We start from the raw sequence: 144,179 nt of genomic DNA, 5'->3' as shown, positions 1-144,179 counted from the left end.
ATCCTTCAGTTTATCACTGCAGCTAGAAGCGACTTCCGGAATGTACCATTTCCAACTGACAACAGCGCACTATATGGCTGATAAAAACACCCTCTTCCCCAGTACAGGGTAGAACAACCATCCAGCAGCAGCATCACCGGCGGCGGCAGTGATTTACGTCCTGCCATCCATCAGACAAGTGCTGAACATTTATCGTCATCCTTTTTCCAATCGGGAGAAAATCTTGCATTGCAAAACGACGACTTCTTCGCGTTCACCGTTTTCGCGTTGCCGTGCGTTGCTCCGCTTACGCCCGTGCAGGGAGGCGAATCACATTCGTGAGAATATTTTATATTGCACTGCCTGGCAGGATGCACAGGAAAAGTAACAGAATCAGACTGGCAGGCAGATAAAGTGTGCCGCCAAGAGGCAATTTGGATCGGCAAAATTGTCTAGGATTGCTAGAGTCTGAAGTTGACATAACAGGCAGTTTTTGCGGTGTTCTTCTTTCGGCTTGAGTTGTTGTGATGGCAAGTTCGTATGCAGTAATGCAGTCATAGATCGAATATAATGTTGGGTTGAAAATTATGTCTGAGTATTAAAATCTTATGTTACTTACTTACTTCAGCCCTAGCTCTAGAGTCGTGGTGGCTATTACCGTATCATGAATGCTCATCCACTCTGTTCGGTCATTCAACCTGGTCAAACCTTCTAGCCCGGTGGGTTTCTTTGTTCTGGAGCCGAATGGGGTTTTTGAATAGAACAAATGTTATCACACAGCGGCACTCCCTCGCTTCGGTTTGTAGTTTACCTAATATTGTCCGCTTATCTACCACTTTGAGTTCATCGTCGTCAATGATCATCATCCGTGTCAACGTCTATTGAGCCTTTTTATATCATATACTTGGTTAATTGCTAGTCTAAATCTCCTAGCTTCCGCAAAATTGAATTACACCCTCAAGAACAAGGAGGATAGTGCATCTCCTTATCTCAATCCCCTGGTGCTTCGAGTATCGAGGCCGTCCCAGATACGCAGCCGTAACACATCACTTGGTCCAAGGTAACTTCATACATTATTTGCCATAGCTGGTCTCCATAGACCGTATCATACGCTGCTTTAAAGTCCACGAAGACGTGATAGGTGGGCAAGTTGTATTCCCGACTTTTCTGAGGGATCTTCCGGAGAATGTTGATTTATCTGCCATAGCGCGTGCTTGCTTGAAACCCATTTTATACTACCCTGCGAATCCTTTTGCTGAAGGATAAGCCCTCCAGTTCACGATCTCTGTCTTCTTGCTAGCGCTTTTTGCCTTTCTCCTAGAAAGGTATAGCAATCACTGGAAAACCCAAAGGTATAAAAGTGCTCCAAAGGGTCGAATCTCGTATATCAATCGACTTAGTTTGACGAGCTGAGCATTTTCTGTATGTGTGCGTGTATGTGTGTGTATGTGTGTGAGTATGTAACGCTCTCCCAATCTCACTCGATTTTCTCAGAGATGGCTGAACCGATCTTCATGAAATTAATTGCAAATGAGAGGCCTAGTTACCCCATAAGATCCTATTGAATTTCATTGCAATCGGCTTTTTAGTTTAGAGGTTATGTCTAAAATGTGAAAATCACGAAACATCATTATCTCAGAAACTACTCAACCGATTTTAACAGAATTGGTTTTAAATAAACGAGCTACTTTAAAAAACCTTAACTTTTGAGTTTAATGAAGATTGAACATGTGATTCAGAAGTTATTTAAAGAAACGTGTTCTGGAGAGTGTTTAATCTCACTCATGTTTCTCAGAGATGGCTGCACCGATATCCAAAAAATCAGTGTCATTTGGAAGGTCCAATTACCCCATAAGACGCTATTGATTTTTTTTGCAATCGGACTATTACTTTGCCTGTTATGTTTAAAAATGTGAAATCCAGCTTTGAAAAGAAACATATTCCGAAGACTACTTAAACTCACTCACTTTTCTCAGAGATAGCTGAACCGATTTCCACGAAATCAGTGTCAAATGAAAGGTCTAGCTGCCTCATAACACCTTTTTGAATTTCAATGTAATCGGTCTGTAACTTTGTCTGTAATGTATCAAAATATGCAAATCACGAAACTTCATTATCTCAGAAAGTACACAACCGATTTAAACAATATTGGTATCAAATGAACGGGCCAGTTAAAGGTTAATTGATGAATTTTATAGTGATTAAACACGTGGTTCAAAAATTGTGAAAAGAAACATGTTCCGGTGACTTTTCAAATTCACTCGTTGACCCAAAATTGGCTGGACTGAATTCAACAATCTTAGTGTCAAATGAAAAGTTCGGCTTTCCTATAGGTTCCCATTTTATTTTACTATAATCGTATTTTTATTCCAACCGTTATGTATTAAATTATAAAAACAACGAAAGTCTATTATCTCAAAGATCACACGACTTATTTGAACATATCTAGTGTCATTTGAACGGGTTGTCTCTCAAACTCACAAGTAAGAAATTTCGTAGCAATTTGATATGTGGTTCAAAAGTTATGAAAAGAAACGAAATTCAAAGACTATTTAAAACTGTAACTGCTTTGATCAAAACATCCCAAGTAACACACGTTGGTATAGAATAGTTGACGTTACCTATTCCATGACATCAATACTTATGTAAGTTCTTTCATTCTAAGGTTTTTAAAAAACACTTGGATTCTTAACACATTGATTTTTACTAAGTATTTTAAACTACTTACGTCCTAAGACGAGAACAACCTCTACACACTTCGAACGTTTCGCTCCAACTGTAGCTCCTGAAAAATTAATATAAGTTCCCTACTCATCGATGGATTGGATTACTGCTGCGTAAGGATTGTTGGCTCCGCTCTGCTGCCGTCGCTGCTGTCGTGGTCGTCGTTGCTGCTACCAGCTCGGTTCTGCTGCGTCAGGGGTATCAGGGGTACAACGTCCGTTGGTGGAGTTGTCGATGTCGCCGTGTTGCTATGCTGGAGTCGTTCTGGATGCCGGTCGTTCACTTGCTGCGTCAGGAATGTCGGGCGTCCAGTTGTTGCATCAGAAATGCCATGTGCAAGGATTTGCTGTGTCAGGAATGGTGCGTCCGGTGTTGGTGTACAGTAATGTCCATAACTCAATATCACCAGAAAAGCGCAAAACATGAAGGCTAGTAGAACAAGTACCGATAACTGCATGAAAGCAAGCCAACTTGATATAATTAAGCTGCAAAATACATCTCGAGTACTAATACGGCAATGCGCAAATCTGTTGCTATGACAACTGTTAACCAGCGCATGCGCAAATGTGTTGTGTCTGCGCAGTGCAACTAGATCGGCAATTTCTTTTAACAGTGGCAGTGATAATAAAATGATGACAAAAAATAATATTCAACCATTCAAAAAGAGTTGTTTCTTTCGCTTGAATATTGAAATTGTTCTCGCATAGTTTCAACGTTATCTGAATATAAAATCTAACAAAACTAGAAAACGTTGTTAGATATACAATAACAAAAATCTGAAGAGATATTGGTTACACTGCAAGCGTTTTGTTTATCTTTTGATGGCGCGTCAAAACCGCTTCGAATAAATATAGAAATCGTTTATATAATTTAAATAATAATTTGATCAAGTAATTTTGAGTTAGGTGTTGAATGCTTCGACTACTGTACGAAGGAAAAGCATTCTACAGGTACGTAGTGTTGTTATTAGATTGTGTAATGTCTTACGAAAAGACCAAGTGATAGTGATTGTCATTCTTAAACTCATGTTATCAAAAACATCTCCAAAACCAGAAAAAAAAGCTTGCTTTCGAAATGCGGTTGTATTACTGATGAAAAACAACTTCAAACACAATATAATAACACAAGTTTTCAATTGCGCTTGTAGTACACTTATATGACTACTTTCGTTGTTACTTATTTTCTAACATGTTCTGTGTGTAACTTGGGATACGGCCTCAAAAAAATTTAAATTTGGTATTGTGCTATTCGTATGTTCCCGGTATTGCTCGTGATTGAAGTGTACGAAATTCAAAGTCATTTCTTTTATTTCGCTATTTTTTCAGCCCGAATATTTTACTCCTAATTATAATTTTTTTTTTTACTTTTTGCCTTTCTCCTAGAAAGGTATAGCAATCACTTGCAAAGCCGAAGATATGAAAGTGCTCCAAAGGGACGATTGGCATATATCACTCGACTCAGTTCGACGAGCTGAGCATTTTCTGTATGTGTGTGTGTGTGTGTGTGTATGTGCAGATTTATATTTTCATTCACTTTTCTCAGAGATGGCTAGACCGATTTTAATGAAATTAATTGCAAATCAAAGTTCTAGTTGCCCCATGAGACCCTATTAAATTTCATTGTAATTATATTTTTATTTTAGAGATGTTTAAAAATGCAAAAATTACGAAACATCAATACCTCAGAAACCACACAACCGATTTCAATAAAATTGGTATCAAATGAACGGGCTATCCTAAAAACCCTTATCTTTTGAATTTGATATAGATTGAAGATGTGGTTCAAAACTTATGAAAAGAAACGTCTTCTGATGACTGTTTAATTTCACTCATGTTTCTCAGAGATGGCTGGACCGATTTCCACAAAATCAGTGTCATATGAAAGGTCTAGTTACCCCATAAGACCCTATTGATTTTTTTGCAATCGGACTATTACTTTGCCTGTTATGTTTAAAAATGTGAAATCTAGCTATGAAAAAAAACATATTCCGAAAAATACATAAACTCACTCACTTCTCTCAGATATGGCTGAACCGATTTTCACGAAATCAGTGTCAAATGAAAGGTCTAGCTGACTCATAACACCCTATTGAATTTTACTGTAATCGAACTGTAACTTCGTCTGTATAGTACCGAATTGTGAAAATCACGAAACTTCATTATCTCAGAAAGTACACAACCGATTTGATCAATAGTATTTTGAGATGGACGGGCTAGTTAAAAGTTAATTGATGAATTATGATTTAACACGTGGTTTCAAAGTTTGGCTGCCCTATACGCTCCCATTTCATTTGATTATAATCGAACTAAGCAACCGTTATGTATTAAATTGTTAATAAAACAACGAAATTCTATTATCTCAAAGATTACACGACTTTTTTGAACATAAATAGTGTCATACGAACGAGTCATCTCTCAAACTTACAAAAAACAAACTTCATAACAATTTTATATGTGGTTCAAAAGTTATGGAAAGAAAAGAAATTCAAAGGCTATTTAAAACTATACCTGCTTTGATCAATATATGTGGCTGCAATATAATTTAAATGTAGTATCGTAACATTTGAATGTTCCCGGTATCGCTTGTGTTTGAATTGTTCGAAATTAAGAGTCATTTCTTTTATTTCGCTATTTCTTGAGCATTTACATTACGTCAAATTTCATATTTTATACTTCTATTACAACATCATTATTTCAGAACCCAAAAAGTGAATACACATTTATTGGATTGAAGCGTTCATGTAAATCTATTTTTACAAATAATAAGTTTGAATGAGAAAGGCTGGGTCTGACCGCTAGGTGGATTAATTTAGGTTTTTCTCCTCAGAATTGTAGTTAACTCATTTAGAACTCGTCGATATTTGGCCTCATGCTCTTTTGTGTCGATACTTAGATAGATTTTTTTACTCTTTTTGTATTCTCTCAATCGGTTACTGGCAATCTCTGTAAAGCCATCGCAAAAAGTCGCAGCACTTAGATCCTACTTAGTAGGGCCCTGTCATATGTTTCTATATCACTGCCCTACCAAAATGGGCGTTTATATTCCCGATGAAGAAGTTGATGTCCCGAGGTGAGCAGCTGTCGTATCTTGCCTTCAACTGTGCTTTTCCGTCATCAGGTTCACCCTAGTGCAGACATTGCACGCTATAATTGCAGAAACGACCTTGAATCCTCAACAAACAAACACACGCATTCTACCCGTCACACAAAGACCCGTTCCAAGCGGACTTTCTTCCGAGAAGGTCTGCCCCCTTTCATGTCAGAATGTTGCTGGGCAGGATGCTATGTACCATGATGGGGTCTTTTGTATACCTGTAAGTACACAAAATATTGAAGCTACGCACTTCTCAGTAAGCACATTAAAGAGAGGTTTGATGTGAAAAACAATATAAAAATCTTCACCAATAGGTTTTTATTTGAAAAGCTCTAGTACTTGTGACGAATTTCGCACCAACTCGTCTATTTACTCTGGGACATTTTCAGGACAGCTGGCGAAACGCTAAGGTGGATGTAGTTATCAAGACGGTAAACATTTGAATCAATAAATCTAACGTCAACTCTTCTCAAGTTGATGAAGAAAATATTGGATAACTAATTTCCGGAAGAACAGCATCAATATGCATTTCCACAGAGTAAATCTACTGAAATCTTCTGCATTAGCCAGTGATGATGACCAAGAAGTTGCTAAAATACATGGTGTGTTTGCCGAAGCTTGAGACACTGGAGCCGATCATATAACACTGACACTGGCTCCGGTGTTTCAAGTTTCGCCCTTCGTACCGTCTGTCTAACACCAACGATGAGTGGCAATTGCAAAACACTTTATTCTCTTTGGATGGTTGAATTTTCTCGCTGAATTACACACACTGTGTTTGTTTTTCATTAGCATTTTTAGCCGTTGTCAGATCTAAAATTTAATTTAAGCGTTAGTCACACAACACGTACCATACAAATTTTCATGTTTAACTTACATGACAAAATAACATTCTTCTACCACTAGTGTTATTTATTAACTAACTTTTCCGTTTTACTTTACAAATTTATTATTTGTTTACTACTCCTGTGTTGGTAACTTCAGGGGGGGCCCTATTCTGAAAGGTCGAAAAATAATGAAATTTCGTGATTTTTTTTCGGATGTATAGAGTATATTAAAGTGTTCGAGTATTTTCACTATTCATTGAGGTATATTTGAAGATTTTTTTCGCATATCGTGGATGCAAATATAGTGAGTATTACGCTGTTGGCAGCTAGAAACGTGGAATGAAAAATTAGTGCCTTACTGGTGGTAAGTTTTACTCAGCATCTACTGAACCGATTTGACAGAAATTTTGTTTAAGCTTGTAAAACTGGATTATCTGACTTTTTAAAAAGCCGTTTCTTAAAATTCCAAAAATTGCCAATTTTAGTAAAAAAATCTTTTCACATAAGAAATACTATTAAAAAATCATAAAAAATTTAAAAAACTCAGATTTCGAAAAACGGCTACGCAACAAGTTAGGTAATGCATTTTTACATGCTAAATCAAAATTTCAGCCAAATCGGTTTAGTAGATGCTGAGAAAAACTTAGCACCAGTTGAAAAAAACATTTTCTGTTACGGTGTGCGATTTCGCTCGGATCTCACTTACTAAACCATTGTAGCCATCCCACATTCGCGCCCCCACGTTATGTAAAATAAACACAGTGTCTATAATCCACCGAAAAAAATCAACCATCCAAAGAGAAAAAAGTTGTACGGTGACAAAAACCCCAAATAACCCTAAATACCTAAAAACCTGAATGAAGTTATGCTGGGTTGGGTACCAGGTAATTGGGGAAGCCAAGGAGCCACTGTGCAATTCATTGAGCCTAAATTGTTTGAGACGTACTGAATATAGGGTTATCGCTCCTATATTCATCTCAGTACCTATATTCATCTCATCACGCCTTTTTGATCAATTTATCGTGAAATTTTACCATATTTTCGGCGTAAAACTTTCAGCCACTTGAAAAAATCGAGGAGCAAATAGATTTTCTTTCGAAAATTTGTAAAAATTTGACGGTAAATTGGACAAATGAGAGAAATAAGATGAATATAGGTGCACCAAGCTGTTGAGATGAATAATGGAGCGATTGCCATATGCGAATTGAAATAAATTGCAACATAACCCAGACAAACTATCCTGCTTTTTATCAATTGAAGAAACTCGGTAAAGTCCTCGACAATTTTCGTTTTTACAACGCTGAACCTGAATGTTCGGTGCAATGGCTCTGCTTTTGAGAGGCTCTTGCTTCATCGAGGTTCAATTTCTTTGGAAGTGTCCTCTCAGGAGTACCAACCCTAAAACGGTCACTGGTTCCATCAACCGAGTCTTGCAACCAATAAGCTCAATTCCATCAATGAGTTCGAGCATCACAAAAGACAACCATTCTTGTCGCATTGGTGCTTCTACCTCATGGCCTTCAGGTAATCGTCAGTGATGTGATTCGTAGCCAGTCTATAAGCTTCATCTCTAATGGTCAGCACGGTTTCATTTCTGGGAGATCTGTTATCACGAATTTATTGGATTTCACCAGCACCTGTAATACTGCAATGGAAAACAACATTCAAGCGGATGTCATCTACACAGATTTGAAGGCGGCTTTCGACAAAATCGATCACAATAAACTATTGCCCAAACTATCTTGTCTTGGATCTTTTTCGAGGCTGGTATCGTGGATTAGGTCTTACCTGACTGGTCGTGAACTTCGTGTTAAAGTTGACTCCTGTGTATCTTCGAGTTTCTGCAATTCATCCGGAGTGCCCCAAGGCAGCAACTTAGGTCCGCTATTGTTTACGCTATTTTCCAACGACGTTGCTTCGAAACTGCGTCTGGGTTGCAAACTCATTTACGACGATGACTTGAAAATATACTTGGTGATTCTTTCAACTGCAGACTATTTGCAAAATCAATAAACCGATTTTATTCGATTATTAACGGTACTTCACTCCGAAGGGTTGAGAAAATGAATGACTTGAGAGTCGTTCTGGATCGAATACTGTCATTCAACAACCACTACATCTCGATAATTGCCAAGGTCAATCGACAACTTGGTTTCATTTCGAAAGTTGCCAAAGGCTTCAATGATCCATACTGTTTGAAATCTTTGTATAGTGCGTTGGTGAGACCAATTCTGGAGACCGCTTGTATTGTCTGAAATCCTGTTGATTCGTGCTGGATCGATAGAATTGAAGGCGTTCAGCGAAGATTTATCCAACTCGGATGTTACGTCACCTTCCTTGGCGAAATCTTCTAGTTTTTCCTAAATACGAAAAGAGATGCAAGCTTTTGAACATGAACACACTTGAAAGAAGGCGTAAAATTCAACAGGCGTTATTCGTCGCGAAGTTGCTCAGTGAAAAAGTTGACTCCCCTCGATTACTTTCCATGCTGGATTTTCGTGTGGCTCAACGTCCTCTCCGGTATCGGTCACTGCTGCAGGAAAGATTCCACCGTACTGCCTGTGCATATGATGCGGCGATACCCTCGATGATCCGGACTTTCATGCTTGTGGAGGATCGCTTCGACTTCAGTGAAACTTCTAGTCGTTTTAAAAGCAAGATTTCTCGTTCGTCAATTTTGTAAATTTTTATTTATTCATTAAGACACTACTCATGTCAGATGAAATACAGACAAATACAAATACAAATACATATAAAAATGGAATTGGAAGCTCCCTCTCAGATGTTAGCATTTTTGTTTTTGAAAAAGAAAACTCCAGATTCAAAATTGAAAAGGTCAGAAAATTTTGAACATTTTTCATAAGTCGACTTATTTAAAAAATAGCAAGAGTTAGGAACAAGTTGTCAAGGAATAGCCTTTGAAAAATGGCTTAGATTTTTATTTAAAAATTTGAAAAAATGGTTTTGAGATATTAAACTAGAAATATTGATTAAAAGATAAATCAATACTTTCACAAAATAATGATCATTTCAGATCATTTTGAACTCAAGTTTAGATGGACATTCAAGTTGAATAAAACTCATTATTTTGAGTGAAAAACAGTAAAACTGTATCCTTTTCCTGACAATTGAATAAACAGTTAATCTATTATAATAAATAATAATAAATAGTAAGTTGAATAAACATAATATAATATAATAAATATTAAGTTGAATAAACAGTTAATCTATTAAAATAAATAATAAGTTGCGTATGAGAAAGGGTTTTTCGATTACATATTATACTGGTGGGTGCGAATTCATATTACTATACGCAATAATAGTACTATTCAATAAAAGCAAAAAAAATGCCTTCGAGCTCGAATTAGAAAAAAAAATATAAAGATCAACATTTTCAACCGTTCCCATTATTTTGGTGCCTATCTCCGCATCGAAAGTACGTCAGAAGATCGCAGAATAATTCCTCACCGATTTAGTCGTTTTTCTGTGTGTATACGAGAAAACTTCATTGAAGTATCTGAAAACTTGACGCACTGGCGAGCAGCTACCCTAACTAGCACACAGGGAATCCCGAGTAAGAATCCTAAAAATATCTATTATTCAGTGACAGAATCGTATGAAAAATCATTTTCGCAAAACGGACGTACGATACAGAAAACCTTCCCATTGATCTCTATTCTGGGAATTCGCACTTCTAGTAAGAAACCTTCAAAATTTTCAAGAGCCAGCTGAAGAATCTGACTGGTTTTGAATTCTGTAAATCCTAAGGTAAGTAAAGCGGGCAATTCAATTCAATATTGCCCGCTAGCCTGTGGGGCTGATAGCGGTCTCGATCAATTAGATTAGTTTTGAGAATTCGCTATCGATATTGTTTTTGGCACATTTCGCATGTGCAGGATAAGTACAACGATACACCGTGCCCCAGTGCTGAGTCGAGAAAATTTCTAGCTCGAAAAGATCCTCGACATGATCGGGAATCGAGCCCGACATCACAACCTGCTGGGAGAGCTAGCCGACCGACATCGCTAACCACAGATCCACTGGAACCACGGGCAATATATGAAGTTTTACGAGGATGCGAGAAATGAATGAGAACAGAAGGTGTGACTTCGAATTAGAAAAAAAAATCCTTATCCAGACGGGACTCGAATCCGCAATCTCCGATGTATCCGGCATAGTGTTTTCGCCATTTAAAGCTCTTCAGTTAAACGCATTCCGGTTCGAGCTTCGTCTGGACGAGGCAAAATTTTCCCACGTCTAAATCATCACATCGTCGTAAAACTACATACAATTTTCACTCTACTGAACTTAATACTTTGAATGATTTATAGGTAACTATTTTTTTTCAAAATAAAGTAGCATTATTATTTAAAAAGAGGGAGAACATAGTTGCGCGCTTTATACAATGATAGAAGAGGTATTGTGACAAATGAATAATATTTTTAAAACAGTAAATTTGGTTAGGAAAATATTCACGTATGATAGAGAGGCATCCCAAAATAAAAATAAAGGAAGCTTTGCGAAATTATGTAAACACGAATTAAAATATTATTCAATCAAACAAACTGCCCACAGTTTCGTCCCATCCAAAGATATTGTGCAATAGTCAAGCGTAAATTGAAGAATTGTGACAAATCAATCAAAACATCATCTGATATAACGAAATGGTGGAAGAAAATACAGTAGATACGGTTGAGATTGTCACTGTGCAGAAATTGATGCGAGGTATTCGACGAAAAGTTCGAGAAATCATCAAAACAGCAGACAAATAATTTTTATTGTATTTTTTCCTTGAAGTTCAATAAAAATCTTGCAAAACCATATTTTCACTAATTTAGTATGTTATTTCCTCATGGAGAAATTGAAAAATGTATGCGCCCAAATTCTAAATGAAACGAACCTTAATGTACTGCAAAATTATTCACAAAAAAGAAAATGTATTGCTTGATTTTTTAAAGTCAAATTTTACTCCGAAACGACCGAACAAATCATGACGAACTGTTTCAGCAATATGTTTGAAATAAAATTCTATTTTTGAAACTTTCCAGATCCTGCCGACACAACAAAGAAAACATGTAAAATGGTATATTTCAAGAAAACATAAGGGAAATAAAACGTTTATTAGTGTGTTACATTCTCATTCTTATTTAGTAAGCAGTCGAATTTCGTAAAATAAATTATTCTTTCCAAGTACAAATCGCAATCATATCACTAAGAAAAGTTATTAAAAGTTAAACCAGGCTTTTAAAATTAATTGTACATTGTTACTTTAGTTCTATAAATGTTCATCCTATTTTTGTTTTCGACAAAATTTTATTTTATTCATCAACGGGAAATTATTGAAGACGCTGCTTAACAGAAACGACCGCAAGGTTAACGAAGAATTACGGCAGCCTGTCCTGTAAAGTTTTTGCAAAAGGTTTTAAAATACGATCGATATTTGCCTAAATTTACTTTATTGAAAGATATATGAAAAGAAATTGTGTTGAACATGTCGGACGTGGTCAGTTATTAATTCATGATGCTGCAAGAAGGTAGAGCATCACCGGAGTAAGGCCGGACCCTTCAACACGCCAGGATGCCCCTACTGCAGAGTCCTACGAACCATACGTGCTTTGGCAATTTGAATAAAGAGAAAATGGCATTACAATCCCGCAACATTATATGATTGTGAGGAAGCTGAAACTTTTATAAAACTCGCACATTGTACTGTTAATTATTTTCTTGGGCTCCAATTTTCGGTAGACCGAATTTAATTCCTGCAATGAAAAAATTGCTCTAAGAGCACAGCGCCTGTCTATCTGCCAGCTTTTATGGAACACTTAGTAGCTAATTAAGTGCTGCCAATGAAAGAAAATACTGCTGAGATAAAAACAGAACGAGAATCTTCCCACGTTATAAGCAGGTGGCAATCAGTAATAACGAGGAATTCAACAAAATTGCCGAGTGTCAATATTACTACAGACCAATGGCACTTTTTAGTGCTTCCAAATCATTTGATTGTGAAGTAGTTATAAATTTTCTGTCAATCGCCAAAATATTACGAATAGTGGTAACACTCAATTTTGTCCACAGCACTACAAAATTTAATGACCTTTATTCAGCTGTTACGTATCGTCAACAGTTTGAATATTTAATGGACCCTGATATGTGGAAAAGTCATTTTTCCTACTTCAATTAGCCTTCATTGCATCCTAAAAAAACATACGTTGTTTACCCTGGTGTGTGGTTTTCCACACATACAACATTTCAATTTGTTTTGGACAAGAACCAACTTAATTTTGCACCAAACTTATTTTTTTCATTAAGTGCATACATACCTGAAGCTATAGGCACCAAATAATCCTGTTTCGAAAATCGGATGAGGTATGTATGTGTGCGGAAGTATGTGTATGTGTGTATATTTTCATTCTTACGACCATTATATCTCGATTTTCTCAGCTCAGAGCTAAAAGTCTAGTTATTTCATTCAGAAATGTTATTTCATTCAGAAATGACGTAACGAAATGTGGTCAGCTTATATAGGAACTGATGAACTAACCGATTTTTTCTTTCAGCGGTTTGACTGATTCGAGTCCTTTTGGTGCTAGATGCGTTTGTTGTGTTGTGTTTGTCCTCCCCAGCTGGTCTCGAGGTACGATGCTGGCCTAACAAGCCAGTTGTCGTAGGTAGGTTCGAGTCTTGACTCGGGAGAGACTGTTAGTGTCAGTAGGATCGTAGCGCTAGCTCCGCAATTGTCCTGTACACTCAACAGTTGGCTGCGAAGTCTGTGTATAGTAAACAGAAGGTCAAGTTCCGAATCGTAATGTAGCACCAAGGCTTTGCTTTGCGTTTGCGTTTGTTAGGATTTGGAGGGTAGATTTATATTCAAAAATATACTTAAAATAAATGATAATTTCCGAAGGTACGTTGAAAAAAAAAAATTGATATTATGCGTAGTGTACAAAAACAATCTTGAAAAATACATTTGGATTATCTCAGCAATGGATGTATTGATTTGGTTTTCTTTGGCTGCAATTGAAAGTGCTTGAAGGCCATTAGGTCATCATCGAACATTTGTTTGATCCGATGGTTCATGCAAAAGTTACAAAACAAAACTTGTTTACATGATATGAGACCAATTAAACATGCTATGATAGCAATTGAACGAAAAAGAAATCCTTACATCGGTTTAACAAAATGAAGCAATTTGGTGCTAGGAATGTTCGTAAGAATATTCTGAAATCTACGCTAAGCAAAGTAAGCAAAGACTTGGTGCTACATTCCGATTCGTTCATTATACACAGACTTCGCAGTCAAATGTTTAGTGTAAAGGACAATTGCGGGGCTAGCGCTACGATCCTACTAACACTAACAGTTTCTTCCGAGCCGAGACTCGAACCCACGACGACTGGCTTGTTAGACCATCTTGGGAGATCCATCTTAAATTTATTTCAATATACCTAAAAGTGCGAGTACACTTGTCTTGCAGTAGACATAAAACTGTGTAAATGTTGAACACTGCTCAACCAGGCTGTGCAAACACTAAATAGGTACTTTTAGCATTAGCGTATTCGTAACCCATATGTGTGAAAATTCTCACACTGGGATGAAACAAATAAACACACACTTTTACACATGTCCCACGTAGCCTTTTGAATGATTTGATTTTGATGCGAGTTACAAGAATGCACCTTTATACATGTCTAAAATCAGTCAAACCGTTGATAAAAAAATCAATCAATTTATCAGTTCCCATGTAAATTGATCACCTTTTATTACGTCATTTTTGAATGAACCTTCGGATCAAAACGACATTTTCCATCAACTTACTAGACTTTAAGTTCTTTCAAACGCGACTAAGAACAATCGAATCGGTTCAGCCGTTGCTGAGAAAATCGAGATATATTGGTCGTAAGAATGAAAATAAACACATATACACATACTTCCGCACACATACACACCTTAAACAGGATTATTCGGTACCTATAGCTTCAGGTATGAAAGCACTCAATGAAAAAAATATGTTTGGGGCGAAATTAAGTTGTTTCTTGTCCAAAATAAATTCGAATGTTGTATTTGTGGAAATCCACACACCAGGGTAAACAACGTAAGTTTTTAAATATCTCATCAACCAAAAATATTTTTCCCTAGGAGGAAATGTATTTTGTGTAAGATATTCCTAAACCATCAATCAAGAAGTTTCATCAAAATCGATCGAGAAGTTTTCGAAAAATCATCAAAACAAAATTCATTTGTGTGGTTTTCCACACAAGGGTTCAATGAAGGTTAAAAATATGCGGTCGTTTTCAAAAGGACGGTTGATTTTAGTTTTTCTCAAAGTTGCGGACATACCTGTACTGCCGTTCAAATCATTTTACACAAATTATATGCACGCTGGGACGACTATGCTTTGAACGGCAGTGTATGACAGTGCTTCCCACACAAACGGGAGATCCAAAATCCAGCGCTGAGTAAGTACAATCACCAGTGCACGGTCCGCCGGTTTCTTTTGTTGGTTCGTTCACTATAGTTGAGGGATATTTGAAATTGCTGCCGACCAGTCTCAGCAACGACTTATCGCAACTCTGCTCGCTACTGGTCGATAAAGTTCCAAGTAAATCATCTTCTTGCAACAGTGATCAATTAGACTTTCTGCATGCTAGCTTTTATGCATGACTACTGAGAGTTGTACTTCCGGTGAGTAGGAACGAGCAAAACAATAACAGCAGCAACAACAACAACAACAACAACAACCATCGTTCACTTTACTTTAGTAACAGTTGTGCTTGGGAAGAAAGGTAGTGATTGGTTGTTTAAATTGATTTATACTGACTGTAAGATTTTCGTCTGATAATTGTCCTTGATTTTGGCTCTGATTAGTCAAAATCTGCGTTTACCAAGGCTCTACACTTTCACGAAGGTTTGCGTCACATATACTTAATTTTCCACATTTTGATGAACGCACAGCTAATTTTTCAATCGATTGCTGTAAGAATGAAAAAAAAATCCATAAGAAACTGACTGTGTATCAAGCATTTGAAAGAGGAAAATTACGTGACGCCCTCGATGTCTCGATGTCAGTTATTCAATTTGCACCCCTCTGTTGGCGTAAGTCGTAGTTCCAAGTTTCCTTTGGTTCAAGTAACGAAAACAGCATCAATATGTTAAGGGGTTATTAACCTTTTTGCTCGAGAAACAAGAACAAAGTTTGGAATTTTTTATAAGCGTGTAGCACTTTTTTCATTGCATAAAAGTAGTATTTTTCTGTAAGTTCAGTTATTCATCAACAACAAAACACGTTTGTTCATTAGAATGCCCAATTATTTGGCGAGTAATGACCGTTTCCCCGAATCACTTTTTTGCAGAGGTTTGCGGTGTTTATGATAGCGACGCAGCAGATCAACTGCAATCAAAAAACTTATTATTTTATTAGTTTGGAAGTGTGCCGGGTATCGGAACGTCCGTTTTTATAAGTATTTTGTTTTCAGTGCAAACGGGATCGTTTTCCCCGAAAAAAAAAACATGCTTTGAGCGCTGAAAATTGCATTAAAATTATATTTTTCCGTATATCCAAAATGGATCGTTCAACGACCGGGGAATTTCATAAATAACAATTTATCAGAATTGTGTGATAGCCAACAAATCTCAATGTTTCATTTTACAGCCCGTCGCGCCAAACCCGTTGCTATTTGGTTTGGAAATGCTTACTTATATCGACCAAATACTTATATACAGGGTTTAAAAATTACAAATTATTATTATTTATCGTATCGTATCCGATTGACTACTAAGCAACGTTCGAAATGAAACAATTTGATTGCTCAATTTATAAAAATGTCCCTTCAATGGGTTGTAACCAAAAACACTTCAGCCAAAATCGAATACCGATCTTAAACGACCTTTTTCAGCAGTGCTGACAGTATCGTATGATAATTTCCACAATGAGTTTATTTATTGGAATAGTAGTTAGCTAGGTGATAATTTGATAATTGCAATTACAAATGTATCAATTGCTAATAGAAATGTTATTATGAATTAACCCGTGGTCAATTGCTGACACTTCGCAGTTTGTTCGTTATAAAGCCATATTATCAAGCTGAATTGAATTATTGGTTATTTTCTCAAATGATATATTCAAACTCAAATTGTGCTATTGACAGTTGAAAGAAAAGTCGCGGATTGATTTACACTAACAGTTCGAATAGAAGTAGCGATTGAATAGCCAGTATTAAATACATTTATCAAATAAAACTCATTTTCTGAGAAACATTCTCACGCTATTCGATTTGTTAGGTTTGTGATGTATTACAGCTGATGATTACAAGTGATGTAAATCATATTTGTTCCATATTTACTTTCAAAAGCACATTCATCATTCAAGTCATACATTTGTTCTTGTTTATTTTTGTCATTTCACATCTCCGCCTGTAAAGATTGTTGACAATTAGGTGTACAATTGTCCACCGCTGAAACAATGCAAACTAAACAGTGTAAACCAATTATAACTGAGGAAAACAAACAGTCGACGAACGGTTTGCTGACGTCCACTGGCGAAGGTTCAAACAGTTCAAATAGGACGACGAACAAAAAACCGTCAAGTACTATCGCTTCAACAACTACTCACTTTGTTGCAATAAATCCCATCCATACAAGTCCGAATATCATTTCCCCCCCCCCGGGCTGTGGTACAGCCGAGATGACTTGTTCCAGACACTGAGCAAAAGTATACGGTCTTTGTACATCGGCGACCTGTAGCGAGACTCTACAATGCTGCACATCTTCACTAACCTCAGAGGGTAGACCGCGGAGAGAGGAAGTAGGAAACCGGAAACCGTCATGATGAAGAACACAGCCTACCGGCTTACATCATCCCAATTTCATTCCGGAACGTTTTCCTTCAGCCGTCATCGCCGCCCCAAAACTCCACCCCTGACGTCATATTCCTATTCAGTGCAAACAACTTTTTACCTGTCTATTCGTCGTTCGACTCGACAGGATGCGTTGTTTGAAGGTACGATGCACAAAGTCAATATACATGAACCTGGAGGACGCTCAATATTTTTTTCTGCCATTTTCCGATTACGTGTATTTTCTTTCCTGTTCCACTTACTAGGTTGCCTTCTTTTCCCAGTTGCAAAACCTGCCACACTACACCCGAGCCGGTTGAAAACTGAAAGAAAAAGCATCTACCACCCACTGGTCCGTGAAATGGGAATGACGCTCAGAGGTGAAATTCAGGGTGTTTCAAATGCCACCTGGTACGAAGCCTCCTCACCGGTTGATAGCCTGGCCACGAGCCTGACACTGACGGTGGATTCGGTTGGTACAAGTAGAGTTCACCCAGCAGAGTACGCTTAGTGATGGCAGTGCATAGTCCTTAAGCCGACAGGATCTTCTCGTACGGAACGGAAACGAAGGAAGATTTTCCTTTCAAGCATGAAAGTACTTTGGGCCTCCCTTCGTTCACTTCGAAGCTTGACTGGCATCGGCATAAAGGCGGGTGGGTTGTTCATTGTTTTGGAGTGCTTTTGCTTCCACCTGTGCCAGCAGTTTGTGAGTGATGCGGGCGGAGGAAATCTACACGTAAATGTTCACCAGAAGGATCAACCGGTGTGGGGGCTAGACACTCATATTTACCTGAGAATAGTGAACCGGAACGTTGAAGAGTTTCCTTTTCCAGCGTGAGAGAAAGCTCGGGAGGCAAGTCAAAGGTGAATGCTGAATAGGGCATGCTAATGGTTGTCAACTTTCCTGCGCCAGTGAATAGCAGCCTAATGTATTGCTTACGAGTGTAAAGGTATTTTCCGGAAAATTCCTGCTTCGAATAGACGACTGGCTGGCTGGCTTTGTTCGGGGCCGGTTCGGTGTCATTGGGAATGTCCTTCGCCTGTGTGCACTTTCATTTAGCAGGGGAGTCATAATTCTCTGCACTGCTGCTGGGTATGATCTAATCATCGGCAAACATTCGCTAACAAGCCGCTAATCGTGGACTGGCAGTGCGCTAATGAAGTGCTAATTAGTAGTTTATCTGTACAGATGGGTCTCCTGATTTTCCCTTCTCGCGTTAGGTAATATGTTGTTTTCCGCCAGCGCATAATGGGCTGGTTTGTTCTGTCCGTCGGTCTGCAGTCGTGATCATGAAGGGGATGCGATGCGGGTAGCGAGCAGCTGATTAGACAGTATTTCCAACTAAATCAGTGACAGTATTGTGTGACATCTGTTTTTATTCTCCGAACGTCGGTTGTTTGTCAGGAAATTTCACTTGAAAAGCTAATTGGAAATATGCATAGAATTGATGATAGGCTCTAATAAGGTAATTGATATTCGAAGCTACTAAAAAGAAAAAATCACCAGAACGAGACAGTCTGAACTATTAGTTTTATTTGCGGAATTTTGACATTATGAAGAACGCTCTTTTTTATGCAAAACTCTAATATTGCACATTGGCCATCAAAAGGTTTCTCTGTTGGGGTGATAACGGCAATACCCAAAATACAAATAAAAGATTATCGATCGATATCCATATGAAAGTTATATTTTAAATTGTTTACAAAAATGTTGTCAGAAACAATAATATTCATCTTGACAGACTAATCGACAAAAAAATAAAGCCTTGATAAATTTTCATTCTGAACGAAAGATGTGTAGTTGAATACTCTCATCTTATCGAAGCTTTCCTTTCACCTCTGAATTTACACCTGACGATTATCACAAGGGAACGTGGAATCCTACAAATAGCAATTTTTACTCAAAGCAAACGCTGCATTATAAGAATATAGATGGCAATTTTAGTCATGAAAGAAATTTCTGAAGTTTAGGATTTTACAACGATAACAATAAAGGCGACCGAAAATTAATTTCTATAGCTTGTTCAGGATTCTTGTTGGTTTTTCGCTTCTAGACTTCAACTTTTAGATTGACCAAAGATGCTCAAGGTCGGGAGATTGTGCTGGCCACTCCTTAGCCCTGATATGCTTTTTCTTGAACCACTGCGAAACCAGCTTTGAGGTGTGTCTAAGATCATCGTCTTGTTGGAACGTATATCTGCGCTCCAACTTTAGCTTTTGTACAGACGCTGGTAGTTTCAGCAACAAAATGTCCTTGGTCACTGCAGAAAAAAAAATAAAGTCATGCTCAGTTGATTCAGTTCAGTTGGTAGGATGCAAACACGCCTTCTTCAATGTTTCACCGTTTCGCTGCCATTTTCGCTGCCACCGAAAAAATTGAAAAATATGTCCAATTTCAAATGCTAATAAATCGGTTAGTATTCGATGGATTTCCTTCGTTCTTGCAGCAATAGGTTGGAAAATCTTCTAAGATTCTTCTCAAAATAAGACAATTGTAATTTTATTATTCACACCTATGTACTATTGAAAATAGTCAAGCCTTGTCAAAACGAAAAATACGACCTCTGATTGGTCGTTATATCCTTGCTTCCCAAGCACGGTCGACAGGATCATATACCTTGCAATTGAAAACATGCTATTTGGCCTATATAAGAGCCTGTTCCAGCCGGAGCCGCTCATAATAGTTCTAGACTAGCCCTGTGATTGGACACCACGTCTCAGGAGCAACGCGGTTTTTCTCAGCGTGTGTCGCCAGACAGCCATTATTCCTCCCGTGTTGGGGCAGCATGAAGATTGCCATCAGGAAATCCAATTTTTGAAATCAAAATGCCTTTTTTAAGGCAAATAAACAAGTCATTGAAAGTTAATAATTTTTGTCAACGCAAGCAAGCATTCTGTGTTGCATCCTAGCAATTTAAATTTGTCGCACCCGTCTAATTTACTGAATGTGAAATAGCTTCCACAGTGCATGTTGTCCGTGTATCTTAATTCCCCCAATGTTAGGAAGCTCAAAGGTTGTAATTAGCAACCGATTTTGAACAGCAAAATGCTTTTTTGAAGGCAAATAAAAAAATAATTGAAGGTTAATAATTTTCTGGCATCAACACAAGCAGACATTCTGTGTGGGATGCAATCAAATTCTGTAGTAGTTGTCTAATTTTTACTTTATTTAGTAAACTTCCCACTGTAGGGGCAGCGCAAACGCTGCGATCAGCATAACCGACATTGAATAATAAACTGCCCTGTTAGAACGCATTCACAAAAGCAGTTAGTTCGACTATGCAGAGCTAATATGAAGACGATTCAATCAATCAGCGTAAACAGAATTTCGTCGTCTCCCAGCTGCCAAGTTGCAACATGATGCAACACGCAACAGCGAGCAAACGAAATCGCTTGATGTTACAAACCGCAATAAGATACGGGTTAAAACCGTTGCGTGTGTGAGAGCACCATCGGTGTTTATTCGCTGGATACACTATCTACTGTCTACTGAACGCAATAATCTGCTTACATGCGACACGGGGACGGGAACATTTTCTTCAACGAAGCTGCGCAACACGACACAAAACATGTTATTTGGTTGCTTCAATGAGAGTGCTATCGGTCCGGCTCGACAAGAAATCATTTTTGTGCATCCGTGCTACGAAACTGAGAAAAAACTTTAGAAACTGAAAAAAGAGGTGGAGCTTATCAAATGATCGCTCTGAGCCGGAATGAAGTCACACATATTTTTCAAGTTATGTCATTCCACCACGTACGAAAAATAATTCATTCCTATTTTCATCCCTATATAAGAGCCTGTTTCAGCCGTAGTCGCTCATGTAGGGACGAATGACCGCCACGTTTAAAATTCCTTAAAAAAAAAAAAAAAAAAAAAAAAAAGGAGTCGCTCATAATAGTTCTGAACAGCGACGACAGCAGTCCTCCCTTAGCAGCAGCGGGAGCGAGCAGTGGGTACCATCGATAGCGGATAGCGGCCACAACTGTGGCATGGCTGTGGATAAGCGTAGCAGTTCAAGCGGATCTCACCATCGATAGCAGCAGGGCCAGCAGATGCAGGTACAGCGAATACCAATGGCGGCCACAACTGTGGCATGGCTACGGATAGCGTTGCAGTTGCTCAGCAGTTAGGCCAGCGTATAGCGGCCACAACTGTGGCATGGCTATGCATAGCGTAGCATCAGACAGCGACAACAGCAGTCGTCCTTCATTAGCAGCAGCACTAGCCCTGTGGTTGGTCACCACGTCTCAGGAGCAGCGCGGTTTTTCTCAGCGTGTGTCGCTAGACAGCCATTATTCCCCCCGTGTTGGGGCAGCATGAAGATTGCCATCAGGAAATCCAATTTTGGAAATCAAAATGCCTTTTTAAGGCAAATAAACAAGTCATTGAAAGTTAATAATTTTTGTCAACGCAAGCAAGTATTCTGTGTTGCATCCTAGCAATTTAAATTTGTCGCACCCGTCTAATTTACTGAATGTGAAATAGCTTCCACAGTGCATGTTGTCCGTGTATCTTAATTCCCCCAATGTTAGGGCAGCTCAAAGGTTGTAATTAGCAACCGATTTTGAACCGCAAAATGCTTTTTTCAAGGCAATTAAAAAAATTATTAAAGGTTAATAATATTCTGGCATCAACACAAGAAGACATTCTGTGCGGGATGCAATCAAATTCTGTTGTAGTTGTCCAACTTTGAAGTAGAATACTTCTCTCAGGAAGTTCGGCTACATAGGGATGTGAAATGAAAATCTAAAACCGAAAAAAGTGGAAAATATGTCCAATTTCAAATGCTAATAAATCGGTTAGTACTCAATGGATTTCCTTCTTTCTTGCAGCAATAGGTTGGAAAATCTTCTAAGATTCTTCCCAGATGAACTATTGTACTGTTGAAAATAGTCAAGCCTTGTCAAATCGAAATATTCTACCTCTGATTGGTCGTTATATGATTGTTTCCCAAGCACGGTCGACAGAATCATATACCTTGCAATTTAAAATATGCTATTTGGCCTATATAAGAGCCTGTTTCAGCCGAAGCCGCTCACAATAGTTCTAGATAACGACAACAGCAGGCCCCCCTTAGCAGCAGCAGTAGCAGTGCAGTGATACCAGCGATAGCGGATAGCGGCCACAGCTGTGGCATAGCAATGGATAGCGCACTAGGTGCAGCGGATCTCAGCATCGATAGCAGCTGGGCCAGCTGATGCAGGGACAGCGGATACCAATGGTAGCGTATAGCGGCCACAACTGTGGTATGGCTACGGATAGCGTAGCAGTTGCAGCGGGTATCAGCATCGATAGCAGCTGATGCAGTGAGGCACTTTAGTAAAATGCAGTCTCTGTGCGATAGCGGGCACTAATAAATGCATTCAATGGAAAGTTGACTCATTTTGACAACACGTGAGCCGTCTAGTTTTGAGTGTTAAATCAGCTTTTCACTGTTTATTTTATCACAAGAAATACTGTCAGTGATAACGCTGTCGCCTGATAACGCTGTGATAACGCTAAGATGTGATCGGTACTTTATCCAATATTGAATTGAACAACAAATTGTCCTTTTCAGGATGAAAAAAAGCTGATGATTGAAGAGTCAATATTTTCTCTTGAGTTAATTTACATTATTAAATTTGTAATAGTTATAAATTTTACTTTATCTCCGTGTCTTTGAACGTACTTAATTCTCTTTTCCTTCAGTCATGAGCAAGACATCCGAAAAATTTTCATTATCTGCATAAAAATTAATTTTTCGCATAACCAAAATTTAAAAATTGTCAAGCCCCAATCATGACCAGCAACTTACTATTATATTGAAAATGGTCAATCCTTGTTGAAGCGCAAAATTCGATTGATCTGATAAGTCAACATTTATTCATTAAAAAAAAATGACTGACACGCAAGCAGCCGGGTTATCTTTTTCGTAAAAGTATTCTACTTCCACCTTGCGGTCGTGGCTTTGCACACAACCCTCCTGTGATTTTTTTTATTAAAATTTTCGTCGTGAATGACGCTTTGCAGTGAAAATTTCATATTCTGGCTGAAATATTTTTTATATTAGTTTTAAAGTGTTTTTTTTTTTTCTAAAAAATATAGGAAAAAATCACTTTGTGCGATGTTTAGTGAGCGAATGCGATGCTGAACCAAACCATGTAAAATATTCGAAATTAACCCCCCAAAAAAAATTATTGAAAAATGTGGGAATCGAACAGAATTGCAAAAAGTGCAAAAGAGTGGCTTTTTTTAAAGTTTTAAAGTTGTTTATTTTCTAGCTCATTTGCGTTAGCTTGACGGAGCAGTGTTTACAATACATTTTATTTTTACAGGGTAAAAACAAACTTGTTAGAGGGAGTCATCGCTACACCCGAGTTACTGGGGTTAGTATGGTTTTACAATTTTCTGGTTGGGGGTTGTTGGGTTGGGGGCTTGAGTTTGTTTGTATTACTAAGTAATTATCATTTATAACTTTTCTAAGATAAACTAAACTAATTTCTAATTACTAGTGACTAAATTTTCGCACAAGTATTACACTGCATTTCACATTGCACCGAATTATTATGATCTCAAAACAGGTACAGCACTGTATCCAATCTGGTTTCGAGTTTTTGTGTCTCCAGCACAAGGTACATCAGTCTCTCAGTGAAAGGAGGATGGTAATCTAATAAGATACAAATGAAAAAAATTAGAGTTTCATATCAGCATTTTTTAGGAAATAGTATAGTTCTGACATATACTGGAGATCACCACTTCCCAGAGTGTCTCTAACGGGTACATTTGCTTGTCTTCCTCGGGCCCGAAGGGAATCTATAAGCTTGGACCTAACATCAGAGTATTCGGCGCACGACCAAACAACGTGCTCGATGTCGTGGTAGCCATCGCCACAAACGCAATGATTACTTTCCACAAGCCCTATGCGAAAGAGGTGCGAGTTTAACGTGTAGTGATTGGACATAAGTCTGGACATCACGCGAATGAAGTCCCGACCTACATCCAACCCCTTGAACCATGCTTTCGTCGATACCTTAGGAAAAATGGAATGTAGCCATCGTCCCAGTTCATCTGAGTTCCATGATGATTGCCAACTGTTGAGTGTTCTCTGACGCAAAATGCTATAAAATTCATCATAAGCAATTGGTCTTACATAAATATCGCCATCAATAGCGCCCACCTTAGCTAAAGCGTCAGCCTTTTCATTGCCCGGAATGGAACAATGAGAAGGGACCCACGCTAAGGTAACCCGGTAATTTTTATCTGTTAAAGCACTTAAAAACCGCCGTATTTTCCCCAGGAAATACGGGGTGTGCTTCACAGTCTTCATCGATCGCAGAGCCTCAATGGCACTGAGACTGTCTGTGAAGATGAAGTAGTGGTCTATGGGCAGGGTTTCGATGATCCCAAGAGAGTACTGAATGGCAGCAAGCTCTGCGACGTACACGGAAGCAGGAGCATCGAGTTTGTAGGAGGCGGTAAAATTTTCGTGGAAAACACCGAAGCCAGTGGACTCATCTAGATTAGATCCGTCAGTGAAAAACCTTTTATCATAACTAACATGTTTAAACTTATTGGAAAAAATCTTAGGGATCTCTTGGGGTCGCAATTGATCCGGGATACCAGAAATGTCTTGTTTCATGGTGGTGTCGAAGAATATAGCATTATTAGAAGTATCTAAAAGTGCGACTTCGGAGGAATCGTATGAAGAAGGATTAATAACTTGAGCCATATAGTCAAAATATAAAGTCATAAATCTGGATTGAGATTGAAGCTCGACCAACTTCTCGAAATTTTCAATTACTAATGGGTTCATAACTGTGCATCGAATTAGCAACCGGTAAGAGAGATTCCAAAATCGATGTTTCAACGGAAGAATACCCGCTAGCACTTCAAGACTCGTCGTATGGGTCGACTGCATGCAGCCCAAGGCAATACGTAAACAACGATATTGTATTCTTTCTAGTTTTATAATGTGTGTTTTCGCAGCGGAGCGAAAGCAGAAACAACCGTATTCAAGAACTGACAGTATCGTTGTTTGGTATAACCTTAGAAGGTCTCCTGGGTGGGCACCCCACCAAGTTCCGGTAATCGTGCGAAGAAAATTAATCCTCTGTTGGCATTTTTGTGTCAGATACCTAATATGACAGGCCCAGGTGCATTTAGAGTCGAACCAAACCCCGAGATATCTAGCGACTAAAACCTGAGTGATCGTTTTACCCGTTAGTAGGAGCTGTAGCTGGGCTGGGTTATGCTTCCTAGAAAAAACGACCAGCTCAGTTTTCTCCGGGGAGAATTCGATACCCAGCCTAAGAGCCCATTCAGACAAATTGTCTAAGGTATTTTGCAATGGTCCTTGCAGATCGTTAGCCTCGCTTCCAGTAATGGAAACAACGCTATCGTCTGCAAGTTGCCTTAGCGTGCATGAATTTGCAAGACATTCATCGATGTCATTGACGTAAAAATTATATAAGAGAGGGCTTAAACATGAGCCCTGGGGAAGACCCATGTAACTAATTCGGGAAGTTGTCGAATCACCATGTGAGAAATACATATGCTTTTCTGACAACAAATTGAGCAAAAAGTTATTCAAATTTGGTGAAAGTCCCTGCGAGTGAAGTTTCTCGGTTAAACAGAGACAGAGTCAAATGCCCCCTTAATGTCCAAGAATGCAGAAGCCATTTGCTCTTTTCGAGCAAAGGCTAGTTGAATTTCAGTAGAAAGCAACGCTAGGCAATCGTTCGTTCCTTTGCTCCGGCGGAAGCCAAATTGAGTATCTGAAAGTAAACCGTTTGTTTCGACTTTGTCTAACCGTAAGAGGATCATTTTCTCAATTAATTTCCGGAGGCAAGAGAGCATAGCAATCGGCCTATAAGAATTGTGATCAGAGGCAGGTTTTCCGGGTTTTTGAATAGCAATGACTTTTACCTCCTTCCAGTCGTGCGAAACAATGTTTAGCTCAAGAAACTTGTTGAACAAGTTCAACAAGCGTCTTTTTGCAGAATCGGGTAGATTCTTCAACAAGTTGAATTTTATTCTATCCAACCTTGGAGCTTTATTGTTGCACGAAAGGAGAGCCATTGAAAATTCCAACATCGAAAATGGAGGCTCTTCCGTAGTTACTAAAAACGCGTCGCGAAAGGTCTTCTGCTCCGGTACAGAGTTCGGACAGACCTTTTTGGCAAAATCGAGTATCTAGCGATCTGAATACTCCTCGCTCTCATTCGAAACGTTACGATTCCGCATGCGCCTGGCGGTATCCCAAAGAGTGCTCATCGCTGTTTCCCTCGATAACGCGTTTACAAACCGCCGCCAGTATCCGCGTTTTTCCGCTTTCATTAAGCTTTTCATCTGCCTGTCCAGTACCTCGTACCTTCGAAGCAGCTTAACAGAGCCGTACTTTCGGTAGTCCTTATATGCCGAGGACCTTCGCGCGTACAGTTCAAACAGTGGGAGTTAAAATCTAGCGTACCCCATTGCAAACAGTGGGAGTTAAAATCTCCCAAAATCAAAAAAGGTGCGGGAAGCAATTCTGCTATGTCAGAAAGTTGCCTCTGTTCAATCCGCACGGATGGAGGAATATATATCGAAGCAATGCAAAGGTCTTTTCCATTTATATTTGTTTGAATGGCAACGACTTCAATATTCGAGATCCGAGGGAGGTTGATTCTAAAAAAGGAGTAGCACTTTCTGATCCCTAAAAGTACCCCTCCACCATGTGAGTCTCGACGAATTATGTTAAAATCGTGGAAATTGGGTTGATTATTTGAATTTAGGAAAGTTTCACAAAGCGAAAAAGCGTCACAATTATAAGTGTTTATTAAATGAGAAAATAAATCGAATTTGGGGATGATACTTCTGCAATTCCACTGTAATACAGTGATAAAATTCCTAACCTCTTTCGCCGTATTAGTCATCGAAAGATATGATAGCTGAAATGAGGGGCCAAGTTGCTGCTAGTTGTTTTAAAAATGTTTTCACTGTAGGGAGAAGGGCAAGAAGAATGTTTTTAAGGGGATCTGTTATGTTGAATGTTTTGAATATCCAGTCCACAATATCAGAGAATTTTATGAACCCTGTTTCTTTTTAATCCTCTGATCGAGAAATGGGTGCACGAGGGGTTTTTGGTGCCCCAGGAAGCGGTGGGTACTCCTGGTTAGATTTGAAATTAAAACCGGGAGGTACTTGCTTCGATTTTTTCTTCACCGCTTCCTTTTTGCGTAGGCTTATTGGTCATTCCGCTAGGGGTTATCTTACGACCTTTGCGAGAAAGATTAGGAGAATTAATAATTCTCCTCTTCCTTGATCCTTCTGGCATGGCATAAGAACACCCTTCAACGGGATCGTCAGATGTACCCTCATCGGTTGGCAAAAAGGAAAAGATGTTTCCTGTCGAGGGTGGCTCAGCTCTCTCTAGCATTTCTGCAAAAGAGCGCTTCGATCGAGGGAACGCTTTATTTTTTCCTCGCGCTGTTTGTACGCGGGACATGCCGAAAGGTCATGCCGAGTTCCTTCGCAGTAAAGACACTTTTCAGTGTCCTCGTTGCAAGCGGTCTCAGCATGATTGCCTCCGCATTTGCTGCAGCGTGCCTTGTTGCAACAGTAGGTGGCTGTATGACCTAACTGCTTGCAGTTCTGGCAATGCATGACACGCGGTACAAACAGGCGTACAGGCAGACGAACCCTGTCCAGAAGGACGTAGTTCGGCAGGGCAGATCCGGCAAAGGTTATCCGAAAGGAATCCGAAGGGGAGAATTTCTTCTTCCCTTCTACGATGGATACTAAATGCAATTGCTTGACATCCAGTATTTTTACATTTTTCATTAAGGGGTTCTTGAAACAGCCAACCCCATAACGAAAAATGTCATCGACCATGAGATTCCCTTCTGTAATCACACCGTCGATCTCCACGTCCTTGGCAGGGATGTACACGCGATACTCTCGCGTAAAGAGCTCGCAGCTAGCGATCTCGTTTGCTTGCTTCAAGCATCCCACGACAACTCGCAGTTTATTCGGTCTTACCTTAGTTATTTCGGTTACGGCCGAAAACTGTTTTGCCAGGTCCTTGCCAATTTGTATGATGTTCAAGGGCTTCTTTATGGGCCGGAAAAAGACAAAAAATGGGCTTTCGCGGCATCTGGGTAAGCTTTTACCCGTATCTCCAGAGCCTTCGGTACGAGGCTTGGTACAGGGGAGGGTACAGTGGAAGGTAGAGGAGAACTGATGGGGGAGATTTCAATCTCTTCCCCATTTGTTTCAATATCCAGAAATAATTCCATCTGCATATTATCCATATTCATCTTTGCGGGAGCAATTTGCTCTACCGCAAACTAACGGTGAAAGACCATGATAAGATGGGGTTTCAAGTGATGGGTAGTTAAATAAAAAAACAATTTTTCAAAGTAATATGAAATAAAATACGAAAAAGACCCGACAACCGTATTAGAGAAAAAAAAATAAAGTAAAAGTGAATACTTCACCGAAACTCCGAGGCTGCTGCCTCAACGACCTTCTAGTTGATTTAATCCTGCGATGATCGCCGTGGCAGAATTAAAAAAAATACACCAGCGACAGGGTGAAAAAATCGTCTTTGCAAACCAACAACAATCCAACGGCGGCTGCAAAATTCGTCACCGCTGGTGGGTAGCCGGTGCCCGGCGGCGCGGGGGGATCTACTCCGTCTGCTGATACGTGTTCTATTGTCACTGCCCGGGACGGAAAACTCATACAGTACGTATACCGTATGTGCACAATGCAAGAAATCCTTGCTCTGGCTGCTGGACGACTATTGTCCGCACCGGCACCGAAAAACACAAGCGCTACGCGCACCGTCTGATCACAAAGCGGGTATTGTATTATCGAACGAGCAAAATGCTAACGGAACGTTGAAAGAATGCTTCCTTTCTCGACGATAGCAGAGAAGCGAATGAAAGAGTGGCTTTGTAGCTTAAAAAAGTCATTTTTTTTTCATAAATCACGTTTGGGCAACCTGAAAACATTTTTTTCACAAAATCGAAATGTTGTACAAAAATGCTATAAATAACAATATCTTTCAATTTAGGGTTGAGCACCCTGACATTTTCAACATCTATTATTTATATATAACCTATCAAGGTTGGCTTTAAAAATTTAGCGCTATGTATAGAATACTATTGTCGATCGCTTTCGAATATTTTTTCAGTCGAATTGAAATTAGTGCTGGGACTTTTAACCGGATATACAATGCTTTTTCGATTTTATCACGGTCTAAAAAAATATTACCGTGAATTTAGCAAAATGATAAAAATTTTCAATTGAAATTTATGATATTTTGAGTAAAATGATGCACTTTCATATTTGACTAGAATATAAGTTCAAGATACAAATGAATAAATAGGGAAAGGTTAGCTTATGATATTTTTCTCCATTGCATTTTCGCGGACTTTCTCACGGCTATCATACATGCAATATCAATATGATTTGTACTGCCCATGAAATTGTGGAACCGCTAGATTTTATAATTTATTAAATCCACGCTCTATGAGGACCAAACTGTAGAGCTATTTGAGTTGTTAACAAATCTTTTTTTCTCAACTGCTCGAATAATACGTAATTTTTGCTTCAAAGTCAATGAAATGCGTATTTCATGGCTCATTTTTATTAAAATTATGACACAAATTATTTTTAACAGATATGACACTTGGTTACCTTAGAAAATTGATCAAATAAATTGAGTTCATAGAATTATACACATGCAAGGACACAAGGCACAAGTTAAAATGATGTTTCGAATACATTTTCTACAACTGGAATGCATTATTCTTGATTTAATTTTTTTTTTTTTTTAGCGTGATAAAAACAAAAAAAAAAACGTGAGAAAATCGAGCGTGAATTTGGCGAGTAGTAATGAAAACGACTGTTGATAAAAAAGAAAAAGCACTGTATTCGTGATCCGGTTATCCGAAGCTCGGATCACGAATGGGTGAACGAATACTATTCGGATGATCGGATATCCGGATACGGATAATCGAATAGTTAGATATTCGGAAATCCGCAATTTTTTTCCTGTCTTTTAAAGCCCGTTCAAATAAATCGTAACGCGAAAAATGGCTTCTTTCTTAATCCCCCATCCCCTTTTAGGTAATTATTTACATAATTCTCATTAAACTACGTTTGAATACAAAATCCGGATATCCGACTATCCTGTCGAACAATATCCGGATTCCGATTGATATGGGATATTTGTCTGATATCCGAGGTCGAATATCCGGATATTTTATTCCGAATAGTCCCGGCACTAATTGTAATTATGGTATGAGAATTTTTTTCAGCTCGATTTTATTCGCAACAGCTTATCCAATTCCAATTATCCATGATAATTACTATTTAAATGTTTTGTTTTGCAAAATGACTAAAATGGCATATTTTCATATATTTTATAACGTTACCATTAAGTAGAATTTCTCCAACCAACAAAATTGAGTAAAATTATGGGGATAACGAAATGTTCATCTACACAGTAAAATATTCTGAATATTACACGTCACGTAAAATATTTTATCATTTAAATTACAGTTGCTTCTGACGTAAACCATGAATTTGTTTGAAAATTCTATGCAAAGTCATTTAAATTTGCGAGGAATATTGTGAAATTTTCTATCATAAGTAATAGAGGCAATTCTTTATATGCGATTCGATATACAGTTTCCTTACTGTGTATCACAACTAAATCAAAGATTACCTAGAAGCCTATGCTGCCTATGTCAAGTGCGCAAGAGAGTCTTCCATATCCAAACTCCTTGGATTTGGATTGGTTGAACCTGCGATTATTTCGTTTGGATGATAAACTATTATTAACTCATTTCGACACGGAATGTTTTCTTATCCTGAAAGCGAACGTTACAGTTTCAGCAGTATCGTGCAATTTTCACATAGAAAATAAAGTACTTCCATATCATCTAACATAAGTCCACTGTACACATTTACATAGTTTTGTGAGTGTATTAATACACTTTGCTCTAAAAGTAATACAGCATACGCCATCTGCTTGTCAGATTGGTGCGATGAAGAGGAAACGTCGGCATTTTTAAGCTAGTACACAAACCTCACGGTATCAAATGGCGATGTTTTCAGTTTTACGCTTTCCCACACGATGACCAAGGGGTCGACGTGTTGTTTATGTAAAAAAATTAAATAATTAAAAATATTATGTATATTGATATAGCCAAAAAAAAATTAGAAACATTACAAAAGCAAACTCAGTACAAAATATTTCATAAAATTTTATTGTTAAGCTAAATGATTCAACATCTGCCTAATAATCTCGTGGTATGAATTGTGTTTGAACAATTGTTGACAAGCAAAAGTTCGAACCTTAGCATTTGTTGTGTTTTGATCTGATTTCCCAAAAACATTGTGCAAAAACTTAATGCAATTGTTTCACAGCTAAAACATTACTCTGGCTTGAACAGGATTTGAAAGTTACAAAACATGTAACATATGTAATTACTGGTAAACAGTTTGTTATTACTGTAATTTTTACAGCTAGTACACGAGAAATCGATAGTGATATCTCAAGAATTCATGTTTTCTTATCCCGACTGACATGTTAAAAAAGAATACGAGATAAACTGAATTAGGGGAACCGCTTCTATATTCATCTTAATACCTACATTCATCTCATCGCTCTTATTTGTCCTATTTGCCGTCATACACTTAAGTCGCTTTTTACGCGGAGGTACGTCCCGCGTAAAAAAACCGTGTAAATTCCGGAATCTGTGTAAAAAAGCCGCGTAAAAAACCTGCGTAAAACACCGAGTAAAAAGCGACCTTAGTGTTTTTTTTCCTATTTTTTTCATAGCAAAAGTTTCGTTCAATCGACTAACTGGAAAGGTAGAATAATTTTTTTTACCTTGGCGAAAATAGTAAAATTTGACGGTATAGGGTAACGGGGGTATTTTGGCCCACATGCATATTTTGGCCCACCCGGTAACACTTTACGCATTTTATCTGATCAATTCAATGAATATTAGAAAACTATGCATGCAACATTGAATAACACACCTAAGAATCATACTACACTATAATTTTCGGCGAAAGACTGGCTCTTAGTAGTGTTATTTTGGAATTAGTTCATACATATTCAAAGTCATGGCTGAGTCAACCCAAAGTCATGAGGAAATGGTAATATACAAGTCAACGTCCGGAAGCTATTGTAACAAATATGTATGTTTTTGAAACAATTCGTTGTTGTAGTAACATCAATGAAATGTCATAGAAACAGTTTCTATACTCTAACACGTTGGAAATAGTTGAAAAAGTGATTTAACGCATGGCCGAAATATGTCTGCCTCTTTCTGAAGCAAACATATTTTGGCCATGCCAAGTTTTGACATCTCTTTGATTACCGTTCGGCCGTTGCACGTGAACAAAGAAGCAGCTTGTGACAATTTACAGGTAATTACTTCTTAATTTATCACATTTAACTATATGAAATTAGATGAGAATGCCTGTCAAACTGCTATAAGCCAAATCATTTCATTTTTAGATGCCTAAAATTTACAAAAATTCACAGCAGAAGGATGTTCTCCTCAAACCCACTATTTTTGCTCTAAAAATACCGATGATGATCTTAAATATAGTTAGTCCGAACTGTTTCCATACACGTCTGTAAGAATAAAGGTGGGCCAAAGTAAAAATTTGGTGGACCAAAATATGTTTTTAGTACTTCGTAGAAATTTTGATATTTCTAGGATATTTTTCAATATATTGCATTGTTGAACGGTGTATATTAAAATAGACACTGAGCTTTTAACAATGGTATAATAGAATAGGTATTTATGTTGAAAAATTGTGTTTGTTTTTAATGAACTGTGCGAACACTTCCCAAAGCTGGCCAAAATACCCCCGTTACCCTATTGGACACATTAGAGCGATAAGATGAATGTAGGTGTTGAGATGACTAACGGAGCGGTTCCCTTATTTGTTTATACAAGAGGCTTGTCATAACTGGAACACATTCGTTTACCAGGTCTCAAACCTTTTCAGTAGATGTGTTTCGAACAATAGTGATATTTTCTAGCGGCGATGTAGCAGAGGACGAGGAGGTTAAAGAATAGATCGGCCGGCTGGAAAACAACAAAGCTACTTGTGCTAAACAACACCTCAGCGAGCTTTTGGCTTGGGGCTACACTAGCTTATTTCCAAGATTTGGAAGGAAGAGGTAACTTCGGACAAAGCACCGTGTGCTCCATCTACAAAAAGAACGAAAAGCTGGATTGCTGCAACTTCCGTGCTATCGCGCTCTTGACCGTACCATCGACTATCAAAATAGAAAATGATCCCAAATTAAGCTCAAAATCGCCGAAAAGTGCTTCTGAAAGCCAGAAAACGCCAAAATAGAAAATGATCCCAAATTGAGCCGAAAAACGCTTCCTAAGGCCAGAAAACGCCAAAATAGAAAATGATCCCAAATTGAGCTCAAAATCGCCGAAAAGTGCTTCTGAAGGCCAGGAAACGCCTAAATAGAAAATGATCCCAAATTGAGCTCAAAATCGCCGAAAAACGCTTCCTAAGGCGAGGAAAAGCCAAACAAGAAAATGATTCCAAATTGAGCTCAGAAAGGCCGAAGAGTGCTTTTAAAGGCCAGAAAAGGCCAAAAAAGAAAATGATCCCAAATTGAGCTCAAAATCGCCGAAAAGCGCTTCTGAAGGCCAGAAAATGCCAAAATAGAAAATGATGTCAACATGAGCACAGAATCGCCGAAAAATGCTTCCAAAGGCCAGAAAAGGCCAATATAGAAAATGATCCCAAATTGAGCTCAAAATCGCCGAAAAGTGCCTCTGAAGGCCAGAAAAGGCCAGAATATAAAATGATCCCAAATTGAGCTCAGAATGGCCGAAAAATGCTTCTAAAGGCCAGAAAAGACCAAAATACAAAAAAAATCCCAACATAAGCTCAGAATCGCCGAAAAACGCTTGCTAAGGCCAGGAATCGCCAAAATAGAAAATGATCCCAAATTGAGCACAAAATCGCCGAAAAGTGCTTCTGAAGGCCAGAAAACGCCAGAATATAAAATGATCCCAAATTGAGCTCAAAATCGCCGAAAAGCGCTTCTAAAGGCCAGAAAAGGCCAAAATAGAAAACGATTTCAACATGAGCTCAGAATGGCCAAAAAACGCTTCGAAAGGCCAGAAAAGACCAAAATACAAAATGATCCCAACATAAGCTCAAAGTCGCCGAAAAACGCTTCCTAAGTCCAGGAAACGCCAAAATAGAACATGATCCCAAATTGAGCTCAAAATCGCCGAAAAGTGCTTTTAAAGGCCAGAAAAGACCAAAATACAAAATGATCGCAAATTAAACTCAAAATCGCCGAAAAGTGCTTCTGAAGGCCAGGAAACGACAATATAGAAAATGATCTCAAATTGAGTTCAGAATGGCCGAAAAGTGCTTCTGAAGGCCAGAAAAGGCCAAAACAGAAAATGATCCCAAACTGAGCTCAGAATCGCCGAAAAGTGCTTCCTAAGGCGAGAAAAAGCCATAAAAGGAAATAATTCCAAATTGAGCTCAGAATGGCAGAAAAGTGCTTCTAAAGGCCAGAAAAGGCCAATACAGAAAATGATCCCAAATTGAGCACAAAATCGCCGAAAAGTGCTTCTGAAGGCCAGAAAACGCCAGAATATAAAATGATCCCAAATTGAGCTCAGAATCGCCGAAAAACGCTTCCTAAGGCCAGGAATTGCCAAAATAGAAAATGATCCCAAATTGAGCTCAAAATCGCTGAAAATCGCTTCTGAAGGCCAGAAAACGCCACAATAGAAAATGATCCAAAATTGAGCTCAGAATCGCCGAAAAGCGCTTCTAAAGGCCAGAAAAGGCCAAAATAGAAAATGATTTCAACATGAGCTCAGAATGGCCGAAAAACGCTTCTAAAGGCCAGAAAAGACCAAAATACAAAATGATCCCAACATAAGCTCAAAGTCGCCGAAAAACGCTTCCTAAGGCCAGAAAAGGCCAAAATAGAAAATGATCCCTAATTGAGCTGAGAATGGCCAAAAAACGCTTCCTGAGTCCAGGAAACGCCGAAATAGAACATGATCCCAAATTGAGCTCAAAATCGCCGAAAAGTGCTTCTGAAGGCCAGAAAAGACCAAAATACAAAATGATCCCAAATTGAGCTCAAAATCGCCGAAAAGTGCTTCTGAAGGCCAGGAAACGACAATATAGAAAATGATCTCAAATTGAGCACAAAATCGCCGGAAAGTGCTTCCGAAGACCAAAAACGCCAGAATTTAAAATGATCCCAAATTGGGCTCAGAATCGCCGAAAAACGCTTCCTAAGGCCAGGAATCGCCAAAATAGAAAATGATCCCAAATTGAGCTCAAAATCGCTGAAAAGCGCTTCTGAAGGCCAGAAAACGCCACAATAGAAAATGATCCAAGATTGAGCTCAGAATCGCCGAAAAGCGCTTCTAAAGGCCAGAAAAGACCAAAATACAAAATGATCCCAACATAAGCTCAAAGTCGCCGAAAAACGCTTCCTAAGGCCAGAAAAAACCAAAATAGGAAATGATCCCAAATTGAGCTTAGAATGGCCAAAAAACGCTTCCTAAGTCCAGGAAACGCCAAAATAGAACATGATCCCAAATTGAGCTCAAAATCGCCGAAAAGTGCTTCTAAAGGCCAGAAAAGACCAAAATACAAAATGATCCCAAATTGAGCTCAAAATCGCCGAAAAGTGCTTCTAAAGGCCAGAAAAGACCAAAATACAAAATGATCCCAAATTGAGCTCAAAATCGCCGAAAAGTGCTTCTGAAGGCCAGAAAAGGCCAAAACAGAAAATGATCCCAAATTGAGCTCAGAATGGCCGAAAAGTGCTTCCTAAGGCGAGAAAAAGCCATAATAGAAAATAATTCCAAATTTAGCTCAGAATGGCAGAAAAGTGCTTCTAAAGGCCAGAAAAGGCCGAAATACAAAATGATCCCAACATAAGCTCAAAGTATTCGACTCTAAAGGCACCTGGGGTTGTCACGTGAGGTATCTGATGAAAAAATGTCAACAAAGAGTGAATTTTCTTCGTACAATAACCGGACAATGGTGGGGAGCCCATCCAGGAGACCTTATAAGGCTTTACCAAACAACGATATTGTCTGTTATTGAATACGGGTGTTTCTGCTTCCGCTCCGCAGCAAACACACATTTGATCAAACTGGAGCGAATACAATATCGTTGTTTGCGTATCGCCTTAGGTTGCATGCAGTCGACCCATACGATGAGTTTGGAGGTTTTAGCTGGAGTACTACCATTGAAAAACCGCTTCTGGAGCCTGTCTTCTCGTATTCTAATCAAATGTGAGGTCTTGAACCGTCCCGTGATTGAAAATTTTGAAAGGTTAATCGAACTTCATTCTCAAACCCGTTTTATGACATTGTATTTCAATCACATGTCCCAAAATATTAACCCTTCTTCGAATATTCCAAATCGTGCCGACTTATCAAATACTTCTGATTCTACTGTGTTTTTCGATACATCCATGATAGAAGAAACTCGTGGAATCCCGGATCATTTACGCGTGCAGCAGATCCCTAAAATTTTTTCCAATAAATATCGAAACATCAACTGCGACAATATGTACTACACTGACGGATCACTTCTTGATGGGTCCACTGGCTTCGGTATCTTCAAAAACAATTTAACCGTCTCCCATAAGCTCGATAATCCTGCTTCTGTTTACGTCGCAGAATTAGCTGCAATTCAGTACACCCTAGGGATTATCGAAAAAATGCCCACGGACCATTATTTCATCTTTACGGACAGTCTCAGTTCCATTGAGGCTCTCCGATCGATGAAAGATGTTAAGCACTCTCCGTATTTCCTGGGGAAAATACGGGAACATCTGAGTGCTTTATCCGAAAAATCTACTCAGATTACCTTAGCGTGGGTCCCTTCTCACTGCTCGATACCGGGTAATGAGAAGGCGGACTCTTTGGCTAAGGTGGGCGCAACAAACGGTGATATTTATGAAAGACCAATTGCCTTTAATGAATTTTTCGCACTTGTACGTCAGAATACGATCATCAGTTGGCAAAATGCTTGGACCAGAGGGGAATTGGGAAGATGGTTACATTCCATAATCCCCAAAGTATCGACGAACCCGTGGTTCAAGGGGTTGGATGTAGGTCGGGATTTCATTTGCGTGATGTCCCGGCTTATGTCCAATCACTATAGATTTGACGCGCACCTCCGTCGTGTTGGGCTCGGGGAAAGTGGTATCTGTGCCTGTGGTGAAGGTTATCACGACATAGAGCATGTGGTTTGGTCATGCCCTGTACACCGTGACGCCAGGTCTAAACTAATAGCTTCCCTGCAGGCCGAGGGTAGACAGCCGGCTGTTCCTGTTCGTGATGTCTTGGCGAGCCGTGACCTATCCTACATGTCCCTTATATACGTTTTCCTGAAATCCATCCACGCCCCAGTCTAGTCCCGTTCCCCTCCGTCTACACCCAACAAAACGACAAGAACACGTTTGAACCTTCAGCACAAAACCAGCAACCAGACCCCGCACAATAGAACCAGGACCCAAGGACTACGAGCCTCTGTCCCAACTCACGACATCGTGGCTCAGCAGAACGAATCCATACATGCCATTCGACGATTATCAGACGACCATTGAACAACAAAACACTGATTGGAAATCCCATGCTAGTTTTAAGTTAGACTTAATTTCAGCTCGTAGTCGGCAGCGAGGATAAAAAATTAAGTCATCAGATATAATTGGCGCCGTTAAACATTAAATTGTATTTGTGCCGTGTCAAATAAATGTTATGTGAAGAAAAAAAAAAAAATAAGCTCAAAGTCGCCGAAAAACGCTTCCTAAGGCCAGAAAAGGCCAAAATAGAAAATGATCCCTAATTGAGCTCATAATGGCCAAAAAACGCTTCCTGAGTCCAGGAAACTCCGAAATAGAACATGATCCCAAATCGAGCTCAAAATCGCCGGAAGGTGCTTCTAAAGGCCAGAAGAGACCAAAATACAAAATAATCCCAAATTGAGCTCAAAATCGCCGAAAAGTGCTTCTGAAGGCCAGGAAACGACAATATAGAAAATGATCTCAAATTGAGTTCAGAATGGCCGAAAAGTGTTTCTGAAGGCTAGAAAAGGCCAAAACAGAAAATGATCCCAAATTGAGCTCAGAATGGCCGAAAAGTGCTTCCTAAGGCGAGAAAAAGCCATAAAAGAAAATAATTCCAAATTGAGCTCAGAATGGCAGAAAAGTGCTTCTAAAGGCCAGAAAAGGCCAATATATAAAATGATCCCAAATTGAGCTCAGAATGGCCGAAAAGTGCTTCTAAAGGCCAGAAAACGCCAAAATGGAAAATGATCCCAAATCGTGCTTCTGAAGGCCAGAAAAGGCCAAAATAGAAAATGATCCCAAATTGAGCTCAGAATGGCCGAAAAGTGCTTCTGAAGGCCAGGAAACGCCAATGTAGAAAATGATCCCACATTGAGTTCAGAATGGTCGAAAAGTGCTTCTGAAGGCCAGGAAACGCCAAAATAGAAAATGATCCCAAAATGGGCTCAGAATCGCCGAAAAGTGCTTCTAAAGACCAGAAAAGGCCAAAATAGAAAATGATCCCAACAAGAGCTCAGAATCGCCGAAAAGTGCTTCTGAAGGCCAGAAAAGGCCAAAATAGGAAATGATCCCAAATTGAGCTCAGAATGGCAGAAAAGTGCTTCTAAAGGCCAGAAAAGGCCAAAATAGAAAATGATCCCAAATTGAGTTCAGAATGGCCGAAAAGTGCTTCTGAAGGCCAGAAAAAACCAAAATAGGAAATGATCCCAAATTGAGCTCAGAATGGCAGAAAAGTGCTTCTAAAGGCCAGAAAAGGCCAAAATATAAAATGATCCCAAATTGAGCTCAGAATGGCCGAAAAGTGTTTTCTAAGGCGAGAAAAAGCCATAAAAGAAAATAATTCCAAATTGAGCTCAGAATGGCCGAAAAGTGCTTCTAAAGGCCAGGAATCGCCAAAATAGAAATTGAGCTCAGAATGGCCGAAAAGTGCTTTCTAAGGCGAGAAAAAGCCATAAAAAATGATTCCAAATTTAGCTCAGAATGGCAGAAAAGTGCTTCTAAAGGTCAGAAAAGGCCGAAATAGAAAATGACCCCAAATTGAGCTCAAAATCGCCGATAAGTGCTTCTGAAGGCCAGAAAAGACCAAATTAGAAAATGATCCCAAATTGAGCTCAGAATGGCCGAAAAGTGCTTCTGAAGGCCAGAAAAGGCCAAAATAGAAAATGATCCCAAATTGAGCTCAGAATGGCCGAAAAGTGCTTGTGAAAGCCAGGAATCGCCAAAATAGAAAATGATCACAAATTGAGCTAAGAATGGCCGAAAAGTGCTTCCTAAGGCGAGAAAAAGCCATAAAAGAAAATAATTCCAAATCGAGCTCAGAAGGGCAGAGAAGTGCTTGTGAAGGCCAGGAATCGCCAAAATAGAAATTGAGCTCAGAATGGCCTAAAAGTGCTTCCTAAGGCGAGGAAAAGCCATAAAAAATGATCCCAAATTGAGCGCAAAATCGCCGAAAAGTGCTTTTGAAGGCCAGAAAACGCCAAAATAGAAAATGATTTCAAATCGTGCTCAGAATGGCCGAAAAGTGCTTCTGAAGGCCAGAAAAGGCCAAAATAGAAAATGATCCCAAATTGAGCTCAGAGTGGCCGAAAAGTGCTTCTGAAGGCCAGAAAAGGCCAAAATATCAAATGATCCCAAGTTGAGCTCAGAATGGCCGAAAAGTGCTTCCTAAGCCAAAAAAATAATTCCAAATTGAGCTCAGAATGGCAGAAAAGTGCTTCTGAAGGCCAGAAAAGGCCAAAACAGAAAATGATCCCAAATTGAGCTCAGAATGGCTGAAAGTACTTGTGAAGGCCAGGAATCGCCAAAATAGAAAATGATCCCAAATTGAGCTCAGAATGGCCGAAAAGTGCTTCTGAAGGCGAGAAAAAGCCATAATAGAAAATAATTCCAAATTGAGCTCAGAATGGCAGAAAAGTGCTTCTAAAGGCCAGGAATCGCCAAAATAGAAAATGATCCCAAATTGAGCTCAAAATCGCCGAAAAGTGCTACTAAAGGCCAGAAAACGCCAAAATAGAAAATGATCCCAAATCGTGCTCAGAATGGCCGAAAAGTGCTTCTGAAGGCCAGAAAAGGCCAAAATAGAAAATGATCCCAAATTGAGCGCAAAATCGCCGAAAAGTGCTTTTGAAGGCCAGAAAACGCCAAAATAGAAAATGATTTCAAATCGTGCTCAGAATGGCCGAAAAGTGCTTCCTAAGGCGAGAAAAAGCCAAAAAAATAATTCCAAATTGAGCTCAGAATGGCCGAAAAATGCTTCTAAAGGCCAGAAAAGACCAAAATACAAAATGATCCCAACATAAGCTCAAAGTCGCCGAAAAACGCTGCCTAAGGCCAGAAAAGGCCAAACTAGAAAATGATCCCAAATTGAGCTCAGAATGGCCGAAAAGTACTTCTAAAGGACAGAGAAGACCAAAATACAAAATGATCCCAAATTGAGCTCAAAATCGCCGAAAAGTGCTTCTGAAGGCCAGAAAAGGCCAAAATAGAAAATGATCCCAAATTGAGCTCAGAATGGCCGAAAAGTGCTTCTAAAGGCCAGAAAAGGCCAAAATAAAAAATTATCCCAAATTGAGCTCAGAATGGCCGCAAAGTGCTTCTGAAGGCCAGGAAACGCCAAAATAGAAAATGATCCCAAATTGAGCTCAGAATGGCCGAAAAGTGCTTCTGAAGGCCAGAAAAGGCCAAAATAGAAAATGATCCCAAATTGAGCTCAGAATGGCCGAAAAGTGCTTCTGAAGGCCAGAAAAGGCCAAAATAAAAAATGATCCCAAATTGAGCTCAGAATGGCCGAAAAGTGCTTCCTAAGGCGAGAAAAAGCCATAAAAGAAAATAATTCCAAATCAAGCTCAGAATGGCAGAAAAGTGCTTGTGAAGGCCAGGAATCGCCAAAATAGAAATTGAGCTCAGAATGGCCGAAAAGTGCTTTCAAAGGCGAGAAAAAGCCATAAAAAAATGATTCCAAATTGAGCTCAAAATCGCCGATAAGTGCTTCTGAAGGCCAGAAAAGACCAAAATAGAAAATGATCCCAAATCGTGCTCAGAATGGCCGAAAAGTGCTTCTGAAGGCCAGAAAAGGCCAAAATAGAAAATGATCCCAAATTGAGCTCAGAATGGCCGAAAAGTGCTTGTGAAGGCCAGGAATCGCCAAAATAGAAAATGATCACAAATTGAGCTCAGAATGGCCGAAAAGTGCTTGTGAAGGCCAGGAATCACCAAAATAGAAAATGATCACAAATTGAGCTCAGAATGGCCGAAAAGTGCTTCCTAAGGCGAGAAAAAGCCATAAAAGAAAATAATTCCAAATCGAGCTCAGAAGGGCAGAGAAGTGCTTGTGAAGGCCAGAAAAGGCCAAAATAGAAAATGATCCCAAATTGAGCTCAGAATGGCCTAAAAGTGCTTCCTAAGGCGAGGAAAAGCCATAAAAAATGATCCCAAATTGAGCGCAAAATCGTCGAAAAGTGCTTTTGAAGGCCAGAAAACGCCAAAATAGAAAATGATTTCAAATCGTGCTCAGAATGGCCGAAAAGTGCTTCTGAAGGCCAGAAAAGGCCAAAATAGAAAATGATCCCAAATTGAGCTCAGAATGGCCGAAAAGTGCTTCTGAAGGCCAGAAAAGGCCAAAATAGAAAATGATCCCAAATTGAGCTCAGAATGGCCGAAAAGTGCTTCTAAAGGCCAGAAAAGGCCAAAATAGAAAATGATCCCAAATTGAGCTCAGAATGGCCCAAAAGTGCTTCCTAAGGCGAGAAAAAGCCATAAAAAAATAATCCCAAAATGAGCTCAGAATGGCCGAAAAGTGCTTCTGAAGGCCAGAAAACGCCAGAATATAAAATGATCCCAAATTGAGCTCAGAATCGCCGAAAAACGCTTCCTAAGGCCAGGAATCGCCAAAATAAAAAATGATCCCAAATTGAGCTCAAAATCGCTGAAAATCGCTTCTGAAGGCCAGGAAACGCCACAATAGAAAATGATCCAAAATTGAGCTCAGAATCGCCGAAAAGCGCTTCTAAAGGCCAGAAAAGGCCAAAATAGAAAATGATTTCAACATGGGCTCAGAATGGCCGAAAAACGCTTCTGAAGGCCAGAAAAGACCAATATACAAAATGATCCCAACATAAGCTCAAAGTCGCCGAAAAACGCTTCCTAAGGCCAGAAAAGGCCGAAATAGAACATGATCCCAAATTGAGCTCAAAATCGCCGAAAAGCGCTTCTAAAGGCCAGAAAAGGCCAATATAGAAAATGATCCCAAATTGAGCTCAGAATGGCCGAAAAGTGCTTTCTAAGGCGAGAAAAAGCCATAAAAGGAAATAATTCCAAATTGAGCTCAGAATGGCAGAAAAGTGCTTCTAAAGGCCAGAAAAGGCCAATATAGAAAATGATCCCAAATTGAGCACAAAATCGCCGAAAAGTGCTTCTGAAGGCCAGAAAACGCCAGAATATAAAATGATCCCAAATTGAGCTCAGAATCGCCGAAAAACGCTTCCTAAGGCCAGGAATCGCCAAAATAAAAAATGATCCCAAATTGAGCTCAAAATCGCTGAAAATCGCTCCTGAAGCCAGAAAACGCCACAATAGAAAATGATCCAAAATTGAGCTCAGAATCGCCGAAAAGCGCTTCTAAAGGCCAGTAAAGGCCAAAATAGAAAATGATTTCAACATGGGCTCAGAATGGCCGAAAAACGCTTCTGAAGGCCAGAAAAGACCAAAATACAAAATGATCCCAACATAAGCTCAAAGTCGCCGAAAAACGCTTCCTAAGGCCAGAAAACGCCAAAATAGAACATGATCCCAAATTGAGCTCAAAATCGCCGAAAAGTGCTTCTGAAGGCCAGAAAACGCCAGAATATAAAATGATCCCAAATTGAGCTCAAAATCGCCGAAAAGCGCTTCTAAAGGCCAGAAAAGGCCGAAATAGAAAATGATTTCAACATGGGCTCAGAATGGCCGAAAAACGCTTCCTAAGTCCAGGAAACGCCAAAATAGAACATGATCCCAAATTGAGCTTAAAATCGCCGAAAAGTGCTTTTAAAGGCCAGAAAAGACCAAAATCAAAATGATCCCAAATTAAACTCAAAATCGCCGAAAAGTGCTTCTGAAGGCCAGAAAATGCCAAAATAGAAAATGATGTCAACATGAGCACAGAATCGCCGAAAAATGCTTCCAAAGGCCAGAAAAGGCCAAAATAGAAAATGATCCCTAATTGAGCTCAGAATGGCCAAAAAACGCTCCTAAAGGCCAGAAAAGGCCAAAATAGAAAATGATTTCAACATGAGCTCAGAATGGCCGAAAAACGCTTCTAAAGGCCAGAAAAGACCAAAATACAAAATGATCCCAATATAAGCTCAAAGTCGCCGAAAAACGCTTCGTAAGGCCAGAAAAGGCCGAAATAGAAAATGATCCCTAATTGAGCTCAGAATGGCCAAAAAACGCTTCCTGAGTCCAGGAAACGCCGAAATAGAACATGATTCCAAATTGAGCTTAAAATCGCCGAAAAGTGCTTCTAAAGGCCAGAAAAGACCAAAATACAAAATGATCCCAAATTGAGCTCAAAATCGCCGAAAAGTGCTTCTGAAGGCCAGGAAACGCAAAAATAGAAAATGATCCCAAATTGAGCTCAGAATGGCCGAAAAGTGCTTTTGAAGGCCAGAAAAGGCCAAAATTGAAAATGATCCCAAATTGAGCTCAGAATGGCCGAAAAGTGCTTCCTAAGGTGAGAAAAAGCCATAAAAAAATAATTCCAAATTGAGCTCAGAATGGCAGAAAATTGCTTCTAATGGCCAGCAAAGGCCAAAATAGAAAATGATCCCAAATTGAGCTCAAAATCGCCGAAAGTGCTTCTGAAGGCCAGGAAACGCCAATATAGAAAATGATCCCAAACTGAGTTCAGAATGGCCGAAAAATGCTTCTGAAGGCCAGAAAACGCCAAAATAGAAAATGATCCCAAATCGTGCTCAGAATGGCCGAAAAGTGCTTCTGAAGGCCAGAATAGAAAATGATCCCAAATTGTGCTCAGAATGGCCGAAAAGTGCTTCTGAAGGCCAGAAAAGGCCAAAATAGAAAATGATCCAAAATTGAGCTCAGAATGGCCGAAAAGTGCTTCTGAAGGCCAGAAAAGGCCAAAATAGAAAATGATCCCAAATTGAGCTCAGAATGGCCCAAAAGTGCTTCCTAAGGCGAGAAAAAGCCATAAAAAAATTATCCCAAAATGTGCTCAGAATGGCCGAAAAGTGCTTCTGAAGGCCAGGAATCGCCAATATAGAAAATGATCCCAAATTGAGCTCAGAATGGCCGAAAAGTGCTCCCTAAGGCGAGAAAAAGCCATAAAAAAATAATTCCAAATTGAGCTCAGAATGGCCGAAAAGTGCTTCTGAAGGCCAGAAAAGGCCAAAATATAAAATGATCCCAAATTGAGCTCAGAATGGCCGAAAAGTGCTTCCTAAGGCGAGAAAAAGCCAAAATAGAAAATGATCCCAAATTGAGCTCAAAATCGCTGGAAAGTGCTTCTGAAGGCCAGAAAACGCCAAAATAGAAAATGATCCCAAATTGAGCTCAAAATCGCCGAAAAGTGCTTCTAAAGGCCAGAAAAGGCCAAAATAGAAAACGATCCTAATGAGCTCAAGGGAAAATGTGCCTTGAATAACTCGTTCCTGATTTTTTTTTATATTGTTTACAAACTTGACAGTCTGCTCGCTGCATATCAGTAATATTTCTAAAAAGCATTGATATACTGTAAAAATGTTCAAGACACTTAACTATCGTAAAATATTCTAGTTGGAGAAATAATATAACGTTGTTGGACGTCAAAAAAAAAAATGATGCCCAGACACTGAATATCGATGTCCGATAATATACTACAGGTGACTTTCGTTTTCACAAGCAATCCTGTTTACTGATAATATCTGACGCCAGTTTGAAATTTAATTGTCGACTCTTTGTAGAGGTAGTAATACAAAAGCGCTTCAAAATGACGAAGTTGTTGGTTCCAGGATTGATTTGATCAACTCCAAAAAAATTCCAGATAACACTTGAGAGAAATGGAAAACTAACGAGTTCAATCAGGTCGAATTGGATTTGCTTTGAGCTCAGTAATCTTTGTTTTCTCCCCAAAAGTTTATGTTCACTCAATAGAAAAATAATTAACGCTATCATTGAGTAAGTGTTTGTTGCTGACTTTAATGGTTTATCAGTGATGTTTCAACTAACTACATATTGCATGTATTATAGAGATTAAGTAGGCATCCAGTAAAAGAGTTTCTTTTTTCGTTTTCTTCGGTTTAATTTGTGTTTCGTAACGATTTCATTCGCCTCGCTTCCGGCTCACTAATATCGATAAGCGGTTCTACAGCTTCTGTTTTATCTCTGGCTACACACTTGTCTACCTACGGGTGCTTTTATGCTTCTGCCACTAGTTCTCAGTGTAGTTAGTGTGTTTGCTGGTTTCTCGTTTGCTTTGTAAAATCATATGTTTTGCTTACTGTATCGTTCAATTGTAACACTTTTCATCAGCGACTTTCTAAGCTTCCTAGCACCATGCTCACGAAACAGAAACTGGTATTTATTGCGGCTTTGGACGTTGTGGTTGCAAAATCGAAAATAATTCCCTTCGAAAACTTTTCTTAAAGTTTTGTGTTAAAATTATGAATTTTCTATTGATTTCCCGAATAGTTTCACCCTTTATTAACATTTCACAGCAGACTACAATCTACAATATAAATTTAATGATACTTCAATATTGTCACCGTACCTATCGATTAAAAAAACTACACTATCACGAAGGAATCAATTTGAAGGAAACGCAGCTTGCGAAGTAAACCTTGACTAGCGTTTAATATGATTTTAATGATAGTTATTGCGAAAAGAAAAAAAAATCATTCTAAGTTTGAAGCTAATTGAACTAAAGAAAAAAAGTTTTTGGAAAACTATTTCCAATCGTTTGTTTTACTTGCTATTACTCACTCACTTTCAACACTGTAGATACTAACCCCAACCGGAGAGCAGTTTAATGGGGGATTCAACGTCATAAGAACAAGAAATTGACTCAGAGCATCTAGCCTTAGGTTCGAATGTCAGTTCCTGTTAGTAAACCATTTGCCTCTTTATTTTAAGTAACGTTTTTGTCCTTGTAATGTTTTAATAGTAATTTATTAAGTAACAACTAAGTAGTTTTTTTTTTTTTGGTATCGTTTCCGATGCACGAAACGTGATGTATTTAAAAGTATAGTAAATCCTACCTGTCAATACAGCTCAGCGGCCGACAGGAAACGAGAATAAGTAGTAAAACTGGTAGCCAGCTGGGAACCTCACACTGTCCTTTCTTCGAGACGCTCTTCGAAGCGCTGACTTTCCACGGTGGCAAACGGACAGGCATTGCAGAATAGTCGGCAACGTACGAAATTGACGGGCTTGAAGATTAACTTTGCTGCTAGTTTTGTTTCATGCTTTTGATTTTATCAGTTAAAAATGTATTCTAGTTTCAATTGGTATCTACAAAGTACTAGCGGGCTGATGATCCCATTGAACTTTTTTTTTAATGTTTATGGTTTTCAGGATATCTCTCATTGGTATTGAGGATTTTGCTAATCATAATTGAATTTGCTAAGGTTACGATCTTCACACATACACACAGTTGCTGTCGATGATAATACGTATCATTCATACATGCACATACGCACACAGCACACAGATGCAAAAGTACGTTTCAATAACGTGTTCGGATTCAGTCCAGATGTTTGTACATGTCGTCCAGTTGAGGTGCGAAGTAGTTTTTGATCTGAGGCCGGCGGCTTTTGAACGTTGGCGTTAGTAGCCCATTTTGCATCGAGAAGGGATCCGGATGAAGGTAAATGTCTTTGACCTGGAACAGAACAATTTTAATTGGAATGGGGGATTAAAATTAAGGTGAGTCAAATATCAACAAACCTGTTCGAATGATTTAAGTCCAAACTGTTTGCCCCAGGCAATCATGTCGCTCATGATGAGCTGCTTGACATCCGGATTATTGCACAGTACGCTCAGTGTTCCCGGAATGTTGTTCTCCATGGCCCAGCTCTTGATCACTTCAACGTCGGGCACGACGACCGCGACAACGCAACTCTAGAGAAAACAAATTGAAACCGAAAATAATATACAATTTAAACGCAACCTGGAAAGAATAGAAGTGAAGGTTTCTGCGTACCTTTAGACTTTCGCCGTGCACAAAGACCTGCTCCACGTACTGGCTGCGGATGTACGCATTCTCGATTTTCTCCGGCACGATGTACTCGCCCTGGCTCAGCTTGAAGATGTGCTTTTTGCGGTCGATCACCTTCAATGTTCCGTTAGGTTGCCACTGGCCGATATCACCGGTGTGGTGCCAACCGTCCTCGTCGATTGTTTCTGCAGTTCGGACCGGGTCCTTGTAGTACCTGGGATATTTAAAAGAAATGCACAGTTATTAATGGCACTTACTAAGTTGACTGAGTCATTTCACGCAGTCAGTTGGTAATTTCGTAACGCTCAATGCGTCACGGTCCATAAACTGAAATTTACTGATATTTCCGAAATGCTTATCCTGAAAATTATTTTTCAACTCTTACCCAATAAACACATTGGATCCCTTGACGCAGATCTCACCATGCTGCTGGGATGCGTAGTACTCCATCTCGGGAACGTCAACCAGCTTGATTGCGTTACATGCCACCGGTGGTCCCACGTGACCAGGAACGAAATCTCCCTGCACGGTTAGCGTAATCGGTGCCGTACACTCGGTTTGTCCGTAGCCTTCGCAAATCAAACAGCCGAGTGCCGCTCGGCAGAAGGTAAGAACCGTGGACGAAAGAGGAGCCGAGCCAACAACCATTAGCCGCAACCGGCCACCGAATCCCTCCTGTATCTTTCGAAAGACGATCTTGTCCCAAAGGCTGGTTTTTCGGATGATTCCCCGTTTGATTTCGGACTCTTTTGCATTCAGTGCCATCCGTAGCAGTACCTTCTTGACAGATGATCGAGCCACTTCCGCGTATATTTTATCGTACACCCTATTCAGAAGCCGGGGAACGGCTGGCATCAATGTTGGCTTCAGAGCCTTTAAGTCGTTTGTGAGTTCTTTAATGTCACCGGAGTAAAATCCGACGGCACCACCATTGTAGTAAACCCCGTTCTCGCAACATCGCTCCAGCATGTGCGCAAGTGGCAGGAACGAAATCATCACATCACCAACGCGAGGTTTATGAGGACCCAGCTGTAGCAAGACCCCAGCAACTCCGGATACAACATTCATGTGGGACAGCATCACACCTTTCGGATTACCGGTCGTTCCAGATGTGTAACACAAAGTGCATATATCGGAGGGCTTCGGTTCGACCTCCGGAAAGCCTTTAGCTGCTCCCAGCTTCTCCACCTCGTCGAATGTGTATATCTCGATACCCTGATTTTTTGCACGCTGCATCGTCGCTGGTCGAACTTCTTTTATAGCTATTAACTTGCGGAGATTCCTAAAATCGAAAAATTATTATTATTGTATTGCTTTTTCTTTGTCAGATTATAGGATTGCGCACCTTGGTGCTTTGTCCAGAAGTGAATTGACTTTTTTGTCATCTTCGACCACCACGACAGTAATTTCAGCCTGATGAATAATAAACGCACACGCATCCGGTCCGAGAGTGTCATACAGAGGAACAACAACCATTGAATAGCAGTAGACGCCCTGCTCGAAGAGGATCCATTCCGGTCGATTCTGCGAGTAGATTCCGACGAATGTGCTTGGCCCAGGACGCAGTCCGAGTGCAATCAGACCGGAACCGAAATTCTTTGCCCGCAGCAATGCTTCGTTAAAAGTCATCCACTGTGAGAGAAAGAAAGGCATTAATAAGAACGCGATGCAACGCTCATACGCAAAACACCAACCTCATACGGAGAGTGCAGGTTTTTTCGCCAACCGAGACACGGCCCATTATTCGACTCAATAACACCTTTCCGGAAGGTTTGGTACAGTGTCCGTGCATCGTCGGATAGACAGCTGATAAATTTACCGTCCTTTGCTTCCTTGTAAAACTTGGACACGTGAATCTGTTCGGGACCCTGAAAATGGAAAAGGACAGAAAAAGTGTTGAATCATTTTGCTTGTTTGCGTTGTGATTTGATGATGTGACCGTAAAGTAATAATTTTATTTTATCGACCTCAACCCAAACGATCAATTAAGGGTTAACAAATGCTCTACTTCTTCCCAGTGTGTCACATTCAAACTTACACCGTTGTTGGTCACCGTTCGTAATACGGTCCCGCCAGCCAGTTGCCGGTGGTCATTGACTGTGAAAAAGTTGGACAGGTGCAACCATTTACGTGTGATTTGTGAACGTGAGAAACAACGTGAGGTGTGCTATGTGTGTAACCTTCATCAATCGTTCGTCCCGTGGGTCGCCAGATGGAGGAGAAAAACCGAAAACTAATTGGAACGCCAACATGCTACGGCCGCGTCCCGGTCCTCTTGAAGGACCAACTGACCCTCCCCGTGCCAACATTTACTAGAGCATCGACAGGTCAGGGAGCGCCGAATATGAAATATGGGGGCGCGCAAATTCACTTCAAGTGTGTTAGTGATTAACGGATGTTTACCCAATACGGGATGGAAGAGATCGTGGCTAATTGAGAAGCTGTAATGAATTGGGCATTGGAATTTCGTTGGTAATACACTTTAGATGAGTTATTCGCAAATTTATTGGTTAATATGCAGTAAATCTTTCATAACAGAAGAGGTATTCAATGCTCGTTTCATATTTTATAAATCGCACATCTAGCAACTGGAGCACTAAATTGTTAACTTTTTTATTTCAGTTTATTCAGCTTCCACATTTCACGAGAAACAAAATAATTTGTTAAATATTATATCAACAACAAAGAGGATCAAGAAAGCTTTATAGCTACAAAAATTTTAAGGTTCCACGAGGTCTTGGAACACCTGAACTAAAGGATTCAAGATTTGTGTACATGTTTTTGGACCACTCTAAATCGAATAGTATATTTCGAAAGAGTGTTTATATTTCAACAGATGAAATCTTTGCCAGAAAAAGCATTTATCCTTACTAAAACGTTGTAAAAAACGGATTCGAGAATAAAAAAATAACAGAAACCATCGACTGCTTACAGAATATGATGACAAAATCCATGAAATACCGGAATAAATCAGAAACGTTACGGCAGAACAAGAAAACCAATTTTAGGGATGACCGCTTAATACTGAAATTGGTGGAAAAGAAGTTTTTTTACATCTGTAATCACCAAAACGAAACTTGAAATTGACCACTTTAAGTACATGTTCAGCGGTCATTCCTAAAACCGGTTTTCCTTTTCCACTCTCGTATTTATGATTTCATCCGGTATTTGTTAGATTTTATCACCATATTATATGAGCAGTCGATGGCTTCTGATATTCCTTTGAAAATTTTACCTTTATATTGCAGTTTTTTTATTAATTTTACCGGTAAACAAAAAGCAAAATTTTAAAGCCAACTTTTAAAACATTGGTAAATCAGTTTAAACTTACTGTTTTCACTCACAGAAAACAGAAAATCAATAAGCAATTTGTATTATCAGTCACGTCACGATGTATAGTTAACTAAACACATTACCAAATTTTATCAGCAAAAAAAGCTGTTTTCAAGGTATTTAAAAATAATATTAATAATATATTTTGTGTCGTATACGCTCTTCTTGCATGTTCTTACATGTGCACCACCAGAACCTTGAGAGTTTTATTGTTCAGTTTTTCTCCGCACTTTTGATATTTGTATGATTACATTGACTCATCGTTAGAATTACTTTGTCATTCTGTCTTTCGAACTGAATTTTAACTATTTTTAACAACGGCTCTTACCCTATAACACGAAAGTTCATCAAGCAAACAGTATGTGAAGTAGGGAAAGCGATAAATAAGCGAACTGTAAATATGATCAAAATCGTTAAAAATCTGTCCACGTGGTATGTGGATGGCCCCTAATCAAATATTCACGCTCTCATCTCACCATCTTATAAAAATACCGCTATTTCACGGATTTTACGCCGTTTAATTACGCGGGTTTTCCAAAAAAAGGATGCTCATGGGCTCATATACTAGTAACGGACCCTTAGTAGATTTATATTTTATGTATAATTACGTCTTTGAGGAAGGTCTATTATAACAGGATTATAAAATAAAAATGTAAAATCAGAACAGGGGACGAAATCAAATACAATTCCAAATGTATAGTATAAATTAACCTATAGTGGACTCTTTCATATAGTGGACCAGACAAATTAACCCAATTTGTGCGAAAACTCGATGGATCTTAGAAAACTTCCATCGGGAAACATGTTATCCAGGCAATCTGCATCACAAATATTTATAAATTCTGATTTATGTTAAAAGAAGGTGAGTTGATCTGACGGGTGGGCCACTGTAGGTTGATAAAGTGAAGGGGCCACTATAAATTAATTTACACTTTTATGCGGTAAGTTTTCAACGGATTTCCTTCGTTCTTGTAACAATCGACTGGGAAATTAGTTACGTAGCCGCCCAAATTCATAATTATGAAAATTGGCGAGCCATGTTTTAAATACGAATTTCGACTACTCAGAACTGAAAATAAGGTCAATTACCAATATAATCAAATATGGTTATAACTGTAATCGGGATAATAAACAGAGGCCGAATATTTACCCTAGATGGCATTGTGAAATCCGACGTGGTAACTTTTGGTTTCTAGAAAATAGTTGATGTCCAGAGATCGGAAATAAATCGGAACCAAAATGATACCTAGAGGTCAGACATCGACTCCAGACGCTATTCGGAAATCCAACATGGTGACCTCCGGGTTTTGGAAAACAGTCTAAATGGGCAAACACTACTAAATATGAGAGTTTCCAGAAACCTGAAATCGTCCGCATACCTAATATGGAAATTCGAGGTGGCAACTGAAAGTTGCTGGAAAACAACCAGAAATTGCCAAAGGCTCCCAAAATAATTAATTTCGGAAACAGAATAGCCTCAGATGCCATTTGACAGAAAAATAGCCTAAAATTACTTATTTTCACCTAATATAAGTATTTCTGAAACCGGGAGGATATTGAGAGGCGGTTAATGGTGTAATTTTTTACGAGAACTCGTTTGTTTTGTTTTTGCCCTGAGGACAAGAAAATATATCCTTGAAACGTCGGCTTTGACTTAGTAAAACGTACTTGAAAGAAACTCGTGAACGGAATAGCCATCATTGAGCCCATTAATTATTTATTGGTCAAACACCGCTAGACATGAATCGGAATACAAAGATGTTTGTGATGTGAATTAGCTGGATAAGATGTTTCCCGGTGGAAGTTTACTGAAAATCCCGCTAATTTTAACATAACTTGAGTTAATCTGGCGAGTGGTCCACAAGAAGACCTTGGATGGACCAGGTGGTTTAGTGGACCAATAGTCAGATTAACTCAATTAGGTGTTGATATTAACATGTTCAAAACCATTTTTGGAACAAACAGTGTGCCTAAATGCGGTTCAGAATAAAAATTGATTACATAATGAAACTACCACGGATGAACCACGTCCTTCAGTTCAATTTATGTAAAAAATTCTTTTGCCAGAAAACTTCCATCGGGAAACATCTTATCCAGTTAGTTTTCATCAGAATGACGGGAAATATTTGAAAATTCCAATATCAATCTTGATATAGTAAAACGGGGTAGAACTACTTTAGATGAACCACATCCTATAATGAACCACCGGTCATATTTATTCAGTTTATGCGAAAACTCCAGTGATTTCCAGAAAACTTCCATCGAGAAACGTCTTATCCAGCTTCTTCAAAGAAACATAAGTAAATTTCAATTTAGGGTCAATTAGCCTATAGTGGACCACCCCTCCCATTAACTGAATTTTTACGTGACTCGAGGAGCAAATTGACGTGATTTACATTGACTTTACCAAAGCATTCGACAGATGCCACATACTTTGCTGTCGAAAAGTTCAAGCGGATAGGACTCCCAGAGTGGCTGACACTATGGATTTCGTCTTACCTTACCGGATGTAATTCTTCGGTGAAGGAAGGTGAAACGTATTCTACACCTTTTGAGATTTTTTCAGGAATACCTCAAGGCAGTATTCTGGGCCCTCTGTTGTTCATATGAAATCTCCAAAATTATTGTACGCTGACGACCACAAGTTTTACCGTGTAGTCACAATGGAGGCTGACTGTTGTGCGCTTCAAATGGATATCGACCTGCTTCTGGAATGGTGCAGCTTGAACGGAATGGAAGCCAATGTGACCAAATGTTGCGTGATCTCATTCAGCCGCTTGCGTGCACCGATTGCCTTCAAGTACAAAATGGCGTCAACGAGCTTGACCCGCACGACCACAGTGAAAGATTTAGGAGTGCTTGTCGATAGCAAATTAAGGTTTGCGGAGCACATTTCTGTAGTCACGGCTAAAGCTTACTCACTATTGGGTTTTTTGAAGCAAAATTCGAAATTCTTCGACAATATTTACACGCTAAAGATACTGTATTGCCTTAGTGCGCAGTGTCCTGGAATATGCGGTGCAAGTGTGGGTGCCGTATCATGCAATACACATCGACCGGTTAGAACAAGTTCAGAAACACTTTCTCCGATATGCTCTTCGATCTCTAAACTGGAGAGACAGAACTAACCTACCATCGTATGAAAGCCACTGTATGTTGATCGATTTGCCCACATTGTCGAGTAGACGAGTTTTCCTTCAACGTATGCTAATATTTGATATGCTAACAAATCAAATAGATTGCGCGGACATTCTTGGGAAATTGCGATTCAACATACTCCTTCGATTGCTGCGTCAACCTGAGTTTTTCCCCCGACCAAATCACCGCACTCTCTATGGAATGAATAACCCATTGGATGTCTGTTGTAATTATTTTAATGATGTGATAAACATGTTTGATTTTGGTGTGTCGAAATATGTGTTTAGACTAAGAATTAGTACATAAGTTAAATTGTCTGTACGATGTTTTATGTCGAAGATGAAATATAATATAATTTTTAGAATACTTCTATCTGGAAAAATCTTATCCCGCCAGTATGCATCAGAATCACGAGAAACATTTAAAGTATTAATAATATTTTTCTTAACATTTATTAATATTAAGAAAAAAATTAGTTACTTAGATAAGTGGTCTACTATAAGAAAGTGGTCCGCTATGGGTTAAAACCTATATCAAGAAAATAGTTTTCCATCAGGGTGGTTCACTGAAGGAAATGGTCCATTCAAGGTAGTTCTACCCTAAATTGGAACTCACACATGTTTCTCGTGATTTGTAAGTAGATTAGCTGGATAAGATGTTTCCTGATGAAAATTTTCTGGAAGCCCCTTGAGTTTTCGCATAAACTGAAAGAATCTGAGGTTGGTTTACCTAACGATCGAGAGCCGCACAGCTTTGATTAGTCAAACTTGAATCGTTGCACTTGTGTTGGTGCAAAGTTAACGTTCATTTTAGTCCTCTTTACCCACACCATATGCAGAATCTCTCCAGTAGCGTCACAGACTGCCAGAGAATACTGCAAAATCATGTGAAATCGAATATGGGTTTACTAAATTGGCACGAGTTTTGTACCACCAAATAGGTACAAAAACAAAAAAAAAACAATTAGAGAAGCGGAAAAAATTATGTGGGGTAAACTAATCTAGCAGAAAGAGGTCCTTCTTATAGTGGATCACTTTAAAAAGGGGTCCACTATTAGTTTACCCTAACTGCTCCTCCGTAATGAATTTGAGCATGTGAAGTTGCACAAAGAACCACGTGTATGGCTACTGGAGATTAGTTAACCATCTTCAATGTACAGCAGAAAGGTCGAAAAGAGGGTTTAAAGAAGGAGGTGTAACAGTCATTGTTCTCGGAGACCGAGTTTACCTCTGCATCTCCACAACTGCGACGGAAAGGAAGATTGTATCAACGTGGTAAGTGACGAACTTTGGTTTAATACGTGCTTATTATAAAGCAGCGAGCGGGCAGTTTCCGACTAAACGGTCATCGTGAAACAAGAACAGATATCTGGATACACCCCGTTAAGTCACACACTCTAAAAACCCTAAGATGAGCAAAACGTGAGGTCGACCACGTGAGAGTTTTTTTTTTTTTTATTTTTTTTTTTTTTTAAGGGGGGATTTGTTAGTAGCTTAAGTATTTATGATAAATATTAGTAAATAATGAGTATGTGTGTCCAATCACAAATGGTGACTTCTCAACACTGTTAGAAATTTGTAATTTTGATTGTTAGGATTTGTTTGCTTTCGCAATTAGGACTTATCATTCGTAGGGATTTAAACCTACTTGTCAGGAAAGGGGAAGTAAACTTACAACTAACTTAATTGCTAACTTATTGGCTATAAAGAGAGCTTATCGTAACAATTGAGGATTGCAACGATTTTTGTCGAAAATTGTTAATAATTTTATTTGACATAGCTTCTAATGGTTCAACACCAGTAAGTCTATGTAATTCGAGTGTACCAAACCAAGGAGGACGCTTCAAAATCATTTTCAGAATTTTATTCTGAATCCTTTGGAGCGTTTTCTTCCTTGTTGTACAGCAACTTGACCAGATCGGTACAGCATAAAGCATTGCTGGTCTAAAAATTTGTTTGTAAATCAAAAGTTTGTTCTTTAAACAAAGTTTAGAATTCCTGTTAATGAGAGGATATAAACATCTCGTATATTTGATGCACTTGGCTTGTATACTCTCAATGTGCTCTTTGAAAATAAGTTTTTTATCATAAATTAGTCCCAAGTACTTAACCTTGTCGGACCAACTTAAAATAACCCCATTCATCTTGACAACGTGATTATTGTTTGGCTTGAGGAAAGAAGCCCTAGGCTTATGCGGAAAAATTATCATTTGAGTTTTAGAAGCATTGGGAGAGATTTTCCACTTTTGCAAGTAGGAAGAAAAAATATCTAAACTTTTCTGCAATCGACTGCATATGACACGAAGACTTTTTCCTTTTACGGAAATGCTTGTGTCATCGCAGAACAATGACTTTCTGCATCCTGGAGGCAAATCAGGAAGATCTGAAGTGAATATGTTGTACAGGACTGGACCCAAGACTGAACCTTGAGGTACACCTGCTCTGACAGGAAATCTATCAGATTTTGAATTCTGATAGACAACCTGCAGAGTTCGATCAGTAAGATAATTTTTTAAAATTTTGATTAGGAAAATTGGAAAATTAAAAGTTTGCAATTTCGCAATCAAACCTTTATGCCAAACACTGTCGAATGCTTTTTCTATGTCTAAAAGAGCAGCTCCAGTGGAATAACCTTCAGATTTGTTACCTCGTATCATATTAGTAACTCTGAGCAATTGATGAGTTGTGGAATGCCCATGGCGAAATCCAAACTGTTCATTTGCAAAAATTGAATTTTCGTTGATGTGTGACATCATTCTGTTAAGAATAATTCTCTCAAACAGTTTACTTATTGAAGAAAGCAAACTGATTGGTCGATAACTTGAAACTTCAGCTGGGTTCTTATCTGGTTTTAAAATGGGAGTAATTTTTGCATTTTTCCATAATTTGGGAAAATATGCAATTTTGAAGCAGCAATTGAAAATTTTTACTAAAAACTCCATTGTGCTCTCAGGGAGATGTTTGATTAGTATATTAAAGATTCCATCGTCACCAGGTGCTTTCATATTTTTGAAATTTTTAATAATTGATTTAATCTCATTCAAGTTAGTTTCAATTATTTCTGCAGGTAAAAAATTCTGGGAAGAAATTAAATCAAATTGACGTGTGACTTCATTTTCAATTGAACTCACAAAATTCAAATTTGAGTTATGAACACTCTCAAACTGCTGAGCAAGTCTTTGAGCCTTTTGTTCATTGGATACAAGAAAACGTTCACCATCTTTAAAAACTGGAATAGGCTTTGAAGGTTTCTTAAGAATCTTCGACAGCTTCCAAAATGGTTTTGAATATGGTTTCAATTTTTCAACTTTAGTCTCAAAATTTTGATTTCTCAGAAGAGTAAATCTATGCTTAATCTCTTTCTGTAAATCTTTATAAATAGTTTTAAAAACAGGGTCACGAGAACGTTGATATTGACGTCTGCGGACATTTTTCAAACGAATTAGAAGTTGAAGATTTTCGTCAATTATTGGTGAATCAAATTTCACTTGAGCCTTTGGAACAGAATAATTCCTGGCATCAACAATTGCACATTTTAATGCTTCCAAAGCGAAATCAATACTCACTTCGTTTTGCAAATCAAGCTCATTATTGAAATTTCTCTCAATATGAGTTTTGTATCTTTCCCAATTAGCCTTGTTATAATTAAAAACAGAGCTCATAGGGTTTAAAACTGATTCATGTGATAAAGAAAAAGTTATTGGAAGATGGTCAGAATCAAAGTCAGCATGTGTGATCAAATCACTACATACATGACTTTGATCTGTTAGCACCAAATCAATTGTTGAAGGGTTTCTTACAGAAGAAAAGCATGTAGGACTATTCGGAGACAAAATAGAATAGTATCCTGAAGAACAATCATTGAATAAAATTTTGCCATTGGAATTACTTTGAGAATTATTCCATGAACGATGTTTAGCGTTAAAATCGCCGATTATGAAAAATTTCGAACGATTTCTGGTGAGTTTTTGTAAATCACCTTTAAAATAATTTTTGAGCTCGCGTGTGCATTGAAATGGTAAATATGCTGCGGCAATAAATAAAATCCCAAGTTCAGTTTGAACTTCAATTCCCAAAGTTTCAATAACTTTCGTCTCAAGATGGGGAAGAGCACGATGTTTGATTCGGCGATGAATAACAATTGCAACCCCACCGCCGGAACCCTGAATCCTATCATATCTATGAACCACGTAATTGGGATCATATTTTAATTTTATGTTAGGTTTAAAAATGTTTCAGTAATAATTGCAATATGCACATTATTTACTGTTAAAAAATTAAAAAGCTCATTCTCATTGGCCTTCAATGAGCGAGCATTCCAATTTAATATTTTAATTGTTTTATTTAAAATCATTGCTAAATTTTAAATTAGAAACAACTTTAATAGTAAAATTTGTGCCTATTTGAATGGCTTCAAACATTGATTTTGCCTGCAACATGGCGTTCATAAGATCGAACATTGCCTGTTGCAAAAAAGAAAGTTTACCTGCCGTAATAGGCCCCAGGCAGTTGACATTAGAAAAAATATTTTCGGTAGCAATATTAGCTGGAGTGATAGGTGTACAATTATTTTCTAGCGTGTTTTGCTTACCCATATTAACGGTCATTTTCGAACTACCAACACTAGGCGGTATAATGTTCGAACTACCTGTAACCTGTGCATAAGTTAAACGGGTATGCAAAGGAGTAGGTAAACTATGCGTCACTGGTACGCTTGGAGAATTTTGTTTTGAAGTTGGTTTTAATTGAGAAATTGAATTTTGTTTACCTTGCCTTGCCTTAACAATTGCTAAACGGACTGGGCATTGATAAAAATTTGACTTATGGTTGCCGTTACAATTCGCACAGCGAAAATTTTTACTCTCTTTCACAGGACATGTGTCCTTTTTGTGAGAAGAGTCTCCACAATTAAGACATTTTTGGTCCATGTTACAGAATTTGGAACCATGGCCATAACGTTGGCAAGTACGGCATTAGGTGATATGCTTTTCACCTCCGCCATACTTCCTATAAATTTCCCACTTTACACGCACATTATACAGAGCATGTGCTTTTTCAAAAAATTTTAAGTTGTTAACCTCATTGCGGTTAAAATGATTTAAATAATTAACAAGGGAAATTCCAGTTCTCTGACTGTTTTCGCCTCGTGATTTTTGTTTCATTAGAATTACGTGGGTAGGGGCTATGCCAAGTAATTCTGTTAAAGTAAGTTTGATCTCATCAACGGTTTGATCGTTGGTGAGACCTTTCAAGACAACCTTGAACGGCTTGGCGTTCTTAGTGTCATATGTAAAAAAATTTGTACATCTTGTCAGTTAAATACTGAACAAGACGATCACGACCCTTTACTGAGTCGGCTAATAAGCGGCATTCACCTCTACGGCCAATTTGATAGGTAACTTTAACGTCAAAAACAAACGTTGAAAGTTCCTTTTTGAATATATTAAATTCAGAAGAAATAGTTACCACAATAGGTGGAACTTTCTCCTTTTTTAAAGATTTTATATTTTGTATAGTTTCATTATTGGTAACTTCCATTTCACCAGCTTCTTGCTCAGGCAAAATATCAAAAGGATTGTCACTACAGACACTCGATGTGTCAGAAAGAGATGCCTCTCTTTTCCTCCCCGCAGCGATGCGAGGTTTCTTTTTCCGTCCAGCCATTTCAGGTGATACGAAAAACGGTAAAACAAATGTTAAATTCAAAAGTAGGTAGTCTTGAGAAAGACCGATGGGAAATAACTTTCAGGTAGTCTTTAAAAGACACACTGACAAAACACAAACTTTGAAGCTATAGGCAGTCAAAGACCAGTCCACAAGCAACCGAAAAAACGTCTGATCTGTAGGACAGTTCAAGACGCACTGACCACGTGAGAGTTGAAAACGCGTCTGCACGGGAGCATACGACTGGTCTATTGTCTACTACTGATGCAAACAAACTGCGTATAAAATGCCAAAACAAAATCAAAATTAAATTTGAAATGGACTGTTGTCACGCCGACCAACAAGATTTTTGAATTTCATGACGAATATCTTCGCTTTTCTAATAAAAACCCAGCTTTCCTGAAGTTCTCATATGAAAAAGTGTGCCGTAATGACTTGAATACTTAAAAAACTGTACAATTCGCTGTGGCTCTATCCAACATGTAATTATTCATTAATTTTATAGAAGCTTCTATGCTTAACTGAGTTGTGAATAATACAAAAAAACTGTGGTTTCCACAACTTTCGCAATTTTGGAATTTATAATACTATGAACTTTAGTCAACTTATACCTAAAAACGAGAAAAATTCAAATTGGCGCAGTATGCACTAAAAAGCGCTCGCACGAGATTGCTTGACAACGTGTAACGCTTTTGAATTTAATTCTGAGGCTTCAAGAACGTTTAACTACGCGTGCTGATTTCTGCTAGTGGCATGTTAGCCTTCTGCTTCGGAGCTTATTGGCCCTTGTTGTGGCGCGTCTTGGTCACGGCTTGTTTGGCGGCAATGGTAATTTTTACCGGAAAAAAATCTTGAAATCGAGTATTTTAGAATTAACATCATCATAAACATACATTATATAGATCCTACCATCATCCTATACGTTCAGGGTCGATTGAAAATGATTAGAAGCGCTATAAATTGCTCAAATACTTAACTGGTGCGACAACATGTTTATTATTTTACATTACATTATTACTTATTACATTATTACTTCACTGGAGTTGATTCTTATAGCTTTCAAGATAGCAGATTTGTAACAAAAAGGAGAATATTTCGTAACTGCTTTTAAAGTAACTGTAAAAAAAAACTCTGCGTGAAATATTCTCGACCTTTCATATATTTCTGTTTTTCATTATATTTGGCAGGTTCTCTTGTTCATTTTTTTTTGGAATTATTTTGCAGACGTTAACAAAAACTTTTTTAAATGAAACTTTTTTACACGAATTACATAATTTACGCTAATATTGTCATTTACTTATTTTTCTTGGTTGTAGATTCCATTGTTTGCAAAATTTATATGTTGCTAAGCCAGTTTATTTGTTTTAATAGTGGAATAGTTGGTCTTTTGTGTTTTCTCCAAAGTTTGATGGGGAAGATTTTAAATATACATTTTTAGTTTTAAAATCTGCATTAGAGCTACACGGATTTCCTAAAAAAAGCATCGTTTTCACGTACAAGGTGTGACATTTTCATATAGTTTATTCATACTGTATGTTGATCACATATTCGACCAAACCTTTTTATTTTTTTACTGATTATGTAATCCCGTTTCATGTTATGAAATCTGAATTTACGCAGGTTTTTTCGCCGATATCGGACTTGGTGTGGTTTTATAAAGAGGATTTTCGAGTTTACGTAGTTTTAATGGGTGTTTTTTTCTAAGCTACGTATCCCCGCGTAAAAAGTAACTGCAATGTATATGTTTTTCACAATGGATTTATACTCAGAGAAAACATAACCATAACCATAATTATTTTTTGTTCGGTTGATAGAAATAGATTTTGATGACTCCGGATTTCAATAATTCCATGTGGCATTATTTTTCATATTTCTCATGCTTTTGTGTTTTTTTTTTTTTGGTTCAATCGTTAAAAACTTGAAGTGTATTTTTATTTTATTTTCGATTGGACTTTTGGGTGTCCTACAAAGGCTAGATAAAGAAGACTGACAATGTTTATTTTCAGTTTTAAAATCTATATTTGAGTCATTCGAGTCAAATTTAGGATTGGAATTGTACAGTAGGTTTCCGTTTTTGGCATGTTCCGTTTTTGGCATGCTCCGTTTTTGGCACACTCCGATTTTAGCAACAAAAGGGTTCCGTCTTTGGCAACATTTTATAGTACATTGTTACAAGGGGCAAAACGATTAGTTTGATCGGTATGACGCCTTCGGCAAAGTTGTAGAACACAATTTTGTCTTTCCGAATAAAATTTACACTCTACAAAAATTTTTTTTTTCGTAACCTAAAAATATTTGTAATCATCAATATCTTTCCAAAACGGCATTTTTCAAGAGCTTCTCAAAAACGAGCCGTGTTCCAAAAAATTGAACAAATAGGCACCAAATGGCATCTTTCGCCTATAAAAACATCTATGCAAAGTTTCAGCCAAATAAAAAATAGTCGTTTAAGTTGCCAGCTTATTTGTGTTTTGTTCAGCGTGATTAAATGTAGTTTCCTTAGAATGATACAGGGAATAGTCAAAATAAGTAGGATAGGCAAAATTTTGATGAAATTTGAAATGCTGTAGCTTTGCCAAACTTTATTCGATTTAAATAATTCGAACACCATTGAATTGGAAAACTTCTAAAGTTTCATTTGCTGACCACAAATGTGGCCTGAGTATGACCCCTACTACAGGTTCCTCCGAGGACTTCCGGATGAAAAATAGCCATTTCTCAATGAGTTCTTGGCCGATTCCGGATCTCAATTAACCATTTGCTTCAGAAATGGTTTTGTTATCTATGTCAATGATGCAAAGAACTATTTTCATCAGGTAATTCATTACGAAATCCGTCCAAAAATTAACAGGTTTGACATGCCTACCGGAACTCAGGAATAATCGGGTGACCTAAGCCACATTTGTAGACAGTAAATGAAACTTTAAAAGTTTTCCAGTTCAATGATGTTCGAATTATTAAAATCGAATAACGTTTGGCAAAGCTACAGCATTTCAAATTTCATCAAAATTTTGCCTATCCTACTTATTTTGACTATCCCCTATGTATCACAAAGCGCTATATACGACGGATTTTGTTAAAAACCTATTGAATCGTATAAGTAAATAAATTTTCCATATAATTTCGAAGCTCAAATTGAATATATTAATGGCAAGAAAGGTTTCCGTTTTTGGCACGGTTCCAGTTTTGGCAACTGAAATTGAAAATTTTGTTGCCAAAAACGGAAACTTACTGTATTATTTTTACAGCTTTCTAGCGCTTATAAAAGTCTTCCAACGTTTAAAGTTGAAATTTATATCTATTTTTTTCCTCGGGTAGCCTTGAACAGTGTTCTTCAACAGTTTTGTAAAAAAATAGTAGTTATTTTCTACCTTTCCTAACCTATGAAATGTTTCTAAGATTTCCGGCTTAACTTGAAGTTATTCATTCATTTCATACTTTGCTTGTTCCCATCAATTTTGTATTAAATCTAGAATTGAATTATTCACCTCATCGTTACTTTAAGCACATTCCATTCTTCGTAATGTTTCGTCATTTGGTTTTCGTTTTCTTATTAAGTTATGTAAGAGTTAAGGGTAATCGCTCCATTATTCATCTCAACAGCTTGGTGCACCTATATTCATCTTATTTCTCGCATTTGCCCAAATTACCGTCAAATTTTTACAAATTTTTGAAAGTATATCTATTTGCTTCTCGATTTTCTCAAGTGGCTGAAAGTTTTACGTTGAAAATATGGTAAAATTTGACGATAAATAGATCAAAAAGGCGTGATGAAATGAATATAGGTACTGAGAATAATATAGGAGTGGCTACCCTACGTATTGTATTTTACATATTTACGTGCTAGAAAATTTTGGAGTTTGTAAATATTTTGCTGCAGTCTGACTGACATTATTTCAAACGGTCTTAAAGAGATTTTTAAATATCTCTGTGTGGCTTTTTGTGGTATAAATTGTCCATAACTGTTTTAAACTGTATTTGAATCTATTTCATCAAATTACACCAAACATAATTTCTTAGTTCGGTGGGATCACAAAACACGAAGTCACATTGGTTTGTTGTAATCAGTTTGTAATGAGTAATTCGTAAGTTTTTTTAGTATTTCGGACCGCATTGAACAATCTCGGGTATATTGTAGACGCCTTGCAATTAAAAATAAACTGCGATGTATTTTACAGATGATTTCCGTTAACTATTTAAATTCAACTGCCATTTAGTTCAGGAATAACGTAATAAATTCTCTTGGCTCAAAACAGCCGGATCAGTTAAATTACGATTAAAAACCATATCCGCGAACTACAAAACAACGTTTTTTACCCTAGCGCAATTACAAGCGGCTATTGATAAATTTAAAATGTTCTAAACCGAATATAGGGACCTATCCCTCTAATCAACGACTATCCAAGTAAAATCAGAATTGAGTGATGCATCGACAATGCATGTTAGTTATACATATTAATTTTTTTTTTCATTCAGATTTTCTAGTGTTTCGGTTCATAGGGCGATAGGGCGATTGTATAATAATGATACGAAGGAAATACTTACTCAATAATAACATCGTTAGGTGCTGTGCCAAATAAATGTTAGGTGAACGAAAACATTGCTGAGTATTGAAAAAACTGATTTAATCATAACAAAAATCCTCATATAAATAAATTTTGTCTGTAAAAAAATCTATATCAATTTATACAACAGAGATGTTAGTTTAAATCTATTAGCTAGCATGCTTCGAATCAATAGTTCTCACTTTAAATACCGCAAACAGCCAACCATTTAATATGCCAATAAACAGTGCAAAATTATTTAAGTGGAATTTTACATTATGGTTTTTGCATATAATTGCTGATACCACAGCCAACACTGGCAGTAAAATTTTATATTATCCAGAAATAAAAAGACATGATAGCCGTCCATCCACCCCTTGTGGTGTGTGTTTGGCAAAAAAATAAAGTGCATCTGTTTTCTCCCTGCAGGGTCCTCAACAACATGATTTAATTATTTTGCTAAATTCAAATTCACAACAAACAGAAGATTTTTCAACAAAGTTCGCTTCAAGATACAAGTCGGAATTGGTCATAAAAATCTGGACAGATGCCATCAATAACCATTAGACTGATTCAAAGGTGTGATACTGTTGGTGGAAGTTTGACTGAGGCAAATCTTTTTAGCATTCGCAAATGAAATTCGAACGTTCACATGGGACGCAAATAGAAACGTTACATAACAACTGACACTCGATTTATCACAAAACCAAAAAAAAAACAATCAAAAGCTTGCTTCATATAAACAAAAGAAAGGTTTTCTATCATTTTTTAGATTGTTCACACCGAAGCGTACTAACTGCGGGACGATACAATTTGTCGGCAGTGCACAGCAGGGGAGGCTTGTCACACACTTGCCGTGCTCAAGCTCACGGCCAGAAGCAGACAAATTTGATGACTGCGTGTTCACATTTTTGAAAGATCACAGCCGCCCGTGAATGAAAGAAAAAAGCAGCTAGATTATTTCTCTACACCAGACAGCAATTCGAGCAACAGATTAGTGTTTCTTTTGTTTGTGTAAACAAAATTTTGCACTGCAGTACCCCGGTGAAGATCGATCGTCGAGTTGCGCCATTCTGGCTGGGTGGCATCCCACGCACGAATTGTTCGATACAGTCGGGAGTGAATCCGTTTCAATGTCAGCTTGTGAGTTTTATTTGACAGGAGAACTGCATTTCTACAGGGGGTTGTGCAACTAAAGGAAGTTCCATTCCTCACAACTCTCTAACACGTACCCTTCGCACTAATCTAATTGGATCAGAAATAACATCATCACCTTCCTTCGAACTTGAACTTGGCGGTGTGTGGGGCCGCCGTGAGTTTGCCATCTACAATGTTGCGGCGATTTGTGTTCATAACAAACGTAAAGTGGGATTTACTCTACGATGGAGACGCATGGTGTTACACACCAACCGACGCTGGGAGCGCACGTTGAATTGGTGCGTAAAAAACCGAGACCGATCTCAGGATGCACCGAAAATTGCGAGAAAAATCGAGAAATATCCAGCTGGTCTCTACGCTTACGATGACGTAAATTGCGGAGTTTTCTTTTTTTTCTCGTTTTGCACCAGTGGGATTTTAGAGAAGATTGGAAATCATCACCACCGATCGTGAGCCAGTAGATGAAACGGCCGATTTACCTTCTCGCGTTGAGTGATGTCGTTGTTATTTTTTCTTTTTTTCGTCTACGACTAGTTTATGCCCAATGCCAAAAGTACCTTGCGCCATGCAGCTGGTGTATCGATGACGAACAGATCATTACCATCAAATACTGTTTGGTTTGGCAATCGATATTTACAGAGCAAGAGATATGAAGCGTTTCGGTTTTTCTTGGCATGTGGCTGCAGCGACGTTTGAGATCAGTTTGACCATCGAGTGTCTAATTAATTAATTTAAAATCGAACACGCTCTTGTAACGCATGACAAATTTGCTTTAAAACGAGTAAATGTCAACCACATACCGTTTTGGCGGATGGTGAGTAATAAATAGATTTCCGCGCAAAACACCCGCTTTCGAACTTTCTCTCGGTCGATTAATACCGATGAGCTCACCTTTATTACCTCATTCATCTGCCACCGCCAATCATGAGATCTCTAACAAGATCAAGTGCGAATAGCTTAAAATTCCTTCCTGCATGTGTGATAGCTTTCTAGCGGCCAACCACATCAATTAAGCGCGCTGCACTTAGCCGAGGTGCTTGGTGGGATATATTTTGCCTTTGTGGATTGCAGCTCGCACGCAGTTTTATCTCGAAAATTTACCACTGCTTAGCAAGGATGAATTGTTTTCGAGCTTTCACATATGGGTGTCTGGTTAGTGTAATACAAACTCGCCGTTTTGTTTTTGATTCACGAAACCGTAACGGCCAGCAATTTAGGATTGGGGTATCTTCGAGGTTTATTTATACGATATGAACTTTTTCACAAACTTGAATGATTCTAGAACTTTAAATTAAGATGAGTTTTGTTTAATTATTTGGTAAACTGAACACTCATTATACTTTTAATACAACAAAAAAATGCTACATGGCTTAAAAAATCTAAACTTTTCTCATTTTTCTCGAGCAAAAAGGTTTATAAGTCTTAAAGTGCGTTTTTTTTTAATTTTGACACGAAAGGGTTGATAGAAATTGTATAAAATTCTCCCAAAAACTAGTTCAGACAAAAAAAAAGCTAGATGTGAAGAATAACGAATAAGAACCCCTAGCTACGGTTATTTACATTTTTCAGGATAAGTTTTTCGTTTAATTAGATATCTCGCGAATTATTCTGTTGGCTTAGCAAGTAAAACGCCGACATATTTAAGTGCAATTCGCAGCGCTCATGGAATTATTTTTCCTTGATCGCAATAGAAACCGAAATTACTATCTACGAGGATTACCGGCAGGTCTGTTTTCTGTGGGCTAATGAATAAGTAAGCTTGCCTTGCTATTTAATTGAATTTTTTTTTTATTTTTTAAAAAGTTGATATTTACCTCACCAATTCCCAATTTTCGGTCTATTGATTAATCAAGAATCTTACCGACATAATTTATTTTATAAAAAGCTCATCTCTCTGTGCCTTTAGCTAATGAGAAAACAACATATGTGAAGAGTAGATTTGAAAAATAATCAGAAAAAAGACTTATTTCTTGTCAAATCAAGCCTGTCCATCTGTGGGTGAATCAAGCATCTTAGAGCGTTCATGCGATGGCTTTAACGTGATCGAAATGACGAAATGAACTTTTGACGAACTTTGATATTAAACTACCCAACGTTTTCTTGTAAAATGTAGCTAACAAAAGTTAAGTGCAAAAAGTTAACTTAAACATTAAGTACAAAAAACTAACTTTTAAGTAAGTTCCATGTAGTATATTCTATAACCTCGTACCGAAAGAAGATAGGATTTTCATTCTTACAACAAAGTTCCATATTTTTGAATCTTCTACAACTTTGCTAAATAAACTATTCTTCTATCTCTTAACTCAAAAAAGTTATTTTTTTATTTTTAGTATACTAAACTTTCCATACTTTTTGACAATTTAAGATTATGCGAGTCATTCATACAAACAATTGTTCTGAAGACTTTATTAAGCTAGGATGAAGGTGAAAGGCGCTATGGAATTAAGTTCCACTTTTTGCCTTATTGAACCACTGTGCAGTGTACCCAATGTTGTGTTTATACACTGAGGTCTTTTTACGCGGTTTTTGACGTATTTTTACGCGGGTTTCAGAATTAACGTGAATTTTTACGCGAATTTCCCAAAAAAGTTGTTTTTATGCGGTATGTGTTTATTAGATTTTCCTGTTCAAATCACTTATTTAGAGTGTCCGAAAAAGTTTCTTAATCAATTTACTGAATATTCACCGATTTGGTCTAACATTTTTATATATTTTTTCTTTAAGGAAAACACAAGTCAGGTACGACAGAAGAACGCCGAATAACTGCGTATTTGATATAATCCCAAACTTCTCTCCATGAAAACCTACCAGGACCCGTTATCATAGTCTGGCTGAATCAACGCGGAAGACCCACCGACCGGATCTCCGGTTTACCGCAGCTTGTGAGGTCGTAGTCATCCTGAATAGAAACTACGACAAGCTGTTGTCCCCTCCAACATAACGACAAGCATCACGACGAGTATCGTGCAGAGCAACAACCAGAGCAACCAGCGCAGGCGACGTGCCTCCCCCATATTGCAGAGTGAGTCGTTGTTTGGAATAAAAACAGTTAAAATTATAAGCGAGTTTAATTCTTGGTTCCAAAGTAGACCCGAAGCCGACCCTGAGGACCTTCGAGTCACTCACGGCCTACAGGGAGTAGAAAAAAAAGAGGTCTTGGGAACCCAGCCCCAAACAGACCCCAGAGGAACGACCAGGGACTAGGGTCTTTGGCAAAAACCCTTCAGGCTGAGCAGTAACAGTTTTGGAGAGCACCGTTGTGGACCAGTATAATCAGTTAGCTTTGTGAAAAATATTAACAAATGCTTTTACTAGCAGTTTTGTCGAAGATGTCAAGTTTTTATCTCTTCTATCCAGCCGCAAAGAGCAGCACAATAAGAACTATTGATATGTCGTGAACTAGACTAGACACTTTCCATACGTTTTCGAAAATTGTTATTATTTTTTGCGTTTTATATGTGAAAAGTTTTGAAAATTTCAGCTATGAAAGGCAGCCACCCGAGATCTTCTTTACATGCCCTAATATCTTCTATTGTATTTTGTAATTAATTTATATCAATCTCTCATTATATGTAAATAATCATTTCTTTATTGTTTCGATGACTTTATACGGTGAATGGTTGTGCTGCAATGTTGTAGAAATACTAATATAAGCTCATCCGTTTTATTCTAGCACAACATGACGGATTCCTTTCATACGTATTTCAAATATTGTTTTAATTTTTTTTTTGCGTTAGAATTTGAATATTTCAGCTATGGAAGGCACCCAACCGAGATCTTCTTCACGTGCCCTAATACTTCTCATTGTTGTAATTCATTTTTATGAACTTCACAAAATATGAACCTGATCAGATCTATATTATTACATTAATCCTATTGAATCATGGTCATATCACTTATCAGAGTGAATCCTGATCAAAAACCCAACTCACTAACAAAAACTCTCTTCCGTGGTCTTTGTAGGGATGCAGAGGTATACTCGGTCTCTTACAAAGCAAAGACTACATTCTAACATTCCTTCCTTATTGTAGGTTTCGTGCGGCAGTGGCATAACCTGGAATTCATAGTTTTAAAAGAAACGGAATTGAAAAATTAGCGTTTAAATTTAGCTTTATGACATCCACGAAAACTATGAGCAAGTTACAACCTCTTTTATAACGTTTTTTTCCAAATTTCAAAGACACATCAGCTTATAACTCAGTTTTTTTGGTGAATTTTAAAACAAGTCTTTGTGAAATAAAACTTAATCGTTTTCGGCGTCGTTTGACATCAAAATTTTCAAACGGCAAAAAATTTGAGTTGTGCCGGTGTTGCACGAAACCGACGATATCCCCACCTGACTGTAGGGACGTGGCCGGCGCCGTTATTGGTCTATAAAAAATCGGGTCATTGAATGATGCACAGTGAGAAGGAATTACCACTCCCAGTCGTTCTTTCAGTTGATTCATTGTGCATCTTGAGTGGCTCGGACCTATCACGGAGTAGCAACCATTGATATGTACAGTCAGAACTGAGCTAAACTAAGCTAAGCTTTTATTTGAAAAGATATGAATAGTTTCATATGGAAAGTTCACCCGAAGCATGATTTATTTCCAAGATTTTCTACAAAGTTACTAGCTTAACAGAAATACATGTTTTTGCTAAACATTCTACCACGTTATAGTTTACAATGAAAAAGTTATTTAACCACTAGCTGACCCGGCAAACTTCGTCCCGCCTATTTTTGTGTTTAATTTAATAATTTTCAACATTCCAAACTCATTGATTTCTTGCGATTTGTTTACATCGTTTGAGATAATTGGTTTTATCGGAATGACAACATCCTCGACTTTTGCCTTTAGTACATCACCTCTATTCCGGAAATACTCATATTGGGTGGTATTCAGTTATTTTCGTTATTTTCCAGAAACTGAAAGTGGTATTCAAGATGGTGTCCAGGGTCAATGCTTGGCTTCTATACATTATTTCGATTACGGAAATATTCATATGTAGTAGTATTCGGCTGTTTCCCAGAAGTTGCCATCTTACAATTCAAAATGGTGTCTGAGGTCAATTTTTACCTCCATGCATTATTCTGTTTAAAGAAACACTCATGTTGGGTGGTATTTGTTCACTTTAGGCTATTTTTCAGAAACCGGAAGTCACCATCCTGGATTTTAAAATGTCATTTGGAGACAATTTCTGGCCCCTGAGCGTCATTCTGGTTCCAGAAACACCCATAATAGGTGTTATTTAGTCATTTTCGGCTGTTTACCAGAAACCGGAAGTCACCATCTTAAAATTCAAAATGGTGTCTGTGATCGATTCTAGCTCCTGTGTATCATTCAGGTATCAAAGCATCTCATATTGGATGGGAATCGGCCATTTTTGGCTGTTTGTTGATATTTGGAGACAATTTCTGGCCTCTGAGCGTCATTCTGGTTAAAGGAACATCCACATTTGGTTGTTTTTGGGTCATTCTCGGAAGTTTTCCAGTCACCGGAAGTCGCCATATTACAACTCAAAATGTTGTCGGAAGTCGATTTGTGGTTTCAGTGCATCATCACGATTTCGGAAATACCCATATTGGGTGGTATTTGGTCATATCCCGCTGAGATATTTTCCGGATAGAAACCGGAAGTTTCCATCTCAAATTTACCAATGGCGTCTGGAGTCGAAAATTTTTCTTGCTCTCAAAAACCTCAACATATCAAATTTGGTTCCATTTGCTTGATTATTTCTCGAGATGTGCAGAAATTTGTGTGGAAGCCCTCCTTTCAGAAGAAGGAGCGGTGTCGAAATATTATAGACATATTTGTTACCCCTAAAAATATTCTCCTACCTTATTTGGTTCCTTTTTTTTGGTTAGTTCTCGAGATCTAGGATAGGATGTGACAAGAGAAACCAAAAATCACCCAAAGTTTTGTCAAAGTAAAAGCCCTCTCTGATTGGTCGATTTTATTGAACGCCGGTATGGTTGGCCGTGCTGCAAAAACTTTCGATATTTTTGGTTTACACTGTTTCTGCATACCAAATGGATGAACTGTGTTTCGTTCAACAACTTTTCGAAACATTTTCATACACCGGATCTGTGAAAATAATATTCGAAATATTAATCATGTTTTTTAAACTAGTTATGATGAACGATTGCAGATTTAATTCAAGAAAAGCAAGAGGAATAAGTTGAAATTATGACTAGGTCAAATAAATCAAGAATATATCTCCAAATCAATTCAAGATCCATTGAGTAACCTTTATTAAGTAACTAATTATAATTGTAACCCAGAACTTGAAAAATTTTAGGTATTGAAATTTCCTTTATTTAATATTTTTGGCGACACTGGCAAGCGTCGTGCCGAAAAATTGAAATGTTTTATGAGGGCTATTTTGAGCGAAAAGAAGAATAACTAGAATCCACTTGTCACGTCCTGTCCTAGCTCGAGATGTGCAGAAATTTGTGTTTCATTTGTTTAGAACCCTTCACTCATATAAGAGGGAGGGGTGTCGAACCATTATAAACATATTTGTTACCTTTAAAAATATTTACATGCCAAATTTGGTTCTATTTGGTGAATTGGTTCTCGAACTCTGCGAAATTTGTGTTTCTTTTGTATGAGACCGCTCCCTTTTAAAAGATGGGAGGGGTGTCAAACTGTTATGGATATATTTGATACCCCTAAAAGCACCCACCTGCCAAATTTTCCATTTCTTCCATTTACTTGGTTAGTTCTTGAGATATGCCAAGATTTGTGGTTCATTTGTATGGAACCCCTCCCTTTCAGTAGAGGGAGGGGTGTCAAACCAATGTTAATGTATTTGTTACCCTTAAAAACATCCACCTGCCAAATTTGGTTCCATTTGCTTGGTTAGTTTTCGAGATGTGCATGAATTAGTGTTTCATTTGTATGGGACCTCTCCCTTCCAGAAGAGGGAAGGGTCTCGAACTATCTTAGTCACCTTTCTCGGCCCCTAAAAACCCTACACGCAAAAGTTGGTTGGTGCGAAACCAGTACAAAATTGTGCGTTTTTAGCGCAATTGTTGATGTAATTCGGAACCAGTACAATGATTCCGTGTTGGGCATAAGGGGCCATCTACATACCACGTGGACCGCTTTGGGGGGGGGGGGGGTTGGCTAATGTCCACGGTCCATACAATTTTTCTAGAATTTATATGGGCAGTTGTCCACGGGGTATGTGGATAGTCCCTAACGCAGTTAATGCTCTAGCGTTTCTCCAATGTATTTGGCAGCTCCAAACTACTTCACCTAAACAGTTTCAACTGGCATCAAGCAGCATTGCAAAGCGAGCGAGAAGCAAAACTATTCTCCTCCTTTCTGGTTGAGGACGAGACATATGCTACGCTTTTCAAGTCTTTTGCACACACGCTTTCGAGATACTATTTCTTCTTCATGCATTCTGAATAGCAGCAAGCACGTATGAGTGAGACTAACAACACTGGTATCAAGTATGTATAGCACGGGTGTCTCGCTCATTTCGTTAAGCAACGAGATATCGCCTTGCGCGTCGCAATCCGAACCGAAAGAGAAGCGAAAGAGCAACCTGCAAATTGTGTGTGACGTGTCTAGTCTTGTCGCACATACATGGAAATTCTACGAGCGAGAGAGAAATTTCTCTCGTCGCTTGAGAAAAAAGCGCGTGCACAGAATGACAAATAATAATTATTCACAATTTACAAGTGTTGCCATAAAAAAATCAGCAGCGCTTTTCTGGCTTTGTGGAATGGAGGGTTTTGCTAGTTTGGCGGTGAAGCTAGCGTTGATTACAAAATGTTGTGAACAGAATTTTGTTTCGTTTTTTTTCGCAAATCATTCAATGGTACTTTTTAATGACCAAATCCATCGAGATAAATCGATCGAGTATTATAGCTATTTAATTCTAGTGAGTTCACAAGTTGTTGTTAGCTGCTTGCACTGCTCCATGAGTAGCAGTCACTAATACACCCGACGTGAGAAATAAAGTGTCGGTATATGATACAAATTCTGATTCTATTCTATGTCAATGTATTCGCAGTATTTTATCGCACATATCGCACATTTATCGTGCGATTTCTGTGCAACATTTGTGCGAATCGGGAAGACACAATGATTGTACAAGACTTAAACTTTTGCGTGTATATACAAAATTTCACGCCGATCGGTTCAGTAGTTTCCAAGCCTATATGGATCAGACAGACAGACAGAGCTGAATTTTTATATGTTTAGATTATCTGGTTTTTGAAGGTTATAAGGTGTACTTCAAATTGCTCATAAGTATGCAAAAATACGCAGATAACTAGATACTATTCTGAAAGGAAATCTGTTCTACTATCTGTTCTACTGACAATGACTGTTCTAAAAAAACTTCATATATCCTCTAGGTAAATTAATATAGAAATCGTCTATTATGAACGAAGCGCAATAAAAATCGTAAAAACTTTCCAAATTAAATATAGCAGTAAAATCAAATGTGAGGACGTAATTATTTAAGATCACGAGATCAGCAAATAATCCACTGTGCGGTGTGGTTCGAAGTTCATAATTTCGAGAGGAACGAGTTCGAGAATTAGCGTTCAAAATTACCTTCTCCATTTCCCTTGAAAAGTTTTTGGTCTTCTCATTTTCATCCAAACTATTTGGGTTTATTATGCACATATTGCGAGTAAGTTATGCAAGCAAAAATTTCTTTTCTATCATCCATTTTAGGGTGTTTTTTATTTGTGTTGCAAAGACTCATCTTTTTCTTATGGTTGTGAAAAGAGATCAAAGCAGATTTAATTTTTAATTTAATTTAAATTTTTTAAATTTTTAATTTTTAATTTAATTTAAATTTCAGGTTTTGTATTGTTCTTCACATTTGTTTTCCTTTATTTAAAATAGAACTCGACACTGCTTTTCAGAAAACGAAAGTTACTATCTCTGACTTTGAAAAGTTTCTGTCAGATTTCTGGAAATGAGCCCGGATCCGGAATAATTCCAATTCGTTTGGCCATTTTTGCTTCTTTTGCATAAACCAAAAATCATCATCTCGTATTTTAAAATTATTTCTGGGGTCTGGAAATACACATATTGGGTATTTTTGCCATTTGTAGCTGTTTCCCAGAAAGTCGACACCTTGCAATTCGAATCGCCGTTGGAGTCGATAAACGACCAGTGGGCATCATCCCGATTCTGGAAATACCTATATTGGATGTTATTTGACCATTTTAAATTGTTTTCCCAAAATCGAATGTTGCAATCTGTGATTTTGAACAGTTTTAAATCTCAGTTTTAATTCACAAAAACCAATGTTAAAATCATATCGTGCAAAATTTGACAAAAATGCTAAACAACAATCGTTACTTTGTTGTACGGTATTTCTTACCCAAGTTGATACATACTACCACCGCATTTTTGCAATCGCGAATACTGCAGGGCAGCAGAAACCAGAAGCCCGAAATGAATCGTTATGCACCGAAAACTGAAATAAACTACTTCGCATTATCGCCGAGGAAAGTGTACTGTATTAAATGTTGTGAATCAGCTGAGAATAAAATCGTGTCAAAACAGTATTTCGCCATCCCCAGCTGAGCATATACAGGTTGCCAAAGCTTGCTGCAGATTAAAATCGTTTAATTAGTTGCTACCGCATTTTATCTCTCATCTGCCTTCACTAGCATAAACCGAGAAATTTGAATCTTTTCTGCACTATTTCAGCTTTCAATTTATACAATATTGCTTCTCATCACATTTAACCTATAAATTGAGGACAGCTTTAATCAGCCATGTTTCCGGTTACAAACTGGCTGACTCGACGCGAAAAAAAACCTTATTTCTATACATTCTGTTAAATTGAGCTGACAGCTGCCGCCCGACAACCGTAGATCAACAGGTTTGCCCTGTATTTTTGTTCCAAATCGAGCCGAAAAATATGTCAATTGGCAGAAGCCAAACAGTGTGACATATTTACCCAAAAATAGTACTCGCAGAAATCTATCCACAGCTAAAATTACCTTCAGGACATCACTCTGGAAGGCAGCATTGATGGGTGGTCGGATTGGATCCACCGAGCCGCAGCACGCCATTTTGCGAGACTTAACACACTGTCGAATGACACGGGGTCGAACAAAGCAGACGTTTGATGTGTTTTCTTTTCACACAATAATTTCACTTTTCAGAGATTTCAACCACCGACACGTCGTTAATCACAACCCGCTCTATTGCGAGCTGGTATTTCTGTCACCACGTTCCGATGATGGGAAAATTTCAACCTCACGCCAAGGAACTTCTCCGTTTGGAAACATTTGAGTCACGATGATTTGCAGCACACTTAAAGACCACGTTCACTGTCACCTACTTACATTTCACAACAGTAAACTTTTTTACGATTTTTGTACCACGTGAGTGCACTTCAGAAGATCAAGGCGATCCGCCATTGTGATTACTAAGAAGTTTATCAGAAAGAATTCACTGTTATCATATAGTTTTCGATGATCGAAAGAACCGTCGAAGTTTCTCGGGTGACTTTTCGAATGCGACTGTTTAGTTTGGTAATTAACTCGTATTTCGCAAAGTAAACCGCGTTCTAATTATAGGCGCTTTTTACAAAATTTATTATTATATACATTTTCAGCACAGACGTCGCCAGCCCGTCGTCATCACTGGTAGTAGCAACGAGAGTAATAAGTCCTCTCAGCTGTGTGACAGTGGTTCGATCACAACGACAATTCCTGCTTTCAGTAGACTACCGGCGCGCGACTCCGTTGAAAACAAGCACAACACAGAAAAAAACAGCTACAAAATCCCGTGATCCAAATTTTTCACTGCCAAATAATCACTCACTGAAATATACCCAAAATGTCTAACGCGAACGGCGCTTGACTACAATACCATACGTCTGCTTCGAAGCGCGATACTCGGTTCACTGTGGCATTTCGGTTCCTCGACCGTGGGAAAAATATCACGAATCTATATGGATGATGATGTAGATGATGATGATCCTGCGCGCGAACGTGATCAGTACGTCGTGGTAGACGCAGTGATGACGACGGCGCAGCCGAGTTTCGTTCTTTGGGACGATTGTCTGTCTGCGTCGAATATGTGCGGTACCTATACGAAACGTACTGCTCTGCTGTTCCACTGCCAAGTAGTCACTTACGGTTCGGTGGTGACTTCAACGGGCCTGGGATAAGTGGCATGTCGAGTTGGTATGTCAGCTTTTTGAATGAATGGAGCGAAAAAATATGACAGGGGGCGGAAGTGTGAACATGGATTAGTTTGAACGAAATTGTATCGACAGCCCTGGGTATTGAATGATTTCATGGCCTAAACATTTAATAATTCAGTATAGACGATGCTAGTTTCAAAATTATTTTCGTGTTTAATCAAACGAAGTTTGGATAAATGATCTGAAAACTATCCATTATTTCGTAATACTGTTTTGAAGCAAAATATCAGGAAAATTTCACAAAACTAGACACTTTTTAATAAATAAAAAAAGCAAAGCCTTGGTGCTACATTCCGATTCGGAACTTGACATCCTGTTTACTATACACAGACTTCGCAGCCAACTGTTTAGTGTACAGGACAATTGCGGGGCTAGCGCTACGATCCTACTGACACTAACAGTCTCTCCCGAGTCAAGACTCGAACCTACGACGATTGGCTTGTTAGGCCAGCATCGTACCTCGAGACCAGCTGGGGAGGCTAACTTTTTAATAAATATTTCAGTCAAAATTGAGACAAATATTCTAACTTTGAACGAAACTCCGTATTATTACAATATTAGGAAGACATTAGTGAACGATTAAGATACACGTTAAGTTTAAGCCATTGTCAAAATGAAAATTTTGGCTTAGAGTAGTTTTTTAAAATATCTTGCAAAAGCGTAAAAAATATTATGTAAACCTTCGTTATTTTTTATATTAAAATATAAGTAACTTTTGACAAATGTATGATATAAAGACTTTTATGTATTTGTTATTATACAAAAGTCCGGTGAAGTATTTATTTTTACTATTATTATTGATATTCTCCAAATACGATCGTTTTTTTTTTACTTTACTCCCGCAAAAAATGGATAACATGCAGGTGGAATTATTCCTGGATGTTGAAACAAATGAGTAAGATATTGAAACCTACACTATCAGCTCTCCCCTACCTTTCCCGGAACTCTCTTCTGTACCTAGCCCAGTACCGAAGGTACGGATTAACGCTTATCCAGGTACCTCGAAAGTTACCTATATTGTCATCATCCGGCCCCAAAAATAAGCCATTGAATATTATTCAAATTGACAGAAACCTGGCAAAACAATTTCGAGACGTAACCGAAATCACTAGGACACCAACAAAACTGCGAGTTGTCGTGAAGAGCTTAGAGCAAGCAAATGCGATTGCTAGCTATGGGCTCTCTATATCTCTGTCAAGAATGTAGGATTCCAAGGTGTGGTTAACCGAGGAGAATGTCACTGTCGCACATAAGAGTAAATACGTTTAAAACCTGATCAAAAGTGAAAAAATTCAAAGTAAATCAACTTTGTATTAAAGTGTTTCATTTTGAAGTGTGATGTATGCTTGACCACTCGACAGCTCATCAACATCCAAAAGTTATGTTTACGGTCTTAACGAGAGGTTTGAACCGACCGCAATTCAACAGTTTTTTGTGCATGATAATGACGCTTTGATACCGTGAGCTAAAATATAACGTTCCGAAGATAAACAAGTGATTTTTAAATTAAACAACGATGGAGATTGTTAAAGTAGGTTAAACGAACAGAAATGTGTACTTAGCATGTATGCTAATCTCTCCAAATACCCAGGTGTTTGTCAAAATCAATATAATAAAACCCAAAATATTTGTTTTTATAAGTTAACTTAAAATGGGATAAGTTATGATTCCGGCAAAATCCGGTTAAATGGCTTATATTACGTGAAAGTGCTAATATTTTTGGTTATAATGGTGAAGAAAAACCTTCCGGATGCTTCCGGTTTCGTGTTTTATCGCTATGTGAAAATAATCAAGAAATTCTTATTTTTTCGACTCTTGGATAGTTGTAGCCTTGGTTATCCAAATGAAATTTTGTCAAATGACTGAAATGTGTACTGAAAAGTCATTTCATGATAAATTCAAGTATTTGGATGAATTTTGCCCCGATTTTGACTGAATTTGAGTTTCATTATAAGAAATGTCATCCATCATTTTAAGGTGGGTTACTCCATGTAAAAAATTATCCAAATCCAATCATTAGTTTTTAATATCACAATATGATACGTTTTCAGTGCAAAAATTTTTTTAAAATAATTATGATCAGGTTGGATGTTCTAAGTGTTCCACTGTGTGTCGACGCATTTGCGTTATGGGGTGGGCTTTATTAAAAACTCCATGATGCAAAAAGTAAAGATACTGGATTGCGAACAAGTGCATTTAGTATTTTTCGAAGCAGGAAAGAAGAGATTCCTTCCAGCTAACAATCGCCGGATCTGCACTGCCGAGCAACGTCCATTTGGGAAGGGTTCGCCTGCCTGTGCACTTGTTTGTACTGCAGGTCATGCACTGTCAAAATTGCAAGCAGTTAGGTCATACTGACACCTTCTGCTTAGACCGCTTGCAGTGAAAACACTCGTTATTACCTTTCAGCATGTTCTGCGAGGAGAAGAGAATAATTAACTCTCCTAGTCTTTCTCACAAAGCTCGTAAGATAGCTCCTAACGGAATGACTTATAAGCTAACACAAAAAGGAAGCGTTGAAGAAAAACCAAAGTAAGTACCCCCGGTTTTAATTTCAAATCATACCAGGAGCTACCAACGCTTCCTAAGGCATCAAAAACACTCGTGAGTCCCACTCTCAATCAGAGAAAAAAAAAGGAAAAAGGGTTCACAAAATCTCTGAAATTATGGACTGGACATTTAAAACATGCAATATACCAAATCCCCTTTTAAAATATTCTTCTTGCCGTTCTCCCTACCCTGCTTCGAAAACAAATAGCAGCTACTTGGCTCCTCATTTCAGCTATCATATATTTTGATGAATTATACGCTAAAACAGATTAGGAATTCTGTCGCTGTATTACAGTAGAATTGCAAAAGTATCAGCCCCAAATTCGTTCTATTTACTCATTTGATTAACACATACAATTGTGATGCGTTTGCACCCGGTGAGTCTTTTCTCAATTCAAATGACCGACTCACTTTTCACGATTTCAAAATCATTCGTTTCACTGTTCACTGTTTGGGGGTCGCTGTTCGACGACAACCGATCTTCATTAATCTGTAACTTGGTCGACGACTTCAATATGACATATGTGATATGGTTCTTGACCTATCCGTTTGCTCGACATCACAAGCGTTAGATTGCCGGTGAAAAGGAGTCAATAATCCCCACAGTAAAGGGTGTAAGGAATCAAATTGCATCACAAAAAAGAATTGGTAAATTCCACTCATCCAACCAATCGTCTTCTAACTTTCAGGTATAGTACAATAAAACATGTTATTTTCTTTTCACTGTTCGTTTTATTCAATTCGTGTACAACGTTTGGGTCCACTTTTTTGTGTGTGAATCCATTTGCTCTTCGAATCCTCCTCCGGTTTTATTCCCTTAGAATGTTTCTGCAGCTCATGTGCGTTCGGGGGATTGAGATGCTTAGGTACGGAATTTTGTACTTCCTTAGTCTCGTACCACTCCAGAACATCTTTCGAGTAATGACACGAGGCAAAATGCGGCCAGAAAGTTGTAGGACCATTGTGTGACCCTAGAAGCCTTCTGAACTTAGTACGTAAGTAATCCTTTTTCAAATTTTGCATGAAAACAAGAAGACAAAACTTCCCAATACTTTTTAATGAGTTTGAATCATCCATGATTCAATCTTTTCAATCTTTTCAAAAAACTCAAAAATCCAAATCCAAATCCCGGGATCACGAAATAAATTTATTTCCCGAATCCCGGGAATTGTCAAGAAATGAACTACATGAAATATTGTTTGGAAGTTCTATGAGACCACAATATCGCAAAAAAACAAGTCTCACAAGAAAATAGAAAATAATAAGTTTATATTGATTTAAAAAAAATTAAAAAAATATTACTCTACCTTGAAATACAACTTCTTGAGAGCATTTTTTCATTAGGCGCGCCTTGTCATGGTCCAAAAAGCTTTACTTAAACCTTATTTGCGGTTATCTTGAATGGATGTTTGAAAGAGAATAAATTCACCGTGCTCATAATTGCCGGAAATCTACTCAACTGGTTTCCCTCATCATTGTTCCAATCTGCGTCATTCCTTAAACAATCAAGTTTTGATGCACAGAGTTTAACTTTGCCGATAAAATGGTTTTAGATAAAGTTTTCAGCATTCAAAAATAATATTATTCCGGAAAAAACGTTCCCGTTTGCAATTGAAACCAAATGTTATTAAAAATGATCAATCACAGCCCCGGTAAAACCTCGAAAAAAATACACTTTTTAGTTTTTGATGATTTTAGTTGACCTGCTGAACCTCCATCGTAAACACCGCAGGCCTCTAAACAAGAGTTTTGGGAAAGCCGCCATATTTTTTTCAATATTATTTATAAATAAATTATTTTTTGCTGTGGTTGAAAAACTGTGCTATATTTAATTCAATTAAAAACATTACTACACACAAACAAATATTCAAACTTTCCTCATTTTTTACGGGCCATAAAGGTACATAACATCTTGAACAAGTTGTCTGTTGTTCATTTTAAAATAGAGTTTGTTTGATTCTGATGCTCGCTATTGAATGGGTTTTATCGCGATTTCTTCTTGTATTACTATCACATCAAAAAATATTTTAGAAAAAAATTTAAATTATAATCAATAGATTGAAAATAAATAAACTTTTGTCAGGCTTTGATTTCAAATAAAATATTTTTGAAATACTTGTGGACTCTTGGGGAGCAAAATTGTTACTCTCCTCAATATGTGAAAGCAGCGGAGCTAAAATTTACCGCGTACTTTTTCTCCGGCATAAGCGGTGCATGTAGCGATTTTTGCACCACACTGCTCTCTTCTGGTTTGTTCGGCGTTTCTGCCGCTCGCAGAAAAAAGCTTGCTAATAGCCGAGCGAAACAAGAGTGGGGAGCCACTGTAGTGTGAATATACAGAAATACACCACAGTGCGCAGTGCTGAGATAATACTACAGAGACAACTTGAGTTTTCTCTCAAAAGAATGTAATGCGGAGCGACACCTAGATTTTGTATGTTCTTCTTCAGTTTTGAGTTTTTTAGTTTTCTGATATATGCTCAATTGCGCATATTCTACCTCCTAGTTCGTTGCATCAGCTCCAATACTTTGATGCTTGGGCTATTTTGAAATCATCGATGTGTGGAAGTTTTTTTCTTGCATGGACTTTCTCACTGCGACTAGAATCGTTGATCTATTGTGAGATATGTCCGGGTGTCTGCTCTATCCTGCACTTCTATTATTAGAAATACCGCTATTGAGAAGGAGCATGCTTATTATTATTATTGTTTTATCCGTGCTTGTGTGTAATGTGAGTTTACCCTTCCTTTCATGCGCTATAGGTTCTACTTTACACCGAGCACCTCCTTCCTCCTGCCAAATATCGCCAGTTATAATGCCCTGGAGAAGTTTTGTCATGCGTCCTTCTGGACAGTTTTATTGATAAAAGGGACTCATTATTTTATTAAGAGGAAGTCACGCAAAGGTATTATAGAGTCCAGCGCAAAAGAAGGGTAAGTGGTGGGGTGCCCGAGACTGTGATTACAGCTTTCCGAAGGATTTTGATATATAGTAGTTTTATTCCTGATAAATATCAGATTTATTCCACACAGGGAGCTGCGTAGCCGCAAGATTACAGAGTCCGCTTTGTCAAGCGGGTGGTCGTGGGTTAGAATCTCAGTAGAATCAGGCCATTCGATGTCAAAGGTCCTGTTAAATCTGATCTGATCAAGACTTTATTCTTTTTCTTGGTTTAATTTGTCAGAAGACCAAAGTTAAAATGAATCACAACCACATAACATTTTTGTTTATGTTTATACCAATTTCAACAAATACTAATTTAGCTGCTCTTTGATTAAAAACAAACGTGTTCACCATAAAGAAAGTGATTCGTAATTCATATTACGGGAGCAAATTTATACTTTTATACTAAATTACGCACCATCATAAATACCGGCTACTATTTCAAACAGCGAAAAAATGCAAGGTATTCTTCAAAGCAAGATAAAAAAGCAAACAATCATCAATTCTCCAAACCGTTTTTCTCTTGCATAACACCCAAAGCTGATCACTAGCTTAACACAAACAAACGAAGTGAATTTTTATTTTTCCATCCAACACGACGATCTTTAACCTACGACGTGCAACCCGACTTCTAACTACCGTGTTTACCATTCCCTTTCGCAAACTTCCGTTCATCAATTGGTGAGGTATTGTACACTTTTCGATACCACCAATTGTTGTTTATCACCCTCCATTGGAAAACAAACGGTTAAACACTACTAATCTGCCAGCTAATTATATCAATTTGTGTGAAAACAAACCCAGCTGGAAACCGCGAGCATAGTGCGCCGTCTAAGCGGACTCCACCGCCAAAAAGGTCGGAGCTAAAATAGAAAATATAAACCTTGGACCAGATGAACGGTCAACCGCCCTATATCGGGTCCTACCCGAGCGCATTACATCACGCAGGTCATTCGACCGAGATCGATTCCGCGGTCGAAAACCAACAGGGGCAGGCTCAATGGAGTGTAAAATTAGCTAACATGCTTAGTTTGTTGGCCCTGCGCAGCAAAAGAAAACAGGTGCATCTTGCTAATGATGACGACGGTCAGAAGTCCGGCGGACATCATTTATAAACATTTTGTCTTCGCAGACGACGACGACGACAACAAATAATTGGGAGACCCTTCAGTTTGTAGTCTACTAAGTATGTGACATCGTTTCTGGGATAACAGAAGCGATATTGTGGCGTTGATTGATTGATGGGTATGAAATATGGGGCAAATTATTGTTAGTGTTTAAAATTGACCTTATTAGCTGGGAAAAAAAAAATAAATAATAAAATTTAGAGTGCAATGCAATGCTAATGGAAACGCGTGGTATTTGATCAAAGCAATACGAATTCAGGCGGATGGAAGCGCATGGTTTAGTTTAACTTTACTGTGATTTGACAAACATTCGTTTACCTATAACGTCATCGCTCGCAATAGCTTTGCGGCACTGCTTGTCGGTCGTAATACGTCATTACTGTACGTCAACAAACGGTCGTTATTTTTGGCACTAAATCATCGACTTTTGAAAAGTAAGCAATACTTACATCCTCGATCGGGCACTGATTGTCTAGAGGCACTAGTGGTTTCTCGGGTACTGGCCTGGTAGCGTAGTAGTAGGCGGTCGCAGCAGCCACTCCGGTTAACGCCAGTGCGCCTCCGGGGCCACCCACGTACCGAAGGCATTCGTCGAGCTCGTCAACTGTGGAAGCAGAAAATGGCGAAAACAAAGCAAAGTGGTTAGTACGGTGTGTGTGTGTGTGTGTAGCGAAGCGAAACAGTGCGTATTTAACCTCATGCCATTTACCTCCTACAGGTAGGCAGCTGATGGGAACAATTACACGCTAATCGCAGCTTAAATAAATGGCTGGGTTTGACAGCAAAGAACGAAAACAACAGCGTAGTAGAGAAGGTTATTCAGTGAAGAAAAGATTTTATTACTATTTTATATCACGTAACTCGAAAAAAAGAAACTCAGAAGAAAAATAATATTTACAACTGTTTATGATTTTCACTGTAATGGATGTTATATTAACTCAACAAAATGTAAATTCACCATGCTTTTATTACATTAGAAATTTTGGTTGCGTTTCGTCAGACGAAATAGGCAACCTGATTATAGGATGTTGTGTTATGCATTGCGGCAAGCTTGCAGCATTTTAATGTGCTTAATAATACTCTAGAGAACGATTCATCATGTTGTGAATCGATCTAATCTAAAATCGCATCTGGGGTAATAAAAATTTGAAACCATAGCTATGGCTATAGAAAGAGAAAATAACGTTCAAGTATTTGAACACGAACTAAATAAATAAAAAATGTTGAAAAAATTATTTTGCTATATCATATATATGAATATTCAGTCCTCCAAATCTCCTCTAAGTCTAGAATAATAATAATATCTGTAAACTTTGTTGTTTATTCAGTAGAATCGAATAATCAAAATCACATTTATCAAAATTATTGATGCAATTGCGCACACTCCAGACAGGTGTATTCTTACATAAACGCAAGCAACAAACAACAATTCATATTCAATAAACTTGACTTGATGGCATCTATTGGCAAGTTAATTGAAATTTACTACGTACTCACAGCCTTACTTGGAATGAAGTAGCGCCGGACTCAATTAATTTGAGCGGCAGCCACTCAATAAATATGTCACGTTTGCTACTTCACCCTAGGACTTGTGGCATGCTGCCAATGGAACCATCCGGCTCGCAAGTGGACCAGTTACGAGGTCACGTTCCAAGTAAAATTGCTACAAGCGTTACTTTTTAGATCTCCCGTTTCAGGCCAAGCGGTGAGCTAAAATCAGAAATCATAGCACTGATCTACGACACTCGTAGCAACAAAATAACTCGCATTAACTACCAGTTGAAAGCGTTGACGCACTTGGACTGTTGTTGCGTTCGTTCACCTGTCTCGTATGTGTCTCGCGCGCTTTCCCATATACGCACCCACCGAGCGCTCGATCGCAAGTGAAACCACTTTCGGACAAAGTTGTTCTTAACCTGCAACATTCAACAACAACCTACCAATTGTTGTTCCTTTTGAAGCAGTCTTCATCTCGGATGAACACTATGCAGCCTCCTCTACCCACACACACCTTTGTTGTTGCGTTTCTCACTTAAGTCACGCGTAATTGCCTACTAGCGGCCAATAACACCGATTCGCGCGCGCGTTCTTTGTGAACACAGGATTTATAAATAAGCGCGTGTTTTGCTTTCAGATGCGACCTGGTTCGACCTCGTAGTAAACAATACTGCCGCGAGACGGTCGTCTGTGATGCGAGCTAACGGAGTTGCGCTGCTCAGTTGGGCCTCATCCTATGCGTGTATGAATGATTAGGCGCGAATATATTAGTACACCGCAGTATTTACGAGGTTTTTGCACCAGAAATATCCCAAAATTTGTAATTAAATTTATCAGATTTGCGTAGTTGAATAATTATTCAACTAGTAGTGTGGTCAGACTTGATTAAAAAATTTACCGCTCGATGTACTAAATTAACCACATTTGCGTGGCCAGGCAATTATTTTGATGGCTCATATTATAATTACTCGCTGCATGGGGCGAAACAAATCACAAACCCATTCAAGCAGTGACCGTGAAATTAGCCTGTGTGTGCTAGCCCGGCTTGGAACAAGAACGATAAGAACGGCTTGTTGTATTGGAATCAATCCCATTTGAGTGTACCATCAAGGTGGTCAGTGAAGGAAATGAAATGATTTTGAGCTGATTGTTTTTTCATCTTGAGTTGTGCACATCATGAAGTGCACAGTTCATGACTAAAATTGTATCCTCTCAATACGTAATAAAATGTTGGTGCCTTGGTCACTCGGAGATGACAAATACAACAGTTGACTACATACAACTCTGAGAATAGAGTGATGCGCGTTGCTCCGTTGTAATTCTCTCTTCGTACGTGGCGCATCGTAGGAAAAAAACGATAGCAACCAGCAAAAGAATAACTGAGAGTCCCATAAATGTTGGTTGGATTGCATCTCGCATCGCAGTGACGCAGCAGCGATGATGCGGTGCGGTGATGATGGGAGGGAGAGTAAGTAGTTCGGAAGGTGTTTTTTTTCAGCAGGTTTTATTGCGTTGCGATTTCGTCAATGACATTACTCACTAGTTTTTGTTATGATTAGTGAATGGAATATTTTCCTCATACTAATTTGGGTAGTAACGTTATGGAAGAGTGAGAGGGGATGGAGTTTTGAAAATCTTTGAATAATGCTTGACTTGCTTTTGAACTGGTTTTGGATGCATTATTGCAGATTTTGATACTGCATTTTCACGTTTCAGTGCTGCGATTTTCAGGTTTTAGTGCTGTATGCCAATTGTGTTGAACCGAATATATTTGTACAAAAGTACAGAAATAACACCGAGAGGTAAAATAAGGCTTCTTTAGCAAAATTTTTAGCAAAAATTTGTAGAGGTTTGTAGAATTATCATTCTTATTAAACATATGCTGGCAACGACATTTTTATTATCACTGGACTTGTTTATTCATACTAAATTCAACAAGGAACTTGGAATAGAAGCATAACAACTCAGATATTTTTTCCCTTCCTTTTCAATTTTCTATATTTCTGAGTACAAATGACATAAAGTATTTACAGATCAAATTTGAAACGGCTAATTTAACAAACATATTTACCCTAGTAAAAATGTTATGCAACTTAAATCCAAACAAAATATGGCAAGTGTTTTTTACGTCTAATGCCTGATTAATACCTGATAAAATCTGCAATATTTTGCAAATCATTGAAACTTTTTCTATCTTTCACAACAGTTCGAAAAACATAGAGGAGAAACAATTGGTATGATAAAAAGCTCATCGAAGCTTTTTTCCTGATTGGTCTGATTTCAATTAGTCGAATGTTCGCGGAATACCAGTTCAAGAAACACTAGTTAGGGCCAACAATAGTGGTCTTAAAAGGCTTCGCGCTCATTCCACAGCCCTCCGACCGAAAAGCATTGCCACAACGATTATAAGGTTAGTTTCAGAGCTATATGCTCTGTACTGAAAACAGTTACAGTTTGAACCTTTGTTTTTATTTGTTTTGTAAATATTCGAACTGTTATTAAAATTTGTATACACTTGTAACAGTAAGGAAAAAATTTTGAAAAAATACATATTTAGAAGAAATTTGTTTTGTAAGTTCTCCGTACGTCACAATTGAATCAGTTGTAACACACCCTGTTGACACAGTGCGGTTCGATGGTTCGATTTTGGTAACATATTTATTTGCTTTCATTGACCACAGGGGGTTTGTTTTTGAAAAGTTGGTTGGGTTTGTAACGACAGATGTTGTTTGGCCATAATGGGTCAAGTAGGAGAAACATGCTGTTAGTGATAAATCAAACGGGCCCGTAACATCGAAATTGCACAAAAGCTTGAAAACTCCGAAATTCAAAGAGTAGTAAATCTAGAATTTGTTTATATTAAAATGTTAATCTGACTTAACACCAACTAATTATATGTAAGGAATTACCCATCGTGAAAAAGTTGAAGAGGTTGTTTATTAGACACGACCGCAGAGTTAACCTAGAATACGACAGCCTGTCTTAAGTCAATGTATTTCTTGCAATAGGTTTGGGAATACACTCAATGGGGTTAATCAATTTAATGGTCTCTCTGTTCCAGATGAAGTTTACCTCTACAGACGGCACCGGTAACGACAAAGAACAACAGCAGAAGCTATGTGCAGCTAAGCAGTTTCACTTGACGCCATATCCAAAACAAGAATGAAATTGTATTGTTTTGTGGCTGTCTTTTGTATCAAGTTACACTGAGAAAGCTTAATTTAGGCAGTGGCTACGATGAGGGCCAATAGTGCATTCCCGGTAACCTAGGTTTAATACGAACAATTTTCTGCAGTTTGCAGTAGCGTAGATAATTTTAAAACTGATCGCTGCAAATAGTAGGACTTGAGCGAAAAATTATGTGATTCAGGTTCACTGGCGCAAACATTCTTCAAATAAATGTTAAAATACACTCAGTAAACTTTGAGGCTTAGCTGAAGTCAAAAGAGGTTAATAATGTTTGTCAATGCCATTTATTGACAACTGAATATTGTTTTTTGACATGGCAAATTTTTGATTTAGTTCTGAATGATTTACTGTGTAAAATCAACATGAGATGATTTATTTGAAACTATATATGATAATTTTTATCGCTATACTGCTAGTCACGCACGCTATATAGCTAGCCACGCACGCTGTAGATATGCACACACGCTATATAGCTAGCCACGCACGCTATAAACATGCACAGACATGTTATAGACATGCACAGACACGCTATAGACAAGCACAGAAACTATATAACCATGCACACGCAAGCCACGCACGCTATAGACATGCACGCGCTATATAGCTAGCCACGCACGCTAGCGACACACGCTATAAATATTCACACACGTTATATATGTGCACATACCCTATATATACACCCTGGAAGATGGTGGCTTCTCAAACCACCTGGCGGTGCGAGTCTCATTTAGTTTCTGGCTGTATTCACCCAACGATATCTGAATTGAATTACCACTGGTGGGGTCCAACTCAGATCAAAAGGGAGCCGAACTGAAAAAGTTAGGTTCTGCAGCTAACCACTACCGCCGCCACTGTTGCCCGCTGCTGCTCTACGCCGCGTTTGCCCACTGCCATCGCTGCTACTGTCCGCCGCTGCTGCCTGCTGCTAGTAAACTGAGATTGCTTGAGGAGAAGCAGTCTCTTATATAGACCAACGAGTGCATTCCTGGCTAACTAGGTACTCCATTCTGTCGTCCTTTTTAGGGAAAGGCAGCAAGCAACCAATCAAAGGTCGACATTTACGTTTCGACAAGGTTCAACAATTTTCAATAGTACATAGTTCGAACAGTCAGATTACAATTTTCTGCATTTGGACGGTTGCTTAAATGATTTTCCAATCGATTGCTGCAAAAATGACGGAAATCGGTTGAAAACTGACTGAGTTTAGAACGTTTGAAATTGGACAATTTTCGTGACGCTCTCCATGTTTTCGGTTTTCGATATTGGATCCCTGTGTTGAAGTTGAACCCCTATATATGTTGCCGTAAGACGTATTCTACGTCAAAAAAATCAATTTTGTCAATGATCAAGGAACAACTTTATTTGAAATAAAAAAGTCTCTCTCTCGCTCGGGGAAAACTATTAGTGTTAGAAGGATCGTAGCTCTAGCCCCGCAATTGTCCTGTACACTCAACAGTTGGCTGCGAAGTCTGTGTATAACAAACAGAAGTTCAAATTTCAAGACGGAATGTAGCACCAAGGCATTGCTTTACATTATCAATACACAAAATTTAAAATTGTTAAAAAAGTTGTTTAAGTTAATATTTCCGAAATCTCATTTTTTGTTATGAAAACACTATAAACGGTTAGCTAAATATTTGTTGTCTGATCATGGCAAACTAAGAGAGAAAAAGTTACGATGGCAGTTCGTAACGTTAATGACTTTTGGCCGATAGCTACAATTTTCCACCGCCGTGCATCGGAAATTGCCATTCTCCGCCACAAACATTTGCCGAACTTTTTCGGATACATTATTTTTTCTTAGCCCTTTGTCCATCTTGACGCCTTATGCCGACAAAAGCTTCTAACCAACTAGCAATTTGCACTTGCGCTTGCACCTACCAGCTACCACCAAAAAAAACCCCGTTGAGTTGAGTGAGAGTAGGAAAACACGAACTCTCTTTCTTGAAAAAAAATCCCCATCATTGAGTAAATATTTACGATCCAATTTCTCTTATTCATTACTTCCCAGTAAGAATTGTCGGGCCGATGTCGGACCAATTCGCGTCCGATTCTCCGATAGATCGGTCCGACAACGGGTGGACATTTCGCTCAACATCGGTCCGATATCGTGCTCAAATGCAACAAAAATGTCGGACCAGGGTTCATTCGCTCCTAGGGGTTCATTCCCAGTAAGAATTGTCGGGCCGATGTCGGACCAATTCGCGTCCGATTCTCCGATAGATCGGTCCGACAACGGGTGGACATTTCGCTCAACATCGGTCCGATATCGTGCTCAAATGCAACAAAAATGTCGGACCAGGGTTCATTCGCTCCTAGGGGTTCATTCGTCTTCGTGCGTCGCGGGCGAGAGGGAAGTTTAGTTGTGTTTGTTTTGAAGCAAGTCCGGTGCGGCTGGCATGCGGACTTGGTCAAAACAAACACAACCAAACTTCTCCTGCCGCAAAGAGATCACGATGGCGGGGTGTGCGATTCAATCTTCATTGTATGCGACGCAGCAACGGCGGTGTGCAGGTTGCTTTGTTTTGATTATTTTGATAGCGCGGTTTTGGATTAGAGCGCTTCATTTATTTTAGGATGGTGCATGATTAATTATTTTTATCCACTTTATAAAAATGGATTTACGTAACGCAGATTTTATTGATATTATTCCCGCCGTTACTGAGGTGCACAATAAGCACCATCATTTTAAATCGTTTTAAATCAAGAAAGTAAGCGGTGACATGTACATTTTATTGAAAGAAAATATTCGTAGAGTTCGAAGCAATATATTTGTGAAACATTTAGGGTTTCTTAATACATAATTGATATTATTCACATAATGTAAAACGTGGCGACGGGGCTGTGCAATTTATACCTAGTGGTGTGGGATGTAGTAACGGCGGTGTGCAGGTTACTTTGTTTTGATTATTTTGATAGCGCAGTTTTGGTTTAGAGCGCTTCATTTATAGGATGGTGCATGATTAATTATTTTTATCTACTATATAAAAATTAATTTACGTAAGGCAGATCTTATTGATATTATTGCCGCCGTTTCTGAGGTGCACAATAAGCACCATCGTTTCAAATCGTTCTAAATCAAGAAAGTAAGCAGTGACATATACGTTTTATTGCAAGAAAATATTCGTAGAGGTCGAAGCAATATATTTGTGAAACAGTTAGGGTTTTTTAATACTTAAATCTGTGATATCATTCAAATAACGTAAAACGTGGCGACGGGGCTGTGCGATTCACATTTCATTGTGTGCGATCCAGCAACGGCGGGGTGCAGGTTCTTATTTTGATTACTTCGATAGCGCAGTATTACATTAGAGTACTTCATTTATAGGATGGATCATGATTAATAATTTTTATCTACTACATGAAAATTAAATCCCTCAACGCAGATCTTATTAATATTATTCTCACCGTCCCTGAGGTGCACAATAACCACCATCATTTTAAATCGTTCTAAATCAAAAAAGTAAGCGGTGACATGTACGTTTTATTGCAAGAAAATATTCGCAGAGGTCGACGCAATATATTTGAGAAACAATTAGGGATTTTTAATAAAAAAAATTGTGATATCATTCACATGACGAAAATAAATAAAACCTAACTTTTTTTCGCTCAACGTTCAACCTATACTTCGAAATTCAAAGCGATGGCATGTGTTTTTTTTTATTTGATATTCAGACGAGACGTTTGAGGTGGAATACTGACCCCGTTCGATTTTGGCAACACGTCTGAATTCTACATGTTGCCAAATTCGATCCATGCCAGAAACGAACGGTTTATTTTCATCATATTTTGTTACTTTTAATGTGACCAATGACTTAGACTCTAGATATGGCCACCAATGAACTAGTTTGTGGATTCCAAGTCGTTATAGGTGACGCTTTATGGGTTTTGGTTCAATAATTCTGATGTATCTGGAACACATTCGGGATAGGTCCGCATGTGGCCTTCGGCGACCTAGACACTTTATATGACCACCGAAGTAATTAAAGGCATGGTACGGTTCTAATCACTGTCATTATATTACCCGAGCATGGTCCGGTCATATATCCGGAACCAGTTGACCGATTCTGACAAGCCTCCTTTGCAACATTAGGGACCATAATATCGGTAATTGAACTTAAATCGGTTGAAGTAAAAACGAGAAAACTTAAAAATATGAATAAAAAAACCGTACGTTTTTTTTGGCCTATGCGCCAAAATCGAACAGTGTCAAAAATGAACCGTACCAAAAACGAAACAAGCCAAAATCGAACGGGGTCTGTAATTGGTATCAGATTCTTAAAGATATTATTCACGAGACTACGAAAAATATACAAAACCGTGACTTTTCATGCTTAATTTACTTCTAAATCAAAATCTGAAGCGATAATATGTGTTTTTTCTATATTAAAATGTTTTTTATTGTTTCGGATAGACATGTGTGGGAAAGTTATGGTATTTTCTTCTTCACTAAAAATTGAGTAGATCATGCTGAATCAGGATTTTTTATGCTCAATTTTTCTTCAATTCAATGTTCATAGAGATGATGTGTGTTTTTGCTACATAAGAATGTTTGGAAAAATTTTTGAGGAGAAATTATACTTATACTGACTATAAAAATTGAGATATTGTTTACAAGACTACGTAAAACATGCAAAATCATGACTTTTAATACTTAATCTACCTCTGAAACGAAATTCAAGGCGATGATATGTGATATTTTTTCAATAAAATGATCGTTGATGTTAAGAAAAGACATTTGAGGAGAAACGACAGGTATCTGTTCACTAAAAATTGAGATAACATTCACTACATAAAATATTCATAATGATGATACTTAATGCGTAATTGGCCTCTAACTCGAAATTTAAAGCGATGATAAATAGTTACATTCAAGTGTTCGGTGTTTTACATTGAAATACTAGGAAAAAAATTTGAGGATATCTGACATATGAAGAAAATATGGAGATATATTGCAAATAATTTGATCTGATAAAAATAGAGATATTAATAATAAAACCACGTAGACATGCAAAATCATGAATGTTAATCGCCCTTTAATTGATGAATTTCAATGACATCAAACTGTTTGTTTCAAATGTGCACGCGAAGTGATGTTTTTGAATATCCATATTTAACGCAGGAAATAGTAGTACGGTCAGTTTTAATTCCGCGGTTTTGTACGAGTTTTTTTTAACTCGAATTTTCGAACTAATGCGTTTTTTTACGTGATTTTTTATGCTTAACAGCGCACTAGATGCGACATTATGCGACATTATGCGTATTTTGTATAAGGTAGAAAAACCGAATGTCGCAAGTCATTGTTTTTGATTTTCAGCTGGAACGGTACTGTATGACAAGTAATGTGTGCCACACATCCCAGACACATGACGATATTTTCATTAAATACGTAACTACAATCCCAGCTGGTCTCGAGGTACGATGCTGGCCTAACAAGCCAGTCGCCGTAGGTTCGAGTCTCGGCTCGGGAGAGACTGTTAGTGTCAGTAGGATCGTAGCGCTAGCCCCGCAATTGTCCTGTACACTCAACAGTTGGCTGCGAAGTCTGTGTATAATAAAAAACAGAAGGTCGAGTTCCGATACGGAATGTAGCACCAAGGCTTTGCTTTTTTTTACGTAACTACAAACATTGTAACAATCATGATTAATCTTGCAGATTATTTGACCTAAACTTATGAATGTTAAAAAAACAGCAGATGACCATTTACATCCTACATCAACTCCAGCTCTCATATTTTTACTTTGTGGAGGTAATTTCCGGTATCTGGCGGACAGCCCAAGGTGGTCAAATTCAATCCAATCGTAGTGTTTTCAGAAACAGAATGATACCCAGCCGTGCAATGTCCGGGGCAGTACAGTGTTGTCGTCGTGCGAATAAAAAATATCGTTGCCGACGATATTTTGTGCTTCCCGGAGCGGTTCACGGCAGCAACTTGCGAAGATGTGACTATGTGGCAGTGAAATATTTTCGTTTTTTTTTTGCATTCGCTTCACGGCTTGGACTCTGCCCGACAGCAGTGGGAACAGCGCTTAATTCGCATATAATTTTGTATAAGCAGTCCGAAGGTGAATAGGTATGACAAGAGTGAATACATAGAGTGGCGCAGAGTCTGAAGCAAGAAAAACCAAACGAACCAAACGATCAAAATAAACAAATTTTACTACTTTGCTAGACTTATCGGAAAGGGTATTATGATTATTAAAAAAAGCTTACAATAAATTGAGTTTTTTATTTTTTTTTATTTTTAACTTTTAAGAAAGCGTACAATATATTGAATTCAATTTAATTTAATTTATTTTTTTTTTTTCGTTTATGTATATGTGCATTCAATTGTGTAGGTTTGTTTGTTCGATCGATGTCGCAATCGGTGAATCGTTCGTATCAGTCTAAGAAGTAAAATAAAGTAAAAACATAAGTAACTGGTCTCATAATGGAAACATTGAATTTTTTACCTATGCTTTCCCGCAGAAGCAAGTCTCCCGATCCCTTTGAACCTTCTAGCTGATCGTTGGACCATACTGTAATGTTGTAAAGAGTTTTCAGAAAACAGTTTGGAGGCAACAATTCAACATCGGCAGCAATTCCAGCAGCAGTAGCAATAGTCCCAGCAGCAGCAGTAGTCTCAGCAGCAGCAGTAGTCCTAGCAGTAGCAGTAGTTCAGCAGCAGTAGCAGTCTTAACGTCTTTTGTTGTTTTGTTGTTGAATCTACCACCCGCAATAATTTTACCATGAAAAACACTGTCGGTGACTTCTGAATGCATATAAAAAATGCCTAAAAATGGCTGTGAAGATACATAACAACCCCTCTTTTCATTGTAAAAATGACAAACACAGTGTTTTTTATTGTTCTGAACAATGATATTCAATGTAGAATTGATGTATTTACAATAGAAAACATAGTCAAATTATGATAAAGCTATATACAATTACAGCAATCGCTAAGGTTTTTTGATGTTACTGTTTTCGGGTGCTCTCGTACTGGTTTCTTTCACTTGAGTTTGGCATTGGAAATCTTGAAGCACACCAGGTATAGGTCACAGCTTCCCGTTGGCTGCGGCCACGTACAGATCCCGCTCGTAATGATCATGAACCTATTCAAAATGACAAAAAACATTTTATTCATCACTTGCAATTATTTTCTAGTTTACTTACACTGCAAAGTCGGGTGTTTTCGGTAGTAAAATAATCTGCTGAAAGACAGCAAACGTCCATGCGTGGCTTTGTTACTATCGGATTCTTTGGAAACCGTAGTGTATCGCCAGAGTGTTTATCTTCAAACAAAGTGCATTATGGACCAGTAAATACACCTCTATATCATCGGTTGAAGGAAACACTAACACAACTCAAAATTTTAAGTATTTGATGTCAAAAACTGTCAGCTCACAAAGCATCTAGCATAGTTGTGTCCATTTTGTTCCGCTAACCAGAAAAGAAGCTTATTAGACCACAAACTTTCAAACGTGTGTTTCCCGAAACAAGTACGTTGATTGATCGTACGCACCGTCTCATTGTTTTTCAAGGGACCCTAGGAATGTATGCAAGATTTTTCTCAACTAAAAAACTAAAAACTTGGTGTCTAGTAAATATTATTGATATGAATTTTATTACAACCGAAATTTTGATCCTGATTCGTGCCATGTTTATCGTGGTTCGGGCCATTTAAGATTTTATTTCTTCCTAATAACAAATAGAAGTGGAGCATTACAAATTGATGGAATACGTGATATAAACGTACTTTTGTGTCAAATACAGTTATATTCTTCATACTATAATTAAGAATAATGTAAAACATACCCACATGCATATGAGCTGTTGCGGAACAGAGTGGTCTATGTGCCATCGAGCAAATTTTTCAGGAGAGGCAATTTTCAAAAAATCTCTGAATAAAATTCTGTTCAACGGATTCTTTCGGACAAAATGTTCTAATATAAAAGTTATGAAGTGGTTTAACATGTGAATACATAAAATTACCATTTTTTCGGCGAAATGAGTGAATTTACCATACCAATGCACGTAGACCACTCTGACTTCATATATATTTTACTGGAATCCTCGTATCGTTTCGAAACAGAGTGGTCTATGTACAGTGGCTAGTGTCACATGTTATTTGATGTACATGGCATGTCACATGTAACATGTGACGTGTAACATTACATGTAACACAAAATGTTACATATTACATGATATTTGACATGTTATATTTTTCGTCTTACATCACGTGTAACATGTTACAGGACAAGTGACAAGTTACATATCACATTTAATATGTTACATATATGTCACATAGCCATTCTGTTTCGGACGAAAATTCAATATAGTATCAATCTGCTTTAAAGTTCGATTTTTCGAAATTTTTCTAGTCTTCTAACTTCAGTTTCTTGGGAAGATACGGATTATGTGAAAAACTCATTTTTGAAAAAAAATGGTCTTTAGACCACTCTGTTCCGCAACGGCTAATATATGGGTATACAAGAAGATTTTGCAGTCCCGTTAGGATAGGCTTTGTCGTATTGAAAATTGTTGAAGTTTATTTTGAAAAAGAAATTTAATGTGAGGGTTTGACACTCTTTTTCTGTACGGACTTCCTCACTGCGATCAGAATCGTTGATCTGTTGTAAGATATATCAGGGTGTCTGCTGTATCCCGCACTTCTATTATTAGCAATACCACTATTGAGAAGTGGCATGCTTAAAATAATTTATTGGTGCTGGGTTCGATGATGGCAATTTCGGTCACGGGTTACTTTAAAACACGTTTTATTATGTCAAAGCCAACGTTTCAAGGATATATATATAACGATATATACGTCGGCTTTGACATAATAAAACGTGTTTTAAAGTAACCCGTGACCGAAATTGCCATCATCGAACCCATTAACTATTTATTGGTCAAACAACGCTTAACATTTATTGGTGCTTGTATGTAATATGATTTTACACTCTTTTTTACTCACTATCGGCTCTACTATACCGAGCCTCGTTCCTCCCGCCAAATATTTCCAATTAAAATTCCCTGGAAAAGTTTCATCGTGCGTCCTTCTAACCAGTTTTATTTATATCGAATGGTCTGATTCTACTAAGAATCGAACCCGTGACTAAATGCATACTTTTTTACACTTCCATCTTTTTTTTTTTTTCAAAACAAATTATCAGTCACTAGAGTCACTGACTGCTTCTATTCGCATAATAGTGCTATGTAAAATTTGAGTGTTCTTTTGTTTGCGATATTGGGTTCATTTTGGGATTCTTTTCAAGAAGAGCCATTAAAAAAGTAAGGTTTGATTCTCACAACCTCGATTTAAATGGCTATTCTTGAAGACCACGCCAAAATGGACCCAATTCCGCAAAAAAAAAAAAAACAGGAAAGCTTAGGACTTCAACATAGGACTGTTATGCGAATAGCGGCAGCGCAGTCATTGTACCAAAACATAATTTTTCCAACGGCTCTCGCGAACGGAGGATTTTGAAGAAGAGCCATTAAAAAAGTAAGGTTTGATTCTCACAACCTCGATTTAAATGGCTATTCTTGAAGACCACGCCAAAATGGACCCAATTCCGCAAAAAAAAAACAGGAAAGCTTAGGACTTCAACATAGGACTGTTATGCGAATAGCGGCAGCGCAGTCATTGTACCAAAACATAATTTTTCCAACGGCTCTCACGAACGGAGGATTTTGCATAATTTACTTTTTTACAAAAATAGTGATCTTTTTTCGTTGTTCACGTAAAATATTTCGGTTTTTGTAGTAAGAAAAAAATATTGCTTCAAAAAAAACTGTCGTTTCCGAGCATGCTATTATTGTTATAAACAAGCCAGTTAATGGTTCTTCAAAACCAGTGCTTACCACAGCCACATTTTCTTGGAAAAAATTGTTTCGAGATAATCGTGGTATGTGGCGCGCAGCAGCAGATTACGCGCTTGCAATAGCTGGCAAATCGGTTCTACTGCTCAGACGTTTATGTTTTTTTTAAATATGCTCTAGTTGAAAAAATCGACATGTTTTTAATGCTTTATCTGAAAGTACATATCCTTTTAGAAAATGCAATAAAGAATATTTCGATTTGTTTCAACTAACGCTAGTGTATAACCAACCCCTAATAGTAAATACAGATTAATTTAGTTTATTAGTACTTTCACCTTTACGTGGCTATATCTATTTTGAAAATGCAAAAAGCGATAATTCAAATATTTTTTTCAGGTTCAGGACGTTACTTCGATGTACTCCAGCATTGAGCAATTTCAAATAGGTATTATGTAACATTGGTGTAACACCGATTTACCAACAACGAAAAGTACGAAAAGCAAAAATTTTTGAAGCAGTGTTTTCGGACACTCGGTCTTTTGAAAGATTCAAAAATGAATTTTAAAACGATGTAAAACGAGTTTGCCATTGGGGCAATTCAACGAATTGGCACTGCCGTACCAAGAGCCTGAAAATGGTCTCGAACAGAATTCGGACGTACAATGTGTCGGAAACGCTATCCATTGTTGTAACCGATATTCGGCTATTCCGATTGAGTGGCTACCCTGATTATTTAAGTATTACATACTATTTTACAACTAATAATGATAGAGTTCAGTTTGCTTCACAACTAACATTTGATTCTTTTTTGGAAAATTTTGGCGAAATCGACTGAAATAAAATTATTTACAAAGTCCTACATACGTTTTTGGTATGTAATAGCCATAAATAAATAAATTGACTCCAGTCGATTGTAAAAATGTTGTTTGAAGAAGACCGCATTTAAAAAATTTAGTATCCCAAAATCGTTTTTCCTACGAGGGAAACGTAGCTTCCAAAAAAACGCGAAAATTTAAAAATCCTCGTGAAAACACCGGGTAAACTCTGAAATCCGCGTGGAGAAATTTTATTTGTTAAATTTTTTAGAGCATGTCTGCTAAATACTTTTTGAAAAAGATTAGCAAGCAAACGGCTTTTCTGGGTAACTCGAGTAAAAAACGCGGTAATTTCGAAATTCACTGTTTACCCACTTTTGGGAGTACACTAAGGTCGCTTTTTAAGCGGCTTTTTTTACGCGGATTCCGGAATTTACGCGGTTTTTTTTAACGCGGATTCCAGAATTTACGCGGTTTTTTTTACGCGGATTCCAGAATTTACGCGGTTTTTTTTTACGCGGATTCCGGAATTTACGCGGTTTCTTTTTACGCGGCACGTATCCCCCTCTCATTTCACCGAAAAAGTAGTCAAAATTACAAGATTCCTCACGGCTTTCGATATTTCCGAAAGGAGACAGATTCAGGCAACCGATTTAACGTATATTCACAAACAAAACAATAGATTTTTAGACAAAAAAAACCTTAAGTCCCGTTGCCGCATAACAATAGCGCATTGACCGGTTGCCAGCCAAAAGGTTGTTTTTGATTATTTCTGTGACCGTTTGCGCACTATTAAAGCAGAAAAGGGTGTTAAATGTTATGTACTTATACTGTAAAAGACACGCTAAAAAAATTTGTCAATTATTATACAACTTGGTAGTAAAACTACGGTGGGCGGACTTACCCTGTATACCCCTAATAAGAGTTTAAAGTTCATTGCTTGAGGTAAAAACTGATTTTTCTCCACCAGGAATGGGTTAAGCTTAAATCCGCTTGAGAAAATGTCTTGAGGCCAGAAATTTCAAAAGTCGATTTTGAAGAATTCACGTTTTCAAAGATCAGAAGCAACGAAAATAATTTGAAATTCAATTCAAAATTTATGAAATGGTAGAGGTTTAAAATGCAGAGCCTGTCTTTGTTTTTTTTTCTCAAATTGCTTGCATACTCCTCCAAAATCAGAAAGACTTATTTTTCAAAAAAAAAAAGTCAAAACTATAAGGGCCATAGCGAAAACTATTCGCTTAAAATAAACCTGGAAAAATACCACGATAACAATGGTATCAAATTAGTCCTTTCTCTATTGTCGAGGCAATGACTGAGCCTCAAGAAATTCTAAGAAAACGGAAAAAATATTTTGAATGACAGAAATACACACAATTGTTCATAATTCAGCTCACAATTGCCATGAAACGTTTACAGAGACTAGAAAAAGATAATGAATATGTTCCAATATTCTGAAGCTCTTCGATAAAAGTCAGCAATCAGATTTTAATTCAAAGTCAGAAATGCACCAAAAACATAGAAATATCAGTTATAATATGAAAGTTATAAATTCAATTTTTTTAAATAGATTTTTGTTGAAAAATCGGAAGTTTAGAACGCGGATTTAGAAAACACAAAACAAGCTTATTTAGCTCAAAAAGGCGCAAATTGTTTCTAAGTAGCAGCAAAAATTATATTGAAGCCTGAAAGAAACTAACAACATCAATGTAAAATCAATTTCAAATTTAATCTAGAAAAGTGTGTGCAAAAATTTATTCTCAAACAAATTTAAACATGCCAGAAACGGCTATCATTGCAATTTCAGGCAAGGCGAAAAACTATCTCGATTCGGAGTCAAAAAAAGTGCTCTAATTATTATGAAAACTCTGAAAAATAACAAGAATGTTTTTTCTCATTCACTAAAAATGACTATGAAAAAGTTATCAGAAAATAAGAAAAAAAAATTAAATAATTATTAAAGCCAATTCAATAAAAACATTTAAAGTTAATTCAATTTAAAATTAAGTTTTAAAATAGAAAATGATGTCAGAAATGAGGAATTTTGTTGAAAAATTTTATTTTTAAATAAGCACTTTGAATAAGGCTAAAATCCGTAATAAAGCTAAAAAACAATTGATGAAATTTCTCAAGGCTTGAAATAATAGAAAATGATTTTCAATTGCATTCCTCAGCCTTCATTCGAAAAATCAACAGCAAACAGATGTTGGCCGAAGTAGTTAGCCCTTTTGAGAGTTTTAAATGAAATAATAATACATATTGAAATCCAAATTCTCTCACAAATTTATTTTGTCAATGAATGAACGTGGTTGAACTTTTATATTTATGCGTTTTAAAACCGGGAAAAACACCAATTTCTAACCGGGAAAACCAGGAAAAAGCGAGAATTTGAAATTGGAAATCTGCTGGCCACCCTGTAATCAATTAAAGTTTATTAAACATATCTGCTTTTCTTTTGATAATTTATATTAGCATTAGCCAATGCTTTTTTTTTCAAAGAAGCAGTAAATTAACATAACGAAAGAAAATAAGTATTTCACGTTCGCTAACGGCAAATTTGTGGGAAACAATTTGGTGATTCGATCATCTGGAAAATTCGATTATCCGGAGTGAAAAAAAATTCGACACTTCGGCTAAATATTGTACAGTCATACCTCAATATACGGCAACCTCGATATAAGGCAACCTCGATATAACGTAACTCGATATACGGTAAATTTTACCTCTATACAACGTAACTTTTTAAGATGAGTTAAAATTGAAAATAAATGATACAGCAACTGTATGGGTATAAATTGCTTCAAAAAAATGTTTGTAGTAAGTTTTGAAACCAATGAAACCGATGCGAAAATTGTTCTAAATAAGAAAGGTTTAAAATACTAACAGGTGATGAGAAATGAATTTTCACGCTTCTTCAGTAACAATTCACAGTCTTGCAACAATTAAAAAAAAATATTTTTTATTGCTCGTTTTGATATTTTCTCTAAATGGGCATAAGAAAGATTTAAAAATACTGATAGGTGATGGGAAATAGGTTTTCGCGCATCTTTGAGTGACCATCAACAGTTTTGCATCAATTAAAAAAAAAATTGTTGCTTGTTGAAAATTGTCCTAAATATGCATAAGAATGGTTTGAAAATACTAATAGGTAATGGGAAACAGGTTTTCACGCTTCTTCGAGTAACCTCTTGTATCACTTGAAAAAAAAAATTATTTGCTTCTGAAAAAATTTCTAAATGAGCATAAGAAAGGTTTAAAAATACTAATAGGTTATGGAAAATAGGTTTTCGCGCATCTTTGAGTAACCATTATTATTCTTGCATAAATTAAAAAAAATGTTTTTTAACGAAACGAAAATAAAAATAAAGTTGCCTTATATCGAGGTATGACTGTATACGAAAGCGAATTTTTCCTTGATTTCTAATTAATGTTTCAAAATAAAATAATCAAAAGTCCACTTATCAATGGCTAAGAAACAACGTGTCGCTCTAATTTTGAGAAAAAAAAGCTTCAAAAAGTGAAGTTCATAGCAGAACTCGTTATGTATTATTCTCCAAAAACACTAACCTGGCGAGTGCAATTGCACTCGATCGATGAGAAAATTGAATCCGTTATCGAGGATATCCAGCAACCACCTCTTCCTGAAAACCACCAAAACAACACACTTGCTGGTTGCGAACCAGCATTCTTTTCTAATATAGCTTGGATTAAATCCAAGTTACTTTTCCACTACACTTTTCCATAAACACCACACTTAACCCCCCCTGAGTTTCACAATTCTATTCACCAGAATATAAACAGTTTTTCACACTGCTGCATTGCAGCATACTTGGCACCGGGAAAAACTACGCACTGTTTGGCAGCAGCCCGATTAACACTTCCGACACTTAAGATTACGCCGCGACAATCAAAATACGCGAATATAAATTTCTAACGCGACACGAAATAATCCAACTTTTATAACAACTCGATTGAAAATTAAAAGTGCATCAAACCGTAATGCTACCGTATAAAAAAAAGCAAAACAAGCAAGCAAACAAGAGCGCGTTGCTCTACCCCGAGTCTGTACGCAATGACAAAAAAAAGCGTTCAACACGTACACATCGTGTATCTGTATGCGCATACGTTTATTACTCGACGAGAATGAAGAGCGTTTTCATGCGAACCAACATGCCCGGCGCCAAAAGAGAAAGACGAAAAACAGAAATAGAGCGTCCAGCGCACACACCAATACGAGAGATCGTGTATTTCGAGCAAATTTCGTTCAACCCGCATGAATTTTGAGAGAAGCGGGTCCGATGGTCCGAATCGCGTTCCATGAAATTCTGACTGGGTTTGTTCATAACGCGACTAACTTCATATTCTCAGCTGTGCACATAGAGAATAACATATATTGCGTGCTCCCACGATGAAAAGTACATCGTAAGAAGGAAGGTGGAGAGAGTGCACCAGTAACGATTTTTTTTATATGGTGCTCTTTTGTGATCTTCGTTATTCACCTACCATGGAGGTCTGTTTGCAAATGTGCGAAGAATTAGTTCTTGTGTGCGATAACAATAGCCTGCAATATATCGGCAGATACATCTTCTGCACACTGGTAGGGGCAGGCTACCCCGCCAGTGATCTGATACGCAGCTGATATATCAGCAAGAATAATTCTCCCGCACCGCTGTTACCCCGCTAGCAGCACGGACCATCATACGATCGAGCGAGTGGAAGTCAACTACAAGTGGCATCTACAAGGTCGAGTGTAAGATGCGGCCACTGTGTCACAACACGAAGCTGGATCGTCATTGTTTGTTCTGCGGAGACACTCGATTAATCCAACTATCAGCCGTGAGGTCGTGACTTAGACGTTCGGTGAAGTATTCACTTTAGAATTTTTATCATTACTATTAATGTTATTATTATTATTGTTATTATTATAATTATAATTATTATTATTATTGTTATTATTATTATTATTGTTATAATTATTATTATTATTATTACTATTATTACTATTGTTATTAGTATTAGTATTACTGTCTTTTTTTTATTTTGATCCATTGTAGTTTGAATAATTGTTTTTAAAATTTAATATCAACTACTTGATCCCCCAACACATTCGAATATTTATCGTTTCTGTGCGGTAGAGCGTAACGCTCCCGCAAAATGGACGACATGCAGGTGCAACTATTCCTGGATGTGGAAACAAATGGGGAAGAGATTGAGATCTCCCCCATCAATTCCCCTCTACCTTCCCCGCTACCTAGCCCCGTACCAAGGGTACCGGCAACACGGGTGAAAGCCTACCCAGATGCTTCGAAAGGTCCGTTCGTAGTTTACTTTAGGCCCATAAAGAAGCCTCTTAACATTATACAAATAGGCAAGGACCTGGCAAAACAGTTTTCGGTCGTAACCGAGATTACGAAGATGAGGCCGAACAAACTGCGAGTTGTCGTGAGTAGCTTGAAGCAAGCAAACGAAATTGCTAGCTACGAGCTCTTTACAAGGGAGTACCGCGTGTACATCCCTGCCAAGGACGTGGAGATCGACGGTGTGGTTACCGAAGGAAGCCTCACGGTCGATGACATTCTGCGTCACGGGGTTGGCTGCTTCAAGAACCCCCTGATTCAAGATGTAAAGATACTGATGTCATGCAATTACATTCAGTATCCATCCTTCCTCCGTGTAACATTCGCCGGATCCGCACTGCCGAACTACATCTCTTTGGACAGGGTTCGTCTGCCTGTACGCCTGTTTGTACCGCGGTTCATGCATTGCCAAAACTGCAAGCAGTTAGGTCATACAGCCACCTACTGCTGCAACAAGGCACGCTGCAGCAAGTGCGGAGGCAATCATGCTGAGACCACTTGCAGTGAGGATACTGAAAAGTGTCTTTACTGCGAGGGAACTCGGCATGACCTTTCGGCGTGTCCCGCGTACAAACAGCGCGAGGAAAAAATTAAGCGTTCCCTTAAGGAACGAACAAAGCGCTTTTTGCAGAAATGCTTAAGAGGGCTGAGCCACCCTCGACAGGAAACATCTTTTTCTTTTTGCCAACCGATGAGGGTACATCTGACGATCCCGTCGAAGGGTGTTCTTATGCCTTGCCAGAGGGATCTAGGAAGAGGAGGATGCTCAACTCTCCTAATCTTTCTCGCAAAGGTCGTAAGATAACCCCTAGCGGAATGACCAATAAGACAACACAGAAAGGAAGCGGTGAAGAAAAACCGAAGCAAGCACCCCCCGGTTTTAATTTCAAATCAAACCAGGAGTACCCACCGCTTCCTGGGGCACCAAAAACCCCTCGTGCACCCATTTCTCGATCAGAAGACACAAAAGAAACAGGGTTCATAAAATTCTCTGATATTGTGGACTGGATATTTAAAACTTTTAACATGCCAGATCCCCTTCAAAACATTCTTCTTGCCCTTCTCCCTACAGTGAAAACCTATTTGAAGCAACTCACAGCAACTTGGCCCCTCATTTCAGCTATCGTATCTTTCGATGACTAATACGTCGAAAGAGGTTAGGAATTTTGTCACTGTGTTACAGTGGAACTGCAGAAGTATCATCCCCAAATTCGATTTATTTTCACATTTGATAAACACATACAATTGTGATGCGTTCGCGCTCTGTGAAACATTTCTCAATTCAAATGACCAACTTAATTTTCACGATTTCAACATCATTCGTCGAGATCGAGACTCACACGGTGGAGGGGTACTTTTAGGGATCAAAAAGTGCTATTCTTTTTTCAGAATCGACCTCCCCTCGATCTCGAATATTGGAGTTGTTGCCATTCAAACGAATATGAAAGGAGAACCTTTTTTTTAAAACCTTTGCCTTGTTTCGTTATATATTCCCCCATCCGCGCGGATTGAACAGAAGCAACTCCTTGATATAGCAGAATTGCTTCCCGCACCTTTTTTGATTTTGGGAGATTTTAACTCTCACTGTTCGCTATGGGGGTCGCTGTATGACGACGCCCGATCTTCTTTAATTTGTAACTTGATCGACGACTTCAATATGACAGTTTGAATACTGGGGAAGCGACATGCGTACCTAATCCTCCAGTACGTGAAAGCGTGCTTGACCTATTCCTCTGCTCGACATCACTAGCGTTAGATTGCCAGTGGAAAGTAATCAACGATCCCCACGGTAGTGATCATCTTCCAATCGTTATATCAATTGCTAATGGTTCAACTCCCCCGAACCCAATCAATATTTCCTACGACCTTACACGTAATATTGATTGGAAGTGTTATGAGTCTATTATAGCGCAATCTATCGAGACTCACGAGGAACTTCCTTCGGAGGAAGAATACGCGTTCTTAGCTGGCTTGATAATCGACGCCGCGACTCAAGCTCAGACAAAACCGATACCCGGGGTAACGATTAGACAGCGCCCTCCCAACAAATCGTGGGACAAAGAGTGCTCTGAGCTGTACGTGCGAAGGTCCGCGGCGTATAAGGACTACCGGGAGTACGGCACTGTCAACCTGCCTCGAAAGTACGAGGCACTGGGCAGGCAGATGAAGAGCTTAGTAAAGGCGAAAAAACGCGGGTACTGGCGGCGGTTCGTAAACGCGTTGTCGAGGGAAACAGCGATGAGCACTCTTTGTGATACCGCCAGGCGCATGCGGAACCGTGACGTTTCGAATGAAAGCGAGGAGTATTCAGATCGCTGTATACTCGATTTTGCCGAAAAGGTCTGTCCGGACTCTGTACCGGAACAGAAAACCTTTCGCGACGCTTTTATAGTAACTACGGAAGAGCCTCCATTTTCGATGTTGGAATTTTCAATGGCTCTCCTGTCGTGCAACAATAAGGCTCCAGGGTTAGATAGAATAAAATTCAACCTGTTGAAGAATCTACCCGACTCTGCAAAAAGACGCTTGTTGAATTTGTTCAACAAGTTTCTTGAGCTAAATATTGCTCCGCATGACTGGAGGGAGGTAAAAGTCATTGCTATTCGGAAACCCGGGAAACCTGCCTCTGATCACAATTCATATAGGCCGATTGCGATGCTCTCTTGCCTCCGGAAATTAATGGAGAAAATGATCCTCTTACGGTTAGACAAATGGGTTGAAACAAACGGGTTACTTTCAGATACTCAATTTGGCTTTCGCCGGGGCAAAGGGACGAACGATCGCCTAGCGTTGCTTTCTACTGAAGTTCAACTAGCCTTTGCTCGAAAAGAGCAAATGGCTTCTGCGTTCATGGATATTAAAGGGGCTTTTGACTCTGTCTCTGTAGAAGTTTTAAGCGCGAAACTTCATTCGCAGGGACTTTCACCAAATTTGAATAACTTATGGCTCAATTTGTTGTCAGAAAAGCATATGTATTTCTCACATGGCGATTCGACAACTTCCCGAATTAGTTACATGGGCCTTCCCCAGGGTTCATGTTTAAGTCCTCTCTTATATAATTTTTACGTCAATGACATCGATGAATGTCTTGCAAATTTATGCACGCTAAGGCAACTTGCAGACGATAGCGTTGTATCCATTACTGGTAGCGAGGCTAGCGATCTGCAAGGACCATTGCAAGATACCTTAGACAATTTGTCTGAATGGGCTCTTAAGCTGGGTATCGAATCCTCCCCGGAGAAAACTGAGCTGGTCGTTTTTTCTAGGAAGCATAACCCAGCCCAGCTGCAGCTCCTACTAACGGGTAAAACGATCACTCAGGTTTAAGTCGCTAAATATCTCGGGGTCTGGTTCGACTCTAAATGCACCTGGGCCTGTCGATTTTGGAATCTCTCTTACCGGTTGCTAATTCGATGCACAGTTATGAACCCATTAGTAATTGAAAATTTCGAGAAGTTGGTCGAGCTTCAATCTCAATCCAGATTTATGACTTTATATTTTGACTATATGGCTCAAGATATTAATCCTTCTTCATACGATTCCTCCAATGTCGCACTTTTAGATACTTCTGAAAATGCTATATTCTTCGACACCACCATGAAAGAAGACATTACTGGTATCCCGGATCAACTGCGACCCCAAGATATCCCTAAGATTTTTTCCAATAAGTTTAAACATGTTAGTTATGATAAAAGGTTTTACACTGACGGATCTAATCTAGATGAGTCCACTGGCTTCGGTGTTTTCCACGAAAATTTTACCGCCTCCTATAAACTCGATGCTCCTGCTTCCGTGTACGTCGCAGAACTTGCTGCCATTCAGTACTCTCTTGGGATCATCGAAACTCTGCCCATAGACCACTACTTCATCTTCACAGACAGTCTCAGTGCCATTGAGGCTCTGCGATCGATGAAGCCTGTGAAGCACACCCCGTATTTCCTGGGGAAAATACGGCGGTTTTTAAGTGCTTTAACAGATAAAAATTACCGGGTTACCTTAGCGTGGGTCCCTTCTCATTGTTCCATTCCGGGCAATGAAAAGGCTGACGCTTTAGCTAAGGTGGGCGCTATTGATGGCGATATTTATGTAAGACCAATCGCTTATGATGAATTTTATAGCATTTTGCGTCAGAGAACACTCAACAGTTGGCAATCATCATGGAACTCAGATGAACTGGGACGGTGGCTACATTCCATTTTTCCTAAGGTATCGACGAAAGCATGGTTCAAGGGGTTGGATGTAGGTCGGGACTTCATTCGCGTGATGTCCAGACTTATGTCCAATCACTATACGTTAAACACGCATCTCTTTCGTATAGGGCTTGTAGACAGTAATCACTGCGTTTGTAGCGATGGCTACCATCACATCGAGCATGTTGTTTGGTCGTGTACCGAATACTGTGGTGTTAAGTCTGAGCTTATAGATTCCCTCGGGCCCGAGGAAAACAACCGAACGTACCCGTTAGAGACATTCTGGGAAGCGGTGATCTCCAGTACATGACACAGCTCTACGGGTTTATAAAAAATGCTGGCACTAAAATTTGATTTCTTTTATCTATTTGCTAGAATACAATTTCTGTCACAAACTGAAAGAGAATGATACACCCGGCTGGAGACACTAAAACGAAGACTCGGCATCTCTATGTTTACGCAGACACCTCAGACCAAAACTGCTCAAATAGAACATCACTGGTTAGCCACGTACAAATGAATACATTCTGTAATATAAAATAGTTTAAAAACAAAATTGTAACACCCCTCCTCTCACCTTAAATCCCCACTAGCTCGTAGTCGGCCGCGAGAATAAAAAAAGGCCTCCCTCTTTTCCCTGCTAATTTAGAATTTAAAAAAAAATGTACTTGGCTCAGTTAAACATAAATTGTATCGTGCCGTGTCAAATAAACTATTTTAAAACTAAAAAAAAAAGATAAAAAAAACTCTTCTATTGCTCCTTTGGTGATTCGAATCCAAACGATTCTCTGCACTTAAAGAAGCATTGCCCCTTCTCAATTTACGAAAAATAATACAAAATATCGATCCGTTTACTTTTGTTTTTGCTTGGAATTACCGGCTTGTCAACAAGCTGAAATTATTGTTAAATTAATTCAGAGGCGTCTTGTCCACCTGTTCAACCTGTTCATAGGACAGAAAAAAAGTGATTTTTTCACATTTGTAGAGTGGATGAAAAGTCGTCGGAGTGATCTATTTATAATTTCAATGTTATCCCGAACATCCTTATTCTATTTTCTACATAGTGGAAATGTATGCACCGTGAAGAATGTAACCTGATGGGCTACATTTCAGACTACGCCATACAACTCACACGCAACGCAACCCACACGGCCACACGCAATAATGACTACCGTTTGTTCAGACCTTTCACCTGAACTAACCGTCGTTCAACACTCCGCTGCACCTTCAAGTGCAGCAGGGTAGACGCAGTCATTCATGCTCACCACTACTAATGCGACGCCTCGCGTAAAAATGACATTTTTGGTTCAAACTTTCTGCTGAACAAAACCGATGTCAGCGAGAGAAAACATTCATTACACATCACCTCTCTTCAGTGTCTGGTAATCTGTTTCGTTATGCCTTTCTGTTTCTTCTCTCGACGTCATTGAAATTTGAGAGAGAGACCACGTGGCCGCGAGAGTTCGCAGATCCATCTTCAGAGCTTTCGTAGTGCAAATGAAAAACGAGCAAATTCATTCATTATTTCTGTCAATGTGGTGGAATTCTTCCGTCGATGTATAGTTTTATTCAAACCTCTACACCCATTTTGTTCATTCAAAAACTTGAACCTCGCATAGTCCGCATAGTATACGTTTGTCTTCTTACGCGCTGCTTTCTTTTTAGTTTAAAATTTCAACATCGTCAAAAGAAACGCTTTAGCATTGAACAAAGATAGGTTTTTTACTCATGCGAAAAGTTTAGAGGCAAATAGATCATAAACATAATTTCAATTATCGTTGGAAAAAACCTGAATGATACTGACATTGCATATCACAACGCCATCCGTCGAGCGAACTTTTCTAGTTCTTCGACGGATCCAGAGTTATTTATGATTAGAACCGATCATTGAGAATCATGATGTGATAAATGTGGATAAAGATTTCCTCCATGAAATGATGCAGATATCATTATTCTACGAGAAAATTAACGGAAAACTCGCGGTCATAATAGACCGTAGAATTTCTTTGCCATATAGATAAATGTAGAGGGATAAAAGTTTTCGAAACTGTTATAACGATACTGTTGTTTTAGTGTTGCAAATGTTGATTGAACAGGTAGCCCACTTGGTCACGTGTCGCCTCTGAATTAATTTATTCACAAACGACTTTTTAATTTTTTCATGCATTTATGACAACTTCGACATTGCAATTGATGATAGAAAAATAAATTACGACTTGATAAATTGTGAAGAAAAAAGTGATTCCCCGTAAGACTAAACACCTATACCGTAGCAACCATTGCCCAAAACGATATACTATTTCGCACCACTATTATTATTAACTGCGTGGAATATGTAAATTGCTGTCAACTTTTGGGCAAGCTGCAGGTTAGAGATTGCTTTCCGATATAAATATTATACATTCCGTGAACCAGTTTAACCGCCGAAAAGCAGAAATACTTAGAGAAAACCAGGATTTTTTATAACCACGATCTCCTATATAATGATAATTTTTTGTTGCTTTGAATCTGATCTAATTATAGGATGGTTATTGTCCCAAAATTTGTCGGACCCCATACACACATCTTTAATTGCAATGTTATTACATTAATAATTCTACAGACTGATTCTTTCGGACAAATGTAACATTTTTCTGAAAAATAACTCAGCTATAATTTTATAAATTAGAGCAGAAGAGTGACTGCATGAATATCAAGGATTTGTTTCACAATGACATGGTCAAAAAACAATCGATTGCTAGCTGCTGACAAAAGCTGTGGTCACAAATAACGTCAAACGTATTTCTGCATTCAACTCAAAGCCCTGCGCTTCATAAAACTAAGGTTTGCGTTAATTTTTACAGCAATTGATTAAAAAATTAGCTATGCATCCACCGAAATGGGAATTGTGATTTTCTGATGCTTACTAGTTAATATTGAAAAATGTAGAGCGTTGCTGAGCGCATGTTCCGACCAATCGGAGCTGAAATAAGACTTTCTTTTCTACCACAGTCGACGCTGAAGTACCTATACAAACGATTTGACTTTATAACCGATTTGTTGTTGTTGTTTTACTCGCTCCACAAAGACACGCCTACCAGAAGCTTAACTCTCAGTAGTCACGTATAAAAGCTAGCATGCAGAAATTGACTGTTCTTTGTATAACCGATTACTGGAGAGGCAGAGCAGGCGAGTCATTCTATCGCAGTGTTACAAAGCAGACGGACTAACCGGCACCTTAACACAGCACAGCATTACTGAACATGTCCGGACATGTTAGTATTTTTGTTCGGATCTGTCGCGTCGCGTTTGCTATAAGACATTTAGCCGCTTCTAATAGCTATGTCTGTACCGATAGCGTGCGTGTATGACCGTTATGCCTCGTTTGCTTGCTAGCAGTGTGTTTGGAGCGAAGAAAAACAGAACTAGAATCACTATTTTTTCACCCTGTTTACTAATCAATTTTACTGATTTGGGGTGAAAAAAAATTGTTACTGAAATTTTCTGCTTTGAAAGTTCGAAAAGTTCAATAAACCTTTTCATAACCTCTTGCCGTAACTTCCATGACCTTTGTTGGCAGTTTGATAATTCGTTTTTTTGATTCGCATTCAAATGTAAACTTTTCCTTCATATGAGGAGTGATTGATTTGGCCTTTTTTCTCCCTTTTCTTACTTATCAACTCTCACTCTTTCTACAATGATTCAACATCCGATTATTTTACTTTTGAGCTGCGAATTTGGATTACATATTCAGCGCTTCCCGATGTATGTATTAAAATTTGTTGGCAACATAAAAGCTTCAAGTACGATAGAAGTACGAGAAATGAAGTAAAACTATTGTTAATAGCAAACCATCGAGAACGATTAAAGTAAGAAAATTCTCTAGCCTATGATGATAAATAAAATTTTCTTCTGGTAAACCTAATGCCAACTAGCGTTTTTGCTAGTATTATCATTTGATTTTATAATTTGAGAATTTTCCGCAATAAAAAGTCGTTCTTCTGTTATCAAATTAAAATAAACACAACTGTTTATGGAATACCTAGCAGCAATCCAATCCGACCATTCGAAATTCCATCTTCGAATCGTTGTCTGGTTACTTGGAGCATCAGCGGGTTCCAGAATTGTTACCTTCGCATACCTTGAGAGCATTGATATTTTGATTAGGAAGCAAATTCCCAGAATTCCGCGAAGGCAGCTACAGTTAATGGAACTTTGAGTGAAAATTATAAGGGCCAAAAGATAAACAAACTAGGCTGCTCTTTTTCGATACAAAAACACGAATTTGCTCGGAGTTACCTCTCGTAACTTTTCAAAACGGCTTATGTAACAAAGAGAGATTCTCCACTCTCTCACTCTGTTAAGTTATTTTCAGCGTCATTTTGAAGGTTTTCAATAATTTCTTATCACAAATCGAAAGATTATAATATTACTGCCGATAGTGTTATAACAATTTAAAAAATAACTTATTCATTAATCAAACAGAAAGTAAACAAAAAGAGTCTTACAGTGTCACTTTGAAAAGTTGCGCGAGCTATTCTCACGAGTTCGACAAAAATTATCTGAAAGAAATCCCACACAAATTTTCAAGAAAAATACATGATAAAATGAAAAAATATCCCCAGGATGATGGAAACTTTGCAACCATTCATTACATTTTTAAATTAGTGTTTAGTTTAGATTTTATTTTTCGTAAATATATAAAATTTAAAGATGGAAAAATATTTTTGCCCAGCTACAAGATTTTATTCTTTATAGCTTATTCTACATACAGTCAAACCTTGATAAAACGTGACCAAGATATAACGTGATTGCATGGTATAATTTTTGACGTAGGATTACATTTCACTCGAGTAAAACGACATGCTGTTAAATTTAGAACGAAATTGTGCCCTCTCTAAAACATATTACTACCACCATTACTATCATTACCATTACTACCTAATGGATTTCAAACGTCAATTTGAATGGTAAAGGATGAATCCAAACTTGTGGTTGACACTTCTTTTCAATAGAGCAGGGTCGTATGTTGTAGAGCTTGCCATTTTGAATGCATGCATTGCTACTTTCACTGAAAGACCTGAACACTTAATCGATAATAAAGTTTTCCTCAAACTCTGGGAATAATATTTAGCATATGTTTTTAATCGCTTGGAAAAGCAGCAACTAATCAATCACAAGTTCGTTTCCTGCTCGCGACATTTACCTTAGGTCCATGTTGTGAGAGACTCACCATTTTTGGAAATTATGTCATTTTCACAGTTTCAAAAAATTCAAAAAAGAAAGATTCAAAAAAATTTAAAACTGCAGCACTAAAAACTTGCAGGATGATTATATTATTTGTATTTCTTTGAAAATACACGGCGAATCCTGATTTCATTTTATTCTGTCATACTAACTCAAATGCACTTCATGTGACATTCGTGGAGATGCAAAGGTGAACTCGGTCTCGTAACAACGTGTGTCGGACTAACAATTCTTTTCGTAACTTTCCCTAACGACCGTAAGGACGTGATTGGTTACGTTATTGATCTTTAAAAAGTAAGAGTTAGTGAATTGTTGCACATTGAAGATAGTATAAAATCACAAAAACCTATCTATGTGGTTCTCTGTGCAACTTCATTAGCTCAGGTCAATCACGGAGGTGCAACTACGATGTGTGCGGTGTGTGCTCATGAAATAATCTGGAAACTCCGAAATTTACTCTTATATACCATATTTCATCTATCTGACATGATTTGATACATGAAGCAATTGGTACGTATTAAAATTCGTAGCGTTTTCACAATCTGTTTGATAAATTAGAAAAAAAACACATATATGCTTGCGTATCACGAAAACAGGAAGCGGTCCAACGGAGTGGCACCTTTACCAAAACTTAAGGGGTTATATACCTTTTTGGTCGAGAAAAATGAGGGAAGTTTGAATTAATTTTTAGGTGCATAGCACCATTTTCATTGCATCAAAGAAGGTACAGTTTATCAACAAACAAAAAAAAAGGTTTGATTTTGAGATATACCAATTATTACTGGAGTAATGGCCGTTTCCTCGAAACGCTTTTTTTTGCAGAGGCTTGCGGTGATCCTGATAGAGACTCAGCGGGTCAACCGATATCAAAAAACTCATATTATTTCATTAGTTAAGAAGTGTGCCGTGTCCATGAACGATTGCTTTTATGAGTGTTTTGTTTTCAGTGCACACGGGAACGTTTTTCCCAAAAAATGCACGTTTTGAGCGCTAAAAATTGCATTAAAATTTTTTTGCGGCAAAATGTAACTGTATGTTTCAAAAAGCGATCGTTCAAGGACCGGCGAATTTAATAACGGAAATTTAAAAAAAAAAGATTAAGGAAATCGGTTCAGTAGTTTTCAGGATCACGGCAAAGTCATGAGCATTGTGCGTTTTGAGAGGATACGTTGGTTATTTAAGACATGAACTTTTGCATGTATTAATGCACGAGACAACGAGTTGATTGCGACCACCAAAGTTCGTGCGTCGTGAATAGACAACAGTAGTGAAAATTCAACAACGACAGGCAATTTATGCTACGGAAAGTCATTGCAACGAATCGTCGAATATATTTTTAGATCATCAACATAAAACAGCCCATAGGCAATTCCAAGTGCAGCAGCATCGACATTAGAAAGTGGAATAAACAACAGTGATCCCAAATTTTTGCCTTGAGGTACACCAGATTTATGGGCGAATTAAGGTGATAAACGTGATGCCAATTTTGCTGACAATACTTTATCGCATTAATATGAGCACAGCACATTGTCCAGAAGTAGAGCAGATATACAGTGTCGGACATAAGTTCAACAACTAGTTTGAGGTATGCAAAACCAGACTAAAAAAATATAGATTTAAGTGACGCTCATTGCTTTCGGGTTTCGATAATGTTTTTTTTCATTTACATCGTTTCAGAGAGGTTGCATTTATTTATTTTAAAATAACATTATGTAAGTACATAAGAAGTTGAAATACGATGATTTTTGAAGCGATGAAAGATAAGAACTAAAAGATATCAATAATTTATTGCTGATTTTCCTATTATTTTGTTGCAAATCTTTTAAACTATTGCTGCGCATCGTCGTGAGCCAAGCCTAAATGTTTCTTGTTTCGGATCCTGACAAAGGCGTAGCCAGAGGGGGGAAAATTGGTGTAAAATTTTATTTTCCATAACTTTAATAACATTTGCTCCAAAAAATGGACAAAACCTGTAAATTTTTCATGGGTTTACCTTTACACGCACTGATGAAACTAAACCATGAGTCATCAGAATTAAATTCATTTGCGTGTTTAAATAACGGTACCCCGCCGCGTCGAAAACGGACATCGTGCGGCAGGTCGTGGACACCGGATATGCCCGTTCTTGGCACTATTGGACACCAATCAGAGCATTGAAAGAAAGCCCGGTTCCGGACGGCCGACGACCCTGAGCGACAAGAAACTTTAAAGGATACTGAAGAAGAAGACCGAGGTAAAAGTGGCTACATTGCTGCGTGCGCTTGGCCTGGAGGTCTGTGCAACCGATCAAACAGTGCTTGGCGAACATGGACGGTCAATACCCGTTCACTAGTCTCGGAGCTGCAGGTAATGACGTAGCGGCAGCGCCTGAATAAGATGGTCAAATCGATTTTCCCGGCAATTCAAGACGTGGCGGTGGTGATGGACGACGAGACCTGTCTCACCCTGGACGGCAACGACTGGTAGGGCATTATAGTACGAAGTACCGGCCGGATGTTGCGTCGTTCACCAAAAAATTCCATAAGGCCGAAGGCACGGTATTTTGGCCGGATCTAGAGTCGGCTCACTATTCGAGGCGATCGAAATTACAGGAGAAGTTGATGAATAAAACGAAAAAAGAATTAAAAAACATGCCTACACACATGTTTTCGTCCGCTATGGTGAATGTTCCGGTTAACGGCCGGTAGGCCGCACACAAGAGCGTAAATTTTTTTGCAAGTAACGTGCAACCGATTAGACCGTTGCGGAAACGTGAGGCTCGAGCTATTGAATCAAGGAAAAAAAGCAGTTTCACCACGCTGTAATTTTCAAAAGCTGCGATTCCAATCTTCTTCTCTTTAATATTACTTGTAATCAAAGAGCTAAATAGCCTTCCTGAAAATGTAAATATTTATGACAGAAGGAAACAGTCACGTTTTTTGATAATTGAGTTTTGCAATTAAATTCTTGTTGCATCGAATAGTCTCCGTAAAAAAAGCAAAATTTAGTGCAAGGATCGGTTATCTGACGCCAGCAACCACCAGGCTACGACACACTTTCGAAAGTTAGACGAAACAAAGCACAGTAATAAAACACTGGTTCATGTACAAGCCACAGGTTGAAATATATTGGATATTAGCAAATTTCTCAATTATTTTGGATATTAGCCAAAATTGTTTCACATTTGCCTTCCCAAATGCATTTTTCTACAATCGGTTTCCGTAGGAACCTTGTTTAGGGTGTTTACCATCACGAAAAACTGTTTTCTCGTTTTTGGTAAAAATGGCATATTAGCCAATTTTTGAATTACGGGCAGTGTAAAGTATCAGCCAGATCAAAAACAATTGATTGAAATGCTTGCCCTATGTTGCGCGGAATTGCACAGGTTTTCCAGTTGATCCACTAAGGACATTGCAGCGGCAAAAGTACCGAGCAAATCCGTGTTGATCACTAACTACTATTATTAATTTTTAGTTTTCAAAATACCATTTTTTACTTCTAAAATTTTGAAGAACTTGCACCCCCTCCTCCCCTAATCGAAATTCTGGCTACGCCCATGGATCCTGATGTAAAACAGTCATTTTCAGAGCAACATTTGATTACGCGAACCATTCATGGACTAGTTTTTCTCGGACGACCGGAATACGTTTTGTAGTTAAGGAAGAATTTTAATATTGTTTGAATTTTCAGCTCATCAGTCTTTAAGCTGAACTAAACGAAGTACTGCTACTTTTCCTTTAACGTTTCGACAATATGTTTTGTCTTCTTCAAAAAGTCTACAAAAACAAAGCAGAAATATGTTGTACAAAACAAAAACAAAGCAGATATATTTTTGTTGTTCACTGACTTCTTCGGGATTAACAGTATTTCTTATATTCGTAAGACAGCCAGAGAATCAAAGTTTCGTTGACGATATTGTTTCTTTGACTGATTAAAATAGGCGTCACTGCTTAAGCCGTTCCTTACCCTATATTTTCTAGAACGAACTCAGCATTTTCAACAAAACACGCTACCGAACAGGTGGTATATTTTTGTTAAATTGGGTTTGTTGTTAAGATTAGATTAGATTAGTTAGATTTCAAGTAGCGAGTATTTTGTATCGGTTCCGTTGTTAATAGTGAAGTTTGAAAAGAAGGGGACGCGGAAAGTTGTTAAAGCCTTTAAAAGATTTGTGGCAATGTCAAGTGAACAAAAGGGAAGGATCAAAAGGTTACTTTATTTCAAGAGAATTCAAAAATAGTGATACGATCGTCACCCCAATTCACGTGTAAGGGGTTTCGGATGAAGTTCATGTTTCATCATGCTAAGAGTCTTCTCTTGTCTGCTGTTGTTATCAAGAAAGTGAAGTGGCAACTCTGTTTTTTGATGATTTGATTTGTTTATTTCACCATGGATTATTCTAATTTTTCGTTATATCACATCGTGTTATCGTGTTCAGGCTTCGAAATGGTCACGGTAGAACCACTTTTCACTGCGATAATCGACTTCTTCTTCCTCTGACGCTACCCAGGCTCGCTGTCTGAATACATTCTCAAACAAACATGTCAAATGACAATCGCCATCACGACATCCTCAAACGTATTTTGACATTTTTTCTAGAAATGAGAATTACGCACGTTGAATGCGTGTATTCTGGAAATTAATTATATCATCGATCTTGCAATAAAATTTCTCAACATAAATGAACGAAGTAGACAGAAATAGGCCTAAATAACATCGTTAAACGATTGACAGTGTGCATCTCTTTGATACGCGAGTGTCGTTTGACTATCCTGTTCTTTTTGTAAACTGAGCGGCGATGGTTTGGTTATTTTACATTTACGAGCGAAAGCCGACTGTGACGCACGATAAGGAAGCGAGATCAAATGAATATGGTGACCGTTTACAAGCCTGATAGTGTTAGCTTAGACCTTGTCGCGTGATTCCACGTCAAATCACGGTTCTTTCGAATCTACTCCATTAGTTTTAGCAGAAAGAATCACAATTTTCAGATAGTCGTAGCACCTGGGCTGATGAATAAGTGTCAAATTGTAATCTTATTTTGTCGATTCCTGTAATCGAACTCATTTTCGTAAATGACAAAATGCAGGAATAAATTACTAATGTGACATCCATAAATTACGTAACGCAAAAAAAAGCAAAGCCTTGGTGCTACATTCCGATTCGGAACTTGACCTTCTGTTTATTTATACACAGACTCCATTGCCGACTATTTAGTGTGCAGGACAATTGCGGGGCTAGCGCTACGATCCTACTGACACTAACAGTCTCTCCCGAGCCAACAATCGAACCTACGACGACTGGTTTGTTAGGCTAGCATCGTACCTCAAGACCATCTAGGAGATAATTACGTAACGTAAAAAACCCAATTTTTGAATCCCCACCCCCCATATGTAACGAAACGTAACGTACCAACCCCCCATTAAAATTACGTAATGCTGTAGAAGAATTTGCTTAACAGAAATGCTTGTTTTTGGAGAGGCTCTCCAAAGATTTTTTGTTACGTAACGCTGATCTTACTTCCCCCCACCCCTCCCTTCCACTATGTAACAAATCGTAACGCTCAAGGATACCCCCTCTTCCCTCCTATGAGCGTTACGTAGCTTATGGATGCCGCCTAATGTAATAAACAATCTGCTGCTGTTTGTCGTAGCTTTTACCTGTTTCACTAACTTAGTTCCAATAAAAAAATTATCAGTAGAGGTGAAAAATATATTCCGACTGACAAATAATAATTAAATGAATAAAAGCTGAATAAGGAAGATTTTCAATCAGAGATATTTGATTTCCAATAAAAAATTCGTTTGCTGAGCAATTTCAGAGTCCAGACAATATTTCAGGTTCCCAAATTTGAAATTGTCAAGATTCGATATAATGAAGAAATTAAGTGTTTATTATATAGTTGGTAAGATTTCAGTGAAGATATAATTCACAACCAACCATAGTTAATAGTTATGCAATTGTTGATAAGAAAGACAATAAATTTGCCAAACAACAGTCCGCTCATTTCAAGCTACCTATAATACGATATTATCGCCTACACGCGTTAGTCGGCTGACGATATCACATATTAACGAATATCAATCATCAACTGATAAAACATCATTATCGCCTTTTTTGCCAATCATGGAAAGGAGTTGAAAATACCTTGTAGTCAACGAATAAAAGTTGGCACAAGCGATTTGCGATAAGCACTTCCCAAATCGTTCGTTATCGTTCGTCACACCCGTGCAGTTTGGGCCGTTTATGATATTGAAATATTTATCTTAAGCTTGGTCAACGTCAATGCTGGTCTGCATTTTCGTCAGCTGAGCAGATAATAATTAAAATAATTTTTCTTTGCAACTGCTGTTGCTAATTGCAGTCATTACCAGTCTACTTATCTTGGTGTTTTATTGGAAAAGCAGGATAGCAGAATTTTGTATATCATTCATAACTCACGAATCAAAATATTATAACAGTAAAGTTTGGGTGAAGATTTTTCTAGATAGTTTTTTCTTGAATTGTATAAAAAAATTAAAATAAACCTATACCCCAAAGATTTCTCGCGAAATTTTACGATTCAACAAAAAAGGAAAGAGAACTCTTCGCAAAAAAATCGTCAATTTTGGTTTTCTCCATGTGTCACCATCGCACTCTTAGAAAATTTTTGCAAAATTAAACATTATTATAACGAAACAATAAAAATCAGCAAAAATCATCAAATCAAAGTAACAACATTCGAGCTACTACTTTTTTCAAAAATTTAACCACAAAAACAATCAGCATGCAAAAAAAAGTTGCGTTGGTACTTACTTAAGCCAGTTGAATTGTTCATGATGAGGTGCTGCATTGACTTAATCCACCGGATAAAATCCGAAACGATGTTCATTCACCGCATGCACTGGAGCAACACTGGCTCGGGGATGGTGTAACGGTTCTCGCGAAAACCGACCGCTTTGTTTCACGCGTTTTTTCCTTGTGTTTTGATTTCACCAACCACTCGACAGACTGGCATCAGCGAACTGACTTATCAATCGGGACACACTATCGGGTTATGAGTAGCCCTAGCACTGTTATCGCATTTATTGCACACTTTTCTTCTGTTTGATTTAAAGCTAAATTTAATCTGGCTTGTCACTGTGTGGGTTGCCTTATTTTTATCAGCTGAAGGGTCAGGCAATTTTCGATTTCAGCAAAATTAGACAGCTTAATAGTAGCACTTTCACTTAGGCTATCACTGAGTTGTTATCGGTCAACTTTGAGAGGGACTGCTGTTCAATAGTAATTGAAAATAACAGGGCGCCGGTTGATCGACGGCCAGAGAACGCAGCGCACTTTGTCCTGCCACGCGAATGACTTGATTGCAATTGAGCCGATCGCCCCTATCGCAACGCTACACAAAGAGTTTCGCGACCAGATGCGAAGGAGCGAGAAGCGGAGAGAGGTGTCAGCTGTTCCTCAACAGTTCCTGTTTCGCGCGGCATGAATTTTGCAAAAGAAGCTTGTTTGTACACAAAGCAACGATGCGAATTTGCAGCACTGTATTTATTTTGTAGTTTTACAGGAAAGATTGAAATAACCATCGGTACAGTCGCTGCTGTAGAAACTTCGTTTTCTGCTGGAACGTTTACAATTAATGAAAAAATATGATTTTTTTTCATATCACAAAAAAAAAAAATATGATGAAGGTAAAGAGTTTGTGTTACACAGAATCCGGCAAAAAAAAAATTGTTTTTAACAATAATACGCACTTGATTCACCGAACACTGTTGACAAAGCACTCAGTGGAGTCTAATGCGTACTGACGTTATTTATCTCAATTCGTTCTTTATTTCAAGCATGCCCTTAAGAAGTGCGTAGGATAGAAAATTGCGTGCGATATGAATTATTACGCACAAAACATGCACACTAATATTTATAAAATAAAAAGGATTAATTTGTATGAGCATTTTGTCAATTGTTTATTACGAAAAACATAAAAGTATAATGAAAATCTAGCGAACGTGTTCTTCGCAGTCGACGTTAATCTTTACCAAGCTGTTAATTTCGTTGTGTAGATCATATTCTCAACAAATTATGGGTAACAATTCAAATTATAATGCACTCTTTCACAAGTTGTTGACAAATTTTTCAGAACTGTTATTAGAACTGAGAGTAACATCGAAAACCGCTGTGAGTTCACTTTAGGATCATGAGCAATGAAAGTAGGACCCAAAAACTCCAATAATAAAAATCTACCTCATGCGCTGACACAAAGATAACGTGACCAATCAAAAATCTTTAGCCTTCCCCAATCGTACCAATCTCAACTAGAACGCTGTCAAAATTGCACGACATGATAGTAACTTACGTTCAAGTTACCACGGAAGAAAGTGAAATTTGTAGTTTGGTAAAGCATTGCTTTATGATGGCAAAAATACTGTTTAAACAAAGAAATCTTTCGATGGCGATTATCCAAAAGTTCGTCGCGCGGAATGGCCACAAGGTGAAATTAAAAAAATATGATGAGGCTGGAAGATCGAGAAACACAGAAATCGACGTCAAAAATTTTGATTTCAACAGTAATAGAGTGTGGGACTAGTTCGTCAGGGGTTTTCTTCGTCATAATTTTTGCTTCATTCTAATGAGAAATATATTACGAAGAAAACCCCTGCCGAAGTAGTCCCACACCCTAAGTACTTTATTCGCTGAACATCGTTGACAGTGTTGCACTTAGTGGAATTTCGAATGCGTACTGATGTTATTTATCTCAATTCGTTCTTCGTTTCAAAAATGCCCTTAAGATATGTGTAGGATAGAAAATTGCGTGCGATGGATCATTTCTCAAACCTACTGGAGTCAAACATGTCAACTCATAGAATAGGTACACTGATATTTATAAATCAATAGGATTCAATTATTCACTACGCAAAACAGAAAGGTGCAATGGAAATCATGTGAACAATAATCCAATTGTACCAACCTCAAGCCGTCGGCAGAATGGTTTTGACCTGCAGAGAGTTTCCTGAATCGCCAAAGAACGCAATAATCAGCTGGTAAAGTGCTAGACAGTATTTTTGAAGTAGAATACTTCTCTCAGGAAGTTCGGCTACATAGGGATGTGAAATGAAAATCTAAAACCGAAAAAAGTGAAAAATATGTCCAATTTCAAATGCTAATACATCGGTTAGTATTCGATGGATTTCCTTCGTTCTTGCAGCAATAGATTAGAAAATCTTCTAAGATTCTTCCCAAAATAAGATAATTGTAATTTTATTATTCACACTATTGTACTATTGAAAATAGTCAAGCCTTGTCAAAACGAAAAATTCGACCTCTGATTGGTCGTTATATGCTTGCTTCCCAAGCACGGTCGACAGGATCATATACCTTGCAATTGAAAACATGCTATTTGGCCTATATAAGAGCCTGTTTCAGCCGGAGCCGCTCATTATTCGTCTAACGCTTGGTGTGTACAGACGTGTTTGTTACAACAACTGAAAGTTTTAGTTTACCTATCGCATTCGTTTATTTTACCTATCGCATTCGTTATACAACAGTACGTTGTCGTGTCCCAACGAAATGGGAAAAACGGGTTCCAGTAAGGAGCAAAACAATAAGCGTCCTCGTGACCCTGCTGAAAAGGATGATGGAATCGCCAAGAAGATACTAGCTGCTAACAAGTTTGCATCGCTGGCTGACCAAACTACCGAGAAAACGGAAAAGAAGGAGAAAATGCCGCCTTTCTACGTAAAAGGTTTCCCGCCTGGACTGAGGCAACACTTCAATGAACTTATCAGCAAAGGGCTGATAGCTACCCTGAGGCTATGCACGGACGGCTACAAAATCGTCGTTCCATCCACCCCACATTACAAGGCAGTAGAGGCTTGCCTGAAGCAAACAAAAGCGGAGTATTTTACTCACGATATTGCAGCTACAAAACCATTCAAAGTTGTACTGCGTGGTTTACCGGAATTGGAACTGGACGAGTTAAAAACGGAACTTGTCGCTTGCGGCCTAGAAGTGGAAACAGTATATAAAATGATAAGACACAACAAAGCCATCAAGTATCGTGATCAGTTATACCTGATCCACCTGACCAGGGGTTCAACTACACTGAGCACAGTGAAAACAATCACCGCCCTATTCAACATCATCGTGCAATGGGAACGATACAAACCGATTCATCGCGATGTCACGCAGTGTTCCAATTGCTTGAACTATGGACATGGCACAAAGAATTGCCACATCAAGAGTCGCTGCATGAAATGTGCAGGTCCGCATCGAACAGTGGATTGTCTTGTTGAGGAAGCCGAACAAATCAAGTGTCTCAACTGTGACAAAGAGCATGCTACGAACAGCCGTTCCTGTCCAAAACAAGCAGAATTTATCAAAATTCGAAGTGAAATTGCCAATCGCCAGCGACCGTCGAATAGAAAAAGTGTACAACCTAGCGTTACACCAACCCCACCAGCGACTTCAAGTACGTTGCCGTTTCCACCTCCTCCAACTGGTGGTGTTCCTAGCCGGGACCCCCCCCCGGATTTTTGAGTTATGCACAGGCTGCCAGCATGCCCCCAGCAAATAGCAATTTGTACTCGATGGAACAGCTAGCTACGCTGAAATTACCATCGTGCAAATTGGGTTCAGCTGCAGCGGTATGTTGAAAACCATCTTGATGCGGACATCACTTTGAACAGCACTGGAGACATCGATCGTACTCTACAGTCCATGATAGACGTCATCCAGGAAGCAGAGTGCCGCTACATCCCATCTGTTCCAGTGACACGTAAGTTTGCGCAAATCGACGATAACACCAAGCGCATAATTTCCTTGCGAAACTCGCTGAGAAGGCAATATCAACGTACCCGCAACCCTAGGCACCGATTCTACGCTAGACAGCTGACAAAAATCGTTCAAGAACGTCTGGAGAAAGTGAAAAACAGACAGTTTGCAACCGAATTACGTAATTTGCCCAACTGCTCACGGCCATTTTGGCGTGTGGCTAAAGTGTTGAAGAACAAACCAAACCCATTCCGCCATTAATAGTGAATAGTGAAACTTTGCTAACTTCCCGCGAAAAGGCTTGTGCTATCTCTCAGCATTTTGCCGCTTTCCACAATCTTGGTCGTGATATTGTGAGTGGAATCGAACCAGCTGTCAGTGAATCGATAGTAATTCTGGCCCGCACACCGAATATCTCACCACCTGATCAGCGGATAACAGTGGACGAGGTACAAAACAACATTAAATTCTCTCGGAACATGAAGGCTCCCGGATTTGACGGAGTGTTCAACCTTGTGCTCAAAAACCTTGGACCAACAGCCTTGTCTGTGGTGGAAAAAGTGTTCAACCGATGCCTTGAATTGGCATACTTTCCAACAAAGTGGAAACTGGCGAAAGTGATTCCCATTTTGAAACCAGGAAAGGATCCCACATGCCCCAAAAGCTACCGTCCCATCAGTCTGCTTTCTGCCCTCAGCAAGGTATTCGAACGATGCATCTACAGCCGTATTCTGTGCCACGCAGAAGTGAACAACATATTCCTGGACGAACAGTTCGGTTTTCGCAGAGGCCATTCAACAACATATCAACTGCAGAGAGTAACAAAACTCATCAATCGGAACAAGGAGCTATCTAAAACAACTGCCATGGCCTGCCTGGACATAGAAAAAGCATTCGACAACGTGTGGCACGACGGGCTTATCTACAAGCTACAGCGCTACAACTATCCCGTTTATCTAGTGAAGATTGTGCAAAACTATCTTACGCTGCGCAAATCTCAGGTCTGTGTGCTGGGTGGCCTGTCTGACCCATACGACGTAGGAGCTGGTGTTCCACAGGGCAGTATCCTTGGTCCTGTTCTGTACAACTTATTCACATCAGATATTCCTGAACTACCCAATGGAGGCATCCTGTCGCTGTTTGCTGGTGATACCGCCATTATGTACGAGGGCAGACAGATCAACCAAATAGTTAAAAAGCTGCAAACTGGGCTTATCGTCTTTGTGTATTACCTCACCTCATGGAAAATGTGTGTGAATGCAGCAAAAACTCAGACCATAGTCTTCCCACATCGGAATAGTCAACGTTTGGTGCCGACAACAAAGATTCGTTTGAACAATGTGGATATTCCCTGGTCGTCAAATGTTCGCTACCTTGGTTTGACCTATGATCATAAGCTACTTAATCGCCCCCACATTGAACAAACAGTAACGAAAAGCTTAGTGCTAATGAAGAAGTTGTACCCGCTAATCAACCGAAAATCGAAATTATCCGTCGTGAATAAATTGACGGTATACAAACAGGTCATCCTGCCGATGCTTCTATACGCCTCGTCGATCTGGAGAACCTGCGCGAGAACCCACCTGCAAAAGATTCAACGGATCCAGAACAAGTTCCTGAAAATGATTTTGAACGTGCCCTTCGGAACCCGAACATCAGAAGTGCATCAAATAGCTGGTATCGATATGACCGAAAACATAATCTCTGCTCACGCTGAAAACACTAAAAACAATGCACTTAACTCTAGTGCGGTGCTCATTCGTGAGCTTTATTTATAAGTAGCTAGGTATATTTATTTAATAATTAAAACTCTAATGCCGAGCATTAAAATGTAAATCATGTACGTAGAAAAGGAAAAAGTAGTAACACTTATGGTACATTAAAAACATCAGAGTTGAAAAGTTGATAAAATTGAATCTCTCACAATGTTCAAAAAACAAATGTATAATGAAAATACCGTAAGAAAAATAAAGAATATTGAATCCAAAAAAAAAAAAATCACAAGAAGGTTGTATGCAAAGCCACGACCGCAAGGTTGAAGTAGAATACTTTTACAAGAAAAATAACCCGGCTGCTTGCGTGTCAGTCACACACGCAATGGTTTTAACCCGTATCTTATTGCGGTTTGTAACATCTAGCGATTTCGTTTGCTCGCTGTTGCGTGTTGCATCATGTTGCAACTTGGCAGCTGGGAGACGACGAAATTCTGTTTATACTGATTGATTGAATCGACTTCATATTAGCTCTGCATAGTCGAACTAACTGCTTTTGTGAATGCGTACTAACAGGGCAGTTGATTATTCAGTGTCGGTTATGCTGATCGCGCCTTTGCGCTGCCCCTACATTGGGGGGTTTACTAAATAAAGTGAAAATTAGACAACTACAACAGAATTTGATTGCATCCCGCACAGAATGTCTGCTTGTGTTGGTGCCAGTAAATTATTAACCTTCAATTATTTTTTTATTTGCCTTGAAAAAAGCATGTTGCGGTTCAAAATCGGTTGCTTATTACAACCTTTGAGCTGCCCTGACATTGGTGGAATTAAGATACACGGACAACATGCATTGTGGAAGCTATTTCACATTCAGTAAATTAGACGGCTGCGACAAATTTGAATTGCCAGGATGCAACACAGAATGCTTGCTTGCGTTGACAAAAATTATTAACTTCAATGACTTGTTTATTTGCCTTAAAAAAGGCATTTTGATTTCCGAAATTGGATTTCCTGATGGCAATTATCATGCTGCCCCAACACGGGGGGAATAATGGCTGTCTGGCGACACACGCTGAGAAAAACCGCGCTGCTCCTGAGACGTGGTGACCAACCACAGGGCTAGTGCTGCTGCTAAGGAAGGACGACTGCTGTTGTCGCTGTCTAGAACTATTATGAGCGGCTCCGGCTGAAACAGGCTCTTATATAAGCCAAATAGCATGTTTTCAATTGCAAGGTATATGATCCTGTCGACCGTGCTTGTGAAGCAAGCATATAACGACCAATCAGAGGTCGAATTTTTCGTTTTGACAAGGCTTGACTATTTTCAATAGTACAATAGTGTGAATAATAAAATTACAATTATCTTATATTGGGAAGAATCTTAGAAGATTTTCCAATCTATTGCTGCAAGAACGAAGGAAATCCATCGAATACTAACCGATTTATTAGCATTTGAAATTGGACATATTTTTCACTTTTTTCGGTTTTAGATTTTCATTTCACATCCCTATGTAGCCGAACTTCCTGAGAGAAGTATTCTACTTCAAAAAAATCCGGAGCCGCTCATAATAGTTCTAGACAGCGACAACAGCAGTCGTCCTTCCTTAGCAGCAGCATTAGCCCTGTGGTTTGTCACCACGTCTCGGTTTTTCTCAGCGCGTGTCGCCAGACAGCCATTATTCCCCCCGTGTTGGGGCAGCATGAAGATTGCCATCAGAAAATCCAATTTTGGAAATCAAAATGCCTTTTTGAAGGCAAATAAACAAGTCATTGAAAGTTAATAATTTTTGTCAACGCAAGCAAGTATTCTGTGTTGCATCCTAGCAATTTAAATTTGTCGCACCCGTCTAATTTACTGAATGTGAAATAGCTTCCACAGTGCATGTTGTCCGTGTATCTTAATTCCCCCAATGTTAGGGCAGCTCAAAGGTTGTAATTAGCAACCGATTTTGAACAGCAAAATGCTTTTTTTGAAGGCAAATAAAAAAATAATTGAAGGTTAATAATTTTCTGGCATCAACACAAGCAGACATTCTGTGCGGGATGCAACCAAATTCTGTTGTAGTTGTCTAATTTTTACTTTATTTAGTAAACTCCCCACTGTAGGGGCAGCGCAAACGCTGCGATCAGCATAACCGACATTGAATAATAAACTGCCCTGTTAGAACGCATTCACAAAAGCAGTTAGTTCGACTATGCAGAGCTAATATGAAGACGATTCAATCAATCAGCGTAAACAGAATTTCGTCGTCTCCCAGCTGCCAAGTTGCAACATGATGCAACATGCAACAGCGAGCAAACGAAATCGCTTGATGTTACAAACCGCAATAAGATACGGTTAAAACCGTTGCGTGTGTGAGAGCACCATCGGTGTTTATTCGCTGGATACACTATCTACTGTCTACTGAACACAATAATCTGCTTACATGCGACACGGGGACGGGAACATTTTCTTCAACGAAGCTGCACAACACGACACAAAACATGTTATGTTGTTGCTTCAATGAGAGTGCTATCGGTCCGGCTCGACAAGAAATCATTTTTGTGCATCCGTGCTACGAAACTGAGGAAAAACTTTAGAAACTGAAAAAAAAGGTGGAGCTTATCAAATGATCGCTCTGAGCCGGAATGAAGTCACACATATTTTTCAAGTTATATCATTCCACCACGTACGTAAAATAATTCATTCCTATTTTCATCCCTATATAAGAGCCTGTTTCAGCCGGAGCCGCTCATAATAGTTCTAGACAGCGACAACAGCAGTCGTCCTTCCTTAGCAGCAGCACTAGCCCTGTGGTTGGTCACCACGTCTCAGGAGCAGCGCGGTTTTGAAGTAGAATACTTCTCTCAGTAAGTTCGGCTATATAGGGATGTGAAATGAAAATCTAAAACAGAAAAAAGTGAAAAATATGTCCAATTTCAAATGCTAATAAATCGGTTAGTATTCGATGGATTTCCTTCGTTCTTGCAGCAATAGATTGGAAAATCTTCTAAGATTCTTCCCAAAATAAGATAATTGTAATTTTATTATTCACACTATTGTACTATTGAAAATAGTCAAGCCTTGTCAAAACGAAAAATTCGACCTCTGATTGGTCGTTATATGCTTGCTTCACAAGCACGGTCGACAGGATCATATACCTTGCAATTGAAAACATGCTATTTGGCTTATATAAGAGCCTGTTTCAGCCGGAGCCGCTCATAATAGTTCTAGACAGCGACAACAGCAGTCGTCCTTCCTTAGCAGCAGCACTAGCCCGGCTTTTCTTTGATATTATGGTATATTTTTGCAACTGATAGTTTCGAAGAAAAAAAACATGGAAAATACTAGAACCTGTTCATTAAAGCAGACAGTGTATGAAGTTATAGGAGCGACAAATGAGTGAACTGAAAATATGATACAGCCTTGGTAAAATATATATATATATATATATATATAGTATATATATATATATATATATATATATATATATATATATATATATATATATATATATATAATATATATATATATATATATATATATATATATATACATATATATATATATATATATATATATATATATATTATATATATATATATATATATATATATATATATATATATATAATATATATATATATATATATATATACATATATACATATATATATATATATATATATATATATATATATATATATATATATATATATATATATATATATATACCGTATCCAGATGGGACTACCCGATCAGAAGAGCAGAACTAAAAAATTACAAAATTCTATCAACGCGAGATACAAATAACATATTTTAATACAATTTTGTATTTTTCCATATAATTTTGATAACAGAATTGAATCTGAATGAGTTTTAATAACAAAACCTGAAATGAAGTAGTTCTGAAACAAGTCTAACTAATTTTTCGTTTTTATCAAAACCTGTTGTTTCTAACAATGTTTGTTATTGTATTGTTCTATATACTATCTTATTTTGTTAGAAAGCTGATACATTAGTAACAAATTTTGATATGTGTTTGATACTAGTAGAATCATTTCTGTTATAATTTCTGTTATTTTAACACCTAACGGGTTCAAACTGAAAACACAGCCTGTTAGGTTTTTCCCGTAACAATCTAACAGCTTCTTTTATATTTTTGTTTTTTCTTTCTGATCGGGTAGGACCTGTTTTTCAAAATTAATCTCGTTTACGGTAACTCCGGATCTTTCGGAGGGCTATCTGATGGTAAATTTGAGTAACATTCTGTCATGAGATCATTTATTTTCGTCTGGGAGTGGTTTAGAAAAAAAATGGGACTGTTCTTCAAAATTAATCTCTTTTATGGTACTGGTACTGGTACTGGTGGTTCACGTGGTGGCCTTCTTGGAGCATATTTCGATAAAAGATCATTTTCCTTCTAGAATTGGTCTCGAAAAAACAGGAAGCTTTAGGAACACTTTTGAAAATTGACATTTTACGCTAGCAGTTTCGAAAAAATTAGGAAACTCTAGGATCGCTTTAGAGAATTGACCTCAATTACAATATTTCTGGATCTTCCGGAAGGCTATCGGTGGCCTGCCTTAAGCCAAACCTGGATCCAGTGTGTAAATATATATATATATATATATATATATATATATATATATATATATATATATATATATATATATATATATATATATATATATATATATATATATATATATAGATATATATATATATATATATATATATATATATATATATATATATATATATATATATATATATATATATATATATAAATATATATATATATATATATATATATATATATATATATATATATATATATATATATCAAAGACCTCAGAGAGTTATGTTTTTAATTGGCCACAGCATACGAGTTGATACTGAAATAGATGAAACTCTTTCTGTTACAAAATAGTCACGGGTACACTAGCGCCACATAGTGAGAAAATTCCAAAGCAGACAGATCTTTATCTGAAAGTACTCAATCACTTGACCAACTTTGCTGAAGACATGATTGTTCTATATCCTAAGATCTTCGATTTACAATTCATCTAATATGCACAGACTGGACATGTACCACTTTTGCTCTCAACGAAATGGTGATTATGTTAATTACCAAAAATTGTTCTGGCTATAACTTTGGTTTAGGTTATCATATCTCGGTTTTTTTCAGATATTCTAGTACGTTATTGTGTTCTGCATCAATTTATGCAAAAAACCCAAAAAGTGTGAAAATGGCACATGAACCACTTTTGCTCTCAACGGCTCATGTCAACTTGATTTAATGCGATTCTAACTCAAGAAACTCAATAAGTTGATTTTGAGGGGGTGTTGACAGAATTCCAACTATATCTCAATGGTCTTACAATTTGTTTTATATAGTGTTATATATAGTGGAATTGTTGATTGACACGATTTTTTGATGGAACTCATTATGATTCATTATGATAGCGTATTATTGGTTTTTGAGGAAATAAAGTTAATTTTGATTTAGACGAATTACGAGAAATTCTCGGTGCTTCTTCAACGACATTGATAAGCTTGCAGCCATGAACCGAATTGAATGGAGACGACCTCTTCGAACAGCAAGGAACACTTGCGCCTGAAGCTGACTGGTTAGTTTAGGTAAGTTTTCCCATATAACATCCCAATCAAGAGGCAATTTTGTTTCAATTCATGGAATCTGTTTATCTCTTAAATGAATTCTTTTAACCTACCACTCACGAGCATTTCGTGACATCTTATTACATCTTAAACAAATAATATTCCTCCCTTGTAATTCCATCTGTATTGATGTTATAGATTTTTTTTGTTTTTGAAAATCAAGCTTTTGCTTAAGCTCCTGCATTGATAATTATCATTATAATTGTAGACCTTTTCTTCTTTAAAATCCAGGTATAGTTGATTTCTATTCAATTCAAAAGTTTAGCTGGTATTATTTGAGCTACATACAACAGTTTGAATTACATGAAATATGCAGAATTATAATGATCCTTCCTAAAATATTGACCTGACGAGCCTTATGGAGTTTCATCACAGCTTTATTATTTGTAACTAAGCGTTGGTGATAAGCATTAATCATTGAGCTTCATGTTATCTGAAAAAAGACCCCTAAAATTTGCAAAGTATCATCTTCACGCATACGTTGTGAAACATTAGCATTCTTTCAACATGAAAAACCAAATTTGTGTTGATTCAAACGAATCTGGGCAGCTAAGCCATACGAATCGAGGATAGAATTCAGGTATTCAAATTCAGAAGTATTAAAAATAACGACTAAATGCACAGCCAACAATTTGGTCCGTTGTTGTTGTTGTTGTTGTTGATGCTGAGATTTAAGCACCGTTGTACAATCTGATAAAGTTGTATATGACGTTCTATATGAGCTTATAAGTACCAAAATGGGGCAATATACGCACCAAAATGGTTCGCGCATTAAAAGATATACAACTTTTTATTTCATTTTTTACAATTCTATAACAATTACCTATTGCATAAAATCTGAGGTATGAACATCTCTGTTTGCTACTTATTACAATTTTCTGTTGCCATAATTTAAGCATACATACAACTTTGTTTCACCCGTATTATGATTCTACTACGATGCTCTACGAACCAAAATGCAGCAGTGTGTAACATGTACTGCGAATAAACATTGCGTTATATACAACCTACATCCAAAAACAATTTCATTATTTTTTTTTGAATGAGAAGTACGCGTTACCCTTTACTTAGTACAGTCTTGGCATATGTATTAATAATTTATTGTGGTTGGATGCGGCATTTATCTTTATTATATTCAACAAGGCTGTGTTCTGAACCTCGATCCGATCACTGCGCCTATTCTCTGTCGTCAGAGTCATTTTACGATACTGTGTGTCAACGTATTTTATCTAGTACTATTGAACGCCTTAAATCGTATGAACTTGCAAATCGTATATAATGTCACTTATTTACTTCAATGTTGACCCAAATCTATTTATAAACTCTGATGCCAATATGTAACTCATTGTGCCATTTTTTTGTTTGATGATTTTTCTTTTAGTCGAAACTGCATTCATGTTTAATACCCAATTCTTTAAATCTTCAGAAACTAGATTTAAAAAATCAGAGTTGCTGAAAAGAAAATTTTAATTTGGATTAAAGTTGACATAAAAATAGTATCAATCTTTACTACTCAAGGATTCCATGTACAAAATTCATTAGGTAATCCTTTTACAACTGTTAGGAGTTTTCAAGAAATATCAATGTCAACGTGGATCACACAAATTATAAATCATACATTTTTGCACTAAAATTAAGCTCAGCACTGTAGACAACTCTACTGCGAGGGAACCTGATTTTTTCTGTGCATTTATACGAGGAACAATATGCAGTCACATATCACGGACTGTACGACCCTTTTTTTTAAATAACTTGAACTGGCTATAACATGAACTTTATACAATTTCAATTAAAACTGAACGTTTGAATACACTAACAGTTTTGAACTCATTTAAATTAACTATCCATTTATGATTTTCGCGTAAATAAGGCTGTTATCTTGTTTCAAATCCTCACACCTAAAGTTGTACCACTCAGAAATTGATAATAATAGGTTTACGTATCCAGAAACAACAAAATACGTAGGAAGATGTTTTTGCTGCTAATTTTAATAATTACGGATATTCGCTTACTAAAAGAAACGAACATAAAATGTGTCAATAAGGCACCTCAGTTCAAATTCTACTAATTATTCCGTGAAATGTTTACCGTTATTCGTTTAGCACCTCTGCTGCCTTAACGCCACTATACTCTTGTACCATTTTGTCAAAAAGCCTATATTTGCTTCACTAAATTATTCAACACGATGTGTTATGTATAATGATGATTTGTTAGCTAAGTGATAATTTCAGCTACGGTTTTTCCACCCAAAATCCCAAGTTCATTTAAATTTTATTTACAAGATCACTATTTTGTCTTACCAAACCAAGCCAATGTCAGTAACTGATTAGGTAATCAATAAATTTACTGTTATTTATTAATTTTCGTAAATCAAATCGAGTGTCGTCTAACAGCAACTACGGGTTTTCGAGTATGAAGCTAACTTTTTCCAAGAAATTAAAGCTTATCAATAGTCTCACGAATAACTGATCGAAATAAAAGCAGCGTTGCATTTGGCACGTTAGTTTGTTGATACCACACTTAGTACACGAAAGTAAAGTGAAGGAAATTTTTCCTTCCGTTTTTCTCTACATTCCAGTATAACAGCGAATTCCGACTTGACATGTCATTCGATATACGACGAGACGCGCGACAGGAAGTATTTAAACGGAATGAAAGCGAAAAAAATCAATACCCAATGATGATAAATGGCTTGTTGTAATACATGAGCCTTAATGCAACGGGTGAGAAATTAACAGTCCATCAACAGCTGCGAAGATAATGGCCCTTAAATAATTTAGATAATCGTTTTCGAGGTTTGGATTAGAGCACGAAACGTTTGACGCAATCTTTATAATTGACTTTGGAACTTTATGCGAGTGTTACTACCTATAATTATAGTTTAGAGTTCTTTTTTCAAAAATTCTAATAAAACCAAGTGGCTGCTTTGAATTTATTTTTTTTTTTGTATTTTTTACTATTGTATTTTAACAAATATTCGTCTGGTAACTTCTATTTGTTAAACAGCTTGAACAGATAACCAGCGCTAATCACATCGAAAATGTGACTTCTAACCTTCTGAAAACGCAAATTGCCTTGAAGAGCAAGTGCAAGGCCTATACTTTGCATAATTTCATAGACCCTAACGCAAACCAACATGTCATTTGTCGTTACTTGGGACCGTCCTGTTAACTAACGAGATAAAACACTGTTTTTCTCCGTACCGGCATGCTCATTGCAAAGTAAGTGAATTTCACACGCAAAAATCTCTCGCGTTTATTTATAAGCGTTCAAATGCCATTCGCTATCAAACGTCTGCGTCTACTTCTTCCTCTGGTTTTATGTTCGCTGCCGGCTAAAGCCGGTGACATTCTTGTCCTTATTAAACATCAACTGTCGATGCTGATGGGTACCACAGACAGAAGCAGAAAAGGCCGTCGGAAGTTGAATAGCTATTTTGAGAATTTTTCCAACTGTTCTATTAGGTTTTTACATGTGCTACGGGAGATAATCGATTTTTCACTTTTTCCTTTTGCCGATAAGTAATGGTTCTTAAACTATCGCTTGTTTTTTCAATTGTTCATTTCTTTTAGTTGAATTTCGATAACGTGAGAATTGATTTAATGCTCATAATAAATTATGCTGTATTCACAGAGGCTTGTATTCAAGATATCACGATTTTTTTCTAATTGGAGGTGTTTAGTTTTGAAACATTAAACTGTAGTAACGCAATTTTTGACCCTCACTGTCACCCCACGTACGCACACCAACACACCTTCGTCATGCGACGAAATCAGCCCTAATTTCGACTACCCGCACTGCACCCGGAGAAAATCAATAATTATTCGTCTTACATAAAATCAACTTTTTCGTCGCACTTTGCAAATCAAATCACAAACGATCTTGAGCACTGCGTTCTTCAACGGTTCAGCACTGATCTGGTAACCATTCTGAGAGGCGACGTTTATCACAAGTTATTGAGACTAGCAAATCGCCGTCACGAGGTTCGCCTTACTGGCGTACGGCTGTAACAGTGAGTATAACAGTTTGGTAACAGCGACCGGAGTTAGCGATACACACCACTGACAGTTCGATATCAATGTGCTGGAATTGGACACAGAAAGGTCCAAAATTTGCATCCAAATTCGTCTCCCGCTCTAAAGATGATGCACTAACACAAGCAAAACGGGCCGAATCTCTGTGTGATGCCGGAACTGTCAAACAAACCCACCACAGAACAGCGTCTCCGTTTCTCAGGTAGAGCACAAAATTAGATAACTTCATTCAAATCGCACCACGTTTCTCCATGACCATTCACTGCACAGACACCACTCTCACTGAACGAGTAACCGTACTTTGCGCCGCAGTGAAGCACAGGAAAATGTATGATAATTACATTCGTCGAATTACATGTCGATAGACGGTAGATATCGCTACCACAGAGAGTCCGTAATGTGTAGAGAAACTACCTCTTTGGCACTATCGTGTCTTCGCCGTACTTTATGTTTTCTTCGAAAGCATTTGAAACGCAGAGAGGCCGGCCACCGCATATGGGAACCGCCACCGATGATTTGGGAGAGGAAAAATGGCAAATGGTTTATACAAACGAAGAGAGAAAGAGGACAGACTAAAGGTGAAAATGCACACCCATTCAGATTGTGTGTAGTTTTGGTAAAAGCTTAGGATCGTTAGATTTGTTTTATTTATTTTTTTTACTTTCTCAATATTGTTTTGTAAATATTCTGCCGTATTGGAGTTAAGATTTATATTGAAACTGTAATGGGCATTATATAAAACAAATTTGCACTGAAATCGTTGATCTTGGTTGCAGGTAACATAACAGGTGAGACCCTTTTACGCCCAACACCCTCTTACTAGAATAAGAGGTGCGCATGAGCGCAGCAAAACATCGTGCGGTGAGATCGGACCAGAACAGCAGATGTAAGCAATTGGATTTTTTCCTGCAAGTCAATGAACGGATAGACGGCTTTCGACAACGGTCACGAAAGAAGTGAGGCGCCCATACAATACATACATGGCCAAACCACGTCAATGACGTTCACACCTGGCTGGCGCAGAAATCAATGTATCTGAAGAACGTCTTCCCACGGTAAAACTTGCGTACTAATACCGATTGAGTAAGTCACTTTAGTTATTTTCATCACACACTTTTATTCTCCAAGAGCAGAAAGAAAACGAACCTCCGATCAAAACTAGCATCGCTAGTCTAATATAATCACCAAAACAACACGCCACCTTTACGGTGTCTGTTGGTGAATCCGGATTGGTTACAAACGATAACTCCCAAACTGTTATACGCTGCTGCAGTGCCAAGTATAGATGACAGTTCTAAAAGGTATGCTATTCACGTCGATGCATTAGTATTAGTGATCGTTATGAACTTTTTCCAATTTTGTATGAAATTTGAAATGATTTTGCATTTTAAACTAAACTTATAAAACATACTTTCCTGAAAAGTCATAGAAATGATGTTGAAACATATTTTATTTGTGGGAAATACATAAACATGCTGCGGTTAAGGTAAAATATGCTGTTTTTCATCAATTTGCCGGTAACCTTTTTGCACTTTTCGTTTTTTTCTTGTACTCTAATAGCGCTTCTAAATAGAGTCGCTTATGTTTCATACAGTAACAAAAGTCATGAGCAATGACAATGACTAAAATTTTGCTCAAACTATTAGAAATATAGCATTTTTATATATTTTATTTCGACATATTGTCGCATTTTTTTACACTAAATCTAAATTAATATCAATTTCTAGTGTGTTTCAACTGGAGATTCACTCTTCAACCAAAAAAATCAGATATAAAACAACATAGAACGAGAAATTTCCAAAAATGGTCCGAATTTCATACAAAACGCGAAAGTTTTCATAACGAGAATTGTTTGTGTGCGTGGATAGACAAAAATGTAGCATACCTTGTAGAACTGTCATCTATACTTGGGCTGCAGTGAGCTCGAAAAAAGCATACGTATATGTGTCAGCGTTTCGTCCTGGGACACACGAGAGCACCAATACCGATGCTCGACCAATCTGATCCCGTCAGGATACCATCTGATGATGTATGACGTCAGTGCTGGTGCTGAATGAGGTGGCCTAACGGTGTCAAGCAGGACAGAAGCCTAGTGACAAGCCTAAGTGAGGTTTGTCCTTGTCTGCACGTGCGGGTGGATCATTCGGGGAGGGGGAGGTAGCTTGCGGTGGGAGTTCTGAGCTGACTTCTAAATAGGAATTTCAATTTGACAAATGTTTTACTGTATGTAAAATATTTGGTGATAATAATATTCTAAGTTGTATTTTAAAAAATTACTTAATTTTGTGGTCTAACAATTAAAAAATAATATTTGGTTCCATCGGCTCAATTCGTTACAATTGTGTCCTAAGCTTTTCATTCATGCCGAAAGAAGGAGTGAGGTGTATGTTGAAATGCTTTCCAAGCATAACTCACTGTGAACTGTAAGAAAGCTAACCGAGAACGGTAAAGCTTTGACACCGATTTTCTCCAGTACAGGAATCAACTGTGGTAATGACACTGTACTGTAATGCAATTTTGAGCAAGGATATTTTACCCAGTTGAAGGTTCTGTTTTTTATTTTCGTAGAAAACGATAAAAGTTTTATTACGCATCAATCAAATATAAACTACTTTACTACTATGAATGTGTTAAACATGCATGTGGATATAATAATTAACATATCTAACATTGTAGTCTTTATGGGCCCAGAACTACATAAAGCCAAAAAAAAATTAGGTTTGCGTTTGGAGTTAGGGGCCATCCACATTCCACGTGGACAGATTTTTAACGATTTTGACCCCCCCCCTCCGTGGAAAACTGCACATATAAATTCTAAAAATTTTGTATGGACCGTGGACATTACATAGACCCCCCCCCCCAAGCTGTCCACGTGGAATATGGATGGTCCCTTAGATAAATTTCGCAGTCACCAGATAATGTAGGAAATCATATAGTTTAATTATAAATTTGAGTGAGACAAATTTGGTCATTTTTATTTGTTAGACAATTGACATTTTAACTCTGATTAAGGTTAACAATTATACTTGAACACTCTACCTATTTAGTTTGGTTAAAGAGCAGATATATCCTTAACATGTAATAGGATTTGTGCCAATTGTGCATGCAGTTGATCCGTAATAAATTTGAAAATTCGAAGTCGACCACGTGGTGGCTCAAAGTCGGTCATTTGTGGCTTCAGCACACTTCCACCTGAAACTATCGAGGTAAAAACTGATTTCACTCCGCGGGGAGGTCTTAAGCAAGGCTAAAGACTATAGCAACAGGAAGTTTATCTCGTTCTCTCTCTCTCGAAATTCAGAGCATTTTGATGAGCTTAAGATAAAATTATTTTATTTTTTGAGTTGAATAATTTAAGTAAGTAAAGAAAGCTTTAATGATTTACATACTTTCAAGGTTCAACTTTATTTAGTTTACTTTCAAACTACACGTACATTCATTGAAAACTTGATAGTTTCAACGACTCATCTTGCCTTCGACTTTAATTTTATTAAATTCGATTAGGAACTCTCTGAGATAGTAGAGTTTCATATACTTTCCATTAATTTTGGTGCTAAAACTGTGCAAATCGATCCAGCCGAAACTGAGAGAAGTTTAATTGAATATTTACGAGAAAAAGGCTCAATTTGATAAGCGCTGGCCAAAAAAAACTTACGAAAATTTGTTTCGAATTGATATGAAGATTGCGATTTGTTTAAGTGTAGGATTTATAACACTTGATAGCAGTAAGATATTGAGTATATTTTCAACAGATCCGGATTTACAATTGTGGGGGCCTTGGAACGAGTTTTGTGTAGGGGCTTTAAAAAAATCATACCGTTTCTCAATTGTACGTAATCAAAACTATCATTCGTTTTTGAAAACTTGAAAAACAAAGAGTTTCAAAACAAATTCTTAGCAGAGCATTTCAGCCATTCAAATGGTGTTACAGAAGAATCAAAGTTTGTCACAAACATCAAGGTCCTACTATTTTTGATTTCGTCCCACTGTGTGGCGCCTAAAAAACACGGAATGGAAATCAACAGTTGATTTTTTTTTGTCTGAAGCGAAACCGAAATGGACAATATACAGATATCGATAATGAACGGGAGGAATCACAGCAGCTGGAAGTTCAAGACCGAGCTGCTACGAATCCAGAAGATTTCGTAGAGGTTTGTCACCGGAACGCGAACAGCAGAACAAGCAGCGGCGAAAACCATGCCAGGGAACGCTGCTGAGTTTGAAGTCTAGAGTTCAGGAGACCAGTAAACACGAGTTACAATCGGACTCTTGATGAAGAAGCAGGTCGTTGAGATTGAAGAAAATTTCCGAGCGTCTCTTTCTGACGGACTTGAAACTAGAAAGGAAGCTGTAGGTGCAACCGTTGAAACTCTATTTCCGCGGAGAAAAATCAGTTTTTACATCGAATAATGACATTCAAACTCTTATTACTCAGCAACTGCATGCATTATTGGCACAATCTATATTGCATGTTGAAGATCCCAGTCAACCACAAATCGTATATCAATGTACCAAAATTATCGCAAATATATCTTGACGAAGTCGAAATCGTATACCACGCTTATTATCATGCGCAGAAACTCAGTTTTAATTGTATATCATAATGGAGTCTAACTGATTTACGATTGTAGGCTTAGAATTGTAAGACAGTGTGAAACAAATCATTTTCAATCGGAAATTATCGTATTTTAATACGTATTTCAATGAATTGCATACTATTATTCCTCAGTACGTATATCGCCTCCAAAATAGTACGCATATGCTGTTTTTGTGCAACAAATGCGAATATGTATGATATATATGAGTGCGGATATTGGAATCGAAACATTATTATACGTATGAAAATGTTGACTGGGATCAATCTGTTCTCTAACTGCGTAGAATATGTTCATCGTTAGAAATTCCGAGTATAGTTGCTAAACTGTTATTAAAGTTTATATGTCAGGTTATGCCATATGGCATCACCCGCGCGTACCGATTCCTGGACCTGAAGACTTGCATCGTAACGACGAGCAGCCAAGAAAAAGTGGCAGGGATTGGAAATATCATTGAGTGCCCATTCGGATCAATGGTTATTTTCAAAATCACCAACTAAAACAAAGGGCAATTTCCTACAAGATACAGAGAGGGTGGCCATATTGTCATTAAACAAGCCGCTGAGCAACAGACCGTCGCAGAAAAACTGTGTGGTCCAGACCGAGAGATGTAAACGAAAGCCATTAACGAGGAGTTCGCTTCATTGACATGTTAATCATCAACCATGCTAACGATTAGCACAAGTGAGTTTAGAATTTCCTGCCTGGGCGATGTGAGCAACAATCTCGAAATTTAGGAGGAACGGAGCACGGATGGAAATTTTCTGGTATCGCAGGAAACCGATCACCAATACCGATGGATTCTGGCTACCCTAACATTAAGTAAAAAGCGGAAGAAATGTTAGCGAAAAAAAAAAATACCAAAAGGATTGTTATTGCTTTTCTCCGTGTTTTTTCGTGTTGGAGGGGTTTTTTGGACCACTGCGTCCATTTATTTGTACTATTGTGGTATTCCCCGGTTTGATGTACTGCGCTTCAAGCTTGTCTACCACTTATTGAGGAAGCTCCATGTTACTGTTTGTACCAGACCAAACCTTGCAATCACTGCGTCCATCTTCGGATGCAGGGTAAATAAACGAGCGGAAGCCGACTAGAAAAAAGCGAAGCGAGCCCTACGGTACTCGAAGATTATTTTTGTTCAGACTTGACGGTGGAGTAAGTAGTTGTGGCGGACTCGAAGTGAAATCGAACTTATGCGGGGTCTTGGCGAAGAAATAAGATACCAATCTGGTTTTCATACAGAAAGACAATAAAAGTTGAATCAGCATATTGCATATTACGGTAGAGATTATTATAAGGTTGGGAAAACACATTTTTGCAAATTATCGCAAAATTACCCTACTTTGAATGTATTTTTCTTTGGTGAAAGTCCAACAATAAATTGAGTAGTGCAATTTTTTGGTTAATTGTTGAATCAGGACCCGGAATTTCATCCATAAAATCGGATCTGGAGTAGGGGTACTGGATGTAAGCACAGCCCACTAAGGAAAATGATTCTTTAGTAGGGCTTGATGGCAAATATTGTTATATTTTTTTCACAGAATCAGTGTGTTTTGAAACTAAGATAAAAAATTAATCCACCTAGTGGTGCAGAAACCTTTGTTATACTAACTATTACTTTATACATATTTGGCCAGTCACTTACAAATCGTATACCATCATAAGTTCAATTTCAATAATGAATGAAATGAATTTGAAAGATAGTTTTCAGAGAGTTAACCAAAGACGATCATTGAATTAAAGCTTGACGTGGTTTTTGCAAATAATATGAATGTTATCACTGGAGTACATGAGTCTTAGTTTTTCGATCACAAACCAATTTTTGAATGCTGACTAGAAGTAATTGAATTTTTTTTTGAGATAATCGAACGTGGGGAAACAGTAATAGATAACAATGATGCTGATTTCACACTAGAACAGCAAACATGTGTGTTAGTTTAATGCGGTTCTATTTATTCGCTTTATTTTCAGAAATCGCAGGACTTAGATTTATGAATCTTCTACTTCTACAAACCTGCTCTCAAAATATAGTTTAGAATTAAACAGGAAAAAAATATACCTATTGATGAAAGTTGTCAATTTAATTCTATCTCAAATGCATTATCTGCAAACGAAGGTTCTCCACGGTCTTTCAGAATTTTAGTTGTTCAGGGTGTAGGCGAGAACATTATTCTTTTCGAAGTCCTAGGCTGTATGAAAAAATCCGAAATAAAGACTTTTTAAATCTTGCTGCGATAACGAGAAGTGGAATAACATGTATACTCTGTTTGCACTAAGTCTTAAATTAGAAAGCAATATTTATATCTTACATGAGCATAGTGTATTATATCATAGAAATAAGTAACTTTTCACCTGCGCACACTAGTAAACGTGTATAGCCATGTAGAGTTGCTTCAACACTTTTTCCTAATTTTGCCGATTACGTTCACCAGCTACTTTAGATTCCTGGTTACAAATTTAATACATAGAATAAGTATTCAACTGAAAAATTTTCCAGCTGTTCAAAACGTAGCATTGCAAACAAAACAGCGATTTATTTGTGTTTTTCTCAACGGGTGGCACTGGCACATTCGTACGTAAATAGGTCTTTACATCTTTGGTAAAGCTTTTCAAAATATCTGCATCGCATGCTTTCATTTGAGCAGGCGAACTGTGGGATCATATTTTGCTACAATGCTTGACTCCCGAAAGCTGTAAATGTTTCTTACTCTTCGCAAATCTAGGTTCAACGGGAACGTACAATTTAGTATATATATGTTATAAGAAGTGAGGACGGGACCTTCGGATAAAAAGGAGCTAAGTAAACATTGCAGTTTCTCCTAAAATCTGGTTCAAATTTCCAAGAAAAAGCTTAAGGGTAATTTGTTTACACCAGTTAAGACGCACTACGAAGAGTGTAAAGATTCTGAAAAGTTGTCCATGATTGTTGATATTCTTTGAGAAATAAATAGCGATACGAAAAAAAAAGGAATAGAGAAGAAGAAAAAGCAGTGAGAGAGAATAATTATCCAGAAAGTAAAATGTCCCATGTCTAAAATATACTTTGGTCAAAACTCTACAGTTCAAGCAACCAATAAAAGATCGCACTCAGTATGTTTTTCAAAGATCACTTGGGCTTTCATTTAAGCATGCGAACATCAAATTCGGAATAAGCGTTCTGTAAAGAGAGTTTTTTTTTTGTTATTTTTCTTTTTTGGTCGATTTTGATATACTACACATATAAACAACATATTTACACATACATACGTACAGGCACACATACACAAACATACATAAATTGTTCAATTCGTCGATCTGAGTAAATTGGTATACAACACATGGCTCTCCGTGCCATTAATTTTGCCTTAAAAGTTAAATTGCTTATATAAAAAATACTCTCTGATCAATATTTTAAAATCTAAGCCACTAATCAAAAATCCACTCGGTAGCATTCTAGGGGAGCACAGTAGCTTTCGTTTGCGTATAAGATCATAAAAATCGGATATTGCGTTCTGTAAGAAAGGTGCGTTAGTATTTTGCGGCACATACATACAGACAACATACATACACACACACATACACACACACACACACACACACACACACACACACACACACATACACATACACATACACACGAACAGACATTGCTCAGCTCGTCGAGCTGAGTCGAATGGTATATACGATTCGACCCTCCGGATCATGGATCTATTTTGCGTTTTCGACCGATTTTATAACCTTTGTTTAGTATAACAAAGGTAAAACGACGTTTAGCAACCAGTGCGGGTGGGGGTAACACCGGCACCTAAGTTTGTTCATGAATTTACTCGAATTAACTGCACCAATTTAAATTCGGAAACCACCAAATGAGAGATCTTACATTTCTGTATGTTACTGTTGAATTTGGTTGTTGTCGGTTAGCTGGTTCTGGGGAGATTTCCGAAACAAGTTCCGGTGATTATAAACCGGCTGCGAAACCACGGGCGTAAGGGTGACGCAACTGAACCTGAACCATTGCTTCGCGGC

The 144,179-nt window shown here is 38.0% G+C and overlaps 1 protein-coding gene across 10 annotated transcripts; it reads right to left on the bottom strand.

Moving 5' to 3' along the window:
* Positions 1-45,689: 45,689 nt before the first annotated feature.
* Positions 45,690-135,867, bottom strand: LOC129720749 (long-chain-fatty-acid--CoA ligase 1). 10 transcript variants are annotated; one of them, XM_055672427.1, is made up of 9 exons: positions 135,756-135,867; positions 120,219-120,676; positions 83,818-83,972; positions 49,426-49,599; positions 49,077-49,363; positions 48,117-49,013; positions 47,717-47,945; positions 47,461-47,634; positions 45,690-47,395 (listed from the first exon to the last, which is right to left on the bottom strand). In XM_055672427.1, the coding sequence occupies exons 2-9, from the start codon at positions 120,292-120,294 to the stop codon at positions 47,258-47,260; spliced, it is 2,130 nt and encodes a 709-aa protein (XP_055528402.1). In that variant the 5' UTR covers positions 120,295-120,676; positions 135,756-135,867; the 3' UTR covers positions 45,690-47,257. The 10 variants fall into 10 exon arrangements, with proteins under 10 accessions (XP_055528402.1, XP_055528407.1, XP_055528404.1 ...); XM_055672432.1 differs by having other exon boundaries at positions 120,219-120,569; positions 135,756-135,845; XM_055672429.1 differs by having other exon boundaries at positions 120,219-120,673; positions 135,756-135,840.
* Between the last annotated feature and the right edge of the window lie 8,312 nt (positions 135,868-144,179).

This window comes from Wyeomyia smithii, chromosome 2, assembly GCF_029784165.1.
Source record: "Wyeomyia smithii strain HCP4-BCI-WySm-NY-G18 chromosome 2, ASM2978416v1, whole genome shotgun sequence".
NCBI classification, from domain to species: domain Eukaryota; kingdom Metazoa; phylum Arthropoda; class Insecta; order Diptera; family Culicidae; genus Wyeomyia; species Wyeomyia smithii.
This window is presented reverse-complemented; position numbering and strand designations above follow the sequence as displayed.

Excerpts from the sequence above, each read along its gene's own strand:
- LOC129720749 (XM_055672427.1), bottom strand. The coding sequence starts at position 120,294 with ATGAACATCGTTTCGGATTTTATCCGGTGGATTAAGTCAATGCAGCAC. Across the intron at positions 49,600-83,817 it reads ATCAGTGCCCGATCGAGGAT|GGTCCCGAACAGATTCACGT; the intron begins GTAAGTATTGCT and ends TTCCATTTTCAG. Across the intron at positions 47,946-48,116 it reads GGATCCAATGTGTTTATTGG|GTACTACAAGGACCCGGTCC; the intron begins GTAAGAGTTGAA and ends TAAATATCCCAG.